General features: G+C 37.0%; 8 protein-coding genes across 14 annotated transcripts; 5 read left to right on the forward strand and 3 right to left on the reverse strand.

The window, feature by feature from the left end:
- The first annotated feature begins 5,126 nt into the window (after positions 1-5,126).
- On the forward strand, positions 5,127-18,795 carry ENOC (cytosolic enolase). The gene is made up of 13 exons (XM_088970884.1): positions 5,127-5,961; positions 6,101-6,255; positions 6,726-6,900; positions 12,325-12,396; positions 12,514-12,630; positions 14,778-14,858; positions 15,492-15,568; positions 15,907-16,010; positions 16,205-16,303; positions 16,409-16,494; positions 16,792-16,878; positions 17,665-17,862; positions 18,426-18,795. Exons 1-13 carry the CDS (start codon positions 5,857-5,859, stop codon positions 18,492-18,494), a joined length of 1,425 nt encoding a protein of 474 aa, XP_088827010.1. The 5' UTR covers positions 5,127-5,856; the 3' UTR covers positions 18,495-18,795.
- A 6,027-nt stretch (positions 18,796-24,822) lies between these two features.
- Positions 24,823-30,278, forward strand: LOC148870735 (putative sugar phosphate/phosphate translocator At3g11320). The gene is made up of 4 exons (XM_088971571.1): positions 24,823-25,797; positions 26,422-26,525; positions 26,639-26,867; positions 29,679-30,278. Exons 1-4 carry the CDS (start codon positions 25,357-25,359, stop codon positions 29,823-29,825), a joined length of 921 nt encoding a protein of 306 aa, XP_088827697.1. The 5' UTR covers positions 24,823-25,356; the 3' UTR covers positions 29,826-30,278.
- Positions 30,279-34,596: 4,318 nt separating this feature from the next.
- On the reverse strand, positions 34,597-36,627 carry LOC148870736 (DNA sliding clamp PCNA). The gene is made up of 4 exons (XM_088973579.1): positions 36,042-36,627; positions 35,621-35,773; positions 35,412-35,509; positions 34,597-35,111 (listed from the first exon to the last, which is right to left on the reverse strand). The coding sequence occupies exons 1-4, from the start codon at positions 36,358-36,360 to the stop codon at positions 34,887-34,889; spliced, it is 795 nt and encodes a 264-aa protein (XP_088829705.1). The 5' UTR covers positions 36,361-36,627; the 3' UTR covers positions 34,597-34,886.
- A 4,442-nt stretch (positions 36,628-41,069) lies between these two features.
- On the forward strand, positions 41,070-48,523 carry LOC148870737 (mitochondrial uncoupling protein 1-like). The gene is made up of 9 exons (XM_088971772.1): positions 41,070-41,590; positions 42,520-42,738; positions 42,869-42,947; positions 43,165-43,298; positions 43,383-43,481; positions 43,567-43,671; positions 46,777-46,851; positions 47,705-47,791; positions 48,175-48,523. The coding sequence occupies exons 1-9, from the start codon at positions 41,507-41,509 to the stop codon at positions 48,202-48,204; spliced, it is 912 nt and encodes a 303-aa protein (XP_088827898.1). The 5' UTR covers positions 41,070-41,506; the 3' UTR covers positions 48,205-48,523.
- A 3,404-nt stretch (positions 48,524-51,927) lies between these two features.
- On the forward strand, positions 51,928-64,491 carry LOC148870738 (ARM repeat superfamily protein). 2 transcript variants are annotated; one of them, XR_016106680.1, is made up of 9 exons: positions 51,928-52,239; positions 52,320-52,497; positions 52,562-53,096; positions 53,187-53,273; positions 55,931-56,121; positions 60,631-60,826; positions 62,902-62,966; positions 63,406-63,536; positions 63,640-64,491. XR_016106680.1 is itself a non-coding variant. In XM_088967845.1 (9 exons), the coding sequence occupies exons 1-9, from the start codon at positions 52,077-52,079 to the stop codon at positions 63,773-63,775; spliced, it is 1,653 nt and encodes a 550-aa protein (XP_088823971.1). In that variant the 5' UTR covers positions 51,928-52,076; the 3' UTR covers positions 63,776-64,491. The 2 variants fall into 2 exon arrangements, 1 of the variants encoding a protein (XP_088823971.1); XM_088967845.1 differs by having other exon boundaries at positions 63,435-63,536.
- Positions 64,492-65,994: 1,503 nt separating this feature from the next.
- On the reverse strand, positions 65,995-72,455 carry LOC148870739 (Reticulon family protein). Of its 2 annotated transcripts, none has more exons than XM_088972329.1 (4): positions 71,359-72,455; positions 70,667-70,847; positions 67,181-67,392; positions 65,995-66,515 (listed from the first exon to the last, which is right to left on the reverse strand). In XM_088972329.1, exons 1-4 carry the CDS (start codon positions 71,561-71,563, stop codon positions 66,346-66,348), a joined length of 768 nt encoding a protein of 255 aa, XP_088828455.1. In that variant the 5' UTR covers positions 71,564-72,455; the 3' UTR covers positions 65,995-66,345. The 2 variants fall into 2 exon arrangements, with proteins under 2 accessions (XP_088828455.1, XP_088828456.1); XM_088972330.1 differs by lacking the exon at positions 65,995-66,515 and adding an exon at positions 66,868-67,088 and having other exon boundaries at positions 71,359-71,808.
- Positions 72,456-79,516: 7,061 nt separating this feature from the next.
- LOC148870740 (glucan endo-1,3-beta-glucosidase-like) lies at positions 79,517-80,792 on the forward strand. Its single transcript, XM_088969990.1, has one exon. The coding sequence runs from the start codon at positions 79,593-79,595 to the stop codon at positions 80,790-80,792; it is 1,200 nt and encodes a 399-aa protein (XP_088826116.1). The 5' UTR covers positions 79,517-79,592.
- LOC148870741 (Cysteine proteinases superfamily protein) lies at positions 80,764-98,831 on the reverse strand. 5 transcript variants are annotated; one of them, XM_088971773.1, is made up of 9 exons: positions 98,548-98,726; positions 98,262-98,415; positions 98,003-98,090; positions 96,599-96,662; positions 93,652-93,757; positions 93,474-93,528; positions 87,490-87,543; positions 84,042-84,248; positions 80,764-81,555 (listed from the first exon to the last, which is right to left on the reverse strand). In XM_088971773.1, exons 1-9 carry the CDS (start codon positions 98,567-98,569, stop codon positions 81,004-81,006), a joined length of 1,302 nt encoding a protein of 433 aa, XP_088827899.1. In that variant the 5' UTR covers positions 98,570-98,726; the 3' UTR covers positions 80,764-81,003. The 5 variants fall into 5 exon arrangements, with proteins under 5 accessions (XP_088827899.1, XP_088827900.1, XP_088827901.1 ...); XM_088971774.1 differs by having other exon boundaries at positions 98,262-98,466; positions 98,548-98,691; XM_088971775.1 differs by lacking the exon at positions 84,042-84,248.
- Positions 98,832-112,799: the final 13,968 nt, after the last annotated feature.

Below are 112,799 nucleotides of genomic sequence, written 5' to 3' on the forward strand. Positions count from 1 at the left end.
ACCAGATCCAGGACGCCTTTCTCAAGCTAGTCACTGCTATCAGAGAGGACGAAGAAGCCTCCCCCATAGCGAGTTCCCACTATTAATGAATCTCCATGCCAGCTTGCCATGAAGAGCCCAGTTAAACTGCTTAACATTTCTGAAATCCAAACCACCTCTTGTCTTTACTAAACACAGCTTGGTCTAGCTGAGCCAGTGCAGCTTTTTCTCTTCATTTTTCTGGCTCCAGAAGAAGTTTGCAAACATTTTGTTTAGTTCATCACAGAGGCTTGAAGGAATTTTGAAATGGCTCATGTAGTAAATGGGAGATGTTGTGGCTACTGATTTAATCAACACTTCTCTTCCCGCCTGGAAAAGCAACTTTTGCTTCCATCCTTGGATCTTTTCTTTTGGTTTATTTACCATGTCACTAAGTAATTTTCTTTTGGTCTCTTATTTTAAAATATCTATACATTTTCCCCAAGTTCTTAAAATCCTAGAATCCTATAGTTTCATTTCTAAAGTACCCTCAAAGTGTCATAATTCAATTTCTAAAATATCCCCAAATTCTCATTATCATATTTGTAAATTATCCACAAATTTAGATAATTTTTAGGTGATTACCTCGGGATGGGAAAAATTCAAGGATTCTCCATCCCCGATGGGGAGTAGATGCCTCGCCCATCACCTGGGATGGGGAGGGCGTGCCCCACCCCGTTGCCATTACTAGTGGATACTCATGTTAAGTATAAATGGATTCATTGTTTTAAAAAGGCTTAAACCTTGAAGCGTGAGGCGTATGCCTTGAGGTGAGGCGCAAAGATTTTGCCTTGAGGCTTAAGCCTTTGTCAATGAGAGGCATGAGGAATATCCTTAAGCATAAAAAGGTGAAAGCCTCAAGTATCAATGATTACTTAGTAAGTTAATGCAAAAAATATACATTTTTATAATTTAAAACATTTAGAAAAATAGAAAAAAAAACGCTTCAATAATTATAGCCCAAATAAAAAATTAAAAAGAAAAATCAATAAGGCAAATCAAATTCTATTAATTTTTCTTAGTGTTCTAAGAGAGATCAATGCAAAAAGGACAAGTCATTGTTGTCAAGTTCTTAGTTTCTTTTGGATAAATTAAGTGAGATTTTTCTTATTATTCATAATGTCCCATGTTTGTTATTTTTCTCAATTCTTCTACTAATGGATCCTTTTTCTTTTTAATAATAAAAGTAGTAGTAGTAGTAGTAGTAATAATAATAATAATAATAATAATAATAATAATAATAATAATAACAATAATAATAATTAGTATTAGTAATATGGATCAAATAAACTAAGTCATTTCCTTTCTTTTAAATTGGTTTTTTACACGAATTTAAAATGTTTATAATTATTAGTTGATCAATTATTATTTTATTAGGTAAGTCTCTTAAAATGTTTATAATTATTTGTCTTGCGGTACCTTTAAGTTTCCTGACAATTGACTAGCTCTACCCCTGCCGTTGATATCCATTAATGTTTCATCGAAATTCATACACACATGACACCACGTGATGTATAAATTTTTTTCAAAACCCAATTTGCCCTTCGTCCCTCTCCCTTCTTCTTCACCATCCCTCTCCCCGACAGCAGCTACAGTGAACCACTCTGCAACCATTCCACTCCTTGTTTCTCCACCACAGTCGTCATCTGTATCTGACCACTTTCGCTAATGACTTCTTCTTCAAATTTTCAAAATAAAACAGAGAAAAGGGAAAGAGATGTTGGTTCATCAAAACCCTAATCTTTCAAACCCAAAAGCTCCACTCTATGGTGAATCAAAAAAAAAGAATAAAGGATGATGTGGAGCAAAAACCCATTGCAGAAGTCTTTGCAGATAATTTGTCGCCAAATCATTCTTCATAGGTGTGTCCTTTTTGGTGAAGAAGGCAGGGAAAGGGAGAAATCTCGAAAGGGGGGAAGTGGGATGGTTACAATGGTTACAGAGAAAAGACAATAACCATATTTCCCTTGCTTGATCACCCTGTTTATACATACCAAAAAGAGATCTCAAAAAGTGAAACAAGGATATTAGGGTTTGATGATCATCTTACAAAGCTACAATGTAATCTTTTATAAATTGAAGAGTCAAAGATCTTTTTCTAAAGAAAATCTGTGACATCTATCAAATATTTAAAGAATGTGATATTTAACTATGAAGCAAGCAAATAAAGAAAGAAATGGGCTTATGGTTTTCCAAGGTAAATCATATATATATATAGAGAGAGAGAGAGGGGAACAAACGCATTGAATGTAAGATGGCAGCATTAAAGACCTTAGCACGGTGAGATACTCATTCATCCGCTTCCGGCAGTTACGTTCAACCGCAATGTGGGTCTTCCTCTAATTCTCCACATCTTCCTTGTTCTTGCAGCTCTTGGTGCATCGTCTCTTACGATGACCGGCTATCGCGGCCTGAGCATCCATTGGAGGGAAGCCTCTAGGAAAGAAGGCATCACCGGTTATCCTCTGGGGAAGAATTGGCTTCCCATTCCATGATATTTTGCACCATTGAAGAGGAAGAAGAGTTTCAATTTCTACTGGAGCCTTGCTTCATTTTCTTCTCAAGCATCTTGATGAGGGCGGATTTGGCCCTCCAATGACATTATGACACCTGGCAGCCCCTTGACAGCTAGACAGCTCGAGTTCACCACAGGCAGCTCGCCACCATGCAACACTTCACATGCAGCCGCCATCATGCGGCACTTCACAGGCAGCTCGCCACTAGGCAGCCCACCATCATTGCAACACATAGGTAGCTCGCCCTCATGTAGTCTGGCACCTCAAAACAACTAGGTGACACCCGGGACCACTTTGGCAACAACTTTCCTTTGCTAAGTTGGTGGTGTCCCACCAAGCGCAGCTTGGCACAGGCGTGACCTGGCCCTGGCACGAGCTATCAGCCTAGCCCTGGCGTGACTTGGCCCTGGCACAAGTTGGCAGCCTGGCCCTAGCACGACCTGGCGGCCTGGGCCATGCGCCAACCTGACAACCTCGAGGAACACACCATCGTACCCTGCATTTTTTGGGATTGTGACTTATAACGACTATATTAGCTCACCCACTCCCCGAGTCAGGCGAAAATGGACAACCTTACCAGTTGGTGGCCTTATGCCCACCTAACACGAAAGTAGGTCCCGTCACAACGGGAATCCAGGAACTACTCCACCTAACCCACGAGGACTCCAGTATATAAAGACCTCACCCCCCAGGGGCAAGATGAGGTAAAAAAGAGGATGGGTAACCTTTGCTCTCTAGCTCTCTCATTCTCTTATATCATTTTCAGTTAGCTACTAAATGCTGACTTAGCCATCGGAGTGACCTCGCTAGGTAAACACCCCCAGGTCCTCTGACATTTGGTTCCTTGCAGGCCTCTAAAAGAGCAACAAAGCTCATCTAGGTGGCTCACCACCAGACAGCTCATCAAGGTAGCTCACCTCCAGGCAGCTCATCAAGGCAACTCACCTCCAAGCAGCTCATCAAGGTGGTTCACCACCAGGCAGTTCGCCACCAGGGAGCCCCACTTCAGCCTCTGAGTCCCAGGCCACTTGGGAGCAGACGAGATAATGAGGTACTCAGCCAAAAAATTGTCACATCACGAAAAAATGATACGTGACCGGAACCGGTTACATCACATCTCAATACCACAGTTGTTGTCCTCTTCTACAACAAAATCGTAGCTCCAACCTCCTATTCCTCCTCCCAAAGAGTACAGATCATAATAACAATTGAAGTTGTTGATTCCTTTATAGGCATATTATTGCAGATTGTAGAGGTCGAAGATGCAACGATCTCTTCATAGGCAGATTTAGCAATGACGAAAATATCTCTACTAGCTGCGAACTGTTGGAGAGCTTGAAGAAGAGCACCGCACTGGCGGAGAGCGTCATTCGAGCAGAGATCAGCTTGGATTTGGGAGAAGAGAATATCCATTTATGGAATTGGTAGAGGTACAATAAGAAGATTCTTGCCCAGAGACTGCGGCGTTTTAGGAGAACTGGTTCAATGGAGGCCTCAGAACTAGTTCTGAGAGGATGAACTCTAGTTGCAACTCGTTGAAAGGAACTGATATTTGCAGAAAATCTACCAATGCTAATGGTAGTTCTCTGTTCACCATTGAGAAGATGATAAATAGAGATGAAGATAGATGAAGGATAAGCAAAGGAAGAAGGAGAAAGAGAATAAGAAGGGGGGATGAAATTTGAGAAATAGTGGAGGGCAAATTTGATATTTTGTTTCATTCCATTAGCACTTAACAACAATGACAATTGTCCGAAAACTTAAGGGTACCGCAAGACAATAGCTAAATAGTAAGTGTGAATACAAATACGTAGAGTATAAAACGGTCCATATAAATTTACTTCTTTTTTATTGATGTACAAATATGTAGTGTAATGGATGCAAACATGAATTCCAATAAAGCATATGCCTTTTTTTTATCAAAAACCCACTTGAATGCAAATTTACTTATTTTTTATTGATGTACTTTTACATCTTATTATCGATGTAAATATGCATTGGAAAATGTATTTTCTATCATTTGCCAATAGGGGTGAGCAAAAAAAAACCAAAAACATATATGAAAAATCAGTTATCCGAACCAATCGGCTCGGTGTTTTTAAAAAACCAAAGGTACTGGTTTGGTTTTAGTTAACCAATATAGAAAACCGGTGGTTAATCAAACCGACCAATATACATATATTTTTATATATTTTATATATATTTATGTACATTATATATATTATATTTTTATATATTATAAATTAATAAATATGCATTATATAAATGTATATATATTTATAATATATGATATATTATTTATTATTTAAAATATAATATTATATATTTATAATTTTTTATTATATATTTAAATATATTATAAAAATTAAAAAACCAAAAAACGATAGTTAATCGAATCGATTAACCGATTAGTTTCAGTTTAATTTCGGTTACCGGTTTTTCAAAAACTAATAGTACCGATTCAATTACAAAATAAGGCCCACGTTCCATTGCCATAAACACCCCTATTTGTCAATGCATAAATATAATATTATATAATATTGCCAAACACTTAACCGGAATTTATACTCCATTTCCATCTTTTCCAAACGCAGCCTTTGGGCCATTACGCTTCTAATATTGCTTTTAGCCTTTTAAAACATTGATTGGATTTGGGTATGAATTACAAATGTCAAAACTCAAATCCATCCCAAACCCGATTTTGATAAACGGCTCAAATTAGATATTCGGATACCCTAAAATTCTCGTAATATTGCCGCCGTTAGCGGGTTCCGATTAGAGGCCGATTCGTTAGACAATAATGTTTCATGACTTTCATCGTTTCATGTGGTCGCCGTTCGTGAAATTGTGAGACAATGAGAAAGAATTGAAAGACAACAGTAATGTCTTTTCGTAGAATCGAAGTCTGTAATTTGTATAAATTTTCCCGCATTTTAAGCCTTAACCCCGCAGCCAGAGGGCAGAGGCGTCCGTGGCGTAAAACACACTCCTTCCAATACACCGGTGACCAGTGACCAGCCTTCGCGAAACTACTAACAGTAACAAACCTCGGGCATGAACAGCATCGATCCAACGATAATTTAGACGGATGATCTGCTAAAGCTTGTAGGAATCTACTCTAGTTGTCATTGCGAGGGAGATTTAGGGCACACGGCTCTTCAGAAATTCAGATTTTAGTTTTACAGAGGTGATACGGGCGTTTTCCAGATTGGTGTATTGAAACTAGGGCATAGATCGCCGATTTCGGTCGACTTCTATAGTTCTAGAGGCAAATTTGGCTTTATTTCTGAACGGGAGAAGCCTATCTGAACGGAAGTAGAAAATGTCTGTGCAAGAATACTTGGACAAGCACATGCTGTCTAGGAAAATCGAGGACGCCGTCAATGCTGCTGTCAGGGCCAAGGCTCCCGATCCAGTATTGTTTATCGTAAGTTTTTCACCGTTCATCGGTTTTGTTTTCATGTTTATCTGGTCTACTGACCCCTCCTCTCTCCCTCTCTCTCTCTCTCTCTCTCTCTCTCTCTCTCTCTCTCTCTCTCTCTCTCGTGGTAAATTAAAAAATGCAGTCGAATCATATGAAGAAATCCGTTTCTTCTGTGGTTACGAAGATTAAAGCTAGACAGATTCTCGATAGTAGAGGGATTCCTACTGTTGAAGTCGATTTATACACAAACAAAGGGATGTTTCGAGCTGCAGCTCCTAGCGGGAGTTCTACTGGAACGTACGTTAAGTGTTAACTTTCGTTTCTTGCGGAATTTGTTTTATTAAATTTATTTATTCAAAATTCAACTGCTTCTAGAATTTATTATTGCTAAGCACCTGAAAATTTACGCATTCCATTTTTCTTCTAACGATTCAGATGACATGATTCTTCTTAGAAATTTAGAAATTTCTGAGCAGGAGTGCATGAGTTCGAGAAAAGGAAAATGAAAGTAAATACGCTTCTTTTATCTTTTGAAAATAGGGAATAAGAAATCCCTTTGGAATAAATCAACCTATTTCTAGCTAATAGCAACGGTGTTGCACTTGTGGATGATCCATTCATCAACTTGAACATGTTTAAAGAGAAATGAGATTCTGTATTTTCTGTCAAGTGTAAATTAAAGGGTTTTGAATAATCTGCTGTCATGGTGGGTGTTGTTATTGTTCAATCAAAAAACACTAGCTCTAATGTTTCATTCATTAATTCAGATATGAAGCTGTTGAATTACGTGATGGAGACAAGGGAAAATATCATGGAAAAAGTGTTTCTAGAGCAGTTAAGAACATCAATGAGAAGATATCTGAAGCCTTGATTGGTATGGATCCAACACTTCAGACCCAAATTGATCAGGCTATGATAGACTTGGACAAAACTGAAAATAAGGTAAGAGTTCTTTTTCCAAGTTAGGTGTGTGTGCTTAAATATGCATGTATACTTGAGTTTCAGACATATAATGGTTCGACAATAATCTCTCCCCAATCATCCAAAGTCTAATTCATGAATTATGCGGATTATCTATTTTTAAAGTTGATCTAGTTAGAGTCTGGAGAAATGTGTTGGAAATTAGAAGAAGTTCAGGATGAGGGTTAAAAGTGGAGTTTGATCTTCGAAGCTTTCTTAGAAAAAGAAGCAAAATAAGATTACTGATCTTTGTTATATCCCAAACCCAATATGGTCCTGGAAAGGCCAGTAAAGCACAAAGCTGATTGTTGATAATTTAAATAAATCATGATGCATCTTATGGTTGTGCTTTGACCTTTGAGAAGTGCCAAACCACATTTCATAGGAGAGGGCAAATGGGAGTTACATTTAACGCTCACTAGTGGGTTTCCAATAGCTATTTTGCTGGAGGATTTCTAACAGCTATTTTGTTGGTAGGTTTCTAATAGCTATACTGTTGGTGAGTTTCTAACAGCCAGTTTAGTGTAGGGTTCGAACAACTAGTGTTACTTTAAATGCTCCAACAGCAATATTTTACTCTATATAAAGCCATTGTGAGAGAGAATCCTCTCTTGGGTGAGTGATTTCTCAACCTCTTGAATGAGTGAGCCCTCAAATCTAGTTCATTGTTATATAATTAATCTTTTTTTCATATATAAAGTCCCATCCAATTTTCTTCTGTTTTTTTCCTTCCATCTTTTTTCTTGTTTCCTGAAATACACCAGATCAGTTTGTGTTGAAGGAGAGTAGTACCAGTCAAAATGTATCTTTTGGGATGGGTCTGATACACGGAACATATGAAATTCAATTATTTTGTATCTTTCATTTGTATCGGATTGACACAAGCCCATATCAGCCTTGTATTGGGTTGTTTTGGGTCCGACGCAAACCTGATATAGGCTGATACACAGTATGTATCAACCAATACAACTCGAATTTTAGTACTCCCTCTCTTTCTCTAAATTTTGGCATCTTTTCAAATTCAAATTTAATTTCTCTCTCTCAGTTATATCACTTTTAATTAATCCTTTGGATTTGACACCCCTTTAAATGCTAATTTAAATCAATTTCAATTAAGCTTTTGAATTTGACTCACCATTAAAGGCAATATTCAAATTTGAATTTGAATACACCACTGAATTGGCTTGTAAAAAAATCACAAGTAGAAGGGAAGAAGTTTGAACTTTGGCCATTCGTTTGTAATGATCATAAATGCATAATCACACCATACTCTAATTGTTTGTCTTAATAATATGTTTTTTTGTTTGAGAAAAAGATAGCAGAGTTTTATTAATAAATGGGAAAGTACATGAGGAGATGTACTTGCAAAGGGGGAAGCCCCAGGAGATTACACAGGAATCAAACTATCACTATATAAGACATCCAAATGGGCACCTATTTTAGCTAGACCATCTGCAACAGAGTTTAAGTCCCTTGGAATCCCAATCAAATTTACATTTAGCGGTTCCAAAGAGTCTCTAGCTTCCATCAAGAAGTGGTTTTACCTTCACGGGCCACCTTCTTTGTCTCTTAGCCATTTAATGGTGCTTGCTGAATCTCCTGCAATGGTTAAACTTTGAATTCCCAGGGTTCTTACTATTCTGATTCCCGTAAGAGCTGCCAACACTTCCACCTTGGTGGAGTCAGTGACACCTATTGGACCATTAAAAGTCCAGATAACAAAACCCCTTCTGTCTCTTATTATGCCTCCTATGCCAGCTGCTCCTGTATTGCTTGATGCTCTCCTGTCAAAGTTTAGAATCATCCCTCCTTCCCTTCTTATTACTAAACCATGTGAGACAGAAGGGGGATGGATGCCAAGTAAAAGAGAAAAAACTGAGCACTTCTGTTGGGATCATTCACTGAGAGTCCTTTAAATAGATCAGAATTGATGGCCCGAAGGTTACAATGATAAGTGATTTGAGAGACTAGTTCCTTGTGAGTTTTTGTCTTGTTATTAAATAAACAGTTGTTCCTTTCTTCCCAAACACCCACATCACTGCATGTAGGATTGTTTGCCAATAGATTTTACCTCTTTTACTTAATCCTCTGCCTTGCCATTGTTGATTCTTAAGTAATCTTTCTCCTTTTAGTGGATGCTTGTAAATAAATGCTAAAATTTGATTATTAAAATTTATATACTAATAAATATTAACATGAATTATGTTGATTTCCTAATATATATACACTCACACACACACACACACATTTTGGTTCTTCCATTATTTTTCAATGATTGCCAATTATGTCCCGATAGCTCACACTTTATATAAACCATTAAAGTATGGTTTATATGCTTAAATAACTTAGTTAAAGTCATATAAAACTCATATTTATTGTTGTTAATATATTTTTAAGGATTTATTTGGATTTCCTAGTGTATCCATGTGTACGTTGATTTTTCATCCATATCCATGTGTGTCCAAAGCATATCCCGATACGTCTCTTAAAATTGCCTTTCCGATACACCTTGCATTTCTGATGCTTTAAACCTTGGTTTTAGTAGTCAAGTTATAAGGCCTCTAGTGAGATTTTTTAGTTTCTAGTTTGCCTTATAAAAATATTGTTTGGAAAGGTGTGGTAAATTTAAAAAATAACTTAAATAATTTTTTCATTAATTTCTTTACATATGGGAAGAGGAGAATCTTTCTCTTCAATGAATGCTTGACCTGTTTTAGCCTTTTGGGCACATGACCTCCAAATTAGAGGATTTTTGGATATGCTTCTCTTGTTTTTTTGCTTGATTTTTTTTATCAATAATTGGAATTCATTAGATTAAAAGAATTTAGTTACAACACTCTAGAGAGAGATAAACAAGCTTAACTCTCTCCAGGAAGATAACAAAAAAGAAAAAGTTACAAAACAACCCAAAACATTTGATCCCTTCCCACCCCCTGCTTTGTCAAAGCATCAACAAATGCATTTGCTGTTCTCTTGACCCATTAAAACTTGATTTTCTAGTCCTCTAGTTAGCCATTTAATCTCCCTCCTCTCATTAGCAAATTTCCAAAGTCCACTCCTTTCTTGTAGCCAACTTAAGACCAGCTTTGAGTCCCCTTCAATGACTAACTTTTGTATATTCAGTTCCTTAGACTTCCTTATATACCCTCCAGTACTGCACAGACCTTAGCTTTAAGAGAGTCTCCAACCCCAATGGGACCTGAATACAAAGCAAGCACCTTCCCATCCTCATCTCTGAAAAACCCCTCCTACACCTGTTGGACCTAGATTTCCCTCACTACTCCCATCAAACTTTAGCTTTATAAGTCCACTTCCTAGTGGTGACCACATAGGACAAACTAAAGAGCGGGCAGGAGCAGAACTTGCCACCTCTAACCAGCTATTCAGCAACATATCCATAGAAATATCAACAAACAGGTCCAAGGATTTCAGCAAATGTACCACCCTCACTGTTACTACTTTAAGAAGGCTTTCTTTACTTCTTTCAACTTCAAAAAAAATTATGGTGTTCCTTTCCTCCCAAAGAGTCCAGCAAACAACAGCCCTCAAACATCTCCACATTATCCTTCCACTTTTGTTTGGCCAACCAAAGAACGAGGGGCTAAACAAACTTTGAATGTTTGGCAGTGAGGTCCACTTGCAACCAAAAGAGGAAAGAAACCATTCCCAAAGATCAGCAACAAAGGGGCAAGAAACTAATAAGTGGTAGGAGCTTTCACCATTAGCCTTGCAAAGAATGCACCAATTCGGAGACAAGCACCAAAAAGGCCTTTTTCTTTGAAGTATGTCACAAGTATTACATCTTCCAAGGAAGGCTTCCCAACAAAAGGCTCCAATCTTTGGAGCACCAATTTATCTTGTTTTGTTCATGAACGCCTTCTAGCACCAATTTATCATTTAGGTTTCCTTCTCTTTCATATGTCATTATGGCACATTGTGAATTACATGGCATTCCTATGTGAGATTCTTAAGCTTTACTACGAAGAGGTAAGTTTTAGCTATACATTAAAGGTGGATTGAATATCTTTAGCCAATTAGCCTTGTCCATCTGTTATCATTCAAGATTTTTTTTATTGAACTTGTTGGAATTTTGGCTTCCATCGGGGTTTGAGGGATGCTGAACTTGGTGATGTTTCTCAACTTCTTTTGATTCTTGATAATGTTTGTTTGGATCCTTACAGTTAGACAAGAGGATTTGGTCCCCCACCCAAAAGGTTCCTTTTCTTGTGCCTCCTTTGTGAAAGCTCTTTGTTCTTCCTCCCCTCAATCGTTTTTTTTTTTTTTTTTTTTTTTCAGTAAAGGAGCTTTGGGCTAAGCTTGTTCCCCCCAAATTTATCTTGTTTTGTTGGGAAGTGTTTTATGGGAAAATCAATACTCTAGACTGCCTACAAAAGAAGAAGCCTTTTATGTGCTTGTCCCCTAGCTGGTGTGTTCTTTGCAAAGCTAATGGTGAGGATTGTTTCCACTTACTAATTTACCCACTGATATAAGTTTGCTTTTCAACCTGTTGGTCTTTGTATGGCCCACAAAAAGAGGGAGGATTATGTGGAAATGTATTAGAGCAGCTGCACTTTGGACAATTTGGGAAGGAAAGAAATGCAAGAATTTTTCAAGAAAAGGAACAAAGTCTCTTGGATATCAAAGAGTGCATCTTAACAAGGACAATTCATTGGTTGAGAACTTCAGAATCTTTCCATTTGTTCTCCTTTGATGACTTTAGAAGGAATTGGATAGAGGTGGCTAATAGTTCCCTCAAGAGGGTAAGGACTTCTATAGTATGGACTCCGCCATCGGAAGATTGTGTAAAACTGAATTTTGATGGAAGCAGTCAAGGCAATCCTTGCCCATCAGGTATAGGAGGGGTTTCGAGAGATAAGGATGGCAATATCTTAGCCTTGTACTCGGGCCCAGTGAGAATAGGAGACTCAAATAGGGTTGAGTTGTTGGCAGCTTTACAAGGTATTCAGATTGCTAATCAACTTGGTGTTGAGAACCTTCAAATTGAAGGAGACTTCAAGATTGTTGTAGGTTGGTTAGCAGATCCGAGCTCAGTCATTTGGTGCTACAAGAACCTCTCAAAGAAGGCTAGCTGGTTATTAAGAAACATGAATGTTAGAATACAGTGGGTTGGCAGGTCTGCAAATGCTACCTTGTAATCTTGATCTATAGTGCTATGTAGTTTTCACTTTTTAAGGGAGGTCACACCTCGTGTCTCTCAGCGGGATGCTTGTAACAGTTCTCATATTTTCTTAATAAAGTTACTCTTCAATTATCAAAAAAAAAAATGTTGGTAAGAATAGCTCACCATTCAGGGATAGCTCTTAATGTATGGAACTGTGAACTTATGAACATCTTACTTGGAAATTGGAATATAATCTTTGATATGCCGTTTTTCTCATTTTCCAGGCTGAACTTGGAAGTAATGCCATATTAGCTGTTTCAATTGCTGCTTGCAAAGCTGGTGCTGCTGAAAAGGAGGTAATGCCATATTAGCTCTCTCTCTCTTTCTCACACACAAACACACATGCATGTGATTCTGTTGGCTCTTATTTCAGTGCTTATGTGTTTTTAATGTTTCTTTCTTTCTTTTTTCAGATCCCCCTTTACAAACATATTGCTGATCTTTCTGGTAAAACAGGCCTGGTTCTTCCTGTCCCTGCCTTCACTGTTATTAGTGGTGGAAAGCATGCTGGGAATAATCTGGCTGCCCAAGTATGCCCTATCTAGATCCAGGTTATAAATCTAAATGGTTGGTTAATATTTGGTATAGAATTTATATCTGGGATCCTAGCATTTTGAACAAAATTGCCGAGGTTTATTTCATCAGGAAATGAAAAAAAAAATTCAATACTCAGTAAAAGTGTAAACTGAATTTCACTGAACAATTGAAATAACTTTGAGCTTTGGTGGTTCATCAGCAAAGCAGAGTTTATGGTTTAAATCATAGTTTTTCTCTTTGTTCTTAGGATTGACACTGCAAAATATCCCTCTTCCCTTTTGATATTCAAATGCAATAATCAGATGGGCCAGATGTTTTGGAAGAGAGCTGTGGAGCTGAATGTTGTTGCCATTGATCTGGCTAGGTGGTGGTCTCAACTGGGAAACCATTATAGTGAGTCTTCATTGGCATAGGAGGTTCTAAAAATGTGTGCTTTATACATCCTTTGATGGATTCGTGCTTTTTAGTTTTTATGCCCATCTCATACATATTTTCACAGAATTCCCCAGGCTTTTTAACTTCTTTGATGGTATTCACTTAGAAGATAAAAAGAACTTCAGTGAAGTAAAGGGTTCCTTCCTAGAGTTGGACATTTATATGTCCCCTGTGGCCCTGCCTTAATTAATAGGTCTTGTAAACTGCATAAAAGGTTAGCCCTACTATCAAAGGATCCTTGTACTCTCACTCGCTGATGCTCCAAGAACCCCCATTTGCTAATGGTGTTCATCCATTCTTCTTAATACAAGACATTTTTTAAAAGATAATGAACATTAATTAAAATCATAAGATCATTTTTTTTAAATATAGATTAAGAATTTAAGACCCTAGCATAGGCTTGTTTGGGCTTGGTAGGATGCAAGATGTTTAACATCACATTAGGTATTTGAGGTTATGCAATTGGGAAAGAAATAAAAAGATTGAAAATTTTACATGCTTGAATTGTTGAGTGCTTCAATATGTTTTATATGTTATGTTTGATTTTATTTTTGCATCTTCACTTTGAATATGTTTTATGTATTTTAATTTGAGCTAATTGGCTTTCTTAAAACATTTAATTTAACATTAAAGTTTGAATTTTTACTTAATGCTATTTTTAATATTTTTTGCATGTTTTTGCATTTTTTGAAAATTTAAAAATTTTTAGCATTGCTTGAAAATGGCGTGTGCCTCGCCTTGCGCCTTGGGTGCAAAAAACCCTTTGCACTTTTTTGCGCTGTGTGCTTTTAAAACACTGTGCTTGATCCCTTTTGTTCTTTTCTGAATGAGGATGATATCTGGATGATTGTATTTCTCTGTGTATATGATTGGTGTTGAGAAGGCAAAAGAACTGGGTATTAGTAGGTTGATTATTGAGGGAGATTCTAAAACTGTGGTTAAGTGGCTGGTTAAAGGGGAGGGGGTGGCATGGCACTTGAGGAATGAATTCAGAAAATTCAAATGACTGTCACTGGACATGTTAATCCAAGTGAAATGGGTGAGGAGGGCTGCTAATAGCTTGATAGATAGCTTAGCCAAGCAAGGGATAATAGAACCAAGGTTCAAAATATCGATACGCCCGATACGCCGGTATTGGCGTATCAGGCGAATTGATACAGCTTTTCGTGCTTTTTTTTTTTTTTTTTTCGCAACTGGTTCAGGGGAGCCGGTTTAGGCCTCCTCCACACCCTGAACCGGTCAGACCCCCAATACACCCACTGTAGGGGCATATAGGAGGGGTCCCGGAATGATAGGTATCGGCCGATACATGTCGATACTTTGAACCTTGAATAAAGCACACATGTTTAGGGCTCAAATGCAGTACTGATTTGGGACAGCTTCTATAGCTGGTTCCTTTCACAACTTCATGTTGTAATCATGTTTCTCTCATAATTAATGAAAATTTTTCTGTGTTGCTGATCAAAAAAAAAAAAAAGATTGGTGTTTTCCCATCTTATCTAGTTAATCTCCATGTTTCAAATTGTCATATATTTATGGCAAAAATATTCATAGATTAAGATAGCATGCTAAGTAAAGGCAAATTGTAGCTGAGAAATTGAATTTCTTTGGGCTTTTCTTATGATACTTGCTTTTGGTTTTTGGAGATTTTGTTACACATTATGACACTTCAACTAGAATACAATTGACAATCAAAATGAATCAGGAAATAATGATTCTTCCTGTTGGGGCAAACACATTTAAGGAGGCAATGCAAATGGGCTCTGAGACATATCACCACCTAAAGGTATCTGCACATGCTAAACACCCTCCTTTTGCTTTTATTAACTTCTCTTATTTTGTCATGGTAGCAACTAGTTCAAATGGTAAAAATGATAATCTTCTAGGCTGTTGCTGTGGTGAAATGCAACTGAATCTAGCTTTTTGGCTCCAGATAAATCAATAGAAAGTATACAAGTGTAGCACATGTAGAAAATTTTTGTTTTAAATTCTGATTGCATAAAAAGCCTCTATGAAGTATTTATATTGAAATCCTCTTCGTGATTCATCTGTCACTTCTGAAAGTCATTCCATGATGAAACGTTCATATTAGAGTTTATGTGCTAATAGATCTTTTGTCAGTTGATTGTACAAGTGATTAGCTGACAACTATAAATTTTTCATAAGCATTTCTCAACGATTTTATCTTGTTTAGATTCTTGCCTGATGACTACAATAATGGTCAATATTGGATGGTTATGATCTTTGGTCTGGGTTGAGTTATAGCCTAAGTTTATGATATGTTTCCAGTTGCCATGTATTTTTGTGTTAGTGACTTTTTATCTGGTAATTAATAATGCAACCTTATTGTGGTACCTCATGATTATGTTGCATGCTCCTTTGCTCATTCAATGATTTAATCTCTAGTTAAAATGGACAGGCCATTATTACTGAAAAATATGGCATATCTGGATGCAATGTTGGTGAAGATGGTGGATTTGCTCCCAATATCTCCAGGCAAGTTTTTCTCCCCTTTATGTAATGTTCCTTTTATGTTAAATTAACGGAGAGGGCCTAGACCAAAAAGATTTTGGATTGGAGCAGTGAATGAAGACTCAATGACCTATCACTTTGTCTTGTGTTGCTCAATAATTGGACACTTGAAAAGGTGTAAATTGGTGTCTGTTGGTTAAATATATTCAAGCTCTATGGTGGATTTACCCCAATACTTATGAAGAAATCTCAGCTTTTTGAAGAGTCTCTCTCTCTCTCTCTCTAGCTTTCTAGCTGAGCCCAAATAGTTGGGATTAAGGCTGAGTCAAGTTGAATTGAGCTGACTTTGTTCCAGTTTGCAGTTTTAGAGAAGGTTTGGATCTTGTTAAGGAAGCAATTGACCGAACAGGATACAATGATAAGATCAAGATAGCAATGGATGTTGCTGCAACTAATTTCTGCTTAGGTGATGATAATACCTACCTTTCCAACAGTCTTGCAACTATATAATTGTGGAAAACATGGCCCGCAAACTAGGCTCATTGTAATATCATTATATGATTGATATTTGTAGCTATATAACTTCAGAAATATCGAAATATCAAATGACCTGTTATATATTCCAACTTTTTAAATAACTTGGCCTATTTCTTGATTTAGGGACAAAATATGATTTGGACTTCAAATCCCCAGACAAGTCAGGGCAGAATTTTAAGACAGGGGAGGATATGATTGAGATGTACGCACGACTCTGTAAAGGTGCAAAATGCCAAGTATCTCCTGATAGTTGTTTTTTCCATCTTTTATCTCATCAATATGTTCAATAGGCTAAAACAGCTTTTTATGTCTTGGGATTTCTATTAGAATATCCAATTGTATCAATTGAGCAGCCATTTGACAAGGAGGATTGGGAGCACACCAAGAAATTATCCAGACTTGGGATTTGCCAGGTCTGTTATGTATTTCTTTTTGAGGAATATTTTTACTAGACCATCCACATCATTGATCTCTACCCAGATTCTCTCTTCTTAGGGCATGGGGTGCCATATGGAGATGGGTATATAGGAGTTGGACTTACTACTCAACAGCTACATGATGCTTACAATAAATAAGCAGATATAGTGGCCCCAAGAACTTTGCTTTGTTTCATTCTCTTTGGTTTTGTGTGTGTGTGTGTGTTCGGGGGGGGGGGGGGGGGTTGATCATCTGATAATACAAGGTTTTCTTAAGACTGCACAATTTTGCAGGTTGTGGGAGATGACTTGCTGATGTCAAATCCAAAGCGTATTGAGAGAGCAATTAACGAATCCACCTGCAATGCCCTTCTTCTCAAGGTATTCATTTATTCTACATATGGCTATTTAAGGCCTATTTTTATGAGGTTTTCTGTTCTGCAATGCAGGCTTTGTTGCCTGTATAGTTTGAAGTGAAGTGAAAGTGTTTCTCTGCCAATGTGTAGATCTGTCAGTGGCTCTTGCAGTGCATCTCACTAGAGAACTTCCGGATTTGTTACTCATCTAAATCCTTCATGGCTTCATCACATCTTCCCCATACCCTGCTTCATTTAAATAGAAACCCTTGGATTTATTTTTTTATTTTCAAATAGAAATACTCAAAAAATTAAAATACTAAAAGGGTTTTTTTGGTTAACGGTAAAAGAATAAAAGATGGCTCTTATTGCCATGTGACAGTGTAAAATAGAAAACCACACATAGTTGGGCAGAGTTAGCTCAAATCAACCCAAAGAAAGGTCAGGTTTGGATTAGGGTTAAAAAATGCCAACTGAATATTAAAATCTAGTTGTGATAGGGTTGACGTCTTGGGCATCCTGATCCAAGCCATACCCGATGTATCTATTCACTTAGCCAATTATTTTAATTTTGAAGGCCATAGTTTTTAACTGCTCGAGTTGGGTTAGGGTTGACTGAAACCAACCTAGCTGGCATGTAAGTTACCAAAAAACAATAAATTTATCTGGCATGAATAATGATCTTGTTAAGGAGTATCGTTAGCGCTGTTGTCTAAAGAGAGAAGTCTATTATGTATGACTGAAAATCTTATAGTCATACAGATTTAACCTGTTGGTTGTACTTCTCATTATTTTGGTGGGCAATATACAGGTGGATCAGATTGGAACTGTGACCGAAGTCATCGAAGCTGTGAAGCTGGCAAAGGATGCCAACTGGGGAGTCGTTACATCCCATAGATGTGGAGAAACTGAAGATTCATTCATAGCTGATTTAGCAGTTGGCCTGGCCACTGGTCAGATCAAGGCAGGTGCACCTTGCCGGGGAGAGCGACTTGTGAAGTACAACCAGGTTGACTTTTCACTTGATAGACTCGTGTTTGCAATACTACCATTTTAGTTTATTGGTTCTTTTGTCCTAAGTAGAGGCTACTTTGTAAAGGCATCAAACCACTGAAAGTTGACTTCTTTAATCGTATTCACAATTTTTCTGGCATCTAAGTATACTTGTTTGCCAAAGAATTAAAAAAAAAAAAAACTAGGTTCATCATTTTGATATAAATAATATAAAGCACCGCAAGTTACATCCATGGGATGAGAAACCATTAGATATGCTGTGCTTTGGCTGCCACATCTGCAGACGTGAAATCTCACATTTTTTCTGTAACAAATTATAATTTGTCCTGATCATGTCTTCATAAATGACGTGTATTTTTTAGAGAAATTGATGACAAGTATTAAGGGCTTGCAATATTAGCTACCTTAGTGGGGTTGCACATTTCCCTATCTTGTCTCAATATACTTCCAATATACAAGTCATGATCGCTTAGGCACTTTTGCCACACTGTTAAATTTCTTGAACTGAACTCAGAAAATGACAAGGATACAAACTAAAAGCTGTATTTTTGTGTGCAGTTGCTTCGAATTGAAGAAGAGCTTGGAGAGCTAGCAGTTTATGCCGGTCCCGACTGGAGGTTGCCATGATCTTTCTTCCAAAGTTTTTTGCAGTTCTTCATCTGAGAGAGACTTCGAGCAACTTAGTGCGACAGCATACTCAGCACAAACTTTCAGCGTTTCTGGTGTTAAACGGTAATCATGTTTCCTATGTAACAGAAGGTGGTTACAAGGGGGATTGAAATGTTCTTTTTTTTTCTATAACTTATTCCGATGGTTGGGGTGAGTTTTTCCTTTTCTGGAAAGATGAAAGTTTTTATCTTGTTTAAAGACATCCAATGTGCGGACTGCTTTCCCCATTTCGTGGTTAAAAGTCATTTTATGGTATCAATTGGGATGTTTGCAGCTCATATGGCTGCTTGCAGGGGACATTTTGAGAATGGGGAGTCTTTTGGCCCCCCTCCTAAATGGATGGTCAATTGTCTTAAACAAAGATAGTGATAGTCGTAGGTGTGAGATGAACTCGGGTAGTTAGTGGTTTACTAGTTGGCTTTTCTGTTTTCTGTTTGTTTCTTTGTTTATCTTTGTTATGTTGGACTGGACATTTGCTCTTTCTGTTTGGTTTAATGATATATATTTTTTCACAAAGAAAAAAGGAACGCTATTAGTTAGATGATCGATCTCCACGGTGGTAGAATCAAGGTGTCGTAAGTTGTAGGCTCGTAGTCATAGCCCATAGGTGTTGTGGGGAAAGGATGATGGTAGACAATAAGTGCCTTTTTGGGAGTGCTTTCATGCAGAGGCTGGAAGCTGTTAAGTGATGTTTGGTAAAAAAACCGGAAGCCAAAAATAGGCTTACATAAGCTGAAAATCGACTTTCAGGTTAAGCTATCTAAGGTAGATTTTCCAATGCTGCTCGGTCAGCTTAGAAGCCTTCCTTCCCAAATGAACGTTGATTGAGCCCTGTTGACTGAGTTGCTTTGAAAAAGCTATTAAAACTAATGTCACTGGAAAGTCCATTTATCAGGTGAGGTCTTTCTAGATTTTTCACCAAACAGACTTTGTCTTCTATGTGGGGCCGGGGCCTATAAAAGCCTCCTGAATAGTCACTTAACGTCTGTTGGGCTTTTGGCTCCTTTCGATTGAGGGAATGAAACGTATGATTGATGGAGCGTTTGATCAATCTACTTTGATGGACCCACAGACCAACTGGACATAGGGTCCAGATTCCTTCCGATCCAAATCATCCAATTTTAAACTGTGTTTAGTTGGCCAAAAAAATCTAAACGGCGCTTGATCGAAAAACATTATAATAAAATGCACATTTCAGATTTCTGCATCCTCGTGAGAAAAGTCAAAAAAAATTAGGGAAAATTTTACTTCAGTACCTTGAAGGGGTAGTGTCAAGTTGGTCCCTGTCATTAACTTACTATTAATTATCATCTATTGAAAATATCAAAACTAGAAGATATTGTTCATTGTCTTCTATCTTGCGACTGAATGGTTATTTTTAAAGAAAAATGAGAAAAAACATGAAATATGATAGAGGGAAACAATAACTGGAAACAAAGAAATAATTAGATAAGAATATGTTTTAGATTTAAAGTTAGAAGACATTGACTTTATTAGTCTAGAATCTCAAACACTTTAATCGATTCAGTCTCAAAGTAGAAGATAATGAACAGTGTCTTCTTTTGAAGGATAGTTTTGACATTTTTAATAAATAATTGATAATCGGTTAATGGCAGGAACCAACTTAACACTTTTTAAAAATTTAAATACTGTAATAATACGTTTGAAAATTCAAATACTAACTTGACACTACCCTAAAGTTCAGAATACTAAAATGAACCACTTAGAGAGCACTCCGCCAAATATTGACCTGAGCAAGGAATCTAGATCATCATCAGTTATAAGACTTTTCTGCCACTCGGTGGCTTGTAAATTGTTACGACATGGTTTTAAGTTATAATAAAGACTGATCATAGGAGTGGGGCAGATCGAATGGTTGGAACTTAGAAGTTAACACCATTTGATGGGAATCAGCTGGTTTGGCTACTTGGGTTGTTAGGACCCATGTGCTGATTAAGTAAACTGGGTTCTTCCCCCCTTCTGTGCATGTTCGGCCGATGCCAACTATGACTTCGACTATCTCTTTTCTTCGTTTTGTTTTATCGTTGACGACTTGCTTAAGAATTGGAGGTAGGCAGGCTGCGCCTAACCATGACAGACCACGTTCCAAATATTCAAACATCTATTATATAAATAAAATTCATATCATACATAGAATATATTGTTTTTTATTCTGATTAGAATTTAAAAACAAATAAACATAAAATACGAGAAATTGAAAGTTAAAATCTTTTATTATATTCACCTACTCTCCTGTGATTAATACGAAGGGTTATCATTTAAAATCTTAATTTTGCATATACTTGTATTCTACATATTTGTATTTGTATTCTTTCCAAAATTGAAATTAGAAGGAATACAAATATAAATATGTACAATATAAATACATATAAAACAATACAAAATATAAGGTTTTGCATTCTATATATTTATATTTGTACTCCTTCCAAATGGAAATAAATTTAGAAGGAATACAAATACAAATATATATAGTACAAATTTATAAAATGACAGTAAATACAAACATGATATCAAAATTTGCATACAAAAAATGGAGGTAAGCTTTTGCACTCAAAGTATGGTCAATGTGAAAAAAGGTAGATTCCAGTCTTGAAATTCACGTTTCTAGCAATAATAATTAAGAATAGTTTGGCAAGAATACACATTCTTCATTGCAAACAAGGTTAAAAATATTGATACGTATCGGCTCGTATCAACCAGTATGTATCGTATCGGGAGCTTCCCAATACGCCCCTACAGGGGGTGTATCGGAGTTTTGACTGGTTCAGAGGGTGGACGGACTTAAACCGGATCCTCTGAACCAGATTTAAAAAAAAAAAAAAAAAACTACTGATGCTGCCTGATACACCTCTATCAGCATATTGGGTGTATCGATATTTTGAACCTTGAGTGCAAAGGTAAAACAAACATGCATTTTTCTGAATCCTACATATTTATATTTGTACTGAACACTTTTATATTTACACTCATCCAAATGGAGCCTAAGGTTCTAATCTACAACCTCGTAAGTGGACTTGTGGTTGTGGATTTCTAAAAAGTAGGTCCTTTTTTCTTCTTTAGAAAGAAATATACTAATACACTGAATGTTGTCAAAACAACGAATTCAAATCTGCCCCTCACAGAATGTGCCACAAAAACGTCTTACAACACATCCCAATCGCGTATTAGGAGCATCTCCCAATGACAAATAGGAGAGATATTCTCAATGCACACTGAGATGTGCATGTGGGGCGTTCTTGGGATGCATTCTGCAGGGGCCGAACGTGAACTCCAAAACGACTGGATTGAACGGGTAGAAGTGCCACACAAAAGAAACCAACTTAAACCCGGAAAATAAGCTCAGTTGATAGATTTGGATTGGAGTCTAAACTCTTAACCATTTCTAGTCTGCAGCTTTTGGCAGATGGACTTACTTGAAAATGAAAAAGAAGAAATGCCATCTGATATATAAGTTAGCACATGCAGGGCATTTCTGAAAAGTAGAGGCGAAAAAATGCCACAATCTAGCATAGGCGAAGTGCCTTGGGGGATTAATAGCGTGAATTAGTAAACTTAGGCTCAGTTTGGAACCAAATTAACGTTTTAGGTGAGTAGATTAATGCCCTACTTTGGGAATCTATAAATAAATATGCAAATGCAAGTTGAGTAGATTAATTGCGCATCAAGAGAGCTTCCTTTTATAACAACCTCAACAACAATAAATTGATGCATTGCAATCAAAGAGGCGGAAAGAATGAATTCCACCAAAACCATTAAAAATAGTAATTTAAAAATGTCAATGACATATCATTTTGTTCTTAACTTCAGTTATACAATTCCAAGTTGGAACCTTTTGAACATTTAAGGCTATGTTTGATTTGAAGGAAAAAGGTAGGGAAAGGAAGGAAAAAGCAGGAAAATTTATACAATATTTGTAAAAGCTTCACTTCCTTTTCCTATTTTTTCTTTCGAACCAAACACAGCCTAATTATTATACAAAAGAGAATTCAATTAAACGTGGGATAAAGGACCAGTGGTTTTTTAGTACGGGTGATGCAGCTTTAATATTATAGGGGCCACCATACGCTAAATATAATTAGTGGGTTAATATGGTTAATGAAATATGCATATAAGTCCATTGTTATACAACATGGAGAATTTACCTTTTATAATTTAAATTTATATCTCAATATATCAGAAATTAGTAACAATCAATTAGACATTCATTGTGGTTCTTCTTTTGTTTTGCTTTACTGTCCTCATACTCATTAATGTAACCTAAAAATGGCAAATCGAATCAGCATTCCTCTGCAAGTTAAATCCTTTTTCAGCCCTCTCCTTTAATGAGGTTCACAACTTAGAAAGATGGATTCATCATTCACCTTATAAAAACTGCCAACATATTAGGTACGTCCTTGTACCAACAACAGTTAATTATCCATTCTAAAGCTAGGCCCATTTTAGTTTCATTTTAAGGTCTTACCCAATTCTATCCTCCCCCCCCCCCCCCCCCCCCCAAAAAAAAAAAAATAATAAAATAAAAAAAAAAATCTTACCCTAAAAAGTTTATTTAATTTTTGGGTCATTTCCTACTAGAGCATCCCTTCTACTTTCAAGTATTTATTTAAACCTACCTATAGTTTTCATTTATTAAAATAAAACTCCCATATAGTTTGCACCTATTTACCTAGTCTACATTTCATTAAGAAATACTTATTTTTCCATTTGAATATAATAACATGACCATCCAAAGTGAGTGAACATAGGCTCATGATTGTTTTATTCTAAAAGTAATCTTTAACACTTTTTCATACAAAATAAAATAAAATTGACCAAATAGAACCAATATAATGGTTGTTCATGTCTTATTAGGGTGTTTTCATTTTTATTTTCTCTTAATTAAATTTATTTAAATAGACATTATGGTCAAAACCAAAACTGTTATTTTTCACTATCTAATGAAAGATTAATTAAGTAAATCAATTATAAAATATAGAGGTCTTTTAATAATTATAAATTCATAAAACTACAGGGGTGTTTTAGTAAAAAAATCTTACCAAATAAAATATTAAGGACAATTGTCAAAAACTCACCACAACTTTTCAAAATGTCTAAAACTCACCATGTCACTAACTTGACATTAAACAGACTAACGGGTGTTAATATATTATTATTTTAACCTTCATAGAAAAATATAAAATATATACATATACTTTAATATTTAGATATGAAAAAAAGAAAAAAATAGAAGGGAATTTTATAGATTGTAAAAAATATATAAAATTATAGAAATTGCAAAAAAATATATAAAATTATAGAAATTGCAAAAAATATATAAAGTTATAGAAATTGCACACAAAATAAAAAATTATTTTCAAATTATAAAAATTATAGAAATTGAAAAACAAAATCAGAAAACAAAAATTGTAGAAAAAACACCAAAAATTATAGAAAAACACAGAAATTGCAAATAAATAACAAAAAAAATACAGGGAATTTTATAGATTGTAGAAAATAGAAAATTAAAAAAAAAAACAGAAATTATAAAAAAAAAAACATTAGAAATTATAACAAAACACTAAAATGTAAAAAAAAAAATAAGTTTTAGACATTTTAAAAAGTTATAATGAATTTAAAAAAATTGCTAAAAATTCATGATGAATTTTAAACAATTTTTTAAATATTAATTCTTTTAATTTTGGGAAGTGATTTGGACACATCGATCCAGCGAAACCTTGAATTATTATTTCGGTTGGTCGATAACCAACCGTTATCTGTTCCAAACCCAAACCCAGGGACTCTTTGGCATGGCAATGACAACCAACGTTCATTCCTAATTGGGAAGTCGGGCTGTCGGTGAGAGGATCCGACACAGAGACGATCACCTGCTCCTGATAACATCTTAACATCCTTCGAGATAGGGAAAGAAAATCTTCCAATCCATCCGTCGGGTCGGGTCCCACCGAGACCGAGCACAGACTAAACATCCAGTCCGACGTCCTGATGCTCAATTGGGACCCACATGGAGGAAATCAGGAAACCGTCTTAGTAGGCCCCACGAAATAGTGGGTAAGTGGACCCCACATTGTGTTGAGCCATGTCGTTGGCATGGCATGAGACTATGAGAGAGCTGGTGTGGTGCCTGCTTACCGGTACATTCCCATATAAGTAATCTGATTATTATCAGGCCGTGCTTCTCGTTTTTCCAATTTCATAAAATGATAAATACACTTCCATTTCTCGTACAAAAAAATAATAATAGATTAATAATAACTCTGTCTTTAAATGCTGAGAGGGTCGGACACAACTTCTCTCGGCTCTCACTCGCTCACACACAAAACACGGGAGAGAAAAATCAAATCGATTAAAAAGAAAACAAACAAAATAAAACTCCCATCCGCGTTTACCTCCTCTGTTTCAAGCTCGCTTCTTCTTCTTCTTCTTCTTCTTCTACTTCTCTCTCCATCTGTGGAGGAGACAGAGCGCCGGAGAGCTTGGTCGTCTTCAAATTCTGAAACGTTAAATTCCAAAAGTTCTCTCATGAAACTCTATTCAGATCATGGAAGATTGTTGCTTGTCGTTTCTTGATATCATCTTCTCCGTAAAATCACGAATGATCATTTCTAATTCCAGATCTCTGTTCGTGTTCTTTCCTCGTGCCCCTTCCATTTGTCCTCAAAATCCTAACTCCAGGCTCAGCAGATCCATGTTCTTCTAGTAGTAGGCTCGGCGACGACCCCTTTTCTGCAACAAGCTCTCATCTTCAGATTTGAAACAAGGAAAAGGAGTAAGGAAACCCTAGAATTCGATAGGTTCTCCGATGAAGGGCTTGAGCCGTTTCTTCACGATCGGGCTCGTGACGGCGTGGTACTCGTCGAACATCGGGGTTTTGTTGCTTAACAAGTACCTCCTCAGCAACTATGGCTTCAAGTATCCGATCTTCCTCACTATGTGCCACATGACAGCATGTTCATTGCTGAGCTATGTTGCGATTTCTTGGATGAAGATGGTCCCCCTGCAGACCATCCGATCCCGGGTCCAGTTCATGAAGATCGCTGCCCTTAGTCTTGTTTTCTGCGGTTCCGTTGTCAGCGGCAATGTATCACTTAGATACCTTCCGGTGTCATTCAACCAGGCAATTGGTGCCACTACACCATTCTTTACGGCCGTGTTCGCCTACATCATGACGGTCAAGAGGGAGGCTTGGATTACTTACGTCACGCTTATTCCTGTCGTCACAGGGGTCATCATCGCCAGCGGGGTGAGGGCTTCTTGTCTTTTTTTTCTTCTTTTTTTTTTGTTAGATCAGTTTTAATTAATTTTGTTCACCTTTATAGAAAGCTTGGTAGTTTGAAACAGAAAAAATGGGCTTTTGTTTTGGTAGGTTTTAGTTGCTACACTTACATTTTTAGATTTTTAAATTATTTGTTTTTGCTTGATGGAGAAAATTGGTGCTTGAATCCATCCTACAATAACAGGAGAAGAAAAGAGAGAAATGCAAAAAAGATATGATGTCAACATATGAAAGTCAAATGCAAATTATCTTTGGAACAAGGATCTCCTGTTTCTGATAATGTTAAGATCTATTAAGATTTCTATAATTGAATGGGACATGGGTAGGCCGTGTGAACTGGGGTATACCCCTTAATTCAGTTGAGGAACCTCTAACCATTATTTTGATTATGTTCCTTTTATTAGCGGCATATTCTTTCCACCGTATATCAGACAGCCATTGGTCGTAAATACTGTTTCTATGCTATTTTCTTTCCTTAAGCGAGTATATTATTTCTATTCTTGTAAGTTGTAGCTACTGAACAATCTAATATTCAGCTTCTTAAAACCAAAAGAAATGTTTAATTATGTCTTTCTTATGACATGATTGTAGGGTGAACCTAGCTTCCACCTATTTGGGTTCATAATGTGTGTTGGTGCCACAGCTGCGAGAGCACTCAAAACAGTTCTTCAAGGGATTTTGCTCTCTTCCGAAGGGTAATGAATTATATATACATTTCTAATTAAATTCAAGGGCTTGAAACTTTTAGTTACATGTGAGTTATTCTGAAATTGGAGAACTTTACTGAAGTGTTATTATCATTGTATAGGGAAAAACTGAATTCTATGAACCTTCTTCTTTACATGGCTCCAATAGCTGTTCTGTTCCTTCTTCCTGCAACTCTTCTGATGGAGGAAAATGTGGTTGGAATCACACTGGCACTTGCAAGGGATGATATCAGGATTATCTGGTATCTTCTCTTCAATTCTACACTGGCATATTTTGTAAATTTGACCAATTTCTTGGTCACTAAACACACCAGTGCTTTGACCCTTCAGGTATGCCCCATCTTTCTAAATAGAGTATTTAATGTGCTTATCACTCAGGGTTGGATACAGACAAATTATATCCATTATCTAGCTAATGCAATCGCAGCATTCTATGGTTATTTTTGTTTTGCATTTTTCCTGTGCATATGAAAGATCAGTTTGTGTATTCTAGGTGATCATCCCTGGAGGCTTGTGTTGCGATCTTGTATGTTTTTCTTAGTTGTCTTCTTCAACTTTAACTTGATCAAAATTGTTTTTTTTTTTAAACATTTAGCTATAGCTGGTTTGCTCATACCCACACATCCATGCTACTGACAAATGACAATAGAGCAACCATTACTTTTAAGATGAACACCAGAAGTATTGCCCCCATATCCAATTTGAATAATCATATGCATTAGAAAATGGTTTGAGGATCTCAATTTGTTCTTACTAAACCCCTTGTATAATACACTGTTTTTTATAATTAATCAAAATGAATTGCACTGATAACCATGAGAACAAAAGCCCTGACTGTTCAAATTAACAGCAGGGACAATACAAATCCAACCTTGAGCTGTCCAAAACAATAACACATACAAGGAAAACTTTTGCATGATACATTGTTTAGGAATCAAAAGCGTGCCTATAGGTTTAATAAAGTGTTCATGGTGAGGTTTTGAAATGCTGGTTTTGCAAAAGTGCTGCAAGGGAAATTTTACCGAAGAGGAAGCTTTAGGATAGGCAGTGAGATGCCTTTCTGCATTGGAATGCTGTGGTACTTCAAGAATGAGAGCTATGTAGATTTTTCAATAAATGCTGTGGTACAACAGACAGGTCTCAGTGTTTGCCATTTTTGCTCCATTTTTGTTTGGCTGGGTTGTCTTAAGTGTCTAGATGACTTGTTGATCAAGGCAGCTAAACTGTCACTCTGACCCCTTGACACTTTTAGCCCCCCTTTCAGACAAATAGGGTTTTTTAGTTGTATCTCCTGTACCTCAGACCTTTTGTGGCACCTCGATGCAGTAAAGCCACTTGGTCTGGCTACGCCTCAGTGTTGTGGTCATCTACATATCAGGACGTCCTCCGGTTACATCTCAGTCAAGAATCAAAATTAATAACTAGATATAGGTCTGGCTTTGCCTAAGGTGTTCACTGATCTCGGCACCTAACTGTTACTCCCAAGGCCCTTGCCAGATTGCTTATCTCTCTCAAAAGTATGCCTATGATGCCATGTGCCTTGACAATTACTCTTCAACCACAACTTGAAATCACCTTCTACTGCTTTGTTCCTCAGTTGTAGACTTGTAGTCTTGAACACAACCTTAAGCCTTGTTCCATTTAATCAGAACATTTTATATCATACTGACATGTCATTGGAAATAATCCCAAGGATATGAAAATTTAAGAGAATGACACAATATGCATTGGTAATATGTTGCATTTCACTTTTGTACTTTGAATTAAGATACTATTCTTTTTTTCTTGGTAATTAAGATACTATTCTTCAAGTACATTCTTTAGCTGTTACCATTTCCAATAAAAGAAAAAGTACATTCTTTAGCTAAATAAAACAAAATCTACTACAGTGCTTTAACATTGCAACTGCCTGTTTACATCTTTTTTCCTTTTTTTTTTGCCCCTGAAAAGTTGTCATTTAGAAATGCATGCCTAGAATAAATGTCTTGATCAGCAGTTATGTTAATGATGTGATCAATGAGAGGTTCACAAATCTCCACAATTGTACAAATCATTTGTGGCAAAGATATTGCTACAGATAACAAATTGCCACCAAGTAAGCATAATAAGAGATGGTAAAAAAGGGCAGGCCAGTGCATGAGGCTCCTGCCAATACAGGGGGGGTCTGGGGAGAGACAGATGTACACAGCCTTACGCCTGCACATAATAAGAGATGGTACCATTCAGAAAAATGACTTCAATTCTGAAATGGAGGGCTGGCTGGCATGGCAGCTTGTTATTGGTCTGGTGCAGAAAATTTTCTGCATCAACGGTGCCGAGGATGTGAGTTCAAGATAAGATTCTTATTCTATGTTTTACATCTTTTCCCAAGAGCTTTTGTAGTCAGCTTTTGTTTTAGAAATCTTGTTTGTATCTAGATCAGATATGTAATCAGCTTTTATTTTTTCTCTCCCCTGCTTCAATTTCTTTTTGAGTAGGGTTTGCAAATCTTTTGCTTCTTTTAATACATTACCCATTTCTCAAAAAAAAATCTTTTCCCAAGAGCTATCCAAACAAAAGGTCATTCATACTAGTAGTTAAATAGTTTCCCAAACTTCAGAAACCGTCAGGCTTTCATAAAACATACTACTCTAGGATGCCAACTTATTTACCATGGTACTAGTCACTCCTCTAAAAACAGAATTCAGCTTCCACATGTAAAATACTAAGTGCTACACTGCAGAGAGGGGGGGACAAAATGCTTACACTAGGATGCCCGCATAGGATTCGTCAATGGAGGGCGAACCTAAAAGGAGAAACTTATATCTTCATGTGTAATTTACTATATAAAACCCCGAATGGCTGAATCAAGAGCGTGAAAACTGTATCATCATGTAGCTCTGTGTCACCTACTCTAAGAAATGGTAACGACTCCATGATTTCATTATTTTTTTTCCTTTTCCTTTTTCGGTAATAGGCAAAGGTCATATTTTATGTTCTGCATCAGTATCCGTGCTACACTCCAACATTTATATATGGCCGCCACCTAGCCCCGCCCCAGTCAGAAGGAAAATATTTATGTTCTGCTGCTCTACATTTTTTTAGAAATTGTGCTGGATTTGGTGTTTACCATGAGAGTAAGGAGTTGTTTATCCTCTGCAGGTGCTAGGGAATGCGAAAGGGGCCGTAGCTGTGGTTGTCTCAATTTTGATATTCAAAAACCCTGTCTCAGTGACTGGAATGCTTGGTTACACGCTCACAGTCATTGGCGTAGTCCTCTACAGTGAAGCCAAGAAAAGGAGCAAATGACACATTTGTCCAGAAAAAAACTGTGCAAGCACATCTCATTTGTGGGGGCAACAACATGCTTAGCCAAGATTTAAATACAGTGCTTGCAGCCATATATTGTGCCCTCCATATTCTTTTCCGGAAGCCAAGGAAAAGGTTTCTACCCTGTATCAACAGCGTTCACCAGTTTAGCCGAAAATAGGGGACTCTCAATAAAAGGACTGATTGGTCTTTCCATCTTCCAAAGTTCCCATCTTGGGGTAATTGAGGAATGCTATTCTTTGGATCGGAATTGAATTGCAACCTAATCGGTCTGTCATCTCTGATTAATTAATGAAAGATTCTCTGATAATTTTTACCATTATTTTTTTCCCTTTTCTCAGGTATTGAACATTCGGTTATAGTGATGTCTTACAGGTGCTGTAAAATGTTTATTAATCTATACATACGAGGGAATACTTTTTTTCTGTTTCAGGGTTGTGTTGTGTTGAAGTCTACTTTTCATTTAAGTATATATTATTTCAGACTTTTCAAATATGGTGCCAAACGGTGATTCTCTTCTATTTTTTATTTGTTCAGCTCACGGAAGGCGGGTTTTAACGTTTATTTATCTATAATATGGAAATACCCTAACTCATAATCTCATGGTAAATAGTGTTTTGGTGGATGCCGAGTACGATATGCACTGATACATTGTTGTCATATTTACCTTTGGCTGCCAAAATCACCATTGGGAGGAGACCAATGGTTGAACACTTGAACAGTATATGGGTTTTGTATGCCAAGTATTATGGTTGTGTTTCGTTGTGCGATTACATACGCAAATCCCCATGGCCTATGCCAACGACTATTCAATCTTTCACTTAGCATTTATGGCGTTCGGGCGTTAAGCTTAATTCTCCGGATCCAGCCGAGACCTAGCATGCGATCGAGAAAACTTTGACGGCATGCTGTCGATAGGCTCTCTCCATATGACATGCGTCCATTGTCCATATAGACCTGCCCTAAGCACTGTTTCTGTTGCAATGAATTCAAATGGACTAACGTGTCATGAAGGGGTCTTGTTGAAAACATTAGGCATTCAAACACTCTGAGAACTATCTGGATCGTCTGCATTTTGAGTTCTTCCAGTTATAAATCTCGGTTCAGGGTAAATTGGCATTGTGGTTGTGTTTGGCAATATTATATTTATGCATTGATAAATGACAGACTGCATGTTTATATTGATAATAAGATGTAAAAGTACATCAATAAAAAAGAAGTAAATTTACATTCAAGTGAGCTTTTGATAAAAAAAAAAAAAAAGAAAAAAAAGCATATGTTTTATTGGAATTCATATTTGCATCCATTACAATTAAAAGTCTATTTGGTAAGAAGGTAAATTTGTCGGTGCAAAACTAACTTAATTTTACAATTTATATGAACTGCTTTACACTACATATTTGCATTCACACTTGTTTGCATCATTTCCAAACACAGCCTTATAAAAAGTTTGTCAAATTCTAATTTGGACAACCAATTCCATTACACATTTTTAGGCATGCAAATCAAATATGTATGGAACAAGGTATAAAAGTAAGATATACAAGGTTTTTAACTGTATATTTGTATTTGTACTCTTAAACTTTGTATTTGTAACATATTTGTCTTTGCACTCTTTCCAAATTGAGTCTTTTTTTTCTTTAAGGAAATTGTCAAAAACTCACCATGAATTTTCAGCATTTCTCTTAAACTCACCACAACTTTTCAAAATGTCTAAAACTCACCATGTGACTAACTTGACATTAAAGAGACTAACGGCTGTTAATATATTACCATTTTAACCTTCATAGAAAAATATAAAATATATCATGTATTTTAATATCTAGACATGAAAAAAAGGAAAAAGTTCAAAAATATTTTCAAATATAAAATACATAAAAACACAGAAATTACAAAAAATATATATAAAAAAATATAGAAATTGCACGCAAAATAAAAAATTATTTTCAAATTTTAGAAACTATAGAAATTGAAAAACAAAATCAGAAAATAAAAATTGTAGAAAAAAGCATAAAAAATCATAGAAAAACACAGAAGTTGCAAAAAAATAACAAAAAAATACAGGAAATTTTATAGATGGTAGAAAATAGAAAAAATGTAAAAAAAATAATTATAAAAATATTAGAAATCATAACAAAATAGTAAAAATGTAAAAAAATGAAAAATGAAAAAAAAAACCCTTTTTCCTCTGACTCACCATTTAAGGGTGATTTGGTCATAAAAATTGTTATTTATGCTGACATGAACACCTCTGTTAAGAAACATTAACGATGCACTAATGAAAGGTGAGTTTTGGAAAATAAAAACTTACTGACATGGTGAGTTTTAGATGTTTTGAAAAGTTGTGGTTAGTTTAAGAGAAATGCTGAAAACTCATGATGAGTTTTAGACAATTTTCCTTTTCTTTACATCAAAATGGTAGAATAAATTGAAACCAACAACTGTTTCTACCACTACGTCCTGAGTCATTAAATTCTATACAGATCTATAATCATCCTAACAATAGATTTTTTTTTTAAAAAGAAAAAAGAAAAGAGCCAAAATCAATCATCATTAATGTCTTGATTTACAACCCTCCTAAGGGAGGCAATGTCCTCTATAACGAGGTTTGAGATACAATTTGGGGTTTCCCCAAACCAAACAAAATAACCCATTGCACTGAGTTTGGCAAGTACATGATCTAGGATGCAAGAGGACCTAAAACTAAGGCGGTGTTTGGTATGGCTTCCATTTGTTTGATAAACGGTACCATGTCATTTCCAAATTAGCATTTGTCACATCATGCTATTTTATACGTATATTTATTGATGAATTCTTATCTTGATTTATATGCAAAACAATCATTGGGGGAAGCTTCATTTTAACACTTCCCCCCGATGCAAGTGTTTATTTATTGTTCCGCTGATGTGGTGCTTAATGGCGCATAGTGGCATTTAGTTGTCAACAAATCCCATCAAAACATTTATCAACCACTTTTTCTTAGTTTTGATGACAAATCAAGCACAAATGTTTATTTAATAAATGGAAGCTATACAAAACACATACTAAAAGGAGCAAGGGAAATTGTTCCAAATGATGAAATGAGTGCTTTAAGCATAAACTTTGCATTGGATCTTGGATGGAGGTGTTATCAAGAATTTCTATAGAGAAGTTAGAGGGGTATTCTTTTTTTTTTTTTGGATTTTAAGAGGGGGTAAAGTTGGTCAATAGGAAGAAGATACCCATCTCCCAAGTGGGTAAATAACTTTTCCATATGGAGGAAATTTTGTCAACAATTGGATGATATAAAATTGTTCCTCTTAATAATAGATTTTTATGGCTAAAACAGTCATTATTTACCTAGGAAATAAAAGAACATGGATAACAAGTTAAATGCATTCACCTAGGTAAGGAACTTCCCAAAAAGCAAGCAGAGCCTAGATGTTATAGAGTTATTTTGATGGTAGAACACAAAGGAGATGGAGAGATAGTTGGGATCGTCACCATTAGTTCTACCTTCAACCAATTGTGAACAAGGATCATATAGTCACCATTTCCTCTGGGATAAAAAAAAAAGAATCTAAAACCCTAGCAAGCTTGGATTTTAGAGGTGAAGTGCAAAATATTGAACACTAGATTGTCTCACCATTAATTAGCAATAGGTCATTCAATGCATTCTCACAATCAATGAGCAAGAGTTGCAAACTTGCCATTATAAGGAACTCTTGATTTCTTTTGTTATGAAATAGAACTTCAATGAATATGCATTTTGAAATTTTTAGGGAAAATTCTAAATTAGTACCCTATACTTTGGCCTTAGTGCCATTTTGGTCTCCCAAACTTTAAAATGCCACAATTCAATACCCAAACTTTCAAAACATGCCAATCTAGTACCTAACGTAGCCCACTAACCAAGTGTTAAATGGCATTTAAAAAGACGAATGCCCTTTGAGTGTCATCTAATTATTTATCAACCATCCAAGGGTTAATAAAAATGAATAGAAGAAGCAAGGATTTGGCAATGTTCATTTTTTTATCTATGTTTAGATGATTAATAAAGAGAATTAGATGACACTTGAGGGGTATTTTGTCTTTTCAAATGTCATTTAATGGTTGATTAACAACAACTTGACACGTTTTGAAAATTTGGACAATGAATTGTCACGTTTTAAAGTCCAATGTACTAAGCCTAAAGTGCAGAGAATTTTCTCAGCATTTTAAGGCAAATTACATCAAAATTTGAACCAATCACAGTAAAGACTTTAGCAATGTTAATAATGTCATTTTTGATAGTCATATCAATGAGGCATTGTTTTATCACTAGTTACATTCACATTTTAATAATGTTACAACAATTTTCATAAAACGTATAATAGAGAATACAGCAAATGTGATGTTACAAAAATATAAAGAGTGGAGCATGGGCTTCACCATGGACAAGAGAATACAGCAAATTGCATCTACCAACATATCAGTAACATATCCCCACGAATTTAACATGAGGCAGATGTGATGTTACCATTTTACCAACCGGTTAAAAGCAGTGCTCTCCCGGGTGTTGGCACGCTTTTTGCTTTCAGGAGATCCGGGCCCAGCTGGGAGAATCAATTGGTAAGCAAGCTCTTGAATTGATCTAACCCTTTTTGTATAATAAAGAACTCAACGTAGGAAATGCCTTGAACTTTCATTTCAAATGACAAGAGAAGTGTTTATTGAAAAAACGGTAACATAAGCAGATAAGCTTCTTTTTTGGGCAATTGGTAACAAAAGCTTCAAATAAATGAATTCACTCCATGTATTATTCTAATCTATTGGTAACAGATTATCAACGATTGATTGTTAAAATCAATATTTGGAAATCCACAAACATTTAACCCACCTAACTTACAAGATTGGTAAACAACTACATGCACTAGTAAAAATTGTTAAAATCCTAGCAACTGTTAGAAGATTGTTGACAGAGGACAACCTTCAATTAAAATGAAAGAACATACTCAATGGAGGATCAAGAAAAGATTAAAAGAACAGATTATGTGGGATTATGAATCGGATCCATCAATCTCAAGGTTTGCTCTCTTCCTCCTCGTCTTCAATTTTGGGAGCCAAATAGAACCTTATGTAGCCCATCTCAGCAATCTTATATTCGACCACAATGGGAAGATCAGAAGACAAGCTGATGGTGACCGTGCTTGATAATGGAGTTGCCTTGGTAAAGGAGTTCATGTACCTCAGTGCAAACGTTAAAGATACTGGCTCCTGCATCTCTATAACGGTAGCTTCCTCTGGCTGTAACAATTCACCCCAGAAAAAAAAAGAAAAAAAAAAAAAACAGCATGCATAAATCATCCATTAGTTAATTGTGATATACTGTTTGATTTTATATTCAAACTAGATAAACTAAAGCACCAGTCTTTTGGACTCAATCAGCAAAAAAAATCCCATACTTCAAGAACAACTGAACTGAATCTAAAAAACCAGACTTTGGAATCTTATTAACTAAGATTCACTGTCATCAATGGAAAATTCTTGAACCCTGCTTTTGCAGACAGAACTCTTTAGGTTGAAAAAAGAGATTCGAGAACGTACCTTATCTACAGTTGTATTCTGGCGACAAACTACATTTGCAGTTCCAATATCACCTCTTGTGGAGAATTTCACGCCTTCCTTCGTCACGGAGATTACAACTGCCACCACCCCACAACCCCATAATTGAGTTTTGAACATAAAGGCTAAAAGGGAAATTCAAATTTATACAATCCAAATGATTATACTGGTGAAAGAAAACCCAATATTACCAGTATCCCCAATGCTACTGAGATCCTTGCAAATCCTTGCGAACTCGGATGACGGCATACGAACGATGGCCTGATATTCCGCTTCGGGGATTCCCAGATGCTCGCTGTCGATGTCCATCAGCTTCATCTCGAAATCGGCAATCTTATCTTGATCTTTTTAGTCGAGTGTTATAACGGAAAGCGAGAAATCCATATCAATTAGTAGAATTGTATACTTGAAAAGACTACACATAAAATCTCTGCACATTTGTTGCCCCTCAGATGCTTGAAGGCTGTTAAGAGGGATGAAAGATATTGAAAAAAAGGGCAAAATCACCCTTGAAATAATATAAATAATTTATTTATTTTTCCCCATCAGGATCTTACCATGCTAGGCTACTAAAAAGCAAATTAGAAGACAGAAAAAAAAGGTGAAACTTACTAGGGCTTTCAAACATGAAAGTGACGGTGTCGCTACCGTCGTCGGCCTTGATGGTGATGATATCGTCGTTACTGGCGCACTTTAGCATCTTGGACATGTTGTTGAGGTTCATCCCCATGGAGAGATTCCGATCGCAGCGGTAGTGTTCGAAGCCCTCCGATCTGAGGAGGAGTGCCACCAGAGCGACATGGCTGGAATCCATGGCCTGGAGGGAGAATCCGGTGGCCGAGCAGTCGAAGTTGGCATCGTTTACGAGGTCTTTGATCGCTTCTAGGACCTTCTTCAGCAGACTCCCCTGCACCAATCTGAGCTCCAACATCTTCTAATCCTCCTGTACTTAAGTCTGCTGCGGAAAGAAGGGAATTTTAGGGGTCGAGAGAAAAGGGAAAATGAAGGGAGGGAGGGGTAAGAGGATGAGAGAAAGAGAGGTAAAGGAAAAAATGCGGGCGATTTGTATTTTATGTTATGACGACTTAGCCAGTCCGTCGATAGTCGATACAATCATACAAGAGTGCTCAATACTTAAACCGACAATTGGCGGGAAATAATGGCTTTTCCCGCCACATTTGATAACTGAGGTTCGATCATGGAGTAGGGTCAGGTCGAGTTGAGATCAATCCCAAGTAAACCTCCAGCCTTAACCCTAACTCTAACCCAACCCGACTTTCATCCTGACCTACCCAATTCTAACTAAATATCTCCAATCCTAACCCAATCCAACTTAATCAGAAAGTCAACTTTGGATTGGACTACGCTCAGATTGGGCCCAATCCAACCTTCACATCCCTTAAAATCTTTAGAATTTCTTAATCTAAGATCTTAACTTAATCCTATGTTTTATTAGTATTTGTTTGTTGATATTTTTATCTGTTTTCTATGTATAAAAATCAGAAAAAAATAATAATAATAATAATAAAGTGTTTGAAATAACTACAGTAGTTTATTATGAGTTATGACTTATAATAGATCTTTTATAGGCAACAAGCTATGGGTGGCAAGCAACGGAGGAAATAAAGAATAAAATATTCAAAAAACATAAATTATGTTATTAAGGTTTTAATATTTTCAATTAGGATTAAGTGAGATGATTATCTTAAAAGAAATAAAATATAGTATGCAATGGGGGCTATACAACTATCATGTGTTTATGTATGATATATATAACATATATTTATATATGATATGTATTATAGGGTCAGGTACGGATTGAGTTGGGCTGCTCGATGGATCAACCCTAACCCAACCCGAAGTAAAGTCATATTCATAAATTTCAATCCTAATCTAAACATCAACCCAACTCGACTTTTATTGGGTTAGGTTTGGGCCAACCTGGCCTAAGTTGCAGCCTTATCAAGGAGTGTATAAGGGGGAAAATGGGGAGGCCGAGTGATCCACATTCCAGTACCTGGTAAGTGATAGATCACCTATGGACTGCGAGGCATACCCTTGATCAAAATCCAATCTTCCTAAATATTCATATAGCTGTCTGATTGAATTGCTTTTCCAGTGTTGATGGAATATGTGATTTTTGCTATTAGAATTTACGAAAATTTTGAATTTTACCCTTATTATTTATATATTGTCTTAAAATGCTCCTATTTTTTTTTTTTTAAATTAGCATGATCTTTAAATACTAATGAAAAAAATGAAATGTCAAATTTATCATTCACTATTCCTCAAATTTTCAAAATAGAACCCACTTGATGAAAAACTTTCCCTGTGGCAACTGGTGGCTTTTCAGGCAATAAAATGAAGAGAAGAGGTGGACTCCCACTTGATCTTTTAACAAAAAATTATTATCATTTAAAAAAAAAATCCGTGATTTCCAATTTTCCCCTAATTCAAATACAAAAGAAAAAGAAAAAAAAAATGATTGTAGACTTGTAGTGGATTGGTGGGGGTGGTTATTTTGATCTCCTCAATTGATCGATCCAACGATCTTCAAATTCGCGATTCTCTCTTCTTCCTCCTCTTCAATTTCACGGTCCTCGTTGTTCAGATGAGCATGGACAGTAACACCTATTTGCTCATCAAATGATTTTTGTAGGTTACTGTCATTCCCACTCCGTAAAACCCATATTTAGGAGTTCTCTTAGTTGAGCAATATTGTTTCCCCTCCCTTGGAAAATGGGTTACTTGGAATAATCAAAACAACCCATTGTCCATTTAATGTCTTCCATCAACACTTAATTAGGGGTGTTCTAAGGTTCGGTTAACATGGACAGTTTTTGTAAACTGAATCAGTACCATCAATATTTTTTCATTTTCTCAAACCGAAACTGAACTGATACCACCGGTTAATCAGTCCATCAGTTTTGGTTTTTGATTGGTTTGATTTTTTAGTTTTTTATATTTATAATATATATTATATTATAATTATTATACAAATATATAATATATTTATAAATAAATTATTATAAATATAATATATGTATATAGTTATATATAATATATAGAAAATATGTGATATATATTAAAAATATATATAAAATATACATATAAATATATACCGGTCGATTCGGTTAACCGAAAACCAAATCAATCTTTTAATTTTTCAAAAATACCAAACCTATACTAAATTAATCGGTTTAATTAATCACATTTTCCAATTAAATTTTTCGGTTTTTCATAGACACCCCTACACCTAATGCACTTTATTTTTTTGGTATTGATTACTCGGCTTTACCCCCATTGGGGTCGTAATTCAATTCTCTGCATAGTACAACATTTTTATTTGCAATATTAATAACTCTTTTCAGAGGTGGTGATAACCGATAGCGTGGCTTCTCCTCTTGGACCGCTAGTTTACCGGCCAACCGAACCACCATTAAGTTGGCTATGTGTTATGCATTTAATGTCTTTCATCTTCACCAACTCATCCTGTATGGTAAACGTATTGGATGAATCGATGAAGATGAAGGTTGCATGGATACCGAAATTGCGAGACCACCATAATAAAACCACCCACGTAGGGATGCGGACGCCTCCATTTTCTGAAAATTTTGCAGTGCTGAAAACTCGCTCTAGTTTCTCTTCTCTTCTATATTTGTTTTCCATTTTCTTTCTCCTTAGTTAATTGTTTACATGTTCTCAGTATTTTAATTGTTTCTCTTGTGATGAAGAAATGGTATCCAACGGTCGCCGGAGAAGAACTAACCCCGTGACAAAATGGCGTTTCTACCAAATAGAGGAGGCGTATTCCAATAAAACAGGAATATTCCGACCCTTCCATGCAACAGCTCTTATGATAAGATACTAAAAAGGGTATTTTAGGAATTAAAAACAGTCACATGACATCACTAGGAATGGCGACAGGGCAGGTTTGGGTGGAGATTATATTCCCCATCCCCGATTCCCATCAGAAAAAGAAATTCCCCTCTATCCCCGACCCCAATGGGGATGAGTTCCCTGTTGGAGACCCAAATTCCCGACTTTAGGGCTGTTCATAAGAAGGTCCAACCCAACACGAGTTGGCCAGGTTTTTATAAGCACCGGTCGGTTTCAGATTGTACAAATTCATAAACCCATGGTTCGGGTCGGTTTTGGTTTTCTTATGTAAAAACCGAAACCAACCCGACCCAAACCAATTTAGTTCCTACTTAACTAAGTTACCTCTATCCTAATTCCTAATTACAACCTAACCTAGTCTTCTAGTTCCTATTTAACTAAGTTGTCTATATCCTAGTTTCTATAGTTTTTTACACCAAATAGGCAACCAATTAGGCAATTACAATTAGAATTAGGTGTCATTTTTAACTTAGATTAGAACTTAGAAAGTTTTTTGAATAATACAAATTTCATAATTCATTTTATAAAACAGTTTGACTTTCTATTTTCTTGATAACTTTTGTCTTTTATTCTAATTCTAACTTGGTCCGCCCCCCTTAGCCCCTCAATTCAAGCACAATCTCTATTATCTAATACAATTTGACTATCAACTCAAGAATCAAAATTTTAAAATTTCAAGTTTTCAAGTCTCAATTTCAAGACATCATTTGAACTTGGCTCTCCTAACTCCCATCTTCTCAAAGTTTTCATTCTCTCAACTCAAGCTCAAGTCTCATTCTCAATGTCTCAACTTCTGTCATTCAAAGGTTAGTATCTTTTTATTTAATTTTTTTTTAATTTAATGCATGTTACAAGTTGATATATTTTATTTGTGTTTTGTTTAAGTTTAAGCTTTGAAAAAAAATACAGTTAATGATGATATATTTGGACAAAAAACTTCAGTTTTGTATGAAAAACCTAATCTATTTAAATATATATTTCGGTTTTAATTTAAATATATTTTATATTTAAAACTGTTAAATAAAGATATTTCAGTTTTAATATTTTATATTTAAAACTGTTAAATAAAGATATTTCAGTTTTACATAAAAACTGAAATATCTGAAAAAATCTATATCTAAAAAATACATATTCTGAAATATGTGAGATATATATTTCCAGAAAACCTCTGAAAGCCCAGAATAACCATTTTACAGCTAAAAAGATGGCTTATTGGTTGTAGCTTAAGGGGCTTTTCCCAAAGTAACTCACTGAAAAGCAGCTCAACCCGGGCTTCAGCGCTCCCAAATGAGTTAGGCTCTGTGATTTGTTCCAGCCTGTCTTGAATCCAATCAGACTGAGAAGAGAGAAATGAAATTGCAAGTATAGATAGATCTATGTGATGGAGATGCCTGCAGATAGTGATGGTTTCGTCCCTTGTAATGTTCCTTCTGATTAAAAAGAAATTAATAAAAAAAATGAAACATCTATTACGAGTACCAGGAAGGCAAGCACTCCGTTTCTCATTCAGTCCAACGGTCCAACTTGTTACAAATGCAAGCAGACAATATGCACCTAGCCGGCTAACAAACAAATATGATACGGCCTCAAGTATACACAACTTGCACTTCTGGACCACCGGATTGGAATAACTGACTGGGTTCTCTAAATCCTAATTTGCTTTATCAATTATATTCTTTAGCTCTACACACAAGTCCACTTTTTTATTTTGTTTATTTGTCCTTAATCTCCGTTGATTGCATTGACATCTGGTTTCGGAAAAACTTAACTCAGTAAGACGAGTCACATCAAATATTTGCCAATTGTTTATTTCTTCTTTTTTCTATTGAGTTTTCGCTGTCATTACTTGACTCGAGCAATGACGACTGTCGTTTTTCCCGCAAAAAAAAAAAAAAAACGAGTGTCTGAAATGGAAACGTATGCTGATGCGCGAGTCACACCGAGTCAGTAAATGCACTGAGCAGGAAGAGAGAAGACAAAGCTCTTCAAATTTTATTTTTCCCGAGATTCCCAAACGCTGTTTTTCTTTTTCTTTTTCTCTCCATCTTTTCGGTCTTTTGCAATCTAATATACCTTCTGTATAAGACCACGATCCCCTTCTAATCTTCTGTCTCCGCTTCACTGGAATAGTTTTCCGGCTTGCTCCTCTTCGTTCCAAGCGTATTTTGTTTTCGACGATGGTGGCCGATCACAAGCCCAAGACTGAGATTTCGTTGGCCGGGACCTTCGCGAGCAGCGCTTTTGCTGCTTGTTTTGCCGAGGTATATATGATCTCCGTTCCCCGGCTTTGCTTCACTTTACAAGTTGATTCAAAATATGTTCTGGCGCTATACGTTTGTTTGCCACGAATTTCCGATTACTTCTATTTCAATAATAAAAGAAAAGAACTCAGGAGATTTCTTTTGTCGATATAAAGTTCTAATTTGTACTATTTTGTTTGTTTGTGATCCTTTTTTGAGCCTTTCCTTGGGTCAAATTTTTTTTGCATGCAAGCTCAGTTCTCCAATTAAATGCTGATTTTTCAAAATTTTCTGTTCACTGAGGACAAAAATTGCTACTTGCGAACTTCTACTTGAATGTAGTCCTTGTAAACGATGAAATGGAGAAAAGCTCTCGTACCATAAGTGGGAAAACGCAACTACTTATTTACGACTAAGCCCTATGCTATAGACTTCCCTAAATAAATTGTTTTACATTGGAATACTGTTTTGACATTCTGTTTTCACGAGATTGAGAAGGCGGCTTCCTCCTTATATCTGCTATAGCCATGAATTTCGCATGGTGTATGGGGTCTCGTTTCAATAGGTCCAACCGAATAGATGCTTCCGAAGTTGATGAAAACGGCTTGTTTATTTCCCATCTGCCAACTTCTCTGTGTTCATGGTTGTTTTTGCTGATGTTGATGCATTATTAGGCCAGAGTGAAGCTCAGTACCACGACTTTGTTTAAACAAATGGATAGAGCTCCTGATTTAATACTAGCTCAATAAGCCCAACGGCGAAATCTGGCATTATTTCAGGTGTCTATTGAATGTTGTGATTTCTACACGAGGAACAACACATACACACACACACACACACTTACTTCAGACTTATTTATTGTGAATTCCTGAATGAAATAAAAATTTCAAGACATTAATGTCTTCTTTATATCTATGGCTCTATGCATATGCCATATGTATTACATGCAGCTTTGTACCATTCCTTTGGACACTGCTAAAGTTAGGCTGCAGCTTCAAAAGAAAGCTGCTAGTGGAGATGGAGTGGCTTTACCTAAATACAGGGGCATGTTGGGTACTGTTGCTACCATTGCTAGGGAAGAAGGTGCGACGGCACTCTGGAAAGGCATTGTACCAGGATTACATCGTCAGTGCCTGTTTGGAGGTTTAAGAATTGGATTGTATGAACCAGTAAGTTTTGAATTTGTTTCCTCGCACAGACTTATGATATGCCTGTTTTTGCATGTTTGCATGTATTTGTAAATATATCTTGTTTACATCACGTGTTTTTTATGGTCTTGTGTAATTGCATGTTGGACAGGTCAAGACCTTCTATGTTGGTAATGATTTTGTTGGAGATGTACCTTTGTCCAAGAAAATTCTTGCTGCGCTTACAACTGGTGAGCACATTTCTCAACTTCTACTCCTCTCCCCCAATTTCCTTCCCTCTCTCCCTACCAAGGGTATGCATAAATTATCCCCTTTTTGTTCATTCTTGATGTCCTTAGATTTGTTTCCTAACCTGCATTAATTTCTGGTATTGCCCTAAAGTAATCTATCTTTCATAATTTCACTTGTATTTTTTGCATGCTGAGTGGGTAGTTGTAAATCATGCAGGTGCTCTAGCTATTACGGTGGCTAATCCAACTGATCTTGTTAAAGTTAGACTTCAAGCTGAAGGGAAGTTGCCACCCGGTGTGCCAAGGCGTTATTCTGGGGCATTAAATGCTTATTCCACAATAGTCAAACAAGTTGCGTTTCTAAAAGAGAAATTTCATTGTGTTGGTTCATTTGGTGTACTTGTTCAGTTTTACCAAATTTTTTCCGTTGTTTAGGAAGGAGTAGGGGCTCTTTGGACTGGGATTGGGCCCAATGTAGCACGGAATGCTATTATAAATGCTGCTGAACTAGCAAGCTATGATCAAGTGAAACAGGTAGGCTCATAATATGAATATCATTGGGCTTTTATTTTGTTATGGCATTTAAGTTTATTTCTAATTCATTTTTATCCCAATGCAGACAATTCTGAAAATTCCAGGATTCACAGATAATGTTTTTACTCACCTCCTATCTGGTTTGGGGGCTGGATTTTTTGCAGTGTGTATTGGCTCTCCAGTTGATGTGGTAAGCCTTCTATATCAATTTTCTATTACTTCAAAACTGATTACTTAGTATATGTAGTGTTATGGTTTTCTATGGTTAGTTTGTTGGATTTGTTTATGGTGTGTGCAGTTGAAAAAACTTTGTAGCTTTAGTCAGATCGTATAATTATTTTCTCTTCCAAATGAGAGCCCCCTATTTTCTCAAATTCATCCTGGCTCCAATTTGGTTTAATTTAGAAACTCAGATTCAACAAGTTTTTTATGAATTTTAATTGCAATATTCTCTTAAAAAAGGATTTCATTCATCAATATGTAATGTAAATTTTGCTGCTCGTACTTATGTCAAATATACAAACTAGGGGACTTCATGCTTTTTGATTCTGGTTATCTCTTAATTTGTTGATCAATTAAAAAATCTCATGAAAATGCATGTCAAAAAGAGGTGTACTCAAAGGGAATGCTTATGTAGATACAATCAACTTATTTCACATGTTCAACTGTTCAAGTTGAAATTAATAATAAGGGCTGTTATTCAGTGATTATCCTGATATCCAGTATCTTGGGAAGGGTAGACTGGATAAGACCTATACATTGGCATTCTCAGACTTGAACCTGCATTCTCATACTTGCTAGCCTGAGACTTTACCATTGCACCAAACAAAGGCTGAACTTAATAATATAGATGTAATTTCTACTACATGTGGCCTTTGAGGGTTACATTTAGCATTTCCTCTGTGTAGCAAGGCAGTGACATCAGATCAGTCTCAACATTTGTTATTATTTTTATGAGTAAGGGCCATAGTTGTCAAAGCAATGCCTAGGCAGTAAGGCACTCATGGAGGGTTGCCTTGCTTAATTGCCAAGATATTTTTTAATGGTGCTCTTGGATACTTTTATATTCTTAACCTTTTGAGATTATAATAATAAAATAGACATTGTTAAACTAAATTATTCAGTTTAAGTCAAAATGCTAGTTTCTTTTTATTGTTTTTCTCATTTGTTAGGGTTCAGTGAACATATATACTGCCTTGAGTGCTTGAAGACTTCAAAAGTTGAATTGATAAGAATGGAGGAACTCAAAATTTTATCCTATCAACACATCACCATCATCATCATCTTTCACCCTTTCTTTTCTTTTCTTCTTTTCCTAGGACAAAAATAGAGTCTCAGCTCCTCTATTTTCTGATTTTTTTTTTATTTCTTCTATTTTTTCATGAATATGTTGGTTTTCTATGTTTTGAATGAAGTTTATACATTTTTTATGAAGATTATAGACAATTAATAGTGAAAAATGGTTGTTGCTTTCTATGGAACCTAGGGAGTTACCCTAGGATTCATGGTTTTTATTTTAAAAAATTCCATTGCCTAGGTGACTAGGCGACAAGGTTCCCTCCTATCACCTAGTCTTCCTTCAGTGCCTTGAAAACTATAGCAAGGGCATTGTGTTGTACAAATAAGGATACTTGTTAACTCAGTTTTTCTCTTGTAATGCTTCCTTCTGTCCCTACAATTCAATGAAAATGTGGTTTGCATTTTTCTACAAACTAAAGGCAAGTTACATAATGGAAAATGCTGAGTTGGAAAAACAAATTAAGAGAAGTAAAATAATATGATTGTTGCTGAATAACACCAAAAGGATGCAAATGTGCAATGATTTTGAGCACTTCCTCTTTACATTGAGTAGCCATTGGATCCCAAATTATATACATGCTCCAACTCTGGCTTAAAAATGGGTCATTACCCAATGTTGGTCCTAGCTATTTGGGGTCATAGAAGGGGTGGACTGGATACAGATCAACCACCCGGTTCATCTGGCTGACCTGTGAGAATAAAAAAGGGTAAGGAAAAGGAAATAACCTAATAAAGATATAAACTAATATGGATAAAAAAATATACATTCTTTAAATATTCAACCAAGTTGGCCAAGTCTCAAGGGCCTTTTTATGATGGATGAAGTGGCTTAACTGAATGACTAATTTGCTTTGTCTTTGACTTGTTCATTAAAAGACAAAGCAATAAGCCATTCAGTTCCAGCCATTTCAGCCATTATTAAATGGCCACTAAGTTTAAAAACGACTTCACTCCTTGCTGCAAAATGGTTTTCAATCTTAATTAATATCTACAATGGTGTCTTTCTTTTAGTAGTTGATACTCCTGAAATTTTATCTAAATCATATTGGACCTAGTTTTGGACATGGGCCAACTGCAGTATGCAAAATAAAACTTGGCTACCATGATTAGTAACTTGAAAATATCTATTTATGCCCATGACTAAAATGTATTTGTTCTATAATTATCAAGTTGTTTTGTACTAGTGCATGTCTAGGAGGTAAGATGCCTGCCTAGATGACAAAAAAATTAGAATGCATTATTGAATTTTTATTACTAGGGTTGTATCTTAATGTTGCCAACCCCATACGGTTGGATAAGGCTTTCTTGAGTTGAGTTGGATGCATCTTATTGATATATTGTTGATACATCATATCATTTGTTCTTTTTGGAATTTTGCTATTGGAATATAAAAGATTCAGGGGTTTTGAAGAAAGGGAAAGAAGACAAGGACAAACTAGGACTGTCCACATGTTTTTTCTTCTTTTTTTTGTTCTGCAATTACTCTCTCTCTCTTAGCATTCTTTAGTCATTTTTTATTTCTTGGCATGCAATTTCTCTATTAAATACTTGTTACATTGCAATGCAGTGTTTTGAACATTGAAATAAAAGATTTAATATCCTTCTGTATATGATGATTTATCATGTTTTTATATGCAACTCATTGATACTTGGTAAAGGAATTTGGCAATTTTCAATTTGTATGTTTTCTGGTTGGTATATAAAACTAGGAAGAAACTAACCTAAAATGTAGTTTTTCTTTGTCAAATTCTGTCACATGGGAGCAGGTGCCTAAGTGAGTAGGTGCTCCAGTGTCACCCAGAATGACCTATGTTCCTCGACAACTATGGACCTAATGTTTAGTCTCTCTGCAGTAAATGGTTTGGTTACTTGTTTGCTTTTCAACTGATTAAACAACATTATTGCTTCATCCATTTGATTAATAACACAGTAAGGTGAACATTTGTTTAACATCTAAAGAGGACAAGCGTGTTATATTTTATTGGTTGTGTTGCAGGTGAAATCAAGAATGATGGGAGATTCAACTTACAAAAGCACACTTGATTGTTTCATCAAGACTTTGAAAAATGATGTATGCTCATTTTCACTTTCAAATTCCCTTCTTCATTAGTTGGAATTAGTTACCATGTTGCAGTAATTGTACTTCTTGGATTCCTATCCATCTTTCATAGAGAAAGTTGAGTAGGTAACAATGGCTTTTATTTATAAATCAATAATCAACAAGAAAAAAGAAAAAGAAAGTGTGGTACATCAGTGGGAAAGTAGAGGAGGAAGAAGAGAAGAGAATAATAAAGTGGAGCAGAAAAAAATTGAGTCTACCGTCCCTATCATTGGTATTTATATGCTGTCTTATAAAAGATTTTACAATGACTAAAATGTCCCTGCAGCTCAAACATAAAATAAAAAGAAAATAAACAGTCCAAGAAAAGGATTAATAACAAATAACTAAATAAACTACTCGATCTACTGCATCTTTTTTTTTTCTTTTGGGTTGCAATCTATTGCATCTCTATACTCCCCCTCAAGTTGGGAATAAATGTTGGTCATTCCCAACTTGCACATATCTGTTTATAGCTTCTGCCTAGCAGTTGCTTTGGTTAAAACATCAGCTAACTGCATATGAGAGGCAATAATGGCAGGCACACTTAGAAGCAACACTCTCTGATAAAATGTAGATCCACCTCAATGTGTTTGATGGCTTTAGAACTGTTTTATAGAACTTTCCTTTTAATTTGAGTGCCATCATCTCTTAAAGTTTATTCATAAAAAAAATCATCTCTTAAAATTTGATAAATGAAGGTAAACTTGTGTGAATTTGATAAGTGCTATTCTGTTCAAAAGTGGTTCTGACATTGGTTAATAGGGCCATTTCCTTTCTTATGGATTAGTAGTTTTGACAATGATTAATCTGCTAATGTGTTTAGGGGCCTCTTGCTTTCTACAAAGGGTTCATTCCAAATTTTGGTCGGCTAGGATCTTGGAACGTGATCATGTTTCTCACTCTAGAGCAGGTATTATTGCCAAGACTTTTTTATGCATTTTCAGTGCTTGTTTTATCCTGTTGACAGATTAGTAAGTTCAGACCTTACTAATCTGTTGGACTGTTACGGAAGTTGCAATTGTATTTCATGTCTAATAGTTGGAAATGCCAAGTTGAAGAATGAACCCAAAGGAATAAGAATGAACCCATGAAAGACACAGTTTTGGAAGAAGCATCAACTCCATTTGCTTATTTTTGGTTGCGGAGAGTATCAAAGCTGAAAATACTAGTTTCGTTGTGAAATCTGATTATGCTCATGGACCCTGCTCTTTGAACTGATTATTGGTGATATTCATAAAGCCTGTCTGTTTGCCTTTCTTCTCTTTCTCACCACACCCTCCCTGATCTTGACAGGCTAAGAAGTTCTTCAGGAAGGAAGTATAGGACGAAAGTTTGAAGGATTAAAGTGGTTGGTGGGCAATTGTTTTGCTCAAGCTTGCTTTGGCAATAATTGGTTACTTAAAGAATAAAGAGCGAAATAAGGCTCTTTTTGCTAGTGTCTCTTTTTTCTTCAGTGATATAAGTGTCCTTCGATGGAACAGTCGAGGATTTCTTCAGAAACTCAATTTGTTTGAGGAATCATCTCCTCATTGTCATTACTTTGTTTTGAGAATTTCTGAACATTCTTCCTGCCAAGGTTTGACAATTATCAGGTTATAATTGAAATATGTACCATCGTGCTTTGCCTTGGAGCTTCAAGAAAGCCATTACCCGATATTGATCCGAGCTATCTGCGGTCTTAGGGGTGTACTGAAATAACCTCTGGCCGCTTTCAGGGGCCATTCCGATTCCAACTGTTTGGTTGGCCGAATTTGAATCTTAATCCTCTCCCTCGCTTGGGAGAGGAACCTCTCATTCCAACTGATTCTAATTCCCATTATGATTCCTGTCTGAACCAAATAGATAAATGGAATGTACAATTCCTTTCCAATTTCGATAGCAAACCAAATGGACCTTCAGGTACTGTTTATCAGGTTTGCTAGCCAGAAATTTTATCATTGCATCTAGTGACGTCAAGACTCAACAGGTTTGGTTTGGCCCAACCCACCGAACTAGTTTGAAATGGTTTATTTAACCCCAATGTCCCCCTCTCATGTTCTTAGCAAAGGCTACGTTTGGCAATGGGTCGGGTTTGGTGGCCAGTCACAAGACTCACAACTTGAACCCAGACCGTATCCCAACTGCGATTGACCCAAGCCACGGTCTACGTTTGGCAAATTCTCCAAAGCTATCTGCGAGCTATGAATTGCTTCATGTTGATATGCTTTTGATTCAATTGGGATGAACAAGTGAATCAAACCAAAGATCAACATCTTGCAAATAAAGATGCATTATATGTCCTTAGCATGATTGCATGAATGTGGATAGTGAACTGAATTACTTGACAAGCTCTTAAGAATAACGATGAGACTCCATATTTAGCGAACTGACAGCAAATTGGGGGGATGATGTTTTTTAAAACAAAGGCAACAGCAACATCAGCAAAATACATTGGTCTTTCTGATGCAGTTGCAGGGTTCAAAATTTTGCAAATTTAGGAATGTACCGGTGTGCATCGACCGATATGTCTTGATTGATTTTTGAATCAATCATATACTAAAATAAGAGAATTGAAGGTTAATAACCTTCCTAGAGCTATCATGATCCCATTTTTTGAAGCTTGAAACATTTTTTTTAAATCTTATATCGTTCCTTTTGAATCGTACCATATACACAATTTTTATGTATTTTGGACCTTGGGCATTCGTTTTTGAATTGAAAAATATAACACCGTTTTTCTAAATACGTCCTCAGTGAACCAAATTGGCACCACATTAACGGGGTGGGTATTCACCAACGTCAACATGTATGAATTTGTTTTTCAAAACAAAAAGTAATTGCCAAGTTAGCAAAAATATATTGCTTTTGCTTAAGGCTGCAACTTGGGCCAGGTTGGCCTTGGGTTGATGTTCAGGTTAAGGTTAGGGTTGAAATTTATGAATCCGGTTTTACTTTAGGTTGGGTTAAGATTGACCCATCGGGCAACCTGACTCAACCCAAACTTGACTCTATATCTATCATATATAAATATATGTTATATATATGATTATATTATACATTGATTTTTTTAGATGCATGATAGTTGTATAACTACCATCACATATTATCATTTATTTCATTTAAGATAACCGCTTCACTTAATCCTAATTGGAAATACTAAATTATATCGTACATTGATTTCTTTATCTCCTCTTTGTTATTTGCCACCCATAGCTAGCTGCCCATAAAAGAGCTATTATAAGTCATAACTCCTTATAAACTATAGGCTATAGTCATTTCAACCACTTTTTCTTTTTTCTGAATTTTTACTTAAATAACTAATATAAACATCAATAAAAAATACTAATAAAATATATGATTAATATATGTAATGAAAGTTGAGTTAAGACCTAAGATTAAGAAGTTCTACTAAGGGATGAGAAGAAGGTTGGATTGGGGCCAATCCGAGCCCAGCCCAACCTGAACAACTTCGGGTTGGATTGGATTGGGTTAGGGTTGAAGAAATTTAGTTAGGGTTGGATAATTTGGGTTGGTGGTTTAGAACTTAGGGTTGGCCTCAACCTAACCCAACTTGCAGCCCTACTTTTGCTGATTAGGTAGTTATTTTTGTTTCAAAAAAACAAAACCAATCATTTTGCCAAGCATCCGCTTGGTGAATCAATGTTGTATATTCAATGAACATTGGTTCCAATTGTTATGTATATGATATACACATGCATGATGCATCCATGTATATATATGTATATATTCCGATGATTTTAAGTTTAATGGGTAAAGATTTTTTTTTCTAGTGTAATGTAAGTGTGGTACTCCCAAACACTATTATATAGGCCTCATTTGGTGCGTCTTTTCATGTAGGTTGCGGATTGTTTAGAAGATTGGCAGCCAGTATTTTCATCTTTTTCTGTTTGGTTGGGGGAAGATCAGCCACCGAAAGATTCTATCCTAAAAAGACGCAAAAAACTCAATTCGAGCTAATTTCGGGACATTAAAAATAGAGTTTTTCACATTTTTTCGTCCTGTCTTCGTGTAGAAAGATGCACCTCCAACCAAACAGTTTGTGGGCTGCCAAAATCTTTATGTAAAAGCCCACTACGCCTTTTGACTGTCAAGTCTTCCATAAGATCTTTCAAAAAAAAAAAAAAACTTGCCAAACATCACCATAATTAACTATTAAATTGGATTGGGCTAGGTTGATATCAACCAACTAACCTGGCTGGGCTTAGGCTCATAGCTTGAAATTTGGGATGCATTGGCCTCAACTTCAACGAAAAAGTAATGTTCCAATGACATTATGTGTGTAGGCATTTTAGAAATCCAACCTGATCCAAAAACCATAAGAACTTGGGGTGCGTTCATTGTTGTGGTTGCTGTTTCCTATTTTCTATGTGGTTGTTATTAACACAAATTTATCAAGTTGTTTCTCTATCCCGATTTTCATTTCAAAATTTTAGAAATTGTATGTTTTTTTTTTTCATTTTTGGAAATTGTATGTTTGTTTTCTTAGACGATATTCACTTCTGAAAATGAAAGTATATTAATAAAAAAGAAGTAAATTTGCATTTAAGTGGGCTTTTGATAAAAAAAGGCATGGTTCAAAGTATCAATACGATACGCCCCGTATCAGATGTATTGTATCATATCTTTTGAAAATGATACGGTCCGAAACACATGTTTCCAAGGTTTCAGACCCCCAATTTTCTTTTAATAATAAAAAACAAGTTATAAACTTTCAAAAAAACCAAACTTTGAAAAAAAAAACTAAAAAAAAATAGAGTTTCGGCCATTTCTAAGTGCCGATATGATACTGTCGAAACTCGTATCGGATCGATACTTTGAACCTTGAAAAAAGCATATACTTTATTAGAATTCGTATTTACATCTAAGAAGACAAATTTGTCAATGCAAAATCAACCCAACTTTACAATTTATATAAATCTATATTTACATTCACACATATTTGCATCGTTTCCAAACGCAATCTTGTGAATTATTGTTCCTGTCCAATAGAACAAATTTCTCACAGTCATTTCCTCAAATACTTGATATACTCGAGTTTCATGATCCGATAAGAAAGGAACCCAGATTTTCTACTCACTTTTTCTACCTACTTTTTATCTCTGTAAATTGTAGCCACATCTTTCGTAATAGAGAATGGATAGGAAAAGTAAATCCCGGAGGTGGATGTCTCACCGGAGGTTTTGAATCGGCTTTCCATGGAAATGGTATTATGGTATAAATGTATAATTAGATGGCTCCCTACCTGTATATTCATGAACAGATGTGAGTTCAACATGACTCATGAGCATGTGAAAGGTTATAATGGTCAATTTCTTAATTCAAATCCACTCATCGTCATGGCGGGTAGGCAACAGCAGCGTAAGCATTTCTTTCTCCACCCTTCGCTTCTGTGTAATAACGAAAACACCCCTATTTGTTGATACGTGTACTCTTTACAGCTTACAACCGGAGCAACTCTCCTTTTGGTGATCGTGAACAAGCTCGAGAAACCGCAAGTGACGCATTCGTGCCTAACCCGATCTGTCGACTCGAACTTCAAAAAGAAGAGCGGACTCAGAGTCCTTGCGAGTCGGAAATGATTGGAAACAGCTCCGTTGTCCGTCAGGATCTTATTCGGTAAGTCTCTGAGTCTCTTTCGCTCGCTTGCTCGGTCGGATACTCACTTCTTCTCTGCAATTAGGTTATCTGAACCAATCAGAGTGTCTCTATCAGAGGCGCAGTATAATCCACCAGAGGGTGCAAATGTCTCCATTAAGTCTGTGCTTGAATCCCTATTACCAAATAAGGTCACGTCATCCAGTCTTGAAACCACGGAAGAAGAGATCAGAAGGGAGATTAGAGATTTCTGTTTATGCTGCGCTGCATTGACTTCAGCTCAAGTTGAAAGTGGGGATTTACTATCATGGATTCCCAGACAACTCTCGGCCGCCGCGAAGGCTACTGTAGAGCAACTTTCGAGGGATTACTTCCGCGACTTAGATGAAAACAAGTTGGGAAGAATAAGGGAGATTGGCGTAGATTTTGCTTCAGTTCCGGATGAGCGGAAATTGGTGGTGGAATTAATGCCTGAAATGATCCCTTTGCTGAAGGGAACTATCAAAGAAAGTTCTATCGATGCTACGGACGACGGCGATGAGATATATGCTGCTTCTGCTAGAACTCCGGTTGCATATGCCATCATTGCTGCTTATCAGTTTAGATGGTTTGTTACTCAGGTTTGTGGTAGCTTAGATGATTCGTTGGGATATAGTTGGAAGGTATATTGGTATTCCGTTGTGCTATGCTGTTCTTTCTTTGTCTTTTAGGTTGATTACCCTCATTTGGGGAAGTTATGCGCTTTGGTAATTCCTTGTGCTTTGACTGCTCTCGATCATTGGTCGCCGGAAGTTAAGGTATGTAAGGCGAATTTCTTATTTTTCAATGCTCGTTCTGCATTAATTGGAATTATCTTGCTTTTGATCGTTTATAATGTACTCAGCGTTATTCTTCATGTGCATATTAAATTCCAACTAGTTCCCCTCATCTGCGTTTCTTTCTCTTCATTTTTCTGCCCCGGTGTCTGGAATATTATTTCTTCTTCTTATCGTATGGAAAAGAGAAAGAAAAGATAAAACTTTGGACGGTTTTGAACTTTCTCCACGCTAATGCTCGTTCCATCTCAAACTTTAAATTATACTACAAGAGTACAGACTTTTCCTTCTTAGTGACCCAATATGCGAGTAGAATCTTATACAGAATCATTCCCCTGGTCCAAAAAGGAACACTACTCGCCTACAAAGAACCATCCAATTGTACACGCCCTGCCTAAATGATGTGAAAGAGGGATATCAGTTCTATCTCAAATTTTCTTGACAGTTTCTTGATGTATCATGTACAAAATGTATACATTTAGCAGAAATTGCTATATCTGATTTGATGGTCTGTTGTATCCTATTATGCAGATTTTCCTTAGAAGTCAGAAAGGACCCTTTAACCATACAGTTTTTTAACCATATTTACCATACAGTTAATTATTGAAGAAACCTTCTGAGGAAAACATTGAAAGTATCATTTTTAGGCACTACCAGTGTATTAAAACATTTCCTGGGTGTTAACTAGGCAATAACATAGGTGTTTCACTGTTTTGGAGGTCCATTGCTTATGTGATCAACTATGGGAGCAGTATAGATATAAAGAGCTTAGAGCAAATAACCAGTTAAACCAAGTTTGTGTGTGTGTGTGTGTCAACTAGGCATCGACTTGCCTTTTCCTGCCAAATTGTCTATGCTGGCATAGGCACCTTAGAATAGAGGGCACTGTCTAGAAATCCTTGTATTTTTCTCTAACAAGTAGCTTCTGGAATTTGACCACAAACAAAATAAAACAGTAACATTAATTCTCAAATTCTTGGTAGAAAACAGATTTTAATATATCAAATTACTAACCTCCCACTCCACCATTCATTGTTCAAGTTTAAATTTATCAATATATATTACTGACATGACACCTTTAAAGTCTTTGTGGTTCTTTGGAAAATCATTCCAGATGCTAATACCATATCATCAACCACAAAGCAGGCCCAAAACTTTACATGTCATCATTTTTTGATGAAATAAGAGTCGTAGTTATACTAGATAACCGAGAGGCAATAGGCTCAAGTTTATGTGTGTAAAAGAGTGAAATTTGACATAAAAGAATAATCCTCAATCATCTTTTTAAGAGAAGGCTCTGCTTTGAGAAAAGCGTTTTTCTTGTTTGTTTGTACTGCAAATTCCTAGGATGCAAATGCTTTCTTAAAAGTGATATTCTTTTTTCTTTCTTTTTCTTTCTTCTATTAGAATGCACATACTCCAAATTTTAACTTAACTTTTCCCTTATTTGTGCACAGACACAGAGCTTAAAATGGATCTGTCAATAAGGAAAATAGAGTAGAACATACTCTGATCTGATTTTCTGGACAATAATGTAGAATAAGAAAAATCAGTTGAGATTCAACTGAGTCTAAGGAATTCCTCTATTTCCTTTTGAATAGTGAAAAGGCTGGAGGTAGATCATATGTGGAAGAAGGAATAATGGACCAGATGATCACTCTAGCATTCACTAGTCACTAGGGTTCTACGCCATATCAGGTTGCTCTGCCAGTCTGCTGGCACACTATTCATTTTCTCGTATGTTCTTAAAATCAATTTAGCTCCAGAGGAAGCATAAAATAAAATATGAATCATTGACTATCAACCTAATATTCTAGTATGATCTCTAAAGAAAGAATTCTTCTTTTTGTTTTTCAATACTTATTGTTGGACTTTTCTGTGTTAATATGAGTCCTTAAACATACATATAGCATCTACGTATTTTCTAAAGGTTATCTACTTAATCAATCGAAGCATCCATATTGACATTATTGGAGGTATGAGATGCTGTATTCTTTTCACCTAACTTTAAATACTTGCTTTAGTGCTTCTTCCCCTACTTTTGACACAACAGGAGACAAAAGAACCTCCTTGTATTAGGCCTATGTAACTGTTGAAATGATCTTTTTGGAGGTGAATTGGTGAGAATCAAATAGGTGCTGGAATAGAGGTTTCTATCCTTTGCATCAAATGCTGAATCCTGTTCTACTAAAAATGTAATTCAAGGAGGACCATGGCCATAATATTTTCAAGTCTAACCAGCAGGCCTACCCATTCTTCTTGATGTTAACTTAGTTGGCTATTCAAGTGCCAATTATTTTTCTTTTACTATGGGCCATCTGTTTAGTTAATTACTTCTTTTAGTGTACTTATTAGGACTTTTAGAATGGTCTTTTTGTTGTTACAAGTTAAATGAGCTTAATTACTCAGTCCTCTATGCTTGTGTCCAATAAGAAACTTGGTCAGGTTGAGTTTCTGGTTTATGCTTGAGTCATATAGAAATTTCTATGCTACAGGAATGGGCATCACATGCACATCCATGCACACTTTTGAGATTTTCTTGAGGAAGAACACAGTAATAGCTTAGATGAAGTTTGTGTGTGTGTGTTTTGCTTTTTAACACTTTAGGAAGACAGCTGATCCTTTTTTGCTTGTTTCAGGGGCAAGGAATGATTAGCATTATACATCTAGTGAAGAATGTGAATGCTGCTGAACTGGGTGTGTACGAAGATGTGATCCTTGATCTATGCTGTCGCAATATTGCTTTTGGTGATGAGATATGGCACCTTGTAGTTGAGATGTCTGTACTTTTAGTGACTCGTACCCAGCGGAGGAACCCTCGCAGCCCATGGTAAGTTTGTCTTTCTTTAGTTATTCATTATAGTGCTCTCCTGTATAGTCTTATTGTTTGGTGCTAATATGATATTCAATAGATAAGTTTCCCATGACAGGACTTTGGTGATGGTAGGTTGATGGCAAAGACATATCTATGCAAAACTTTGTTTAAGTGGTAGGAAATCAAAAAATTGAAAGGGCACAAGTGGAGCATTGAACAAAGGATGCCATTGTCTACTTGACAAGTTAAACATATGGTTGGGAAACTTATAAGTTGTAAGGTTAGGATGGGATGAACAATTGCAGCTTTAGAATTCAAGATGTGAATCATGTGATTAAGTAAAATAATGTTAGAAGAGATTAAGGTTCAAAATATCGGCACAAATACAATACGCCTGATATAGGGTGTATCATATTGGTATCCAAAAGCCTGGGCAGGTGGCATAAGTGCAAATGGTCCCCATGCCATTTTTGTATAAATGGACCTATGGTGGCAGTCATGACCGCTGTTAAAAGCTTCTGGCCACTGTCACAGGTCAAAGAATTGTTATTCAGTTTTTATCCAAACTTTGTTTGACAGTTTTTATAGGCTGTCCTGGCAGTTTGGACCGCCAACATATCCAATTATGCTGGTGGTCCAAACTTGTTAGATCTATGGTTTTCTCCAAAAATTGGAAATATCCAATATTTTTTATATGTTTTAAATGATTTTTATGGTATGAAAGAATTATAAGATGGATCTATAAATGATCCATTAAACTCATTGATCTAGCAATAATTTATGTGAAAAATGAATTTTTCTAACTTTTGGGAACAACCTGAAGGTCAGAAAAATAATGTATTTTATATCTTCTAAATGATTTGGGTAAAATATAAAAGCCTCCCTTCAAGTTTCTGACAATCGTAAAAACCTCCCCTCAATTTTCATTTTAATAAAAACCTCCCCTGAATTTTTGAAAAACTACACACAAACCTCCCTTCCGTTAATATGTTAGATGGAAAACAGTTGATTGATACATTATCTTTTTAATACCCATTTTACCCTTTTACCATTTCATGCATTCCGAATGAAGAAACCCAGCGCCACCAAAATCTTTCCTGTCGATGCTCCTCCTCACGAAAAAAACATAATATGGTCTTCAGTGAAGCGCCCTCCCTCATCTCTAGGCTCCAACCATACGTGTATTTGCACCCTCCCTCATTTCCGCCCTCTTCCCCGTTCTCTTCTTGGTGCTTCGTGTCACCATCATAAAGTCATCCTCCACTGTAAGCTGGATATTGGACTTGGAGATGTCGAGGACGTCCATATAGAATACATATGCCTTGGGGTTTCGAGAATGTCGATGTGGATGCTTGATGTACCTCCTTCAGTTGTTGATAGTTTGGACAAGCGGGCGAACGAAAGGAAAATGAGCTTCTCTATGCTGGTCTCGTGGGAGTTAAGCAACTAATTCACCGCCAATGCGAGGCTTCCATTAAAGAGAATCGACACTGCTCTCATCCTGGCTGCTTGCCTTTTTCAGATTCAGGGTAAGATGGTTAGATTAGATAATGGAGAGATCAGACAATATAATGTCCAAAGAAAGTTGAAGCTAATGACCGACTTGACCAGGAGAACCAGCACTTTCTTCTCTGACCACCATCACCACTGTTAGTTTCTGCTGGTTTCATGTCAGTTGGGGTCGAAGATTCGACCTTTGAACCTGAAGCAAAACGGGAAATAGGAGTTAATCTTCTTGGTTTTGGTCTTCTGAGGTTTTGCGATTTCAGCCATTAAAGTTGGAGAGAGAAGAGGAAGAGATGCCTGGCATGGCATGGAGAGGGGATTTGAAGCTGCAAAAGCCCGAAATGGCATCGTTGTGGAATCTGAAGCTAGAACCTATTGGAACAGTTGAGTTACTTGGAAAATGAACACCCAAATAAATAAATCTTCAGAAAACCTGTGACAAGGAAGAGGGGACTTGTGGGACCATGGCATTGGAGGGGCTTTTGTACTTGATTACAATAGAGTATCTTTGAAGAATCCATTAATGGAGTTGCAGCAGCTTTTATACTTGATTACAATAATCTTTGTTTTTCCTCCACCAATCCAATTATGGAGTTCATCATAATGCAAGTCCAACTAGAGAGAGGCGTTGGAGAAAATATCTTTAAAATGTGCAAAATTATATTTGATGGGGTTTATTGTCTGCAAGTGCAAAGAATAATATTCTGTTTCTTGGGAAAATAACATTATCTTGATTCCATTCCTGTGTCTTGTTAATCAGTAAAATTATACAAAATAAAAAGGGAATGATGGGGAGTGGGACGAAACAGGGGTCTGACAGTGGTGGGGAGTAGGACGAAACAGGGGCGGTGACAGTGGTGGGGAGTGGGATGAAGAAGAAGAAAGAGAAAAAAAAAGTAGAGGAAGAGAGGGAGAGGGAGAGAGAAGATAAGAGAGAGTTGGAGGGCGTTGTTGCTGTTACTTGTTGTTGGAAAGTCTATTTGCTGCCATTCTCTCAACAAAGAAGGTGAATAGTAAACGTTCAAATTGATTAGAGCCCATCTCCTAAACAAAAACTTCAAATAAACTTCATTAACTACAGGGAGGTTTTCGTAAAAAAGCTGACAAGGATAGGGAAATGCTTTCCAAGTTATCGTAAAAGCAAGAGATTTTCAGGAACCAGAGAAGAAAGCTGCTTATGAAATCTAAATGGAGTTGGATGCTAAAGCGGCGAAATTCATGCGCAGATCATGGTGGTTGACATGGCAAAATTTTGCATTTGGATACCTTAAACACGAGCTATTTTACAAAAGGGTAAACTGGGTATTTGGAAAAAAATTATACATCGGTAAACGTTTTCCATCTGAGTTAGTAATGGAAGGGAGGTTTTTGTCAATTTTTTTTTTTTTAAGTTCAAGGGAGGTTTTTGCTAAAATGAAACTATAGGAGAAGTTTTTATGGTAAGGAAGAACTATAGGATGGCTCTATCTATCAAACTTATTGATGTAACAACAAATTAACGTGTCTTCTAATGAATTTTTAGTAGATTGGAAGCTCAATTGTTTGATGTATTGTATGATATTTATATGTTCTAGACTCTTGGACTCTTGGTATTGTGATTGTAATGCATCTCTTCATATAAACTATTTAAGTGTGCATTTCTCATGTGTTTATACCTTGTTCGTGGTTATTTCAAGTTTTCAACCTTAGATTTAGTGTTATTGATTTATTTGTGGGATTTGTAAGAGTTTCCCCAATGTATCCAAGCATAATCATATCTAAAGTGTATTGTGATATATATCTTATCCAAGCTTGCTGATAAGATACGTGTTCCAATATCTTGAACCTTGGAAGAGATGCCCATTACAGTTCTCAAAACACCTCAGATGAGGTTAGTTCAGGGTATTTTAGTGGGATTTTGAATCCTGGTAACAGATTTAAGCTGGCTGATCAAATTAGACTTTGTCGTGGTTTGGTTGTTTCCTCACTAGTGTAATGGAGTCAAAAGGGTGAAGCCAAGCCTTAAGGACAAACTGATTGAATCCTCAGTACAGACTTACTACAACCTAGTGTTTTAAAAGACGGGCATTTTGCACCTGAGGTGCAAGGTGAGGCGTGTGCCTTTTTGAAGCAAGGCACAAAAAATTAAAATAAAAAACAATGCAAAAAATAAAAAATATTAATTAAATATATAAACTTAAATTTTAAAATGAAAATTTAAAAATAAAGTCAAGCATAACATGTAAAACATATTCAACCATGTAAAACTCTCAATCTCTTTAATTTTTCCCCAATCACATTACATCAAATAGCTAATTTGATATTAAACATTATGCATTCCTGATTTTACGAGCCGCCTTCCCCATATTTGCTAATGTTGTTCACTCATTCATCCTAATAAAAGGTATTTTTAAAAGACAATTAAAGTTATAATTAAGAATTTAAGACCCTGATTTGGGCTTGTTTGGGCTTGCCTTGAGGGGCTTGGTTGGGGGTCTGCCCCCAGCCTAGCTTCTAGGCATAAAAAAACAAAAAAAAAGTGCAAATTTTCAAAAAGGCATGTACCTGGGCTGAAGCACAAGGCACACCATGCGTGTGCCTTTTGAAAGTGCTGCACCTGGGACGTAGGTGAGGCACATACCCTAAAATGTGCCTTGCCTGTGCACCTAGGTGTGCCTTTTAAACCACTGCTACAACCCTTTATCTTTACACCACATAAAGTGCTGTGCTTCTGACATAGACCATTTTTGGAGGATGCTGGTTCTAAATTCACCTGTCTCTATCTGTAGTTTTGCATCAGTGGACTTTGAATGTGTTTTTACCATCTGCTGAATCTGTTGCTACCTTCCCTGTTATTGCTATATTTTTCAGCAACATTGTGATTTAATAGGTTTGAGAGGATGCTGGTTTTAAATTCACCTGTCTCCTCTATCTGTGGTTTTGCATCTCTGGACTTTGGATGTGTTTATACATTCTTCTGGATCTGTTGCTACTTTTCCTGTTATTGCTATATGTTTCAACAACATTCTGGTTTCACAGGTTTGAGAGGATGCTAAATGAGATGTTAAGTCACTTGGAACGCCAACCAAGGAATAAGGAACGTTGTACTGCATGGCTTCAACTCATTGAGCCAGTTCTTGATGACATGGGACTTGTTTTATTAGCTCACTTCAGGCGCATTTTTCCACTTCTTTTTCAGTGGATGCATTCTGATGATGATGAAATTGTTTTGTTGGTGAGATCTGATTACTCTTCCTAAACATTCATTTCTTCTTGAGTTTTCAATGACATTAAGGCTGGATTATATTATAGTGTTCTGCACAGCCTGCACTAATTCAGGGCACTGTTTCTGGTTGAGCCACATGGCATGAGACTTGTTTTATTAGCTTACTTTAGACTCATTTTTTCACTTTTTTTTTTCAGTAGATTCATGTTTAATTGTTGATGATGATAAAATTAATTTGTTGGTGAGATCCTGAACACTCATTTTACCCATTAAAAACAGAACAAAAATCTAAGTGTTCACTTTTTCTTGAGTGATCAAGCACATTAGGGCTGGATTCATATTACTGTGCATCGCTGTAAAGCCCACACTAGTTCAGGGCAATGTTTCTGGTTAAGGCCCTCTTCTTCTATGGTTTTATTTTGGTAGTACTGTAACAATGGAATATGGCAATGTAACGGTTATCACTTATCAGTCCTTTGTCTTAGGTTACATGCACCAAGTAATTGCTTCATCCTGATAGCTGTTGTTGTATATGTGTAATTATTTTGGCAGTTATTAAAATATATGCACCTTTTGTGATGCTTAACATACTGTTATTTCAGGACCTTTTTAACATTTAGACTTCAGTTATTTCTGTTTTTTCTAAGAAATGCACTGCTTATTCTTTTCTAACTCAAATTGCAGAATGAATTACATGTAACAGTGAAATACAAAAGAATATAATAAAAATTCTGGAAATGACACCTAATGGTTGTTAAGGATCAAGTCCGTAGTTATTAAAAATCAACGGCCATTGCTAGTGCATGCTTAATAGGGACATGCCAAACTTGTTTTTTCTCTGCACATGTCAACATCACTTAACGGAGACAAAGTCTGTTCCCAATACCCTTACCTTGAAAAGTCTTTCAGTTTCCAACTCCTAAATGTCTCATAATAGAAAAACAAGTAAAATGTGAAGAAAACGCCTTTTCTTGAGAAAAGGAGAAGTTTATCTGATAGACACATTATCCTTGTTTATTGCTCTTTTCTTTTTTCAAACCAAAAAACAGATTAGACAAATAGAGTGTCCATTACAAAAAAGGGAACTTATCCAATAGATCCCACCAAGGAGTCTGTGTGGTGCAGTGATTGACTGTGATATCTGACTTATTTCAAGGTAGATAATTGTCCTTCCATGACTTAACCACGAGAATGGAAAGAAATTGCTCTGATGAAGGTCTTTGAGCATCCACCAAGAAAATCACTGGTCAAAGAAACGAGGACCTCCAAAAAAGGGCACGTTATCCAAGTAAAATTAGACCCTCCAAACAGAAGCAAAAGATGAACTGTTGAACAAAGTAGATAATGAGTCCTTGGTAGATGGTCCTTTGACAAGGAGGCGAAGGAAAGATTTAGGAAGTCCTTTCACTCTATTAAACACAGAAGCCTTGTTATTTCCAGGGTAAGTAAGTCTGGGTGCTATTTAGGAGCAATGGTGGCTCTTGAATTATGAATGTTGCATTTTTTAAAGAAAAAATAAATGTTGGGGTATGGTACACAGAATCAGCCCTTATATTACCTTTCTTGTATTATTCTTGAGATGTAAGTGGGAGGATGGGTGTATGAGACCTAAGCAGAGAATGCACATGAGAGAAATTGATTACTGGGCCATCAAAATCCTCCTTAATTAATTTAATTACTTTTTTCTTGGGAGTTTGAAAGTGGAATTCCATAAGGTAAGGATATTCTGAAGACACATTAACTGCTATCAGGCACATATTAATGTTAACATGACCCATGAGACAAGTGTGCAATACTGAAGAAAGAATGACTCATACTTTTTTCTTGTTTTGATTTGAAAATAAAAGACCGCATGAGTAAGAAAATTGTTTAAGTGCTTCTCATTGCAACAGGCAGAAGCATCATAACCTAGATGAAGCATGAGTTTTATAAAGACTAGGCCCATTTTCCTCTCTTTCTCATTTGGGGAAATCACTATATGTGTCTTGGACAAAAGAAAAATAAGCTGATTTAGTTAATCTGTTTTAATTGGGGATACTTATACAAAGTATGATAAGTTAATGATAATTTCCATGCTTGTGTAGGTTCTTCAACGGATCTATACAATTATAAAATTGACATGGATCAGGAACACACCATATGTAGAAAGGTGAGGTGAATAATCATGCCTTTATCCACGTGGAATATGCAATTGTTGTATCCTATTGCATCACTTTTTTTTCATTGTAGACTAATGATGGTCACGCCTTTTGACTAAGATTTGGGAGTTGTTTGTCAAATTGCTTTTGGATTTATTTCTACCATATGCCAGAAAGAATCACCACCGCTGATTTTATCGACTCCGGATCTCCTGCCCACAAAAACTCTACCCACAACACTACACCCGTGCCTTGGGAACATCTCCCTGTGCATAATACCATGTAGGAGGATGAGATGTTCTCCATGTGTGGCTGTGATGTTATGTGGGTAGACGTGGGCAGGAGATCCGGTTACATTGTATTTCTTACTTCTTTAAGAACTGCAACTTCTTCCCTTGTGGTTCCAAAATTGATTTTGCTTTTCAGCATTACTTCTACTATGTTTATCAGATTGCAGTTCTAATGTCTTTGGGCGTCAGATTGGTAGATGAGCTCACTGTAACATACAAGGAAGCTGCTTTGAGAAGGGGTCGTGAAGTAATCAGAACACATATTGTCCAGATAATAATTTTGCTCCAGCAGTAAGGAATATGTTCATTTCAATTAGTAGCGAGGTTTCTAAATGTAGCACGTGTCTTGGTCTAATTTTCTTTTTTTTTTTTTATTTCTTCTTCTGTTGCCAAGATACAAGGGCCTACAGTTCGAAGAAGCTTGGAAGAAACATAGGGATGATCCAAACTTGACCTCTCTGGCCGCATTCTTAGGCTTAGGCATAACAGATCCAGCTGCTGTTAAAAAGTCCGCATCTATATCACAATAAGATAAGTGCTTGTCTCCCTGACCCTGTGGACAAACAAAATTTAATTAGTTAAGTGGACTTTGGGGATAACCCAGCACTGGCATAAGGTTACACTTACACATGCACACACAGGGAGACATCGTACCTAAAGGCCCTTCGTCAGGTTGTCATATCCGTGTGATAGTGGACATGGTTGGTTGAATGTGGCAATCAGTTCGCTGGGATATACTTGTTACTGGCTATCTCTTTGTTACAATACAGCAGATACCACCGGATTGCAGATTCCAGCACAGTAAACACTGCAGTTTTTCCACCGTCGTGGAATCGTCTTTCCCCCAGTAATTCGCCTCACCTTAAAACGTGAACATTTTCAGAGGAACCTTACACATGCGGCATGCCAAAGACCCACCTCACCTCATAAGATATTGTTGATGTGTAGCGTCAGATGCATCCATAGCTTGACCAACTGGTGCGGTTAGCAGTATAGTTGAGGATTTGAATACCGGCGATCAATGTATGTATATTGTAACATTTTGGCATTATTTTATTTAGGCTCTGTTCGTTTTTCCGCAAGTTACTTATCCGGGTAAATGCAGTTATCTGGATAAGTTTTTTTTTCTGGGAAACACTTATTTAGGTAAGTGTATTTTACACATGTTCTTTTATTTCTCATGTAAATAAGGTAATTATCATTTTAGCCATAAAAATCCATTATTAAAAAGGGTCTTTTTGTCCCATTTAAGTGTTGGCAACTTTCCCCCTAGGTGGGAAAGTTATTTACCCACCTAGGAAATGGGTGATACTCAGGAAAATAAGCTTTTGCTGGTTCCCACATAAATCTGAAAAAGAACATGGGATTCTTAGTCAATGCGAACCAAAATCTCATTGATAAACTTTTCCCCTCTCAAAATCTGAAAAAAAAATATAAAACGCCCCCTTAAATTTATAAGTGAATTGATGTTATCTTTATATTTTGTTTTTGGTGGACCGTGGACACGGGTCAGTGCTACTAGTTGGTCGGTGCCTCGGTGGAGCAGTCTTGAGAATGACATTCAATGTCGCTTCTCAGGTTTGATTGAAAAGGTTATCCCTTGCCATGGTTTTCAAAACCGGACCGGACCGGATGGTCGGATCAGTTCTGTTTTCCCCTAAAACCATTGATTTTGGTCAGCAAACCGCTGAACCAGCTGGTTAACTGTTCGAACCGTTCGAATGGTTTTAACCATTTATTTATTTAATTTTTATTTTTTGTCAGAATGGGCTGACCGTTCTGGTTGAACAGTTGGGCCGTTCGAACTGGTAACCGGACCCCTGACCGGTTCGGTTTTAAAAACCATGTTCCTTGCAGTTGCAGAAAAAACTAGTTACAAAACCTTCGTAAATGGAATTCCCGGGCTCAGAAATTTTTGTATGGCTTGACGGTTCTCTTCAGTCTTCAATGAACACTGCTTAACCATGACGGTTCTCTTCGTAAATGGAGTTGCAGCTTTAACTGTCAGGTTACTGAATTAAGTTCCTGACCTTTTGGTACTACACAAGTTCCCCGGTAAGGCTATCAATGGATCAGATATTTGTCCAATCTAATATACGGTCCAACATGAGTCCATTACAGATGAATCGGTCCAATCCAATCCAATCTGATTCATATTTTGGATTGGACTGGTCTAATTTAATGTCTAATTGGACCGTTAAACCTGTTCAACTTGGTTTTGAGATTGCGTCCAACCCAAACCTGATCGGTTGACACCCCTACTCTTTATCTTTTGTTAATAGACTGGATATTGATTTACATAATAGACTGGATATTGATTTACTCTGATGCAGTCCAATATAAATTCTTTACATAATAGAGTAGGTTCAATCCAATCCAATAAATACTTTAAACCATTAAATCTGGACTGATTCAATTGTTTAAATTGGTTTTGATTTGAACAGGTCCAATCCAACCCAATCCATTGACACCCCTAATTTCCCGGGATAATCTTATGACTCTTGTAAAAAGGGTTAGGACCCTTCCGATGGCTACATGTAATATACACTTGGAATTTGACGTGGGATCTTTGGATTGTGATGTATGACACCCTTAACGGGACTGCTCTAAGGTCGCTCCAAACCTTCCAAATAGAATAGAAATCAGCAAAGCATATATCAATAGGATATAGAATAAACAAAGATGGATCAGAAAGGAGAGGCTATGATCTCTCTCGCAAAAAATAGCCAACAATTAGGTACAAAAGAAATGTGGAATTTATGAACCCTTCATATAATAAAATCTAGTCGTCTTTTCCTTTTTCCCACTTTACGTTTGTTCTCACCAAAAAATAAAAAATAAAAAATAAAAGTTTGTTCTTTGGATTTAGGTTCTACAATTTGTGTGTGTATCAGCAAAGTTCAAAAGAACAATCTAGGCCGTATCTCTAAATCCCAACGCACACAATTCACAAACTAAGACCAAGAACTACTGCCATTGCTTCGTCAAAATCTCTGAGCCATGGCATGAAAACTGAGATAAAATAAAGAAATCAAAGAAAAAGGGGAAAAACACTCGAACACATCAACGTGCATCGAACAATTTTACAGGAAGAAACTGATTAGCTTAGTTTCCTCTTCTCCAAAATCAATTTTCTGACCTTTCCGAGAAATTCAACATCTAATTTCACATACAGTCTCTGCAATTCCCTGTAACCCATCAACACATATCTGTCGACTTGATCCTCATACCTCTCATACAAAGCAGGAACTGTAAGAACAACAACAAGGGCTGCATGACCAAAAAATAGCAAATATCAATATAAACAATAATTCAGGGAAAATAGGAAATATGCTGATACTCATTTTCCCAATCAACTCAACACCTTGTTGGTTCCGATTCATTCTGCAAATATAATTATAACTGAAAAGCAGGAAAAATGTGATTTTCTTTCATCCTTTTCAAGAACGGATAAGTACATCCTCATTTTGTGAAACTAATATGGGGACACTGCAGTTTTTAGGTGAAACATACTTGCAGAGTTGTTTATATCCACAGTTAATGTGGCATAAGAAGTTGATGTACGTATCCAGAAAACCATTTTCCATATGGAAAATTTGTTCTAATAGCCCTCTTCCAAGTAAAAAAAGGAGGCCTCTTTGTCATCTTTTCCCACTTGATGTTCATTTTTCTTTTGACAGAAAATCAGCTTAATTTCCAGAGTTATTGCTTTCAGGGGAAAAATACAATACAGTATAGACTGTATGATATGGAATGATGTACAAACTAGAAATACAGATATGGGCTCCTTATTGAGTAGAGGTCCTGCCATGCAAGCCCCCTAGGGATAGCAGAAGGCAAACCCTGTCATTGCAGGCTTGAAATCCATCAGAAAAAGATATGTACACATTCCACCAATTAATGATCAATAAATGGAATTAACAATTGAAACTCACTGGTGTAGCCAAGAGTAAGAAAATCAGTCAAACCACCAACAACTGAGATCAGCCAAAGGTAAGCAGCTACTTTGAGAAACAACTTTGAATCTTTTCCCAGGGCAATATCCTGTGAAACAGAGAGCATTGCATTCACTCTGGTGCAAATAAAAGTTGCCGATTGAATTACCATTTCTTCTGAGAGATGTAGTTCTGGTAAAGGTGGAGGCGGCCTGAAATCAAGACCATTTACTATGTAAGATTGCATTTCCAAATTTTGTGTGCTATGAATCAGGTATTATGTCCCAAAAGCATAAATTTAAAAATATGTCTTGCCAAAGTGACACTTCACATTTTAATGTCCCCAAGGTAACTTAAATGATGATTTCATATTTTCATGAATGGGACTTCTTGTCGGAGAAATATTCGTCGCAACCTTTTCATAATAGATCAATGATTTATTTTCAACTGGTACAGTATGTGGTGGAAAATGTTAATTAGCTGAACCATTTCCTGTCTTAATAGTGACAAGAAAAAACATTGGTTTCTGAAACTTATAACTTGATTGAGTATTGATCTTCTTTCATTACAAAACCAGAGAAATTAAATATGAAAAATGTAGTGTTGGATTGGCAATTAAAACAATATCCTTTTCAATCACCTTTAAGCCTTCAAACTTTTATACACACACACACAACACACAACACAGTACACAACTATAGTCATTACGCTAAACTGATTATGAGCTTGCAGGTTGCTTGAAATGGATATCCACAAAATGAGCTTCAATTTTAGGAGCAAGAATGTTACTTCACAGAGATGGACTGATCCCCAACAAGTCAGTGATGTATTGCTAAAAGTTGATTTTAGTATGGAGAGATAACTGTTATGGGCCCGGGCGTAGGATCGCGTCACGGGTCGGTCCATGGGGAAAAGCTCCTGTTTTCCCTTGTTCCTCCCCTTCCTAGCTGAACCTATCTTGGCGTCCTAAAGGGTGATTTGTATCCACATCGTCCTCTTGTTCCACCAGGAGGCAGAAAAGTCTCTTGTACTTGTGCCCTACTGAGTAGAGTTCATCACAATTAAAACATTGTCCCCTCGCCCTGCGTTCCGCCATCTCAGCCCTGGACAAGTGCTTAATAGGGAGTGCAACAACGCTGCTCCCCTCACTGGATGCTGATCTGGAATTGTGGCTCGTTTGTGATTTCCATTCTTGGCTGGCTGCTGAAGATGGAGCCATTTCGAGTGGTTCCGGGGATGCCCATGCGGATGGAGGCCGCCCCATACTGAAGGTTCTGCGGCTGAGCTGCATCTTTCATTTGAAGGGGCGAGCTAGATTCATGGTTGTAACCAGGTTGGGGGGGTGTTGCATCTCCACATCCACCCTCAAGGGTTCTGCTAACCCTGTGGTGAACATGTCTACTTGCTGGTCCGGTCGTACCGAAGCTACTCTGGCAAGGAGGGTCTGGAATTGGCGCTGGTATTCAGCCACCGTTCCCGTCTGTTTGAGGTTGATCAGTTCACCTAAAGGGTTGCTCGTCAATGGGGGCCCAAACCTGAGGAGGCAGTAGGATTTGAATTGGGTCCAACTAAGCCCGGGTTCCTCTTGCTCCAATTTATAAAACCAGAGCTGCGCCTCCTCCATCATGTGGAATGCTACCAAGCTTACCTTGTCGCTGTCCCATGTCCGTTGGTTGCGGAAGAACTGTTCGCATCTGTACAGCCATCCCAAAGGATCTCCGGCGCCGCTGTATGAAGGGAACTCCAGCCTGCTGTACTTGGGAATGACCGTGGCTACCGGGGTGACGACCTGCTGTTCGCTAGACGACTCCGTCAAGTCTGGTCGGCGGCTGTTTGTGGTTACAGCCCCTCCTGGATTCCTCTCCTTGTTAGAGAAATACGATTCCAGCAAGCGTCGCAGCTCCCGAACATCGCCTTTGACCTCACGAACCTCCACGCTAGTTTCCACGAGCCTATGCTCTAGTTCGTGGACCCTGGATGATAGCTGCTCCAGATCTCCCATGATGGTTGGCTCTGATACCAAGATGTTACGGGCCCGGGCGTAGGATCGCATCACGGGTCGGTCCACGGGGAAAAGCTCCTGTTTTCCCTTGTTCCTCCCCTTCCTAGCTGAGCCTATCTTGGCGTCCTAAAGGGTGATTTGTCCAAGATATCACTGAACTCTCCTTTTGCTCTCTTTCTTGACTGGAAATTTGATCTTTATTCAATAATTTCAGCTCCTTAAATAGGAGACTACAAGAGGTAAGAGTCCTCCTTGTAGGAAGACTCCTTGATAACTAAACTGCTTACAGATAAGATAGACAAGACTCCTAGATAAGACTAACTAAACTGCTTACAGATAAGATAGACAAGACTCCTAGATAAGACTAACTAAACTGCTTACAGATAAGATAGATAAGACTTCTAGATAAGACTAACTAAGCTGCTTATAGATAAGATAAGAGTAAGAAAGCAGATAAGATAATGATAAGGTAAGATGAACTGTGGCTAGCTAGATAATCTGATGAGGGTCCCACGTTACTGCTGCTGCCGGCGGCGGTACTTCTTCCCCACGAATGCATCCATAACAATAACACTCTACACATGGAGTTGCTAGTTCATATATGCATGGTAATATGAATAATCTCCCACAGGACTATGCTAGAAAGACAAATGCATTAAGGTTATTTCCCCTTTTCTGGTGCCAAACAAAATCATTGATTAATGGGAGAAGCAAATACAAGAAGATCAGAACTGTCCAAACGACACAAACTAACAAAAGAAGCCAGCCACTCAGGCAAAGAACAAGACCAAACACCCTTAGGACAAGAAGGGCTGGCAAGGAAGTGGGCAGCAGCACTTAAACCTCTGTTAACATGAATCCAGGACCAGGAGATAGACCTAAAGAAAATAAGGAGAGTAGAGATTTCATCCAACAAGAACCAAATCTCACTTGGTAAATGGCCCGAACCATTCTGAAAAAACCATCACCAGAGGGAGGCAATCACTGTGGATCATGATATTTTGTAGTCCATGTTCGCCAGATTTCCTATTTTTTTCTTGTTAGCTGTGTGTGCCTTTCCATTCCCATTGCACCATATGGATACAGCTTTTATGTCAGTTGGTATTTTAGGTGCTTAGCGAACTTGCAAACCAGTCAGAATTTGGAAATAATTGAGATATATGAAGAAAAAGTTTAGATTTATTATCTATAGAATCAAAAAAGGAAAAACCTTCACCTTCCCTTCTAGACTCAAACTAAAATTACATTAAACTGAAACAAAGAACCATGAATTGGGTAAACCAAATCTGCACATAACACCAAGAATCATTTCTAGTTTATTTGTATGTATTGTCCAAATCTACTACTCATTTCACCTGCTATATGATAGAAAGGAAAACAAAGATCATAACACCCATAGATGGTGATATCGTATTGTTCAGCCGTCATGTAGTTCATAATTGAAGAAGCAAAATTAATGAAGCTAAATGTTACTATCATGTTACCTGTTAAGAATAGCAGCAGATTTTGCCCATACAAAAAGAATGGCAACAAGGAGCAGGAGGACATTGGATACAAGAGAGAGAAGTGTATAACCAGATTTCTCGAAAACCACCCAAGCAAAAAGAGTTACAAAGAGTATCCCCAGAGTTGCATTTCTCCGCCTCCAGAGCATTACATCGGCAACTGTTAATATGCAAACCAACAGAAACAAATCCTTAGTCCCCTTAAACTTCAAAAAATGGAAGCGATGATTCGTCGGTAAATTCCTTACGAATTTTCAACATGTCTACTTAAAGCTCTAAACTACTCAAATTCAAATACTTCAAAGCACAGCCCAATTCAACATTAAAAGGACGTCGTAATTCATGAACCAAAACCGAATTCATCAAATTCATCAATCGTTAAAATCATTACCCCGAGAAAACATTCAAAACAGTCACATCGGAATTGGCGCAGATCCCTAAAACACCAGGAAAGCGTAGTACCACATTGAAACTTCACAAATAAAATTCTAAATCTCACATCCATCAGGGCTCTGTACATATCAATTTTCCTAGTTCGTTTAGAACCCAATCCAAAGAAACCAGAATCTCATTTACATATTTGCTCATCCACTCCACGGGTGAAATCGACTCAAAACCAGATAAATCGATAATCAAACAACTGAACATGATAATTACATTAAAAATATTACCGTAGCCTCCTCCGAGGATCTGATGCACAGTCCTCTGCCTGTTGAACAGACGTTGACGATTAGATGATTCCATGGAGAAAGAGTTTGGTGGAAACCGTGGAATTGCCGCCAGTTTTGGGATCTTAAAGGGATAACCAGCCACTTTGAGATTAAAACCGCAGAACAGCGGCTCTGAGCTTTTCTTTCGCCCTTCTCCAATCTCCATCTTCTAACCTTTTTGTTGTAATAATAATGGTTTTCGGTCGGCGTTGGGAGGTGGGGTTGGCAGTTTCAGAATCCAGCCTAAAAGCGTTAACCCACTAATTCCTTTATTTTTCCCTTTAATCCGAACAAAAAAGAAGAATTGTAGAGAGAGAGAGCCTGTCTAAACTTTCCCTCCATGACTCAACTCAACGTGGGCAGCAGTTCTGGTTCAAATCATGTCTTTCCCATTTTGTTATATTCTTTCTTAGCTTTTCCCAGTGACCACTGATTTTAGGGAGTACTACCAGCTGTTACCGCACAAGGGTATTATCGTCCTTTAGAGCGAACAAGGAGAAGAGAGGTCCCCCTCCAATGTAGAAAAACTGAAAAAAAGGCGTTTACTCCGGTGAATAGAATAGCGCCTTGGGTTTTGGTCCTTTTCGTCCGAGGAGCCCACCGATGATCAGACGTAGGCCCCACTCCCCGTCATTTTCCTTCCGATAATCGTCGTATATCCTCAATCCTCCGATTCCTTTTTGTTTTTGACGCAATCGTGGGCACTATTGGATCACGACCGTTCGAAAGCTTGACGCCTCAGGCTGACTCGATTGACCTGGCCCATACTTGATCCGGGAGAAATTTTGGCTGTCTAAGATCGACGATTTGGGACCTCCTCTAGCAAATATTGTCGCAAATTTATTCCAACATGACCTGTATCGCCACATCACAACATAATTCATAACACTGGGACCCATTATATATATACATATTATACAGTAGAAGTTAAATAATAGAAATATTATATTATTTTTTAAATAATTAATAATTATTTATATTTTATATACTATTTTTAATATTTTTTTATAATACATAAATAATAATAATAATAATTAATTTTTAATAGGCTGTTCATCAAATTAATGAACCGACTAACTTGACCCAATTAGATTCGAATTGATCGGTTTCTCGTATTTTTAGTTGACTTTGATTCAACAATTTGATTAATAAATTAGATCAATCTTAATTTAATCATTTATAAACTGATCAAAACCAAATTAACTTGACTATATATATATATAGCACATTGACCCTTTTAAGGCCCTCTCTTTGGTTTTCATTGAGTGGCTTCAATTGACATTGGGCAAGTTATCGCTTGTTGAGTTTGATGCTAGCAAGTAAACTCTGGTCTTGGTTGGCCTGGGAAACAAACTAAACCAGGACCAAGGTTCCAAGAAGCATTAACAAGTTGAACCCCTTGTTAATGGCCCAAGGTTTTAAGAAGCTAAGCGAAGGGTGCATTTTCAACCAAAAAAGGATATATATATTGAAATGCCATTAGGCTAATCTATTCAACTATTTATAAACTGCTATTTTTTAAGACATTCATATAGGCTACGGGTCCATATAAATTGATTCCTATATGTCAAACCCATAAAATTATATAGGTCATTAAATTCAATTTGAACCGTTTATTATTTTAATTTAACCATTTTATTCTTATTCTTATTTTATTTTAGTATTTAATTTTTATATAATAGATTTGTTAATTCATATTTTGCATTTAAGAGTAAACATTAATGATTTGGCTTAACAATTTTAATGACTGATTGACTGTTAATAAATATTGATTCTTATTTAAGGTTTAGTTACTGTATTTGGTAATTATTATGGGCATGCTTTGAGTAAACATTAATGAAAACTGATGATTGTTATTTCATTTTTTATTATTTACTTAATTAAGTACTTGATGATTGCTATTATTATTAATTATTTCTATAAATAATTGGTTGTTATTATTATTATTTACTTAATCAAGTAATTTTTAGCAAGTAATTATTTCATTTTTAATTATTTATAATAGACATCTAGGGTAGGCTCTTTATTTGATTTAAGAGACTTACCATGGTTTATCTAGACAATGACCCCATACTAAGTAAGGGGCAACTACAATATCATTTAATTTAAAATTTACTATTTAACAATAAAAAATCAATGTCCTATTGAGCAACCCACCCCCAAAAAAGTATCAATAACTTTGAAATCATTAATATATTTATAAAATAGTAAAATTAGATGGATGTTTACAACAATATCACCAATACTACTTAATATTTAGGGAGATATGAATGGATAAAAAGCATTTAAATTCATTCATTCAAAGAGGCAAAGAAGAAAGAAAATTATTCAAAGATTTGCTAAGAAAAACAATCCATGCCAAACAACATTTTCAGATGCATCCATCCTCTGAAGTAATAGATGAAAAATATATGACTACAATCAAATCATCATCATGTGTGGCTACAATCAACTAATAATATAATCAGGACTCTAAAGCCCATCCAACAGAAGAAATATGAAAGAAAGGAGAATAATGGGGTCATTTGAGTATGGAAGTCACCTCCAAGTTAGGTGGCAACACTTCTTTTGGTCAATCATGGTTATGAATTTAAGTTTAAGCTCTCCAAGGTGTATGTAGATTGTCTAGAATTTATCTTTAGGAAAAAGGTAGAGAAACTTGTACATGACCTAATGGTATGTTTGAATTATGGGAATTGGGAGATAGAAATAGGAAATGTAGGTTGAAATTATAATTTTGGGCATGTTTGTGTGTCAAATTCAAGTCAATTACAACACATACATTTTTAGTTCATTCATTTAGTGGTAATTTGAATTTTTTTTATTCCATATCCTTATTGAGTAATATAGATTAATAATATATTAATAATTATGAAATCAGTAATAATAATAAGTATATTATTATTACTATTAGTTACTAATATTATATTCGTATTATGTGTGTATTGGTTTTGAAATAAGTAATATTAAATTATTATTTATTTATTTATTTATTTATTTATTTATTTTTTATTTTTATTATGAAGTAATTAATTTGTTATAATTACGATTTTTAATTTATTCATGAAATAGTAATTGCTTTTATAATTCTTTTAGTTTAACAATAATGAATAATTGAAAGTTTATAATTTAACTTTCACTAAATGAAATATTTATTGGAGAATAATAATAGTATTAATTATAATTACTTATAATAATAATAATAATAATAATAATAATAATAATAATAAGTAACACTAATTATATATTTATAAAATAATTAATATAAATATAAAATGATTATATCCCAATTAATAATTAACATTATTAAAATACTTATTAATTATCATTAATTAATTAACATTCTGAAGTAATAATTATAATTGTTATAATTAAGGAATTAATTATCAGTAAGTAATTATAATCAGTAATTAATTTTTATCAGAAATCATTATTATTAGTAATAATTAATTATGATTATTGATAATAATAATAATATAATTAATTATTTCATATAAATGTATGAATTATAATTTTCTGATAATAATTATAATATAAATAATTAAAATTAAATATTTATTTTCAAAATAATTAATATGAGTTAATATAAATATAAAATGATTATTTACGAATTATTAATTACCATTATGAGAATCATTATTAATTATCGTTCCGAATTAATAATGAGAAAAATTCTCAGTAATTAGTTAATAACAGTAATTAAGTATTAGCAGTAATTATTATAAGAAATTATTATCAGTAGTTAATTATTATGAGTGAGTTATTATTATTAGTAATTAATAGCTGAAATTAATTAATTAGAAGTCATTAATTATTATTAATAACCCTCTCTTTCAAAAAGTTGACTCATCGTCATCATCATCATCATCATCATCAATGGCAACAACTTGATAAATATATAATTTGATAAAAATAGGTAAATATCATTAATTTATTTTTTTGGTTAGCATTGCAAATGAAAAATTATTTGGATTTTGTAAAAAATAATTATTGAACATAAAAAACCAATTATTCAAAAATAAGTCGTTAAATCAAAGAGTAATTAAAATTATTCAGTAAATAATGATTTCAAGAAATTAGAATTAATAATTAATTATCTGTCTGAATTAAAACGGGTAATTTCAGCAAATAATTTTAAGTAATTAAAATTTTCTATTAACATTTTTTAATAATAATCAGTATTATTAATAGATTAATAATATATTAATAATTATGAAATCATTAATAATAATAAGTATATTATTATTATTATTATTATTATTATTATTATTATTATTATTATTATTATTACTATTATTAACTAATAATATATTCTTATTATGTGTGTATTGGTTTTGAAATCAGTAATATTAAATTAATATTATTATTATTATTATTATTATTATTATTTTATTTTTATTAAGTAATTAATTTGTTATAATTACGATTTTTAGTTAATTCATAGAATAATATTTTCTTTTATAATTCTTTATGTTTAACAATATTGAATAATTGAAAGTATTATAATTTAACTTTCACTAAATGAAGTATTTATTGGAGAATAATAATAGTATTAATTATAATTACTTATAATAATAATAAGGTAAATAAGTAACACTAATTATATATTTATAAAATATTTAATATGAATTAATATTAATATAAAATGATTATATCCCAATTAATAATTAACATTATTAAAATGCTTATTAATTATCATTAATTAATTAACATTCCGGAGTAATAATTATCATCATTAGTATTAGTAATAATTAATTATAATTATTGATAATAATATAATTACGTTAATTAATATAATATTATTAATTATAATAATATAATTAATATTTTCATATAAATGTATGAATTACAATTTCTGATAATAATTATAATATAAATAATTAACATTAAATATTTATTTTCAAAATAATTAATATGAGTTAATATAAATATAAAATGATTATTTATGAATTATTAGTTACCATCAACAAAATATTTATTAATAGAAGATGTATTTTTTGTAATACCAATAAGCCCTATCAGAACTCTCTGTTTTCCATGCTACAGGAAGATGGGTTCCAACTAAACTACAATTTGTGCCAATTTTGCATGATATTAGTAATTTGATGATGAGCTTTCGGATTTAAACTAAATACTCAGAGATAGAAGAAATTTCCCCGCATGCTAGGAAAATTCTCTCTTCAAGGAAGGTAAAGGGCACCTGATCGAGGGTGATGGGAACAACTCTATCTCCCCGTCCTAAAACGGGTTGTCGCAATTGGACCTGGGCACCACCAAGAACAGAATATGCATCAAATAAACATTTAAACTTCTAAACACAATCAAATTGAGATGGGGAAAATAGCAATAAAAATAAAAACAAAAGTTAAAAACTAACTTGGGCGAGTAAGTGCTTCGGCGTCTTCTCGTCGGAAGCATAGCAGACCAAGGGACTTGACGCTATTAGTATTGGAGATGAGCACGAACTCGTTATTAGAGTTACTGACAGTATAGACGGAAGTCCCAGCTGATGGAGGCTACATCTCCGACGAACCGTTTACCTTCTTCGAAATAGCGCCTAGTCGCATCCAATGCTGATGGATAAAAGAGGATACCGATAACAATGGATGACGCGGTGCTGCTGAGGGCTTTGGGAAGTGCATCGCCAAGAGAGTAATTAATTAGTTAGCTTAGTAGTTAGTATTATGCATCAGAATTTGACAATGGATTCCATTATGTATGGTGGTGGATTCTTTTCTTGAACTACCACTAATCAGAATTTGACGTATGTATAGTAGGTTCTGTTCTTGAATTATCACTAATCAGAATTTGACATGTGTCTATTTTGTTTAAATCTTTGGAATGATACGGATCTAAATGTAGATGAATCACATGACTTACTATAGGGGGCTTTGGCCTGAAATCATTCCTTTAATATACATCAGATGTAGAATGTAGAGAATTAGGGATTACAAGCTAAATGATAAAAGAAACAAAGGAAAGACCTTTCCTTGCTACTTTGTTGAGCTACTCTATTAACACATTTAGGGACAAAAAAAATTGATGAACATGAAGTAAAGTGATGCATAAGAGGTTTGCAATTGGCTATACAAATGCGAAGTCGTCACGATGGGTCAGGACTATCTGCCAATAGGAGCTCACCTTCAATGGTGAGAGGAGAAATATACTGTAAACCATGAATAAATGCTTGAGCTTCTGCTTCTAGAGTTGAGCAGATAGATATTGGGAAGCTCTGGCAAAAAGAAACCTTCCTTGATGATCTCGAACAAACCATGCCTATTACTGCCTGATGAGAAGAGGTAGCAGCATCCACATTAATATCTTTAGGTAGCTCTAGCAGGAGGATGAGACCAGGTAGTATAAATACAAATTTGTGCAACCTTGTATTTTGTATTACTTTGTATGTATATACATATTGTATTTGTACTTCTTTCAAACCGAGCCTAAGAGAATGATGTTTTAAAAGAATCATATTACCACACCATGGATCATTATCAAAGTCAATTGTTTGATCATCTCCAATAGACCATTATACTCCTTGGAATAGAATGTCAACCACATAAGGATATCATTGCCATTTAAAAATATATATATATAAATCATGTGATGTAGCATGTGAATGGATTATTACATAGACTAACGGTGATGAAGGATTTAGTTAATTTTCAAAAAATTAGAGATATTTCAAGGGTTTTGTAAACAATAGGATAGAGTGAGTCCATTTTCTAAAATTTTGGAATAGTCTAATCATGGTCGCTTAGATTAGAGGTCCCAGGGTATTTTATTCGGTGTGGCTACTCCAATGTTTAAGTTAGCATAGGAGGTTTTGTGAGAGCTGAGAGCTTAGAATGCTAGTAAGAGAGCAAAATCGTGCGTACCTTGTGAGGCTGGAGGCGATGTCCTTATATAGGTGAGCTGTCATGGGCCTCACGAAATGTGTCCACAATCACCAGCCTACACACCCCGTAGTCCATTCTGCACCCGAAGATGGACTCCGTGTAAGTTGATAAGGTTTATCCAAGTCCGTCCAATTCGGGTGAGATAGCGATAAGATCCATGGGCATGCAATGTGATCCTTAAGAAATCAAAGACAGCTAATTGGCTCGCTTCTAGAAGGCTACGGGGCACCTCGACAGGTCGATTGTGTGATGAGCTGCTCAGGCCTCGGTCTTAGCTAAGTGACCTGAGGTGACTTGGATTGCAAAGGTGTCCAAGATGCTGAGATGTCATGAGGTCAACGGGTCGCTCCACATGTCATTAGGTCGCAAGTCAAGCCAAATTATCCCTCATCAATATAAATATATAAATAGATATTATATTAAGGACAAATTCATAAGTTTAAGTTTCATATATATTATAAGTGTTTGGCATCAATGTATTTTTCTTAAAAAACGACACCATGTATGCATTACATAAAAAAAAGTGGTGCTTCAGAAAATATCTTATTTGGTATAATTTTTCTATAAAAAAACGTTGCTTAAGACTATGCCTTGGGAATCAAGAAAGTATAGTATGAAGTAACGCCTAATTTAATGTTTCCTCAGAAAACAACTCGTTGTTGCCAGAAATGCAATGATATGGCATCCATGTGGTATCATCTTGGACGTTGAATAATATAACCAATGCTGAAAATGATTCTATAACACTGGTACCAAACAAAACCAATACCATTTTCCCAAAAAACAGCCTATGTGGCACTGCTTCCAAAATTAAGCACCGTTTTCTTACAACTCACACATGCCCAAGCCCAACAACACGCTTTTACGAGAAAACGGTGTGGTGTAATGGTGTTACCAGCACTGATCAAATATAATATAATATCTGAGTCATTTTTAATTTGGTTTTTTACGCATTTTTTTAAATTTATTTAGTAATACCACATTATTTTTAATTCAATAACACTACTTAAATATTTAATATCTAATTGCAATTCGAAATTCAAACATAAACGAAAATATGGATCTAAGTTATCTAACTACATCCATTTACAGGCTTGCAGCCCTACTCCGGGGTTCTCCCGCCAAAAAATCAAGTAACCCCCTGTGTCCTCTTAATATGCGCCGAATGCGAAACACGCAGTCCCCTCCCCCCCCCCCCCCCCAGCCCTAGGTAAGTGCAATACAACTGAATCTTGTAGTAGAATAACAATATTGAGCTCAAAATCAAAGTCCAAACCCGTCATTGTCTCAGGAAACATGTCTCTCTCTACTGTGAATCTCCCTCCCCTCCTCCTCTTCTTCTACTTTCCCTTCTTCTCTTTCTCTCTCCTGATCTCCGGCCAGCCCTCAAATCCGGCCGTAGGCGTCACCTACAACAGTGGCGCTACTCATCTTCACCGCCCAGAACGCGTTGCCACTGTACTTCATTCACTCAATCTCGAAAGCGTCAGAATCCAGGTGCCAAACCCGGACGTCATCCGTGCCTTCTCGTACTCAGGCATCTCTCTTCTCCTCTCCATCCCGAACTCCCTGATCCCGGAAATGGCTTCGAATCAGTCCAACGCCCAGCGTTGGCTCTCCGACCACGTCTTTCCCTTCTATCCACGCTCCCGCATCACCACCATCTCCGTTGGCAACGACGTCCTCGACTCCTCGCCCCGCCTCGCCAATTTTCTTCCACATGCAATGCGGAACGTCCACGAAGCACTCCATAAGCTCGGCATTCGCAAGGTCTCTGTCTCCACGACCTTTTCCTTCGGCAACGCAATCACTACGGCATTTCCTCCCTCTGCGGCTCAGTTTCAAGAATCCATCACGGAGTCGCTGGTGAAGCCGGTTCTGGATTTCCTAGCTGCAACCAATTCCTCCTTCTTGATCAATCTCTATCCGTACAAATTGTATCGCTCGGACCCTGGGATTCCGATAGGGTTTGCATTATTCCAAGAGCAGCCCTTCAATTTTCGTGATGATATGATGTCCAGAGTTCGGTACCGTAACCTCTTCGACGTGATGGTCGATGCAGTGATCAGTGCGATGGAATTGGCAGGCTATATGGATATACCGGTGATTGTGACGGAAACAGGATGGCCGACTCGTGGTGGAGCAAACGAAGTGGAGGCGAGCATGACCTATGCGGAAATGTACGTGGACGGACTGGTGCGGCATCTGAAGGCGGGTATAGGAACACCACTGCGAAGAGAAGGAGTTGCGGAGACGTACGTATTTGAGTTGTTCGACGAGGATACGAAGCAAGGAGGAGCCGAGTCAGAGTACCAGTGGGGAATTCTGTATCCAAATATGACGAAGAAGTATGGGTTCGACTTCTCTGGTTCAGTAAGAGTTGGTGGAATTGATGGGAAGAGTAATTTCAGTACGGTAGTTACAGAGCTCCTATATATGTTAAAAACTAATTTTGATCCTTTGGTACTTTTCTTAAGGAAACATTTATCACTTTGAGCATCTATTTTGATCCTTGAAAAGTTTTTCTTACAGAGGCTTTCGTTTCGTTGAGCTATTGAGTATGAATTGAAAGTTAATACATGCTGCACAGTAGTAGAGCTACAAAGTAAAGACGGAAAACCACCATTTCCATCCAAATGAACGTTTTTCTTCTTGAGTTGAAAATAGATATCACTATACTGATTTCTCCTGCATATAATCAGTGGTATCATTGATCTTTGTTTGTATCGACCTCAGTACCAGCTGGAGCAGAGTCCATCAAACTTGCAGCAATTGCAGCCTTTAAATCTTCATCTTCCATGTCTGAGAATCCTCCGTCTTCCCTATAAATCATAGAAGGATCTGAACTTGATTGAGGCAAGTCGGTTCTGTTAGGGGCAGATTGTGCCATGTTGTAGGATTTTGTGATCCTTTGAGCGTCTTCAGGTGATAACCATTTCCCAAAGCCATTTGAAGCTTCCGATAATGAAATTGGAAATTCCTTTGGGAAGTTTCCCTTTACCAGGAAAATGCTCCAGCCAAAGCCCTTCAGAGAATCAAGATAGGCTGAAAGGTAGAACTTAGAGAGGTGTTCAGGAGCTTCATAGAGACTGTCAAAGTTATACCACTCCCCATCTACTTTCCTGATGCAAAACCAATGATCCTGCAAGTGACAGATAAATGCATTCTCAAGTTCGGGGTCAATCTGTGCAGGCTCTGCAACTGGACAGTCAAGGGGGATAACTTGTGGATCCCAGACCTCCAGAGCCTTCTGTAAAACCTGCAAGCAAAGGATGAAAATGAAGGTAGCAACGTTCAATGACCATTTTTCATTGTTTTGATAGGTAAAGGTACTTCATATTGATTATATAAATCAAGATAGAAAATGACTCTTTAAGCCCCATAATACAATGGCTTTACATGGTTAAGGAGCAAAAAAATATTAACAATAATAATAATCATCAGATGTTTACACAATCAAATTGCGACCATCATTATATTTATTAATAAGGAGGGAGTAAAAAGGGAAAGACGGAAATCCTCAAACAAAAAAGTGTGTTGTGTTTATACCAGCAGGCCCAACAACATGATAATACACGGCTTGTATTCCTTAATATAAGTTACATGACCCTCTTAATAGATTGTACCAGACAAGGAAAACACTAATAGATTGGGAACAAGAGCAAGAAGAGCTACATTAACATTCTTCTATAGGAACAAGAAACTACAAGCTTATAACTGTTAAATTCTATAGGAACTACAAGCTTATAACTGAGAAACAAGAAACTGCTCTCTACATGGTATGATACTCATTCCGCTCATTGTCCTAACTCCGAAATAACCACATAACTTATCACATGATTTCCCATCTTCCTCAAATTAATGACAGCAATATCAGAAGTGAAATCATTAATTTTGTCATGGTGGATATCTGTCACATGCTGATATTGTTGAGAATATACCCCTTGAGAGCACGATCAAAAAGAAAGATGGTTTGTCAGTATATATGTACTTTTTCCTTTTAATATAACATCTTTGACAACAATTACTTCCCCAGTCTTCAACTAGGCAACAATCGTACTTCATGTTAACCATACAACTAAGTGCAGTCAGTATAGAGTAAGGAGACACACACAAAGAGGGCATCATGAGAGAAGGATAGGACAAAAATAATCTCTCTACCTAAGCACCATGTGTTCGGACAAGATACATACCATCCAATTGGCCAGTTGGCCGCATTGAAGTTTCTTAGACAAAATCAACCTCATCAAACGATCCCAACAATTAAACCTTTTTTATACAATCAGTTAAAAACTGAATCGTCCTTCTAAATCAAACTTCTTACTTGGTTGGAAGTTGGAACATGTAAATGGCCTCAGATTTATCATATCTAGAAAAGAGGAAGATAGGATGGATCAAATGATCCTAACAATCAAATCTCCCTTGTAAGTTCAATAGAAAAGTGAATCATCATTCTGGATCAAACATTTAACCCCATTGAAACATTGAATGATGGACTCAGATTTAATCATCAATATAGTAGAGAAGGATAAGATGAATACTTTCAATCCTCCATTCTTTTTTCTTGATGTTAGGCAAAATAGACCAAGTGATGAACATAATATAACAGAATGATAAAGGGAGAAGGAGAAATGTAGACCGGGCATTTCTCTATGACATCACTGAACTATAAAATGAATGATAATGCAATGTTTGTAACATCTTAAGTATGGTAACCAATTTATCCAAGAAACATTAATGACAAAATCTCATCCTACAAAACTATCAGAATAGTACTTTATTAAAGCAATAAGACCATTCCCAGAATTCTATATTAACCAGACGCATCTTAAATTTGGTATAATATTTGAATTTAAAAGTATAAAAATTAGAAAATATAATATAATATTATAGCGATCCTGAAACAAAAATTAATCTGTAGCTTCGAGTTACAGTAGTTTTTATGTGATTTTACGCAAAACATTCTTGCTTTAATTTCCCAATCCTCCCCCTTTTGAATAGAAAATTAAATGAGAAAAATTTGTAGTTCCATTCCCGGAGTCATGTCCTACAACTTAGACCCACACAACTACATTGCAAGCAGAGTCTCATTAAAAGCAGACTGCAGACCTACAAAAAGATCCAACCAAATTAATAAGGTCAATGCAAATTTGATTATCTTCCAAATGCCTATTACTTGTTGTTTAATAATTTCGATTTAGTGCAATGTCAACAGCAAATAAAGTGGACCAAAAAGACAATAGTTCATGTTTGAATAGATGCTGCTAATCAATCTTTGACCTTACTTTGAATAAATGGTACTAAATTACGAGTATGCATAGTGGCAGGGCTCATGCAGTGTTTGATGGGTTTGACCACTCAATACCTAAAATTTAAAAATAATGCATTGGAAGTTGACATCCCGGCACAAAACCGATACCCGCAACTTAATGTCGTACAAATATCAATAACATAGACATCGATTGACCTTTTATCCAACAATTCCCTGGAATCAAATCAATCGAGTTTCCTGCATTTCTTATCTATTTTCCCCCCTTGAATTGATTCTTTCCGTTCTAAAAACCAAGAAATTTTAATTTCGGAAAATAAAGATTTCTCACCCTAAATTAATTGCAAATGGAAGATACACCATTCAGAGAGGATTTAGTATAAGAAGTGAAGCCGGGAAAATTATAATCCATCACTAAAATATTCGAAACAGAGAGAGAGAGAGAGAGAGAGAGAGAGATTCGATAAAATCCTAACCTGGATGCTGAAATCGCCATCCATGGAGACATTATGCGACTCTTCGGAATCGAAACGAAGGAAATCGTCGGAGACAGCACCACCCTCGAGCATCATCTGACGCTCTTTTCGATCAAGTTCGGAGGCGAGAGCGGCCAAATCGAACTCAGAGAAGAAGGGCCCCTGCAACACGGTATTGACGCAATGCACCGCACAGAGCTTCGATTCCTGCACTTCGTGGTACAACAGTCCACCATTGCTCGGAACATCAATTTCTTGCTTCTCTCTGTGGAGAAAGGAACAAATAGAAACCCTAGAGAATGAAAACCCTAGATATGGTGGCTCCAAACAGGATACGTTCTCTCTACTGAGCCTCTTTGCGGAGAGAAGACGAAGAAACAAGTGAAAATGACCGGTAGGAGTAGGACTAACTGAGTTAATTCTCCAAGGCCTAAGCGAGCGGGAGCGGGAGCAGTTCTATTAACCTCTTTCCCCTTTTGTTTTCCTCTTCTTTATTGACTATTGAATAGCGGGTGGCTCGTGCAGTAGTGCACGTGTAAGCCTTTGAAAGTAAAGAGAGAGGAACGTTGTACGTGGACGGTGGACCACGTAGAAGATGAAGATGAATACGTTTACGGTTTACACTTTGCACGGCCACGGCGTATAGGAGCCTTCATGAAGATGGAGTCCACGGTTGGGTGGATACGACTTACCAGCAGAGCCGAGCTGATTGAATACGGAGTTCGAGCTTGGTTCAGCAGAATAGTATAAGCCATAAGCTCTTCTTCTTTAATATTGAGCTAACACATATTTTATTCGAGCTTCAACTCAACACACTTGCCTTACTTGTATAATATTTAAAACCCACAAACATACTTCAAAATTACCAACTCTCATGAAACTAAGAAGAATAACTTGCTTATTTAATATTTTAAATCAGAAGACAAAGACGAGATGATACAGACAAGCTCCTCCTGGATTAGCCATTAGATCCTTCCATTTCACAAGACAAGATGCTGTTTCTGGGGACTTCAAGATGGGTTACCTACATTCTATGTTGGCAGTGGAATTTGCCAGTCCTTCCATTAACCCTCTTGTGCTACACTAGAATGCTCTCCCTCCAACGAACATACACAGGTGCTGATAATATATGATATCAAATACAAGTGAAAAATGTATTATCTCAAGTTTGTTTGAGCAAATATTCAAGAGGTTTTGAAGATTATTTCATGAGAGTAGAGATGCCAACTGATAAACGTTCTCTTGAAATGCTAAGAGCAAGTTGCATCCTCAATGAACCCGATGTGTGTCATACATACCACTAAACATGACCAAGTTCTTTGCTGATTTAGATTGCAGCTGAACCGATTGATTCCCTTCTGAGGATTCTTTATCATGATCTTTGTGATCCTTATTCCTTAGGGTCAACTGTTGACATGTCAAGTGCCTATGTGGTAATTGGTATGTATCAAGCAATAGATAGTATAGTCGTATAGATGTAATGTAGGGGCAGTAGGGCCCGGCCCACTTTTGTTGTGCCGCCTGTATGGCCTTGGCCCGTGCCATGCTGACAAAGCATTAAGCATTACCAGAGAATGAGTAGGGACTACCGGCCGGACTAGGGAGGGGTACGGGCCCGTGGGCTGGCACTAATTTATGCCGGCCCAGATGTGTAGGCCATCCTTGACAGTTACAGCATGGTACTGTAGCACATGGGCAGAGCACAGCCCACATCTTTCTGGGCCAGGATGGCAATCCGCCCGTTTTACACCTTAAAGCAATAGACACAGCAAGGCCCATATGGATTCACACAACTCGCACAAGCACACTACTGAAGAATGTCTATGTTACCCAAAAAAAAGGGGAGAATGACAGCTCAACCCAGTGTCAGAATTCTTAAGCCCAAATTACAGTTGGGGTAGGTGTCAGCTTGGAATTGATGCCAATTCACAGGCGGGCATTGGTGTATAGGATGGGGGTATTTGACATTTTGAATTTTGTAGATCTGCAGTACAATTAGGAATTCAGCAGTGAGCTGCAACGTACTTTTCCAAAAAAATAAAATCGGATCCAATACATTGTATGCATCTTTTGTTCTACCTTGAAATGGACAACCTTGTTCATGTGTACAATTTACAAGTGTATCTATAATTCTGGTCTGCATCAACACAAAAGGAATACCATTTCACAACCTCGTCCTCCAGCTCACAAAAAATCCCTCAAATGAGAAGATCATAATGGTTCCTACCACTGAACAAAAGCCTTACTACCTTCCTTGGTTTTCCCTTTGATGTCTTACTGAACTCAACTCCGTACTCTGCGATAGGAATAAAACCAGTGCCCCGTCCTCCCACCCTATGCTGCAGTTTGGTAGATATTGTCTACAATAAGTAAATGAAAAGCAACAAGAAACACCTTTTCAACAATTGAGTAGGGACTGACTGTATGATCATTTTCAAGCACAAGTATCATTACAGCCTTCACTATTTCAATGCTCAAATAGTTTTAAGTCGATGTCATAAAAGGTAAAGATGGAGTTGAACTAGGACTTTGTGGTCAAAACCCATTCCATCATTGATTAATATGTGATGAGATCAACTAGTGGCAACATTTTCTCTCAATGTACAAGATACCCAGTTATTAAAAGAGCCATAATCTAACAGAAAACAAGCACAGTGAAAGGGAGGCTTCCAAGGTGATTCTTAGATTCTTGATGAGGATCTTGGTTAAATTGTACAGAAAGATGCAAAAACTTTTGCTCAGTAATTTATCTGGGAAGATTGTTGCTCATTAGGCTCAGTTTGGGAAGAGTGCAAATACAAATGTGTTCAATGCAAAACCTTGTATTTGCACTGTACATATTTGTATTTGCATCTTCTCAAATTGAGCCTTAAGGAGTGAAAGATGGGGAGGGATCAGCCTTGAACATATACCATGCACTCTTTGGAGAAACCAGACAGAGATGGCCAATTTGCATGTCAAATTGATAGATTAAGATCATTCAACTGTGATAATTTTGTTTCTGAATCACCTCCCAAGTTATGAACTCATGTTATTGTTAAGGCAATTGCTGCTTGATGCCTGCAATGAAGGGGTTTTCTACTATGTGCAGGGCCTAACGTTGCAGATCCAGACCATCCATCCAATGAGGGACTGTACAGATTAGCTATATATTTATTTCGTTGTCCAATCTACAGATCCCTGGCCCTATATTACAGTTTTTTTTATAAGGATAACATCCATCGAATTTTCTTCAGTTTTTCTTTAAATAAACATGGTGAAAATATGGTTCTTGATGCAGATAGAAAAGTGCTGGAAGACTGAAATAATACATAAGGGTGGCATGGAGAACCAGATGGATATATTCTAAGTTGCCATCTTAGCAGCAAGGTGCAACAATTGTGTATAATCTGTACAGACATTAGATATTCATTTTCAACTATTTTGTTCAGGAAAACAGAAGACATACCTCATGCTCTGGTATGTAAACAATGATTGGCTGTTGGCACAACTTTGATAACACCTGAAAGAGGAACTAATTGTCAAGAGGCATGCTAAACCTACAAAGCCATATGGAAATATTCATATGAAGCAAACAATATCTTATTAAGAAACATAGACATTGAAGTCCTTCCAATAAAAATCGCATTTCTTATTGAACAACTAAGCAGCAAATTAATTCCATTATCTGTGAGTATGAGCAATGATGTATATTGTGGTTTTCTTCTATATGGCAATATATGATTTGCGGCAAATTAAGAAAGATATGATTTGCTGCAAATTTAGAATGATTTGATTTGATTGATTACAGATTTGAATAAATTTAGGAAAGATTAGATTTGAATAAAATTAGGAAAGTCATAACCTAAGATTTAGGGAAAGATTTAATCAATCCCTAATTGAGAGAGATTCTAGGAGTTTGTCTCTCCTATCTTTTCTTATTTAAGTTGTATGCTCAACATGTTTTATCAACACATTATCAATACAGAAGTATTTTTTCTTCCCTCCCTCTTCATTTCTTCTTCTCTTCCTCTTTATTTTTCCACATGGTATCAGAGCTTTAGGGTCCGATCATGAATTTTAAGGCTGCCATGGTTGGCTCTGGTTCAGCCTCTTCGGATGGAGGTATTCAGTCAGCGGCCATCTCTCTTTCTGAGAATTCTCTTCAAATTACCATTCACAAAATTGAATGGAAAGAATTATCTTGAGTGGTCTCAGTCCGTGCGGTTGGTGATCGACGACAAAGGGAAACTCGGCTACTTGAATGGCGAAGTGAAACCGCCAGCCACTGATGATCCAAAGTACAGGTAGTGGCGTTCTGAAAATTCAATGGTTACCGCCTGGTTGATCAACTCTATGGATCCTGTGGTTGGAAAACCATTCATGTTCCTGCCGACTACTCGTGATGTGTGGGAAGCTGTTAGGGAAACCTATTCAGATCTGGACAATCATTCACAGTTGTTCGAACTAAATACCCGAATGTGGAAAATGCAACAAGGTAAGCGTGAAGTAACTGCTTATTATAATGAGATGATGGCTGTTTGGTAGGAGCTGGATTTATTTGAAGAAGAAGAATGGGAAAGTCCGAGTGACAGTGCTCGATACAAAAAGAAGATAGAAAGAGGCTAGGTCTTTGTCTTCTTGGCTGGTTTGAATAAAGAACTCGATGAGGTTTGGGGACGTATCTTAGGGCAAAAGCCCTTGCCTACTATAAGAGAAGTATTTTCAGAAGTGCGTAGAGAAGAAGCACAACGGCAAGTGATGCTAAAGAATGTTAATGAAACAAAAACTGAGAATGAAGGGTCCACTCTTGTGGCTCGAGGTGCAGACGTAGACGGAGATAAACGAGGAGGAAAGCAAAGGCCTTGGTGTGATCATTGTAAAATCCATGGCATACTCGGGAAGCCTGTTGGAAGCTGCACGGGAAACCAGCAAGTTGGAAGAAAAAATTAGACAGTGACAAGAAGTCAGGGGGAGATGTCCGCGCGCTTCAAGTAAGCAATTCAGATCCAGGGCAGCAATCATCCTCAAAGTCTCTTCCTTTCACAAAGGAACAAATAAAGCACTTATATAAAATGTTTCAATCTCAATCGTTAAGAAATTCTAACCCATCCTGCTCTCTAGCCTAGTTAGGTAATTTTTTCACTGCAACCATTGCTTGTACCGAATCTAATGGCTCCTGGATATTAGACTCAGGTGCCACTGATCATATGATTGGCACTTCACAATTCTTCTCTTCATATACACCCTGTGCAGGGAATCAAAAGGTTAAAATTGCAGATAGTTCCTTTGCTACTGTTGTTGGGAAAGGAACTGTGTCTATTTCTCCTTCTCTAAATCTTAAAGATGTTTTACATGTTTCTAACCTATCATACAATCTCTTATCTGTCAGCAAACTAACCCTTGATCATAATTGTCGGGTTAATTTTTTGTCTTCTTGTTGTGAATTTCAGGATTTAACCTCGGGGAAGATGAATGGGGGTGATAAACTGAAAGGTGGTCTCTACCTCTTTAATAAAGGATCAACCTTTGGAAGGCAAGACCGATAGACTTGTTTCAGCTCTATCTCTGTTTCTAGTGACAGTAAAGTTTTATTATGGCATTATCGATTAGGACATCCTAGCTTTCAATATTTAAAGCATCTATTTCCCAAGTTATTCATGAATAAAAATCATTCGTGTTTTAAGTGTGAATCTTGTGAATTAGCAAAACATCATCGTGTTGTTTTTCCATCCCAACCATATAAAAAAATCAAAACCATTTACCATGGTTCACAGTGATGTTTGGGGTCCTTCTAGAGTAGCAACTCTTTCTAGAAAGCGTTGGTTCATTACTTTTATTGATGATCATACTAGGGTCACCTGGGTATTCCTTTTAAAAGAGAAATCAGATGTTGAAACTGTGTTTAAAACTTTCTATAATATGGTTCAAACACAATTTCAGACTCAAATTAAAATTTTTCAAAGTGATAATGGAAAGGAATTTTTTAACAATGTGTTAGGGAATTTTTTTTCTGATAAAGGAATTGTACACCAAAGTTCGTGTAATAATACACCTCAACAAAATGGGGTGGCTGAAAGGAAAAACAAACATCTCCTTGAAGTTGTTAGAGCCCTAAGTTTTCAAACTAAGGTTCCTAAGCATCTTTGTGGAGAAACCGTTTTAACAGCCACTTATTTGATTAACAGACTGCCTACACGAATTTTGGATTTTAAAACACCCATACAGGTTTTCATTGACTGTTTTCCAAACTCTCGGCTAGTGACAAACATTCCCTTAAAAATTTTTGGAAGTGTGGCCTTTGTTCATAACCATGATCCTAAACGTTCAAAACTTGATCCAAAAGCACATAAATGTATTTTGTAGGCTATCCCACTAATCAGAAAGGTTACAAATGCTTTGATCCAGTTTTGAAAATGATGTTTGTGACTATGGATGTCACATTCTTTGAAGGAACCTCATACTACAGACACTCCCATCTTCAGGGGGAGAGCAACACTAGTGAAGATGGTCTTTTAGATGGTTCTGATTTAATGTTTGAATTTGTCCATAATGATGTTGTTCCTCACAATCAGTCACCGAAAGAAAGTGAGGCAGAAAATACAAAATCAGTGGAAACAAATGAATTAAATATTGAAAATGAACAACCTTCGGTGATGCCATCTCAAAATGAAAAGGCCGAAACAACAGAGATGCGTGCAAAACAGTAATAAAGGCCTTGTATATTCAAGGGAACATCTAGCACTGAAAAGGAGAGGCACTATTCCGCAGCATCAACAAGAATCTGATCTGAGGGTGGATCATGAAATTCATGATAATTCTCCAAAAACCCCTGAAAATATTCCTCCAGGTAATTCTAATTCTTCTAGTCAGCTTGATATTCCCATTGCTCTTAGGAAAGGTGTTAGGTCTTGTACAAAACATCCTCTGTCAAATTTTGTATCTTACAAAAATATTTCACCTTCATATTGTGCCTTTATTTCACAAGTGTCTAGTGTATCCATTCTTAACAGTATCCAGGAGGCTCTAAATGTTCCTGAGTGGAAAGAAGCTGTTTTTGAGGAGATGAGAGCTTTGGAAAAGAATGCTACTTGGGAGAAAGTGGATCTGCCGAATGGAAAGACAGTTGTTGGTTGTAAATGGGTGTTCACTCTGAAGTACAACTCAGATGGATCCTTGGAGAGATACAAGGCTCGCCTAGTAGCCAAAGGCTTTACTCAGACATATGGAGTGAACTACTCTGAGACCTTTTCTCCAATGGTGAAACAAAATATAGTTCAAGTACTCTTATCTGTTGCAGCTAATCTTGACTGGCCACTGAATCAGCTGGATGTGAAGAATGTCTTTTTGAATGGAGACTTGGAAGAAGAAGTATATATGGAGCCTCCACCTAGTTTCACTGAGAAGTTTGGAACTAAGGTATGGAAGCTAAAAAAGTCTCTATATGGACTTAAACAGTCTCACAGAGCCTGGTTTGAAAGATTCATAAGGTTCGTTAAAAGTCAAGGATATAGTCAAGGACAATCTGATCATACTCTTTTCACAAAAAGATCCACCAAAGACAAGGTATCAGTTCTGATTGTCTATGTTGATGACATAATCTTGACTGGAGATGATATTGAAGAGATGAGTAGACTAAAGCAGAGCTTAGCCAAGGAATTCAAGATTAAAGACTTAGGCCAGCTAAGGTACTTTCTTGGAATGGAAGTGGCTAGATCAAAGAAGGGCATTGTGGTTTCGCAACGAAAATATATTCTAGACCTCTTGAAAGAAACTGGAATGAGTGGATGCAAACCTTCAGACACTCCAATAGAAGTTAAGGCTAGGCTCGGAGAAATTAAAGATGGGGTTCCAATAGATGCAGGTAGATACCAAAGGCTGGTAGGAAGATTGATTTACTTGTCACATACACGTCCTGACATTGCCTTCGCTATGAGCATGGTGAGTCAATTTATGCACTCCCCGTACGAAGAACATCTTGAAGTTGTGTATCGAATTCTTAAGTATCTATAAGGTACACCAGGAAAATGACTCTTCTTCAAGAAAAATGAGAAGAGAGGGGTTGAAGTGTATACAGATGCGGATTGGGCAGACTCGATCACTGATAGAAGGTCAACTTCGGGGTACTGCACATTTCTTTGGGGCAATTTAATTACTTAGAGAAACAAGAAGTAAAGTGTAGTTGCTAGAAGTAGTGCTGAGGCTGAATTCAGATCAATGGCTCAAGGAGTGTGTGAGGTCCTTTGGCTAAAGAGGGTGCTAGCAGATCTTAAGATACCAATGAGTTTTCCTATGACACTGTATTGTGATAACAAGGCAACTATCAGCATTGCTTATAATCCGGTTCTACATGATAGGACTAAACATGTTGAGATTGACAGACACTTTATAAAGGAGAATCTTGAAGAAGGAATAATTTGCACTCTGTTTGTACCAACCATGCAGCAAGTTGCAGATGTTTTGACTAAGGGCTTGTTGAGGCAGCCATTTGAACTTCAAGTTAGCAAGTTGGGCATGATAGATATCTTTGCACCAACTTGAGGGGGAGTGTCGGCAAGATATGATTTGCTGCAAATTTAGAATGATTTGATTTGATTGATTACATATTTGATTTGATTGGTTACATATTTGATTTGATTGATTACATATTTGAATAAATTTAGGAAAGATTAGATTTGAATAAAATTAGGAAAGTCATATCCTAGGATTAAGGGAAAGATTTAATCAATCCCTAATTGAGAGAGATTCTAGGAGTAATTGAGAGAGATTCTAGGAGTTTGTCTCTCCTATCTTTTCTTATTTAAGTTGTATGCTCAACATGTTTTATCAACACATTATCAATTCAGAAGTATTTCTTCTTCTCTTCCTCTTTATTTTTCCACAATAGCCTTATATATCAGTTCATGCATGTACACCATTTGCTTAGCCATAATATAAAACATGGTTGATCATTTGAGGGGTTTTAGATATGGGGCACCCAAGGGTGAGCATAGATAGGCAGCTTGGGCTCCATCAGATGTTGACTGCCTTTCCACTATCCTTGGTGAGCTCGGATGGTCCAAAATGGGAATCCTATGGTGATTAAATGGGAAATAGTGCTTCTGATGAGAAAGGGAAATGGTGCTTTGATAGTTTCAGAGGCCTGATTTATAGGACAGGGCACAAAATCAAGTGCTGACACTTGACATTCCATAACGGAAAATTCAACTTCACTGAACTTTGATATTAATGAATCACTGGCCTTAAGCACATAGCAATGATCTAGAGGACATACTACCTACCAACTTTAAGGATGAGTTTGCTCGAAAGCACAAAATTGAACCACCAAGGAACAAAGAAAAACTACATAAACTTAACTCTCCATGTCATTATGATTTATGTGAAGAATGGTTAGGATATATTGTAGAATAGTTTTTACTAGAAAGAGAAAGCATCAATATGTAGAGTACTCACCAATAATTCAGACTCTCCTCCCCAGAAATCAGATTTTTCAATGCGTTGGCAGTATCTAAATAAAAGCATTTGAAAATTATATAGCCATTTCTCATCATAAACATCTGTAAAAACCTATGAAGTGGCATTCAAGAAAAAATGAGAATGGTTATAGAACTTCTAACACAGACATGCTCACCGTTTCAGCGATTCGTCTACAGTAATTGCAACCAATGCCTCTTCATACTGACTCCGTTCTTTATCATCATAACATATGACCTCTTTCACAGCCATCCGCAATTCATCTGCATCATGTTTAAAAGAATTATATACTTTCTATGGCAGTTTACAGTAATTTAATTTAAATGAGCTGTGTAAAGGGACTTTTTAGTTCCTAGTTGCACATTCCTACAAGAGAAACAGGACCTCCATGCCTTAAACACCTAAAACATTGGAGATAAAGAGGCTTGACTAAATGGTATGCTGATCATCAGAACGGAAAAAAAAAAAAAAAAAAAAAAAAAAAAAACAGATTTAAATGGATGTAATAACAAATGAGGTTACCAAAATTAAAGTTGATATAGATGATAAGACTAGCTAAAAGTTTTCCAGAAAAAGCAAGTGTATGTAGCTTCATTCATCCATCAAAATAATTCCATCTGATGCCCAAAGTTTGATATGAAGGGAAGGTCATCTAACAGTTGCAGATCACGGTAGGCAAGTTATAGAAGAAGGGTGAAGATTAAAGAATATTTCAAGACAAAGTAAAGTACTAATAATATGGCACCAAAGAATTAGAATTAGAGAACAGAATACTACAGCTGACTGATGAGAGAACTAAACCAGTGTGAACCATATCCAGCTGCTGAGTGTACAACCAGTTTTGTGGACCTTGTCCTTAGTAAGCCCTCCATGGGGAAACAAAAGAATAACTAAGTGATATATTGTGTGTTGAGATAAGTGGGGGTGTATACACGGCAGAGTGGACAACAATGATTTACGGCAGAAAACATGGAAGGTATGCTTCTAAGTTGTTTTTTTTTTTCCTGAAGGAGTGATCAATTAGCAGTAGTTCAGGTGTCAATTGTCAAAGGAAAGTGTAAGTCGTCTTTGTACAATCATTCACACATATTATCATAATATACTTGAAAGCAGAGGAACTTTTTGCTTTGAGGTTGACCATAAAATAGCTTGCTACAACTATTTGCAAGGGGTAAATACCATTGCTTAGAAAATGGCATATTATATATATTCATGCAAAGTAATGCCCAGTATATATAAAAGAACATCCTTGTTTAGACTAGGAGGCGAAGAAAGGAATAACAACCCCCCCCCCCACCACCCTCAAAAAAAAAAAAAAAACACTTGACAAGCAAGCATATTCTTATAATGATGCTTTGCTTTTCAGAGGAAATAAAGCATGAGATGGAATAGGAAAGGTATGGATGAGAAAGATCAGGAACCCCGATTTTTATGTTCATAGATGTGAATATATTGTACAAATTTATTTGCTTCGGTGATTAATCCCAGGAATCCAAGAGTTTCTGAAAAAACAGAAATGGCCTTCCTCTACCTCTAGGCTCTAGCTTCTGAATCAAGCATTTGTAGGTTTAGTTTCTAAAATCCTGGGAATCATAATTTTGTATGGGAAAGCGCTGTCTACAATCTATGGTTTTTTGTATTTAAAGGTACAATCACGATATAAACAAAACTTATCATCCTAGCACAATTATTACACTGTTATTATTTTCAGAAAAACAAAAAAAAAAAAACAAAAAAAGCAAACACGTAACAGATTTCTGCCTTCCCCTGTGTCCATTTAACTATGCTATCAGGATTCCTTTGACTATCAAGATCAACAAGCAAGACTTGAACAAAGAACAAAGCTTTGCATAAGATCCTGTAATAAGACTCCAGTGGCAGTTCTTTAATCAGCCTGAATAAAATAAAAATAAAGGAAAAATATGCCTCAAATATTTCTGGGAAGAAATAAGAAGAAAAGAAGAGAAAAGGGAAGAGGAGAGAAAGAGAATTAGGGCTGAAAGCAGAGGAGATTGAACCAGACAGATTTCCTAACTGCCGCCCATATTTATTTAATCTCATATTATGAATTGCAATTACAAAAATACCCTCGCTTAAGTAACAAGAGAAAAAAAAATTATGCACAGACACTAAACTATACATAAATAACTTATAAAAGTTCCAACTTCCCAAGTTGTGTATAACCAAAGGTTAGATATAAAGTTTATCAATAAATGGACACCCTTCTGAATCTACTCAATTTAAAATGTGTAGTTGGAGTTATTGTGAGTGATTAAGTGATTTCAACCATTCAACAACAAGATTCTAGAATACAGATTATGGCTTATGTTATAGTGGATAACCATCTCATGATGTTACTCTTGATAACCATAAGGTGTACAACTCTGCTGATTTTATGTGAAGGCATTGGCAAAAGATTTTATGTGGAGGAGAAGCTACACTGAATATGTCAAGAACAAGCTCCTAGATACTATGTATAATAATCTCTGCAACAAGTTCATTCAGATGGCCAACAACATAATAGATTCCTACACATTGAAATAGGAAAGGCTACAGTAGATGAAGCAATTAATAAGTGATAAAATGATAACTACCATGACTTAATATTTGGTTGGTGCAGCCAGCACATTGACCAAAGTCAGTCTCTATGACAATCAGTGATACAATTAGATTTCCCTTAATGTGAGATTAGCATTATACTATAAGGGCTGCAGCCATTACATAATGACCCTAGACATTCAGCCGTTTTGCATGATAATTACTCACTTTGGCCACCATAATTACTCATGTGAAACAGAAACTTGCACGACGTAACTCATAAGGAATAGTCAAACTAAATGCATATATTGTTCTTCCAACGTCACTTAAAATTACTATCACCACTTCAACCTATTTATAGAAGAGTGAGTTCCAATTCTGCAAAGCTGCAATCTCTAGTGGTCAAGTGTATAGGAACCATGCTTGCATACAAAAATGCACATGCCTTAACAAAGGTCTGTAAGTAGATGCTAGAGCAACGGAATTCTAAAATGACAAAATCATGGACGAGGAATCAGTTGGGAATTACAACTATAAAAAAATAGTACAGAAGCTTCCCATCTTACCTGCATCATCTCTCTCTTCCCGATGAGTAAGAGTAATGCCCTTGTTGATGGCCATTCCTTTCACCTGTCAGTTGCATAAGATTCCATAAACTATAAGTAAATTTCTCTGAAATATAAAGGGAGATTTTTGAAATGAAAATTGATTAAATAAAGTACAGGTCTAAATAAACCTTAAGGTGAATAGAAGTATCAAGAAATAAGGCAATCTACAACTAGTACTTTCACCGACTCCAACAAATATGTAAACAAAGCATCTGATCAGGGCAGGGGTTAGAAGGGACAATTTTGTTTAGGGGGCAGCATTTTGTAAGACTGGTTTTTATATTATTGTGTTTGTTTAATCGGCCTTATGCTTCCCTTCTTCTCTCCTTCCCAAACATTATGGGATGCTGAGAGTTGTTTCAATGCTATAAATTAATAAAATTGTGATTAACTATTTCTGATCCCAAAAGGAGGAGTATTTAACAAGAAACCCGATTTGCTGAAGAAAACACAAACAATATAAAATCAAGTCTTGAATGACTGATAATTTCGAAACATTCAAAAGTTTTAACTCATTGTTGATCTTTCTGATCATCAAGTTGCATCAAGACACCTCTGATCACTGTTTATTGCACATCAACATTCATCTGTTGCTAATTTTCCTCATCTAGTCTCCTATTGAGGATAACTCTGGGTTTCTCCAAGTACATTCACTTACAATGTTTCAAGAATCAAGTTATGGCATTCATCATCTCAACATCCTAATTTTAGTTATGCTCGATATACGGACATTATAGTTTCTTTGTTCCCCAACATTTTGTACGATAGAAAACAGCTGGTCTTATAGTGGTCAGGTAAAATTTTCCCTTTAGGCTCTATCTATTTCAACACAAAATGGATGGAGATGTTTTTCATTCTGAAACGTCATGGTATATTTTTGCCTTTCTTAGGATGGAAACCTTGTCTTCCTTATCACTTCAAAGCAAAATTAAGATGGGTGAAAAGCAAAATTTTTGCTACAAAAAGAAGGAAAAAAATAATAGCTTGAATATTTCAGCGTGGAAAATTTTGTGTCCATTTTTTGGATAAACAATGCAGCTTCGCGTAAAGGGGTGGAATTTGACCGTAAAAGGGCCAAAAATATAACTGAAATTTTAAAGGTTGAAAAGATTTCCACCCCTTCTAGGGTGAAACAAATAGAATCTTGGTTAAATTGGTAAGTTTCAGTCACATAGAACTCCAGATATACACCTCTGCTTCACCACCCATCCCGCCGCAAATCTCATGGGAAACAATCTAATAAATTTCTCTCGCTATAGACAATCAAACATATGCATTAGAAATGGTCAATTCATGGTATAATATTCTAAAACTTTCCACACCTTACCACTGATATTTGTAATAGAAAAATCGAGATTTTACCAGTGCTCGAAACAAACAACGGCCATCACCAGTAACTTTCTGAACAGAGAAATGTTCCACCTTCTTCAATGCTGGTGAAATTCCACCCCTTCAAACGCATTCGTATGGACAAAATGAGTTCAGCCAGTTATGCTCATAAAGTGTATAGAAGGGAAAATAAACAGGAAAAAGAGCTTAAAAACTTGAGACAGTTTTATTTTGACTTGTTTCAAAAAGCTAATTGAACCATTTGAAGAACAATTGAGTGGAAAAAACCTACAGAGATGATCCTATTCTAGCGAAGAACCGGTGACCACCACCACCGAGAAACGGCGACGGATATCTAGGACATATCATACTAGAAATCGGAGTAACCGGCGAAGAGGCGAGCTCGAATTCAGCAACTCCCTGTTTCAGCTGCTGCAGGAGAACCTCTGGGACAAAGGAGAGCTCCAATAAAGAAGGCGGGAAACATTACCAGCAAACTGAGAAGTAAAACTTATGGCTTCTCAGGTGATGCAAACTAAATGCATAAGAAAACAGTAACGCAGGTCAGTAGAAGTTACCGTTCGAAGGCTTGCTCGCCATGGGAAACACAAAGTGTTTTTCCTTTCTATATATGCCCTAATCCTGAAATTTTCGAATTTGACGATTCGAGGAGCGCTGTGCAGAGCCAGCACAACAAGAATCCTTTTGTCTACACTCATTCTGGAGAGTATTCGGTACGTGGATCGTTTTTGTTTTCTTTGAGTTCTCGAAACGAAAAGAGCGTTTTTGTGTCATGATTCATGAATGCCCACCGGAAAAACAGTCCATCTGGTTTTGAAAATTTGATGTGATTTTGAAAACCGAAAAAACATGTTTTGAAAATTAAGAACCTATAGAGGATGATTTGATCCGAGCTATGAAATGATGACACGTGAATCTGATTCAGCATGAACAACATATATGCATCATAGCCTGATCATGGCTAAGTAACGAGCCCAGAGCAAATCGCTATATCATAGTTTGCTGTAGAAGGAGCTCACTACAACACAAGTTCCGGATCCCCCCGAGCTATCCCGAAGAGGATACTCCAAGACTGCTTCAGCTCACGAGCTAGGGAAACCAGCTCGCTCCAGCCCCTAAGTGAATAAGTCACCTTAGAGAACAGCCTTAGTAAGGGTAACCCCAAAGTATTCCTAAGATCACTACAAAGTAGCTCGCGAATGAGCAGCGCAGACGTTTCTCAAGAAGCTTCTACTTGATAAACCGTACCGATCAGACTGCACCACATCTCTTGACTGACGGCGCAGTTCCTGTCCTTTCAACAGTCTGCACCCCACGTCTCTCAGCAGGCAAAGGCGTGCCTGCCCCTTTAAGACGTGTCACTCATCCGAGCAAGGGGTACGTTGCAACTATCACCTGCACAGTCCTGACAGGTAACGACTGCGGCAGGGGCCCAATGGCGGTTACACCCGATTTGACAGTAACTACCCTATAAAAGCCCTTGAGGCAAAGGAGAAGGGATCTCTATCAGACTTTTCAATGCTTCTGCACTCTCATATTCTCAACCTGATTTTACTTGCTCACGATCTAATCTCTCGAGCACAGTGATAAAGCGCGACCTATACTCTTAGCTTTCGCACTCTCTTTTTTCTCATTCCTCAACATTCTGACTTAAGTTTTGAAGTATTCCTATAAGGTTAATCCCCGAAAATCCTTCTTCTCATTTTCTCAGGTACCGTCCTTGCAAACAAGAAGTCAATCAGCAGTAAGCTAAGAATGCCCGAATCGTACCATATCAAGAACATTAAGAAATCTTTTACTTTTAAGGCTGCGTTCTATAGGTGTAAAATCGAACGGGATAAACTTTCCACTCCGATTCGATTTTACAAACATTTGGTAAATATGTAAATTTACACCGAAAACATGTTATCGTCGAAAATTTACGATGTATTTATTACATCGCGCACTCTCTCCATCTCTCTCTCTCCTCCTCTCTTCTTCTTCTCCTTTTCTCTCGCTCGCTCGCGCTCTCTCTTCTTCTTCTTCTCCTCTTTTCTTATTCTTCTCCTTCCCTTTCCTTGTTCTTCTTCCTCCCGATTTTACTCTCGTCTATTCATACCTACCATCGGTCTTTAACTTTCCCCCTTCTCCCCTTCTCCGATCAGTCTTCAATCTGGGTGCTCTACTCAGCCTCCATGTCGCAAGCTTCTTCACCGATGTAAGAATCGGTGTTTCAGATTTGGATCTCCTTCACCCGTACCAAACGACAATGAATCGGAGGGATTTGAGGTGTTGCAGATCTGCTCAGCCTCCATCGCTCGCTCCTTCACCCAGAGCAACATGAAGGTGCTGCTCGGAAAACTTTCAGGTACATCTTCATCATGTTCTCGTCCTGGAAAGGAAGGAATTCGGTGAGCAACACGTAGAGAATGACCCCACAAGACCAGAGATCCGCTTTCGATCCGTTGTACCCTTTTTTCCTTAGAATTTCGAGGGCCACATAGGTCAGTGTCCCACACTGCGTGTGCAGGAGTCCATCGTTGAGAAGCTGCCTGGCAGAGCAAATAACCCCCGAAATCAAAGATGTTGGGTGGCAGATTTGAGGGAGGTGAGAGACTCAAAGGTGATGGCTTGCTAGTTTTTTTCAGTTTTACTTTCGGATAGTAAGTGCTACGTAAATGACGAGATGATTGGATATATGTTGCTATGTTGTGAAACTCATAATATATATTGAATCAGGATCTGTTTTGTCATCTTTTACAACAAGTTTTATCATGAGAGATATGGAAATGAGTCTAATTCATTTCAAGATTTATTTGAACAATCAAATCGTTAAACAATCTTGAAAATATTTGAACAATCAACAATTGTTGAACCATTCATACATTAACTAACAAATAATTTTATAAAACTTTAATTATTTATTTCTTCCTAATTCTTTAAGGCTTACATCTCGCCTCTAGCACCTAACCGTCTCGCCTCCGCTTTTAGCCTTTTAAAACCTTGATATATATAAATATATATATTGGGAAATGATGATTTGGCACGACCTAACAAGAAGGGGATACGTAAGTGTGATTTGATTGAAGGATGACAATTCAGTCACGCAAGCCTAGTTTGCAACATTCGGATTTTGGGTATTCAGCCACCTCGATCCAAAACCCATCTCAGTGAAGAAGCACCAATCCAATTCGGGACTAAAGAATCGAAGTTCCAGGTCAGAAATAATGAGCCGAAACACTACATAACCGATTCCAAAAGCCTTCCCAACAGATCCCAAATCTCTCGAGATCACGATGAGCCAACAGATCCCAAATTTCCCGAGATCACGATGAGAACTCGTCCCGTCTCCGCATGAATCAGAGGTAAACGATAAACCTTATCAACATATTTCTCTCCTTAAAAAACGGAACAAACCTTATCTCCACAGCCCGGAGATCCCAGAGCACTTTCGTAAGACCCACAACTACTCCAGTATATAAAAACATGAAACCTCAAGGCAAAGGTACACGTGATTATTCTACTAACTAGCACTCAAACTTTCAAGCATTCAGCTTGCATTCACAGCATAAGTACTGACTTAAGCATCGGAGCGACCTTGTCAGGTTAGCTACCTCGGGTTCTCTGATCCATTGTTTTGCAGATTAATCCAGCTCGCCACCCAATTGGAGTTCGGATCGCCCTCCAGCTAGGAGTAGCTAGATCATGCACCATCAATTGGCGCCGTCTATGGGAAATGATAAAAAGGTCATCCCTATCTCTCTACGGTTTCAAACTTAATCTCAACCTCAATGGCATCTTCTAGCCACACTAGAAAAAGTGTTGAGATGAACGTCACCGAGGGGCAAGCCCAGCAATCAACCTTCCCCCAAGGTCTTATGGTATGCATCGACCAGTTCACTATTCCGCTCACAGCGTCCGGAGTCCCATCACTGTTCACACCACCGAGCACCACGCAAGTGAGCATCCCACTTCCCCCGGTTGTAGGCGCAACTTTCTCTGAGCGATCCGTGGTTCCCCCTGGAATAGGACATTCCCAATTTCATGACCTCCTTCAGTGCGTCCGGGAAAATCAGATCCAGATGTAGCAGGTCCAACAATACTATTTGTATCAGCAGTATCAACACCAATTCCCTCCATTATAGCCAAACCAGCAGCCGGTTCCACCTCGGCACCCAGGGCCCAGTTAGGGCCAAAACCTGAATCGGCCTGGAACTAACTAGAACATCAGCCAATCTCCCCATCGGGGCGAAGAGACCTCGCAAGTACCGATTCCTCTTAGGAATCATGTTTCGCCTCGTGGTAGGAGAGATGGTTAGCACACTCCTCCAGTCTCGAAAGGAAATCTCATAAACAAGTCCGGGGATAGTCAGCCCAATCCACCTCGGTACTCACAACAAGAAAATGACTGCTCGCTAGTAGATAATAACCAGTTTGGAGTTCGATGTGCAAACTCGAGACAAGGCCTCTCCGTCCCTTGTGATAGCCAGTTCAAGCCCCACAACCAAGAGAATCCAATAAGGAACCAAGATCTACCTCGCGACAAGGCCGAAGTACCAGACCTGACTGAAGTCAACAGCACCAATGCCGAGCCAGTGAAGAAGCAATAGCGGTGACGTTGCAAAACACGCCGCCCCTCGGCCAGGAACAACCTGTTGGCGAAGCTAGGCCAGGAAGAAGAGCAAACCAAAGGAAAGGAAGAAGCGAGCTCGATGGCTACAAAGACTGCACCTCCACTACTTTGACAGTCATCCCCATTGTCTCCCGAGCTCTTGGCAACTTCAATGTCAAAAGATTTTAAGATGCCCCCATTAGACGAGTATGATGGGTCGTTTGACCCCAATGACCATGTGGACTCTTTCCAGTCTCAAATGCACCTAGTTGGGGCTGATGAGTCCTTTGTGTGTATGGCCTTCTCCACTATGTTTAAGGGGGTAGTTCGAACTTGGTACCAAAACCTTGTGCCAGGCTCCATCAAAAGCTTGTCCCAGTTCGTCAATTTGTTTACTATGCACTTCATTACCAACAAGAAGTGTCCAAAATCACAGGAAAGCCTTCTGAACATTGTTTAGAGAAAAGGAGAATCAATCAAAAGCTATATAAAGCGCTTCAACGACACTTGCTTGCAGATACCGGACCTCGACCCGACAGTGTGACTCATTGCAGCAAAGAAAGGAATCACCCACAAAGAGTTTAAGTGGCATGTGGTAGCTAACAAACCAAAGGACATCACCGAATTTCTTAAGTTAGCAGATCAGTTCATCGGTATCGAGGAGGAGATCAATCAAAAGATCGACAACCCACCGCCGGAAAAGAGGAAGGGGGAGAATGAAGGAATGAGCAATGGGGGTAGAAAAGGAAGAAAAGCAAGTCCCTGAGCAGGGGAAGAAGCAAGTAAAGAAATCGGTCCCCCTTGCGAACTCGCAAGTCAGGTTGGTGCTCTAGGACCCCACTTGTGGAGAGAACGAGCTACACACCTTTGAACGCTAAGCGAGAAGAGATCATAATGGCTATTAAACTCCTCCTTCGTCAAATGGTCTCCCAGGCTAAGGGGAGACCCAACAACAAGAAACCGAAATGTTTACTGCCTTTTCCACCGAGATCATGGACACAGCACAGAGAATTGCAAGAATCTTCGCGACGAGATCAAGGAACTTATCCGTTGAAGATACCTGAAGAACTTCATCTTGCAAGAAGAGAGGGGACAAGCAGATCGACAGGGGGACCAGAGGAGGAATGGCTTCGAGGTCAGTAGACAAAATGAGCAACCACCACGATAATTGTCAGAGGAAAGTCCGATCTGCGGGGTAATTAACATGATCATTGGCGGGTCCATCATCGCCGGATGTACATTAGCAGTAGGGAGGATCTTGGTCCACGAGTTAGAGAACGAAGAGGAAAATCCACCAAAGCGACCTCGACTCGAAGAATTGATATACTTCATTGAGGATGATGCGCGCGGGATCTAGTACCCTCATGATGATGCCCTAGTAGTGAAGCTAAGAAATAATGATTTCGAGGGAAAGTGCATCTTGGTAGACTCAGGCAGCTCGGCAGATATACACTTTAAGGAGACCTTCAACAAACTACAGTTACAGCAGAGCGACCTGAAACTAGCAGATACTCCTTTGGTAGGGTTCAGCGGTGAGGAGGTCAGGCCTCTTGGTCAAATCATAGTACTCGTGGAAGCCGACACGTGGCCAAACATCGTGCGATTTGAGCACACGTTCCTGGTAGTCGCGACTCCCTCCCCCTACAACGCCATTGTAGGTCGGCCCATCACGCATGTTCTACGTGCGATAGTATCCACTTACTATTTGGCGATGAAGTTCCCAACTAATTACGGAGTAGGAGTTGTGTGAGGTGACCGGCTCGAATCACGCAAGTGCTATGTGGCTGCTCTAAAAGGAACAACAAAGCTAGCAAAGGATGTCGAACTCGAGCGACAACGGAGTATACCGACGAGCGAGCTGCCCCAAAAGAGGAGATGGTCCACATACCAGTCTCTGTTGACAAATCGGCCAAGACTATCCAGATCGGTGTCTCGATCAACGAACCACTTCGCTCCCAGCTACTAAGTTTCTTACTTGAAAATTTAGATGTTTTTGCTTGTTCCGCGACAGAAATGCTTGTAATTGATTCAAAAATTATAACTCACAAATTGAATACCAACCCTTTAGTCAAGCCAGTAAGGCAGAAGAAGCGCAATCTCGCCCCAAAACGTTGGAAGGTAGTCAATGAAGAGGTTGGGAAGCTCCTCGCGGTAGACTTCATCAGGGAAGTGGCGCATGTGCGTCAATTATACCGACCTGAACAGAGCATGCCCGAAAGATTACCCAAGATCGATCGGTTAGTGGACGCGACCTCAGGGCATGAGTTGTTGACATTCCTGGATGCCTATTCCAGTTACAACCAGATTATGATGGATCCTGCTGACAAGGAGAAGACCGCCTTCATAACTGAGCTCAGGTTATACTGTTACAAGGCCATGCCCTTCGGATTAAAAAATGTTGGGGCAACATTCCAGTGCCTTGTAAATAAGATTTTTGAGCCGTTAATCGGCAATAAAGTAGAATGTTATCTTGATGACATGGTCGTGAAGACCTAGTTTCCAAATTCTTTGTTAAATGATTTAAATAATGTTTTTCAAATTTTACGAAAATATAACATGAAGTTAAATCCAAATAAGTGCGTCTTCGGAGTCACTTCAAGTAAATTTCTAGGCTATATAGTCAACCGACATGGCATCAAGGCCAACCCAGACAAAATAAAAGCCATTCTAAATATGAGACCACCCTGAAAAATTAAAGAGGTTCAGAGATTGAATGGCCAAATAACCGCCTTGGGCCGCTTCATGTCCAAATCGGCAGACTGGTGCTTACCATTTTTTAAAGCTATAAAAAAGAGTAAGGGCTTCGAATGGACTGAAGAATGCCAGCTCGCTTTTGACGAGCTGAAAACTCCTAGTCGCCTCTTCGGCCTAGGCAAACAAGTCCTAGTCACCTCTTTGGCCTATGCAGACAAGTCTAGTCACCTCTTCGACATAGGCAGACAAGTCCTCTTCGCCTCCTCGGCCTAGGCGGACAAGTCCTACTCGCCTCTTCGGCATAGGCAGACAAGTCTTAGTTGCCTATGAGGCATAGACAGCTTGGGGGCAAGCCCTACGATGTCTAATTCCCCTCAGCGTACAACAATGTGATGTTAATCCCACATGGAGTCAAGCTTGTTATCTCAACACTTAGGGATAACCAACATTTAGGCAAATAAGCAACCCAAGCATAAACAGATCAGGTATGTCCCCTATAGTGTCTAATCGCCTTGGCGTACAATGGCAATTAAATCATTCCTACTAGTGTCGAGCTCACCAGCTCGGTAGCAACCTATACTTGGAAAAAAGTTCGCTCCTATTTGGTTTAGTTCGCCAAGTCGGGAGTAATCTACACTTAGAAAAATTTGCACACAAAGATTGCAAAACACTTGTATTTCATTGATATAGAGCTTCAATGACAAAAAAAAACTACTACAATCGAGCTCGGAGACCCGGGATATACATTGTATGTAGGGGGGTCCAAGAAAAGAGGCATTCAATCACTTTAGGGCTCTTCATCCTTACTAGAGACTTCGATAGGAGGATTTGTCTCCATACGGTCCTCACCAGCACCAGTCTCCTCCTCCTCGTCAAGCAGATCATCATCACTCTCCGCTTTGGAGTCCTTTGGCAGCTTCGATGGCCATCTCCTTGGTGATCTTCGATGTGGTTATGGCGCTAAGGTCAATAATTTGATTTACATAAGCTACATTAAAATTGAAACTAAGGATGAACAATCAAGTATCAAGAGAAGAAACATGGCTCCATTAATGTAGCCCTGGATGGAGTATACACTTATTGGAATGTAGTACACACGGCTGCACACACCCATTCAGATCTGCTAGATTTTCTATTCATGCACAGTTGAAATCAGAGCTCTCTAACTCAAAAAATTTCAAAGTTCAGCCCAGGACCATTCGCAATGCCAATTTAGTAATGTTAATTGTAATACAAACTTGTTCTCAAACCTGCCCTGATTCAGCCTTGTTGTTGCAGCCCTACTATAGGTCTAAACTCTAATAGAAAAATGGTGTGGAAGTGCCACTTTGCATGAAACTCTTGAGGCATAAAAAAAATTTCTCAGATTAAATATACTTTTCTTCAACCAAATCAGCTCAGATAGATCAGAGTACAAGTTATCTAACATTGTAAAGTCTGCCCTGTATCCTGCTCTATTCATAGCCCCAGTTCAAATCTGGGTGATTTCAGATCCGAATTTCTTCAACCATGGCTATCCATTTGTTCTTGGTGGATAGCAGATTTGTTTTAGGGTATATTGGGGTGATGATAACCCCCAATTACCCTTAAAATTTACATCAGTTCAGGTCTGAGTTCAAGGGAACTCAGATCTGAACTGTTGCAGATTTGCTATAGTAGAACTCAGATTTGAGTTCTTATATAAATCCTTAATTTCCATTCTTTTGTTTATATGATTCTCTCTCTCTCTCTCTCTCTCTCTCTCTCTCTCTCTCTCTCTCTCTCTCTCTCTCTCTCTCCCTCTCTCTCTCTCTTTTCAATTTCTATAAATAAATAATTTTGTCTTTTTTTTTTTGTGATGAAAGAAAAATAAGATAAAGGGTTGAAACATAAACATATTTTCTCAACTGAGTGTTGTAGTTCAGCTATAGCAGATCTGAGTGCCGAATGCAACTCAGATTTGCAACATTCAGGTTTTTTATTTATTTTTATTGTTTTTTCTTTTAGAAGACAATAACTTCAAGATAGAAAGGAAAATAGGTCACCCTTCATTAAAATTAAACTAAAACAAGGAAGAGAAAGTAATCTACTAAAACACAACTACAGTAGTACAACAATTGCAACCAAGCTGAAATGAAAAATTAAGCAAATCAAACCAACTATGAATGCAATGCTGAATGAGATCAAATTAAGAATGCTCAATGTTTCCTAATATTGTTCCCCAAATCCCCGGCAACGGCGCCAAAAACTTGATGTGTGGCTCATTGTGACACTAGCAAGTGCACTAGCCGTTCAAGTAGTAAAGTAGTGAATAGAGTATCTTTCCCACGAGGATTTAGGTAACAAGTATCAATACTAAATTGAGTACTTCTTATCTGATTAACAAATAAATCAAAACTTTAATGAAAGATAAAAATCCTAAACTAAAATCTATCTAAATCATTGGCCCAATTGCCTTCAAATCAAGTTAGAAGAGTAAGCAGTAAATGGCAATCTCAGAATTCAGCAATCTATCAATTTGGATCATTCGAATAAATCATGATTGAGCCTTGGTTTGGTGAAACCCCAAGGTCATGAACAGCCTCTCTCAAGCACATGTTCATCCTATGCATGAGTGACGGTTCTTCTATCTCTAGCAAGAATCTAATCCCCATGCATGCATTTCTTCAAACACTTCTAAGGCATCAATTCAAATCTGAATTGATCACCAACTGAATTGTGCAAGTTATCTCTAACCTTGTACTCAATTTAGTTCTTGAATAGTAGATTTGAATTCCTAGAGTCTCTCTCAAGCACTCTAGGAATTCCAATCTTTGGATTCATTCGGCCAATCTGAAATTTGCATATCTGAATTCTCTTTTAAGCAATTCAGATCTTGCAATCTCAGATATGAGTTTTAAAGGTTAATTGGCTGAATTAATCTACAATTTAACCCCTATTCAAGAAACTTCAAGTACAATTCATAACCATTCGAATGAATTAAAAAGAATTTGATTGTTGAACTGAAATTTTACAAGTTGAAATACATTAAGAAAGAATGGAAGGAGAATGAGGAAATAAAATATAACAAAGAAACTGAATTCAAATTAAAGGAGAATGAAACTATAATTGAGTTATTACAAAAGATTTCTGAATCACAAACCCCCAATTTCGAACTTACCTTCTTCTGCTTGCTTGCTTGACTTGAACTTCCTTCAGCCATTCTTTTTCTTTTTCCTTGAGCCTAGCCTTCTTCTCTTCTTTTCTCTCAACGTGGCCGAACCTATAAGAGTGGGAGAGCCTTCCTCTCAAGCAATTGAACACCTCTCCCCCCTCCTAAAGGCCTCCTTATATAGTTTTTCAAGGGGGCTCTTGCCCCTTTTTGAAGCCTCTAGAATGGGGTGTATTACACCCATTTCTTGAACTTTCTAGAACTCTCTTGAAGCATCCTAAGGGCTGTTATTTGAGTTGCACTTAGGCTCTCTCTTAGTACATGATAGTTATACTTTGAGCTGCTCTTTTGGGTTGAGAATGGGCCTTCTTTGCTGGGCCGAATTCTACTCTTAGCTAGGCTTTCTTTTCTTGGGTTTTCTCAAGGAATCCACTTGCTCTTCTTGGGCCGAAGTGCTCTCTCTTGCTTCCACAATCGGGCTAGGCTGAAATTTGTCTTTTTGAACATTCTTTTTTTGCCTTTTCCTTCATTTTCTTGGATTAATTATCTCTGAAACTTATTCTTAGCATTAAGCTAAATTATGGCAAAAATTAATAAAACCGACATAAAAATCCATGCTAAAGTCCTAAAAAATTATAGATAAATTGTAGGTTCATCAGCTGATCTATGGTAATGTTAAAAAATCTAACGATCTCGATTATAAGGGGGTGAAGTGGAAGACACAGACCAGCTATGAGCTGCTCCTCGAAAATCACAATCTCGTTGTGATCATGATCCCAAGGAAAGTTGCGTAAGAAAATGCTATATACAAGGTCATTAGGGAGTCTGTACCGGGCTACTAAAGCTAAGAGCTTGTCCGCCGCCATTATCGACGGACCAAAGTTGTTTAGAAGCCAACACCGGTGCGAGGTGGAAGGTGAGTTACTAGAGGCCTCTTGCTCTCGCCGAGGTGAGTCCACCCCAAGCGGACTGAGGACCGCGTCCTATCCCGAAGTGACCACCTTGTTAGGACGGGGATCCACCATCTGAGTAGAGGTACCCACATCGGCCCCAGCGGACTCACCGCTACCGTCTAAAAGACTATCTAAGCCAGGGCTAGACATACTCAAGAAAAAAGACAACAGAATCAAAAGGAAAAGGCAAAGGAAGGGGGACTCATCAAAAGGAAGACTGAAGAAAAGAAGGCGACATCGGACCTAGAAAAGGCTAATACCGAACTGAAAGACTTGGGTGCGACCTCAAAGATTGTGGATTTGCCGACTTGTGGCAAGGCAAATGAGCCCCTTTGGGCCCCTATTATAGCCAGTATATCCGGGAATCAATGGTCAAGTTCAACACGATCTGATGACTCCTAAGGAAACCAGTTGCATGCTCCTGAGGTTGAAATCGATTTAGCACGTGTTTTGGCGTCCGTATAATCTATAAATAGTGTGACATCCACGCGTGCCCGAGACGCGACTTGGGTCATTTTGTGGCTGAGCCAGATGGTTGAACAGGCCCGACCAATGGTTTGCCCTCCAAATTGATTGGACCTTGTGCCAAATCCACCTAGACTTTTCAGGAGCTCCCTGCACTGGGTTAGCACCCGTCGCACGAGGAGTGGGGGGAAATTGATGAAGGGTGATTTGGCATGACCTAGCAAGAAGGGGACACATAGGCGTGATCTGATCAAAGGATGATAACTCAGCCAGGCAAGCCCAGTTCGCAACATTCGGAGTTCGGATATTCAGCCACCTCGGCCCAAAACCCACCTCAGTATAAAGGCACCTTGACACTCAATCCAGTTCGGGACTAAAGAATCAAAATTCCAGCTCGGAGCTAATGAGCCGAAATGCTACATAACCGACTCTAAAGGCCTCCCCAATAGATCCCAAACCTCTCGAGATCATGATGAGCCAACAAATCCCGAATTTCCCGAGATCACGATGGGAACTCGTCCCGGCTCTGCCTGAATTGGAGGTAACATACTACTCTCCTTCAAAAATGGAGCAAACCTTATCTCCACATCCCAAAGATCTCAGAGTTCTTTCATAAGGCCCACGACTACTCCAGTATATAAAGACATGAAACCTCAAGGCAAATGTACGCATGATTATTCTACTCACTATCACTCAAGCTCTCAAGCATTCAACTTGCATTCACAGCATAAGTATTGACTTAAGCATCGGAGCGACCTTGCCGGGTTAGCTACTCCGGGTTCTCTGATCCACTGTTTTGTAGATTGATCCAGCTCACCATCTAATGGGAGTTTGGATCGCCCTCCAGCTAGGAGTAGCCAGATCGCGCACCATCATATATACATAACAAGATGTTCAATGTCACATTGTTTCTCCTTTCTCCATTACCCCAACCCTGCATTCTCCTTGGCTCTATCTCCTTTCCCCCTTCCCACCACTCCTAGTTTGTCATCTCAGCACTCTCTCTCTTCATTCCTCTCCCTTCCCATTGGGTTCTCCCCCCCGGTCCCCACAACTCACGTCTCTCACTTTTTATAGCAACCTAACTTCTCTCCTTAATTAGCTCAGTATATGTTTTATCCTCTCCTTCACTTCTATCTCTCATTCTCCTCTATTCTCACCACTTACCCATAAAAATAGGGTCATAATTTATTAAGATTTGGTTTTCTAAATCAAACAATATGTATATCTATAGAGGTGATTTCAAGCAAATTAAAGAGAGGGGAATAAGGGGAATTCGATGTTTCCTATATATTCGTGGCTTCTTCCATTATTGTTAAATAATCTATTCTTAAATAATAATCTATTGTTAAATAATCCATTAGTTATGAAAATTATTAAAAATTTCTAGAAAATATTCTATCAAAAATTATGAAATAATTATTTTAGAAAAAATATGTTATTTAACAAATATTAAATAATTTAATAATCTACCAAAAATTAATAAACAATCCATTATTTAATAATTTTTAGTTATTAATAAATGTTCAAAATTTCAACGCTTAGCATAATTTATTGATAAAAGATAATACTAATTAACAAAATTTTATTTGTATAAAATCAATAGTTATAGTTAACAATTATCAAACAATTTAGGGAAACTCTTTAACTAATTTCTATAAAATCCATAATTAACACTGATCTAGACCACTTGGTTGACTTCGATCATACCTGATTTTACATTAATTAACAACAAATGGTTTACTTTTAATTAAAAATGATGTAATATACTATAATTACATTTACTTTTGTTAATAGTAAATAATTTAGGCTTAAAAAGTAAACAATTTACATCAATTTATTTTTCTTGTAAATAATTAATTACTATACATTACTACTAATCAACAGCAATTTCAATATTTTTTTTAGAAATTATCATAAAATATTGTCATTTATTGTCATTTAATTTACTATTAATTAATTAGTTATAAAAAATTATTAGAATTGTAGAGATGACAATTTTCTCCATAAAACTGGGGTCCTACCCTGCCCCGCCTTGAATGGGGCAAGTTTTTTCAAATCTTAAATGGGGACGGGGAAGAGATGGAGTGGGGACAAGGGAAATATTTTTGCCCCAAATTAGTGATGGAGTTTGCATATAATTCCCTGAACCCCAGATGGTAAATTAGTAAAATATCCATAGATTTAATATTTATTTTTAAAATATCTCTAAGTTTTCCTCATATTCATATAATCCTAGGATCCCATAATTTCATTTACAAAATACCCCCATATTGTCATAATCTAATTCCTAAAATACCCCTAAATTCTAATAATCCTACCCCTAAATTTATAAAATATCTCTAGATTTTCCTCATATTCTTATAATCTTAGGATCCGATGATTTCATTTATAAAATACCTACAAATTATCATAATCCAATTCCTCGCTCTGAATCCGCCCTACCGCTAGGACTGGGGCGAGAATGTAATAGAGTGTCTTAACTTATGGGGCGAGGGACAAAGAGGGTGTCTCATACCATGGGCTCCGTTATTAAATAAAAAAAAAAAGAAACATAGCATTTATACATTGTCGTATTGTGGTTATATCATAATCAAATTTCTTAGAGGATTTACTGTTCACCAATGTGAGTGTTTTTATTTTCTAAAATAAAAAGACAGCTGTTATTTGATAAACAATAAAAAAATTGCTGATGTTATAATTGTTTTTGCTTTAGAAAATGAAACCATACACATCGGCCAATACCCCCTTATCAAGAAAGCTTGTTGATTACTTTATTATACCACAATCTAATACCATACCATATAGTGGTGATTACTGCTGAGAGCAGCAAGAACATTCATTTTTTTTTCTTTTTTTATGGACGAGTCACACACCCCCTACTAAATACGCTAACAGTTAGGGGTGATCATGGGTTAGGCCAGCCTTTCAAGTCTATAACTTGAAATATATTATGTTTAATAATATATATATATA

This window comes from Nelumbo lutea, chromosome 2 (genome assembly GCF_056320005.1).
Source record: "Nelumbo lutea isolate HS-2025 chromosome 2, American lotus-T2T, whole genome shotgun sequence".
Taxonomy (NCBI): domain Eukaryota; kingdom Viridiplantae; phylum Streptophyta; class Magnoliopsida; order Proteales; family Nelumbonaceae; genus Nelumbo; species Nelumbo lutea.

What these genes read in the sequence shown, in the direction of transcription:
- ENOC (XM_088970884.1), top strand. Translation starts at nt 5,857, where the DNA reads ATGTCTGTGCAAGAATACTTGGACAAGCACATGCTGTCTAGGAAAATC. An exon ending in CCGATCCAGTATTGTTTATC is followed by an intron (nt 5,962 to 6,100) that starts GTAAGTTTTTCA and finishes TAAAAAATGCAG; the next exon opens with TCGAATCATATGAAGAAATC. An exon ending in AGCGGGAGTTCTACTGGAAC is followed by an intron (nt 6,256 to 6,725) that starts GTACGTTAAGTG and finishes TCATTAATTCAG; the next exon opens with ATATGAAGCTGTTGAATTAC.
- LOC148870735 (XM_088971571.1), top strand. Translation starts at nt 25,357, where the DNA reads ATGAAGGGCTTGAGCCGTTTCTTCACGATCGGGCTCGTGACGGCGTGG. An exon ending in GGGTCATCATCGCCAGCGGG is followed by an intron (nt 25,798 to 26,421) that starts GTGAGGGCTTCT and finishes ACATGATTGTAG; the next exon opens with GGTGAACCTAGCTTCCACCT. An exon ending in ATTTTGCTCTCTTCCGAAGG is followed by an intron (nt 26,526 to 26,638) that starts GTAATGAATTAT and finishes ATCATTGTATAG; the next exon opens with GGAAAAACTGAATTCTATGA.
- LOC148870736 (XM_088973579.1), bottom strand. Translation starts at nt 36,360, where the DNA reads ATGTTGGAGCTCAGATTGGTGCAGGGGAGTCTGCTGAAGAAGGTCCTA. An exon ending in CAGTAGCATTGGGGATACTG is followed by an intron (nt 35,510 to 35,620) that starts GTAATATTGGGT and finishes GGGTGGTGGCAG; the next exon opens with TTGTAATCTCCGTGACGAAG. An exon ending in AGAATACAACTGTAGATAAG is followed by an intron (nt 35,112 to 35,411) that starts GTACGTTCTCGA and finishes GAATTGTTACAG; the next exon opens with CCAGAGGAAGCTACCGTTAT.
- LOC148870737 (XM_088971772.1), top strand. Translation starts at nt 41,507, where the DNA reads ATGGTGGCCGATCACAAGCCCAAGACTGAGATTTCGTTGGCCGGGACC. An exon ending in TTGCTGCTTGTTTTGCCGAG is followed by an intron (nt 41,591 to 42,519) that starts GTATATATGATC and finishes TATTACATGCAG; the next exon opens with CTTTGTACCATTCCTTTGGA. An exon ending in GCTATGATCAAGTGAAACAG is followed by an intron (nt 43,482 to 43,566) that starts GTAGGCTCATAA and finishes ATCCCAATGCAG; the next exon opens with ACAATTCTGAAAATTCCAGG.
- LOC148870738 (XM_088967845.1), top strand. Translation starts at nt 52,077, where the DNA reads ATGGAAATGGTATTATGGTATAAATGTATAATTAGATGGCTCCCTACC. An exon ending in TTAGATGGTTTGTTACTCAG is followed by an intron (nt 53,097 to 53,186) that starts GTTTGTGGTAGC and finishes TTTGTCTTTTAG; the next exon opens with GTTGATTACCCTCATTTGGG. An exon ending in ATAATAATTTTGCTCCAGCA is followed by an intron (nt 63,537 to 63,639) that starts GTAAGGAATATG and finishes TCTGTTGCCAAG; the next exon opens with ATACAAGGGCCTACAGTTCG.
- LOC148870739 (XM_088972329.1), bottom strand. Translation starts at nt 71,563, where the DNA reads ATGGAGATTGGAGAAGGGCGAAAGAAAAGCTCAGAGCCGCTGTTCTGC. An exon ending in GATCCTCGGAGGAGGCTACG is followed by an intron (nt 70,848 to 71,358) that starts GTAATATTTTTA and finishes GCATATTAACAG; the next exon opens with TTGCCGATGTAATGCTCTGG. An exon ending in TCTTACTCTTGGCTACACCA is followed by an intron (nt 66,516 to 67,180) that starts GTGAGTTTCAAT and finishes TTGGTCATGCAG; the next exon opens with CCCTTGTTGTTGTTCTTACA.
- LOC148870740 (XM_088969990.1), top strand. Translation starts at nt 79,593, where the DNA reads ATGTCTCTCTCTACTGTGAATCTCCCTCCCCTCCTCCTCTTCTTCTAC.
- LOC148870741 (XM_088971773.1), bottom strand. Translation starts at nt 98,569, where the DNA reads ATGGCGAGCAAGCCTTCGAACG. An exon ending in GGAAGAGAGAGATGATGCAG is followed by an intron (nt 93,758 to 96,598) that starts GTAAGATGGGAA and finishes AACATGATGCAG; the next exon opens with ATGAATTGCGGATGGCTGTG. An exon ending in GAGGAGAGTCTGAATTATTG is followed by an intron (nt 87,544 to 93,473) that starts GTGAGTACTCTA and finishes TTCCTCTTTCAG; the next exon opens with GTGTTATCAAAGTTGTGCCA.